This window comes from Henckelia pumila, chromosome 2, assembly GCF_033568475.1.
Source record: "Henckelia pumila isolate YLH828 chromosome 2, ASM3356847v2, whole genome shotgun sequence".
Lineage (NCBI taxonomy): Eukaryota > Viridiplantae > Streptophyta > Magnoliopsida > Lamiales > Gesneriaceae > Henckelia > Henckelia pumila.
In genome coordinates, this window is record NC_133121.1 from 58,016,908 (window position 1) to 58,161,086 (window position 144,179).

The 144,179-nt window shown below is 39.4% G+C and overlaps 2 long non-coding RNA genes and 1 pseudogene across 2 annotated transcripts; 2 read left to right on the plus strand and 1 right to left on the minus strand.

Moving 5' to 3' along the window:
• Positions 1 to 26,312: 26,312 nt before the first annotated feature.
• LOC140877658 (uncharacterized) lies at positions 26,313 to 53,086 on the minus strand (annotated as a pseudogene).
• Positions 53,087 to 122,396: 69,310 nt separating this feature from the next.
• LOC140884268 (uncharacterized) lies at positions 122,397 to 124,854 on the plus strand. The gene is made up of 4 exons (XR_012150617.1): positions 122,397 to 122,814; positions 123,707 to 123,811; positions 123,884 to 123,943; positions 124,799 to 124,854. It is a non-coding gene; the product is annotated as an uncharacterized lncRNA (long non-coding RNA).
• Positions 124,855 to 124,895: 41 nt separating this feature from the next.
• On the plus strand, positions 124,896 to 126,712 carry LOC140884269 (uncharacterized). Its single transcript, XR_012150618.1, has 5 exons — positions 124,896 to 125,045; positions 125,137 to 125,267; positions 125,406 to 125,468; positions 126,048 to 126,227; positions 126,534 to 126,712. It is a non-coding gene; the product is annotated as an uncharacterized lncRNA (long non-coding RNA).
• Positions 126,713 to 144,179: the final 17,467 nt, after the last annotated feature.

Here is a 144,179-nt window from a genome sequence, read left to right on the forward strand (position 1 = left end):
ACTATCCAACTTATTTCCCACTGTCTGCTTCACGTAAGCAGGACATCCCCAAATCCTTAAGTACGAATACTTAGGAGTTTTGCCATTCCATAACTCGTATGGTGTTTTGTCCACTGCTTTAGTGTGGACGTTGTTCAACAACAATACCGCCGTTTCAAGCGCATAGCCCCAAAACAAAGGTGGAAGCTCAGTGAAGCTCATCATGGATCGAACCATGTCCAACAAAGTTCGATTACGACGCTCCGATACACCATTCAGCTGTGGTGTCATAGGAGGAGTCCACTAAGAGAGAATCCCATTCTCTTTCAGATAGTCCAAAAACTCGGTACTCAAGTATTCTCCACCTCGATCCGATCTAAGTGCTTTAATACTTTTACCTAGCTTGTTTTCTACTTCAACCTTGAATTCTTTGAACTTTTCAAATGCTTCAGACTTATATTTCATTAAATATAAATACCCATACCTTGAATAATCATCAGTAAAGGTAATGAAGTAGGTGTGGCCATATTGAGTCCCAACTCTAAATGGACCACAAACATCTGTATGGATCAAATCCAACAGATTTTGACTACGCTCAGGTTTCCCCTTAAAAGGAGATTTAGTCATTTTTCCTTTTAGGCAGGATTCACAAGTAGGTAGAGAGTTAATATCAGACATATCAAACATGCCCTCTCCCACTAGCTTGTTCATCCTCCTTGAGGAAATATGACCTAGCCTAGCGTGCCAAAGGTTTGCCGGGTTTTGGCTATCGATTTTCCTTTTGTTTGTTGTCGCCGGTTTATCAACATAATTTATTGGAACGTCTTTTAGTTTTAAGTTGTATAGATCGTTTTCAAGTTGTCCATTTCCAATTAAACATTCATTCTTGTAAATATTGCAAATCTCATTCACAAAATTGCAAGAATAACCATCTCTATCTAGCATAGAAACAGAAATAATGTTTTTAATTAAATCCGGAACAAATAAAACATCTCTTAAAAATAACTTAAAACCGTTCTGCAAAATTAAACAAACATCTCCAATGGTTGTAGCTTCAACTCTGGAACCATTCCCGAGCCTCAGCTGGGTCTCACCCATTCTAAGCCTGCGACTTCTTGTCATCACCTGCAAATCATTGCAAATGTGAGATCCACATCCGGTATCCAATACCCAAGAAGTAGTATTAAGTGAAATGTTTATTTCAATATAGAACATACCCTTTGCAGTTCCCAACTGCTCTAGATATTCCTTGCAGTTGCACTTCCAATGACCGGGCTTCTTGCAGTAATGGCAAACATCCTTGGATTTTTCATTGTTTGAAGCCTTTGTCTTGTGCTTCTTCTCGGGTTCGACTTTCTTGGGTGGGGCAGAACGTTTCTTACCCTTCGTACTTGGCCCCTTCTTAGCAGAAGATGAGGAGCCCACCAAGAAAGCTGGTTTATCCTTCTTTAGTGTGGATTCATATGTCACAAGCATATTGACCATCTCTTCAAGGGTGGCCTCTATCTTGTTCATATTAAAATTTACCACAAATCCGTCAAACGAAGAAGGAAGAGACAGAAGCAGTAAATCCACGTTGAGTTCATGCTCCAACACCAAATCAAGAGTTGCTAACTTCTGTATGAGCCAAATCACTCGTACCCCATGATCACGGACCGAAGTCCCTTCACGCATGCGACACGTCATTAGCTCCTTAACAGTAGCGAACCTTTCAGCCCTCGATTTTTCCCCAAAAAGTTCCTTGAGTTGAGCGTGAATGTCAGCAGCATTCACGGTGTCCTCAAATCGCCTCTGGAGTTCATCAGACATCGAGGCTTGCATATAGCATTTGGTCTTGATGTCATGGTCCCACCATGCATCAAGTTTGGCCAATTCCTCCGGACTTACGTCAGCTGGTGCTTCCTTCGGAGGTGATTTCTCTAACACGTAGAGCATATTCTCCGAAGTCAAGACAATCTTCAACTTCCGGAACCATTCCATATAGTTTGCGCCAGTCAACTTGTTTTGTTCGAGGATCGAGAATAATGGATTACGCGAATTCATTGTATGAAATACTGAAAAGAAAAACAGACATATATCAATGATTGTTTAAGCAATTTACTAAGACATAAAATAGGCGAATTTAATTTTATGAATCTCACTCCCACTATTTTAACGATTTCACTACCCTCTAGTGAAAACGGGAAACTTTTTCCTTAGTGAGAACATGGAGTCCAATTGACAAACTTATGGTCCCGAATAATATCAGCCAACCATAATTCTCAAAAGGTAGAGCCCAATTGCTTCCAAAGCAACCCCCATGTGTTAACCTCATTTCCAATAAGGGCCCAATAATATGACGCCGTTTATAGTGACATGTCAAGATGACCCATCAATAATAAGTTGTGATAGACGGTCGCCATGTGGATCCCCCAATAATATGAGCCGATCTCATGGGAGTTCCACCCAACTTACAACATGTGTCGATCCAATGTACAGCTTTCCGACGGACGGGCCCCCCCAATAATATGAGCCGGACCATATCCGCGGGTAGCATCACATACATTGACCGTTGATGGAAGGTAGGAACATTTAAACAAATTTAAATTTCCTTTATTTATCTTGATATCAATTTTAAATCATATTTAAAATGAGGGATTTTTAATTATGAAAATTTGTCTCATCATTTTTCAATTTATTGTATGCTTGCCGGATTCATACAATTATGTCTAAAACATGCATACAATCATAATATCATATATTATATATAGGATGATCGATTCCATTTCTAATTGACTCGTGGTTGCCAATCACGAGTCTTAGTCCAATCCTAGGTAATATGCAGTATGCAATGCAATCCTATTACATTAGCTTCCAATTTACATTTCTTCGTCTTTATTGTCTGCTGGGCCCACCATCTTCAAATCTTGATCTCCCACTAAATCTAATGTATTTACAATAAATAGCAATGACAAGTAGGGGATACATTTTAGGGGTGGGAACGGCCATAAACCAAGCCCACTTTTATTACATATGACATTCATATTGGGCCATAAACCAGGCCCATTAATAAAACCAACAACAATAAAACAAATGTAAATTCCTAACATACACCTACAAAATTGGTCATGGCAATCGATCATCCTTATCCAATAACATTTAATTCAAAATTAATTCATTGGATATCATGCATATGGCAATTTAAATTTAAACAGGATAAAATCATATTTTATATATAAAATCATATTTTACATATAAAATCATATTTTACCTTTTATTAAATAAAATCATATTTTATCTACAGAATCTAATTTTATAGATAAAATCATATTTTACTTAATATATACATAAGATCAAATCTTATCATCAATTGTACCAAAAATAATTGATTTCAAAATTCAATTTAAGGATAAAATATTAAAATTTTCCAAAAATTCAAATTTATCCAAAAATCAATTTTAAAATTTTCGGACTCAAACAATTCGATCCGATGCCTCGTGAACCAATCAAAAACAATTTTTGACCGGACCAAAAATAAAATTTTAACACATTAAAATTAATTTAAATAAAAAAAAATAATTTTTCCCGCGGGCCGCCCGGGACACTCCCGGGCCGGCCCGCACCCGTGGGCGCGGGCCGGGGCAGCCCGGCTGCCCCTTTAGGGCAGCGACAATCGCTGCCCTGGCGGCTCCTGGCGCCGAGCGCTGCCCAGGGGCGACGCTCGGCGCCGCCCAGGGCCGCCCCTGGGCGGGGCCGTACGCCTCCCGGGGCAGCGACCGTCGCTGCCCCACCGGGCAGCGGTCCAATCGCTGCCCGGGTTTTGCCCGAAAATTTTTTTTTTTTATTTAAAATATTTATTTTGTTTTAAAAAACCAAGACTCAAAAATTTTTGTACAATCGATTAATTTAATCGTTTGATCTGAGCAACCTGGCTCTGATACCACTGTTGAAAAACGCGGCTCTCAGATCAATCGGTATTGATACCCGGTGCAGCGGAAGTTTAAAATTTTGTATGGAACAATTCCATAGTGTGGGTATCAATCCTTTTACGATTAAATTATTTGTGTGTGTAAAAATTAAATAACTGTTATGTAATTTTTACCTTTAATCTCGAATCGAGATTCTGGACACCAACAGATTTAATCTGCTCTTGTTGTCTCTCCCTGGAACTGATGAATATTCTGTCCTTCAATCAGGTCCACGAATGGAGGTTTAATCCCTCTGATAGATTGCACTAGAAAATCTATCAGAAGTTTTCTACGAAGAGAATAAACGAATTTGATTCGCTATTCCAGACTGCAATTCAAAATCACAGACCGGAATTTCTCACGCAGAGAAGGGAGGGGGGCGGCCGAATTTTTTTCGAGAGAGAGCTAGGGTTTTCGATTTTCTGTCTCTCAAATTATGACCAGTTGTGTGTAATTTCTGTACTGCAATAACTTATTTATAATGCAGGCCACTAACACCTTAGGGCCCATTAGTCATAAGTTGAGGCCCGACAAGCAAAGCCCGCATGTTCAGAAATTAATATAAAATTCATCGTGACTCCGATTGATGAACCGATTTCACCAATGTGCACAGAAACCATTTTGCACATTTTAAAGTCAAGATAAATTTTCCTGAATCCGAATTCAGTGATTTCCAAAAAATGTCCATCCCTATGTCATTTTAGGAAAACTACTCCCTTACTCTTATTTAAGAAGTCCAACTTCTTTATTCATTAAATTTAACTCTTTAAATTTAACTATCTCAACGGGGATTAAAACTCCATTACACTGTGTGACCCTCAATGGTTCAGGGATACAGCTAGCCGTGGGCTCACAACTCCTTGTGACTCGGAACAACACTTTCCGACTTGCCCAACGAATCATGGTAAAGCGCCTAGCAACATCGCCCCATGATTCCCTAGGTATCACTGATAGTGCCTACAAGAACCAGTAGATTTTGGTTAGCGTACAGTACGGTCCCTTCATCCATATATCCCGATCGAATCAACAACCATTGGTATATCGAGAGTCGCTCAAGATTCGATAACTATGCAATACATCTTGAAGATCAAATTAGTGACATCGCATGTGCTACTAAGAAACCATTTCTTAAATCACATCAAGTACTCTGGCCAGAGATTCGTCACACTAATATCTCCTCAGATCGCATAGGATATCCACACTTGCAAGTATGTGGTGAATCCTTGACAACAATGCATCGACTCCTATATGTGTTGTAACTGTACCCAATCCCGACACCTGATGACCCCCATAGAGTCGGTAAACGAGTCAAAGCACAGTACTAGCATATAGAGTCTCCATGATGTTTCAAGTAGTAAGTGATAACCACTTGGAAAGTCCGGATAGGGTAGTTCGATTATTCATCCTATGAATATCCATTTGCATGCTTCGAACATCTCCATGTTCCCTACCAATGAAACGTGGTACTCCGCATCGCAAATGCTAGTCTCAAACTCGAGCGATCCTTATCCTTATTATCGGACGGCTCAATCGACTAGGAACAGTTTAGAATATACAGTGACTATAAGATGTATTTCATGATAGACATCCCCATGTTCTACCACATCTTACATACACTATAGTATATTCAAGGTCTTTATCAAAACAACAATAGTATATCACAATATAACAATATGAAGAAAGATAAAGTCATTTCCATTAATAAAAGTGTAAATTATATTAAACAAAAGATTGTTTTTTACAAAGAGTCATCAAAGCTCATAGCCACAAGTTGGCTCACTGGGCACCCACTCTTTCAGGGGCAATGTCGCGTCGGGAGAAATCTCGGCGTCTTGCCGGCATAGTATACTGCAGCCATTGATCGATCAAAAACAGAGGGTCACAATTCATGGATCTAAGTTCACAGTCACAGTTTCAGTTTTCGTTTCATTTTCAGTTTCAGTTCAGAATTGATTTGACTCATCTTAATTTAAATTCAGTTTTCAGTCATGCATGAGGTTCAGTTAAGTTAAGAAAGTTCCAAGTCTCATAGCGTGAGTTGGTGTGAGTTCATTGCTTACACTTTGCCTCATTCTCATTTATCATGCATCTTTTCAATTTAAGTTTCAAAGTATTATATGTACAGTACTTTAAGTATTGTCTCAGGTATTTTTAAACCTTGTTATATCACTGCCTATACTAGCTGACTCATTAGACTAACCATGCTTGCTTGGTGCAGGTTAAATTATCGCTGAGATTGAGGGGCAGGACGATCGAGTGGACTGCGATGCGGGCACGACACATCCCTTCGACCTATGCTAGAATTCCGCAACAGTTTACTTTAATGCTTTAAAGTCTTTCATTTTGTTGATTGGATAAATGTAAGCTTGAGGATTTATATATTTGTACTTATGACATGTAAACCGTTTAACTATTTCACGTTTTTTTATGGGCTTTGTATTGTTTTGGAAAATTTACGCTCTTATCGTATCGTTTTCCATTTTAGTGAAACTTTTAGTTTGGTGTCTCTGAGCAGGTGGGTTGTTACATAAACGGATAGGTCATGCCAAATTTTTTATTTTTTTAAATCCATATTTTCTTTATCAATTAATTTAAAGTAGAGGTCAGAGTCGTTTCAGTTGGTATCTGTAGCGACCCGACCCAGATCCACTACCTAATCAGAGTTAAGAGCATAATTAAGCATGCATTAAATAAAATCACTGCGAAAGACTTAAATACAAGAAGACCGGCAAAATACAACCGGCTAACAAACTCGATTTATACAACCCAATCGAATTACTTAGATAAAAACCTACAGCTAAATACTGCTATCTTCAAGGTCGCTGGCTCCTCCAGGCTCCTGGTGCTCAATCCTGCACCTACACCTGCCTCGTCGAATAGGGTATCCAGATACACAAAAAATACAGGACGTGAGCTCTAAGCTCAATACGAAAGCATGGATAAACATAAAAATATGATGCATGCAAATGACAGGGTATCCATATCTGGGATAACTGTATACGAACTGCTCAAACTGGCGCCTGGGATATAAGCTCGTCACATCGGGGTAGCTAACCACTGTGTGCGACCACTCATTCCCGAATCACGGACGTGGACCACGGAGTCCTCGAGGTATCAGTACCTAAGGTTACTCGATATCAAACGTCCTAACAGGGCTGAGTAACCCTAACTGGCTCATCTCGAAAGTTATACAGATGTTCAGGCACAATATGATATGCACATGTCGCATAACAATAATAACATGCAAACACATAAATGCAACATATAAGCATGCATATCCGCTAGCAATCTTAGTCAGTACTTACGTACTTTTCTAAGGCAGTCCTAGTAGTCCCACTCTAGGTTCCATGCCTATCATCAAGTCTACAATGCAAATACCCATGCATCATTCAATAAGCTCTAAAAGCCTTAACTAAGCTATTGCATACTCCTAAATAATTTAAGGAGACCTTAGCTATACCTGCATCCATCGTCAGCCCACTGATGGCGACTATCCCGCAACTATGGGTACACCCCTGCTGCAGCTCCACAGCTTCGAGCACTGCTCCGCTACACGAGTACTGCTCCGCTACTGTGTTAGACACTGTCTGACTATACTAAAATATGTTCCCTACTACAACTCTAAAATAAGAGTACCCAAAGCCCTAAATAGAGCCTTGCAGGAGAAGGAGAGGAACTCGGAATTAACAAGAAATGAGGAGCTCGGACCTCATATTTATAGGCATCGATCGAAAGCTCCGTTCCTCGATCAAAAGCTCCGAACGTCGCAGATCGGAAGCTCCGTTCCCCGATCGGAAGCTCCGAATGTCGCAGATCGGAAGCTCCGTTCCCAGATCGGAAGCTCCGATCGCACGCGTCAATTCCTTTACATGCAACCACACACCTGCCACCACCGGCCGATCGGAAGCTCCGATCGCCGATCGGAAGCTCCGATCTCCTTGCTTCCGATGTGGTTCCGAACTCACCAAGATCGGAAGCTCCGATCCTGGATCAGTGGCTCCGATCCTGCTTGAGTCTTGGGACCCTCTGGACCATTTTCGAGTGTTCTGGATCCATTTTCGAAGTCCGTTAATTAATTTGGAATTTCCTTAATCATGTTTTTCTTAGTCTCAACATGATTATACGATTAATTAATCATTAATCATTAGTTTTGGATACGGGCTACTACATTCCCACCAACTTAAAAGGATTTCGTCCTCGAAATCTAGAGTAAACCCCGGGAATATAGTATAAACCATTCGTCCAATTCATTAATAGTTCCGGTTCAAAACATTGGGTCGAATAACCTTCGACAACCCCAATCCTTGCTAAAATTGTGTCACACTACTGACTTCCGTCAGTTATCCACCGTTAATCGTAACGACACGACACATTCGGTCCAATTTTCTCATTGAATTAGTCACACTACCTACAAATCTTAGCGATGACAATCCTGTTAAGATCGTAACTAATCATCAGCTATCTCTAGACATGTACGAACTTCATCGCTTTCCACGAGAAAACAAGATACTACACAATGTATTTCACTGGTCTAACGGTAACATCGCATCCCTTGACGTTATCGCAAAGCTCTAAACAAATCGATCTAGATTCGACTCTCGGTCAAATCCTAGATATCCCTTTTCCAAGAACTCGTGTGGGTTACTTTTTATCACGAAGGATAAAATGTATCTTCCAAAACAGTACCTTATGCGAATAGAAATGGCAACTACCGGCCACCAGTTTGCAAAGCAATCGCATCACTGCCACCACTCTAACCATCTGAAATCCTCATACTGATTGCGATAAACCTTGATCCGAATCCCGCTATCGTAGATAGCATCTACTAGATCGCATTAGTCATCCTTCCATAGATAACAACAAAATCCTGACAATTCCTGGCGTCATAGTACGTACTTCCAGTACTCACTCTGCCTGATGAATGTTTCCCAAAGAACACCAACTAAGTAAACAGATGACAAAATCTTTATACACAATTTCTTGTCTAAATGCATCCTTCGAGGTCTTCGCCTCGAAATTCACTACCATCCTGCTGAAACCCTCAGATGGACCAACACCACCCTCAGCATTAGTAGCCTATATCGAATGCTTACTTCTATCTCGGAACTAGAGAGAGTATCAACGAAAACGATTCCGGTTATCCTGTTTCAGATAACCAAACCCTTGGCTCACTAGCGGGGATAACCAAACTGATTCACCTTGATCTCGCACAGAATCTATCAATACTAGTGGCAATTACATTATCTAATCCTTTCAATGACACAGCATATCAAAACGCACTGGGATATCAGTGACAACAATCCTGCCAGACTCAGAAACATAAGTCTCAGCTGCTGTCTCATCCCATGAAACAACTAATGCTAACCTGCTAATGTTCATTGAAATCCATAAGCACTTGTCGAATCGCCTCTCAAGAACAACTCATGAGAAATCTGTTGGAAGCATCCCAAGCAAAACACTCTGACCAACAGTCTCCAAAATTTGTCAACTGAAAAATCTGGGACAATCACTGAATCATATCTCCGCAAACTGGATAAATCATTGCTAAAACCAAGCAATGCTCAGATCAACATCCGTCAATGGTAATAATCAGTAATGCTATTAACTAGAAAATGATCACAAGAGCCAACCTATGACTATTATCGTGATCTGCAGAATCCAAAATCCCCGATTCTAGCATCCCTGGAGATTCCTTAGCGACTAAAGAATTCCCTAACTGCACTTGAATCGCTATATCAAAGCATACCATACTTAAGTACTATTCCCAGTACTTCTTGATTCACTATATCCTAATCAGTACCGATTGGAATAATCTGATCAGTCAAATCGATATACTGTAGCTCTCGCCATGCCTGACGGTACCAATTATAATCAGACAATCATTGATCGATGAAACTCTCATGGCCGATCAATATCGATGATCTCATTGCCACACGTCCGTAGATCCCAACTACATGGAATCAAAAGAATCATCGCTGATTCAATCACTCATCTTTGACAAAGTCAGACAACAGTTACAAGTAGTCACTAGTGCTAAACCTGCACCAGTCTAGACATACTATCCACTGTCTATATTCATTCAAGATGATCATAAGGACTCGTTCAACCCAAGCCGCTATACAAGTCCGAAAGATTTCAACTATCGCTGAACATGCTCCTGATAACTATATCTCTTGCTAAGACTGCAACAAATCGAAACTGAGGTTACTTGCCGTGGTTTTCCACCTGAAATCACCACCAAGTGTACACTGGCATAATTCACGCTATCCTCACGCCTCAAATAGTCATGTACAATCCTTAGCATCGGATATAATCTATCACTGAAGGAAACCATCATTGCTGAAAAATACTCATCCCCGAGTCAAATGTTACAGGAAGTTCACAAACCATCTCCTGGATAGCCCCTATCACAAGAGCATCCAAAAACCGACTAGATCCACTAGTCTATCAGTATCCAATAGGCTAAAACTATTTGCTCAGATTACGCACTTGTCAAGGAAATCCCTCCAAGACTGGTCCTTATGACAAAACTACAAACCAATATCTCTGATGACAGTCAGTCGATATCTAAACCGCTGATACCTAACCAGGCATCTAATCCAATGTCATACCCCGTCGTGACTGTTACCAAAACTCTAGACTAGGTAGCCTTCCCACCGCCAATCGTGAAGCACAAAGGCTTCCAGGTATTCTCCAAAGTACAAAAGACTCCCAGAGTAACACTGGCATAGGGTCGCGCTCCATCATGTCTAGTCATGATCATAGTCCACAGCTCTCGATATGTACTCAACTGGTTCCTGATGAAATCCCATCATCACGAATTCCCAACCTATGAAGGTCAATCAGGCTACTGTTCTACAGATACAACCTAGAACGAAACTCAAAATTTCAAACAAGATCAAAATTTCCATGCCCCCAGATGAATCACCTCATCACTGGCACTAACCCAGTCAAACGACTAATTAGGTCAATCCTAGGAAAACACCTAGACTAACCCCATGTCAATCCGTTACCGCTGGCTTACTCAAAATCCATGAGCTATCCTAGTTGATTAGTCAACTAATTCCAAGCCAAACTTTATAAAATTACTTTCAATCAATCACGAATTGCTGAATAAGTAACACATGTATCATTACTTCAAGTTTGTACAATTTCTTTATTACAATCCCATGTAATACATTACAATAACCCGAAATTACAACAAGATGTACATCCAATAACTTGAAATGATACAACCAAATTCTGATGAGTCATTTCAACTTAAATACTGTTTACAAATACATCAATACAGTATTTAAAATTATCGAACTTGTCTTCGCTCCTTGAGCATGAAGCTTCCAATCGACACACGCATCGATACAAGCATACTTCCGTCCAAGTCTCTCTACATGTCCTCCTGCGAAGAACTCTGGAGAAATGGCACGTGTTAGCTAACCAGCTATGCTCTGCGTCAGTGCATGTCAGTCGACTTCTTCTGCTCACGATCTACCATCAGCGTTCTTCTTGTAACCAAATCATGCTTTTGAACATGAAGTTTCCCGTATGCCTACCAAAAGCATCGATACAAGCATACCGGCAAAACCATGTTCTGCACGAGTTTACAGACCTTACGCTCGAAACCTATCATGCCTTAGGCACTCAAGACATTCCCTGGTAAAGTTCTATCTGAAATTCTCTCCAGTTACGAGTGGAGAGTCTTCAAGGACTAGAACCACATGGATTACTAAACACCATTCGTTCCAAAAAGTCCTCAGAGATATCTGACACGATATACCCGATCTTCTCTTCCAGTCTTCCTTGGCTGGAAACCATATGTTCTTCGATCAATATCCCAATGCATCGAATGATGAACCGTCCACAGCAGTCAGTCTATCTATCGATATGCTACTACTGGTGTTCTCATCACTGTTGCATTCATTATAGTAAAAACTTCTGTCGCAAACCTTGGCAATGAAGAAACAAATCTTCATTTGCTAGGCCTCAATAAATCCTTCAAGGATAATCAAGAAGTCTTATTATCAATTTCCTAAGTCCCTTGCATGCAGCTCTGATACTAATAAACGTAGAGATCCGACCCGTATTCACTACCTAATCAGAGTTAAGAGCATAATTAAGCATGTATTAAATAAAATCGCTGCGGAAGACTTAAATACAAGCAGACCGGCCGAATACAACCGGCTAACAAACTCGATTTATACAACCCAATCGAATTACTTAGATAAAAACCTACAGCTAAATACTGCTGTCTTCAAGGTCGCTGGCTCCTCTAGGCTCCTGGTGCTCAATCCTGCACCTACACCTGCCCCATCGAATAGGGTATCCAGATACACAGAAAATGTGAGACCTCGGTTCCAAACAACTAATCTCGGGATTAAACAACAATAAGGCATACAATAACCAAAGGTTAAAAGCAATAAAGATTTTTTTTTTTGAAATAGTGCCTCGCTCGATCGAGCGAGCCAAAAACTCAAAAGGTTCTGCCCGAGAAAACCAGCCCTCGCTCGATCCGCAAGATCTTGCGGATCGAGCGAGCCACAAAAATTCCAAAACAGAAACTGCATCAAAATGCCATCGCTCAATCCGCAACATATTGCCGATCGAGCGGCGACAGAAACAGAGCCAAAAACAGCAGAATTCATGCTAGAAACTTGAGTCCAAAACCCACAAAATAATATCATGCATTGCAATCACAAGTTCTCCAACTAATACATGAAGTTCTAGGGTTACACAACCACTCAAAAGTAATGGATTGTAACGACAATCTTTAAACACAGCTCGCATAATCAATACAACAACAAAACGAAGTTCAATATCTAAACAAGTTCCAATACAACTAGGTAGACATGCTGACACAACTTTCTAAACCGAGTCTCACTACTAGCTCTCCCTCTTGCTGCTAGCCAGGCTTACGCTGACTTGGTCCTACCCCACCTGTTGCCAAGTACACATACAAAACAAAGCAAAAACCGGATAATCGGTGAGAAAGATAATCCCAGTAAAAGCAACATAGCAAGTAATAAATTCAATAAACATGCTTCCAAGGTAACAAGTAATCAATGTTAACGTAATGAAAGCATGTCTTTAAAACGAGTTATCAAATTTGATAAACGAGGGATTGCTGCTGTGCTTTTGGGATCCCGAGGATGAGATCACGTAACAACTCACCGACTCACCCAATCGAGGTGGTGCCACATATCCCACTCCTTTAGACTTTGAGCAACCATAATGAGTATGCTAGCACTAGGCGAAAGGACTACGACCTAGGCCACTCAATCATAGTTCCCAAACGTCTAAAACAAAAAGGGTGGTTCTGCCCGCTGTAAACAAAGTAGGTTCAAGATGAATGCATAGCATAATTATAAGCAAAAGTCACATAACGAAACTCAATCAACCAACAAATACAAGTTCCACATGCTAGAACAAGTATTGATGCAATATGTGATTTGAAAGGGAAAACTCGAGAATCAACTGCCCCGAGTTTGCTATCCTGCGAGGATGACTGCTTTTACCTTTCAAGGCAAGTAGTTCCAATCTCTGGAAAGCTACAACAAAAGATTGTATCAACATCTATACAACCTAAACAACAAACGATGACTCAAGGAAATCTCTTTACGGATCTTCGTCCAACTCTTGACGAACAATGCTGCTAACACGGGGCTCAAAAAACTGCAACGAATCTGTACGAAGACAAGAGTTGATCAACAACTATGATCACTCACAAGCCAAAGCTTCAATCAATACAAAAACGGTTCGAAATCTCCAAAACTCAAACCGATGGCATAACGGCTATAACTGAACAAACCGACAACGTAGACAACAGTTCAATAGCGATAACAACTCATAACAATGCTAATACAACCTTAACAAGGCAATCCCAACAAATCTCAAAATCATTATTTTCAAAAATGGCTTCCAAAAATCACAACAAATCCGAACGTCGCTCTAATTCAAAACCGACAGATAATAAATGATCAGAACTCTGCCAAGAACAACATACTAGAATCTAGATCGATTCTAACAACCTCCAAAAAACAAAACATATCCGATCGGAAAAATACTTACGGTTTAACGGAGCTCTCACTGTAGTGATCGATAATCTGCCTTCAAAAATAATTTCTAACGGACGGATCGAGTCGGACTGGATTTTGAAAGCTCAAAAGCTCCAAGAGGCATCTTCAATGGAGTCTAGCCGATGGAAGGGAAGGAGAGGAAGGACAAGAGACTTGGTCAAATGAATTCTAAGTGTAGATAATATATCAAAATCAATATTTGCGTTTTAGTCCCTGAAATTTCCAAAATTTGCAAAAAGGACCCTGATCAAAATTAAATCGGCTCGAGAACTCTATAATCTCCGATTAACTCAAATAAACTCATTTAAGATAAAAACGGGGCGTTACAATTCTCCCCCACTAAGAATAGATTTCGTCCTCAAAATCAACAAGAACCACAACTCATAAGATAGAATAAATAACTAAAGACAGTAAGAAGAACTCACGTCATCCGAATAACTCAGGAAATCGCTGTCTCATGTCAGATTCTGTCTCCCAAGTCACTTCCTCGACTCCGTGATGGCTCCACTGCACTTGCACCAACGGAATCAACTTGGTTCTGAGTTGCTTTTCTTTCCGATCAAGGATCTGAATCGGTCGTTCAAAATAGCTCAGAGTCTCGTCTAACTCGGCTTCATTAGGCTGAAGGATATGAGAAGGATCTGGATGATACTTTCTCAGCATAGAGACGTGAAAAACGTTGTGAATACCAGATAAAGATGGAGGAAGTGCAAGTCTGTAGGCAAGATTGCCTATATTCTCGAGGATCTCGTACGGCCCAATGAATCTCGGAGATAACTTCCCTCTCTTTTCGAATCTGACAGTGCCTCTGAAAGGAGAAATCTTAAGGAATACACGGTCTCCCTGCTCAAAACTCAGAGGTCTATGTCTGACGTTCGCATACTTCGCCTGTCTATCTTGAGCTGACTTCATTCTAGACTGAATGACCTTAACTTTCTCTGCCATATCTCTAAGCAAATCCGGTCCCAAATCTGGTGACTCGGACAAGTCGTCCCAAAACAACGGAGATCGGCATTTCTTACCGTACAATGCCTCAAAAGGCACCATACCGATACTCGCTTGGAACCTGTTTTTGTAAGAAAACTCAACAAGAGGCAAAAGAATCTTGCCAACTAGTTCCAAAGTCTAGAACTACCGCTCGCAACATATCCTCTAACGTCTGGATAGTCCGCTCTGACTGTCCATCTGTCTGAGGATGATAAACTGTACTCAGATGCAATCGAGTACCAAGTGCCTCCTGAAGACTATGCCAGAAGTGCGAAGTGAATCTAGGATCTCTGTCTGAAACGATCGACTTCGGCACACCATGCAATCTCACAACATTGCTAACATACAACTCAGCCATCTGATCATGACGATACGTCATCCTGTACAGAATAAAACAAGAAGACTTCGTCAATCGGTCGATCACTACCCAAATAGCATCGCATCCTCGAACGGATCGTGGTAGCTTCGTGACGAAATCCATGGAAATGTGATCCCATTTCCATTCAAGAACAGATAGACTGTGCAACAGACCTCCTGGTCGCTTCTGCTCTGCTTTTACCTGCTGACAATTCAAACACCGAGATACAAACCTCGCTACGTCGCTCTTCATTCTCTTCCACCAAAACTGAATCTTCAGGTCGTTGTACATCTTACGACCTCCAGGATGAATACTAAACCGACTGCAATGAGCCTCTCGGAGAATACGCTGTCTCAACTCCGAAATATCAGGCACAACAACACGGTTATTCACAAACAAAACATAATCTCTAACCTGGAATTTAGACTGATGTCCCGATCTAACTTTCTCTACTGAAATCTGAATGCTCGGCTCAGACTTCTGTGCTTCTCTGATCGCAACAAACAACTTTGGCTTGGCTTGAATAGCAAACACTCGGATAGTCTCCCTATCTATTTCAAACTCTAAACCAGAAGTGCAACAATCATCGATCAACTGAGAAACACCGATAGTAGAAAGAGATAAAGAACAAAGCTTTCGTCTCAAGGCATCTGCAACTGCATTCGACTTTCCCGGATAATACTTGATTTCACAGTCGAAATCCTTCAACAAGTCCAGCCATCTTCTCTGTCTCATATTCAACTCTGCCTGTGAAAACAAGTACTTAAGACTCTTATGATCAGAAAATATCTCGAAAGACTCACCATAAAGATAGTGATGCCAGATCTTCAGAGCAAATACAATCGCAGCTAGTTCTAGATCATGAACCGGATAACGAGTCTCGTGAGGTTTCAGCTGCCTCGATGCATACGCTATCACATGCTTATGCTGCATAAGAACACAACCCAAGCCTCGGTTAGAAGCATCACAATAGACTGTGAAACCTCCAGTACCCTTCGGAATAGAAATAATTGGAGCACTGGTCAGTCTTCTCTTCAGATCAACAAAGCTAGCCTCACAATCTGGAGTCCAAACAAAAGGCTCATTCTTCTGAGTCAGCTAGGTAATTGGCTTGGCAATAGACGAGAAACCCTCGATGAAACGACGGTAATAACCAGCTAAACCCATGAAGCTTCGGATCTCCGGCACTGAAGTAGGTCTAGGCCAATTCATAACCGCTTCAATCTTGCTGGGATCGACAGAAATCCCATCTTCAGAAATAATATGACCGAGAAAGACAACTCGATCTAACCAGAATCCACACTTAGACAGCTTGGCAAACAACTGCTCAACTCGCAAAATCTGCAGTACGGTCCTCAAGTGCTCTGCATGGTCAGTACGGTTCTTCGAGTAGATAAGAATATCATCGATAAAGATAATGACGAACTCATATAAATAACGCTGAAAGATACGGTTCATCAAACACATAAAAACAGCTGGAGCGTTAGTCAAACCGAACGGCATGACTATAAACTCAAAATGACCATACCTCGTTCTGAATGCGGTTTTAGGAACGTCTTCCTCTTGCACTCTCAACTGGTGATAACCTGACCTCAGATCAATCTTAGAGTAGACAGAAGAACCCTGCAGTTGATCAAAAAGGTCATCTATTCGGGGTAAAGGATACCTGTTCTTAACTGTATCCTGATTCAATTGGCGGTAGTCGATACAGAGCCGCATAGAACCATCCTTCTTTCGAAAAAAAAGCACAGGAGCACCCCAAGGCGATATACTAGGTCTGATGTATCCCTTGGCAATCAAATCCTCAAGCTGCTCCTTCAACTCTCTCAATTCAATAAGTGCCATACGATACGGAGCTTTGGATATAGGTTGAGTACCTGGCACTAAGTCAATGTTGAATTCAATTTCTCGAATAGGCGGCAAACCAGGAACATCTTCCGGGAACACATCAGCAAATTCTCTAACCACCGGTAAATCTACCAAAGCTGGGCTAGATTTCAGTACATCAACCGCATAAACCAAAATCCTTCTGCACCTCTCTATAGCAATCGAGTCATAGATAACACTGAAATCAAAGGAATTCTAGATCGAGAACCCTTACCAAAGAATTTCCACTCGTCTGCCATTTCAGGTCTGAACCTGAAAACTTTCAGAAAACAATCGACTGTTGCTCTGTACTTGGTTAAAGCATCTATACCGACAATACAATTAAAATTTGACAGTCCAATTACAATACAGTTTAATTCTAACAAATTCCCCTCAAAACAAAGTTCACAGTTCCTGACTAGTCTAACAGAAACAATTCCTCCACCCAAAGGTGAAGTAACAGCTACTACCATAGGCAACAATTCAGTTGGCAAAGCATGCAATAACACAAATTTCTCAGAGATAAAGGAATGGGAAGCACCCGTATCAATCAAGACATGAGCAGAATAACCAAAAATCGAACATTTACCTGCTATAACATCATCAGGTACTGCCTGAGCCTGATCCTCTGTCAGAGCAAAGACACGTGCTTGCTGTCTCGGAGGCTGGTTCGCACTAGAGTTACCTCCCTGTCTGTTTTGCTGCTGAGGCTAGAAAGAGTGCACTGCAGAAGACTGCCTCTCAGGCTGAGCTGCAGGTCTAGACGAACTCCCACTCTGAGCTCGATCTCTAAAATGCTGAGGGCACACCTTAGAGAAGTGTCCCGGCTGACAGGTGTTACAATTACCAAAGACCCCCACACACTGATCCGGTGAGTGTCTTCCCCCACACTTGCTGCAGTACAAGGATGATGAACCCGAACTCGGTCCTGAACCGAATTGCTTCGAAACACTGGAACTGGAAGACCTGTTTCCTTGCCTCTTAAACTGCTTACCTCTTGCCTTGTACTGATCCTTTCTGTTTCCCCCACTGTTTCCACCTTCATACCTTTGTTGTTGGTTCTGATGCTGCGGTGGCTGATTCTGATACTGAGATGGTTGGTTCTGATACTGCCTCTGCTGCTGAGGTGCCACCTGATTACCTCTTTGCCTCCACAAGCCTGCTTCTGCTCCCTTTGCGTGATTCATGGCATCCGCAAAGTTGTTAGGCCTGCTGGTGTTTACCAACGTGAAGACGTCGGGGTTCAAACCATTGATGAACTGATCTGCCTTAGCTTCTTCATCTCCGGCAATTAGCGGCGCAAAACGCAACAGACTATCAAACTTAGCCACGTACTCTTCAATGTTCAGATTCCCTTGCCTCAGGTTGGCAAACTCTGCTCCCTTATCTTTGCGATATGAGATAGGGAAAAACCGCTTATAAAATTCAGATTTAAAAAGAGTCCAAGTAACTTCCGTACCTCTACTCTCCATTGCTTTCTTTGTCATGATCCACCAGCTCTTAGCAACCCCACGTAGCTGATGAATGACTAACCTGATTCTGCGGTCATCTGTGTAATCAATGGAATCAAACAGCTGATCAATATCATCCAACCAACTCTCGCAGTCAACTAGATTTTTTGAACCCATCAATAACGGCGGATTGAACGACTGAAACCTCTTCAGAAAGGTTTCCATAGGCGTTGCTGAAGCATCCAACTGATCAACTTCAGTGCTAGCTTGCTCAATCGCAGGGATAACTGGCGGTGTGTTTCTGTTTATCACTCGATGAGGACCCATCTGATAATCAAAGGTTAGGACACGAGATATCTCAATCGCTACAATCAGTGCCCTTACAACCGCTTGGAATACCGGATACCAGTCGATAACAGAAACAATTATATCTCAAGTAGATCATGCCTTATAAATTAAATCACAAAACCATGTAATTCAATAACTCTCAATAATAAGCATGCTCGCATGGAATTAAGTACACAGTTAAATAATTCAAACACATGCGAGGAGCCAATACACGCAGACTCGATCTACCCCGCTCACTCTAGTTCAACCAAGAATCTTAACGCTCTGATACCACTTAATGTGAGACATCGGTTCCAAACAACTAATCTCGAGATTAAATAACAATAAGGCATACAATAACCAAAGTTTAAAAGCAATAAAGATTTTTTTTTTTTTGAAATAGTGCCTCGCTCGATCAGTAAGATCTTACCGATCGAGCGAGCCAAAAACTCAAAAGGTTCTGCCCGAGAAAACTAGCCCTCGCTCGATCCGCAAGATCTTGCGGATCGAGCGAGCCACAAAAATTCCAAAACAGAAACTGCATCAAAATGCCCTCGCTCGATCCGCAACATATTGCCAATCGAGCGGCAACAGAAACAGAGCCAAAAACAGCAGAATTCATGCTAGAAACTTGAGTCCAAAACCCACAAAATAATATCATGCATTGCAATCACAAGTTCTCCAACTAATACATGAAGTTCTAGGGTTACACAACCATCAAAAGTAATGGATTGTAACGACAATCTTTAAACACAGCTCGCATAATCAATACAACAACAAAACGAAGTTCGATATCTAAACATGTTCCAATACAACTAGGTAGACATGCTAACACGACTTTCTAAACTGAGTCTCACTACTAGCTCTCCCTCTTGCTGCTAGCTAGGCCTACGCTGACTTGGTCCTGCCCCACCTGTTGCCAAGTACACATACAAAACAAAGCAACAGCCGGATAACCGGTGAGAAAGATAATCCCAGTAAAAGCAACATAGCAAGTAATAAATTCAATAAACATGCTTCCAAGGTAACAAGTAATCAATGTTAACGTAATGAATGCATGTCTTTAAAACGGGTTATCAAATCTGATAAATGAGGGATTGCTGCTGTGCTTTTGGGATCCCGAGGATGAGATCACGTAACAACTCACCGACTCTCCCAATCGAGGTGGTGCCACGTATCCCACTCCTCTAGACTTTGAGCAACCATAATGAGTATGCTAGCACTAGGCGAAAGGACTATGACCTAGGCCACTCAATCATAGTTCCCAAATGTCTAAAACAAAAAGGGCGGTTCTGCCCGCTGTAAACAAAGTAGGCTCAAGATGAATGCATAGCATAATTATAAGCAAAAGTCACATAACGAAACTCAATCAACCAACAAATACAAGTTCCACATGCTAGAATAAGTATTGATGCAATATGTTATTTGAAAGGGAAAACTCGAGAACCAACTGCCCCGAGTATGCTATCCCGCGACGATGACTGCTTTTACCTTTCAAGGCAAGTAGTTCCAATCTCTGGAAAGCTACAACAAAAGATTGTATCAACATCTATACAACCTAAACAACAAACGACGACTCAAGGAAAACTCTTTACCGATCTTCGTCCAACTCTTGACGAACAATGTTGCTATCACGGGGCTCAACAAACTCCAACGAATCTGTATGAAGACAAGAGTTGATCAACAACTATGATCACTCACAAGGCAAAGCTTCAATCAATACAAAAACGGTTCGAAATCTCCAAAACTCAAACCGACGGCATAACGGCTATAACTGAACAAACCGACAATGCAGACATCAGTTCAATAGCGATAACAACACATAACAATGCTAATACAACCTTAACAAGGCAATCCCAACAAATCTCAAAATCATTATTTTCGAAAATGGCTTCCAAAAATCACAACAAATCCGAACGTCGCTCTAATTCAAAACCGACAGATAATAAACGATCAGAACTCTGCCAAGAACAACATACTAGAATCTAGATCGATTCTAACAACCTCCAAAAAACAAAACATATCCGATCGGAGAAATACTTACGGTATAACGGAGCTCTCACTGTAGTGATCGATAATCTGCCTTCAGAAATAATTTCTAACGAACGGATCGAGCTCGGACTGGATTTTGAAAGCTCAAAAGCTCCAAGAGACGTCTTCAATGGAGTCTAGCCGATGGAAGGGAAGGAGAGGAAGGATAAGAGACTTGTCAAATGAATTCTAAGTGTAGATAATATATCAAAATCAATATTTGCGTTTTAGTCCCTAAAATTTCCAAAATTTGCAAAAAGGACCCTGATCAAAATTAAATCGGCTCGAGAACTCTGTAATCTCCGATTAACTCAAATAAACTCATTTAAGATAAAAACGGGGCGTTACAGAAAATACTGGACGTGAGCTCTAAGCTCAATACAAAAGCACGGATAAACATACAAATATGATGCATGCAAATGACAGGGTATCCATATCTGGAATAAATGTATACGAATTGCTCAAACTGGCGCCTGGGATATAAGCTCGTCACATCGGTGTAGCTAACCACTGTGTGCGACCACTCATTCTCGAATCACGGACGCGGACCATGGAGTCCTCGAGGTATTAGTACCTAAGGGTACTCGATATCAAACGTCCTAACAGGGCTGAGCAACCCTAACTGGCTCATCTCGAAAGATATACAGATGTTCAGGCACAATATGATATGCACATGCCGCATAATAATAATAACATGCAAACACATAAATGCAACATATAAGCATGCATATCCGCTGGCAATCTCAGTCAGTACTTACGTACCTTTCTAAGGCAGTCCTAGTAGTCCCACTCTAGGTTCCAAGCCTATCATCAAGTCTACAATGCAAATACCTATGCATCATTCAATAAGCTCTAAAAGCCTTAACTAAGCTATTGCATACTCCTAAATAATTTAAGGAGACCTTAGCTATACCTGCGTCCATCGTCATACCACTGATGGCGACTATCCCGAAACTAGGAGTACACCCCTGCTGCAGCTCCACAGCTTCGAGCACTGCTCCGCTACACGAGCACTGCTCCGCTACTGTGTCAGACACTGTCTGACTATACTAAAATATGTTCCCTACTCCAACTCTAAAATAAGAGTACCCAAAGCCCTAAATAGAGCCTTGCAGGAAAAGGAGAGGAACTCAGAATTGGCAAGAAATGAGGAGCTCGGACCTCATATTTATAGGCATCGATCGGAAGCTCCGTTCCTCGATCAGAAGCTCCGAACGTCGCAGATCGGAAGCTCCGTTCCCCGATCGGAAGCTCCGAACGTCGCAGATCGGAAGCTCCGATTGCCACGCGTCAATTCCTTTACATGCAACCACACACCTGTCACAGCCGGCCGATCGGAAGCTCCGATCGCCGATCGGAAGCTCCGATCTCCTTGCTTCCGATGTGGTTCCGAACTCACCAAGATCGGAAGCTCTGATCCTGGATCGGTGGCTCCGATCCTGCTTGAGTCTTGGGACCCTCTGGACCATTTCCGAGTGTTTTGGATTCATTTCCGAAGTCTGTTAATTAATTTGAAATTTTCTTAATCATGTTTTACTTAGTCTCAACATGATTATACGATTAATTACTCATTAATCATTAGTTTTGGATACAGGCTACTACAGTATCAAAGCATGGTTCTGGTTTGGGTTGTGCCTACTGCCGGTTGCAAGAAACTCGAGAAGTCTCGCCTCAAAGTCTGTAAGTTTCAATGAATTTTATATGATAGTCATAATTGATTTATTAATTTAAATGTTTTGATGTCATATTCTTTTTGAGAATATTTTTAAGACTAGATGTTTAATTTGTTTAGGTGCGTAGTTTAGTTTTTATTTTTGTTTAAAAATTTCTTTTAGTAGTTTAAAGTGTACTATTTGACTGTTTATTTTTATAGCATGTGGTTTTAAGTTAAACGGAGTTGGTGTACAAATATTTCTTCCAGTTTTTGACAGTACGTGGATGTTTGAGTTATCATGTAGTGTTAAATTATTTTGATGAGATTGTAGGAGTTTGTTGGGAAATAGTGAGTCGATTACTATGAGCCCTTCAATTACGTGAACTATTATTCCGATCGTTATTTCCCTTTTCCTTCTTTTGTGCTCAAATCCATTGTAACATATACTTTTAAGTATCCAAAATTTCTTTGCACTTCCTTTGAGCATTTATGGATTCGTATGACATTAATCAGCGTTGAATTCTGCCACTTTGACATTGGTTGAACTTAGTAAAATCTTGTTAATGTTTCACACTTATTGAAATTTTTATTCGGTTCTATAGCCATATGTTGATGTGAGTAAGATTAACTTTGACATTATTTTTTTTTGGCAATCTACTTATGTTGTGTGGCTGACATCTGATTTTGCCTTGAAACCGCTGTTCCCTGGTTATTGACTTGTGTGGACTTCTCTCGATTGAAGTCACACTTATTTCTCTTGATTGTACTTTGATTGTTTGGATTTGATGTCACTATCAAGGGATGAATGGTCACCAGATTTGTTATCTTGTTGGCTCATATTCATTGTTCTTGGAGCCTCCATTATTATTCATTCACCCCTAAAATTGAATTATGAGTGAGTTGTTTTCACTTATCTAGATTTTTATTTTTAGCTTGTTTTTTTGAAATGCTTGTATTATTTCATTTCATACTAAGCAGCATTACTTGTATGCCTGTTTTCTTTCATGATCCATCATGATGAGGATTTGGGTGGATCATAATTTCAATTATTATTTTAAATTCTTGTGTAGAGAATTGGCTCGTAGCCCCTTAGTAAGTGTTTAGATCATTGGAATTTAGTATTAATGGTAGATAAAATCCTAAGTTATTGTTGTGATCCGAGGAGTGGCGACTACTAGTTATAAATAGTTCTAGCGAGAAGATTGCTAGTTAGTGAACTAGTTGAATTAGTTGTTCCATTTTAAACTGGATCGTTAAGAGTAAACATATGATTTTTGGTAAGCTGAATGAGTGAATAGATATGAGATAGAAAATAGAGTTGTCTCTAGAGACTTTTGGGTAATTTACATTTGCATTCTAAGACTTTGTGAATGTCAATCGGTAAGGCTATTGCATCAACTATGGGAACAGAATGACGAATAGAATATTCAGACAGTTTTTCGGATAAGCTATAGATTTATTTACAGGTGAAATGCTAAGGTACTTGAGGAACAATGAGAAAACATTTTCAATCGAATTACAAACTCTTCAAGGTGCCTAACTGGGTATTAAGTTCTAAATATATGAATTCAGGTTGTACATATAATAATTTGAGAATTTTAGGATTTTCAGACTTGCTGTCAAGTTGAAATAGAGATTTGAGATATGTCTTTAGGCGATATGTAAGAATTGTTTGGTACTTAGAGACGATCTAGTTCCATACAAGGTTATTAGCTCAGAGTATATTTTGACTTGAAGTGTAAATATGGATTTCTTAGTCGTTGCATCTGGGATAGAAAATGTGGATAAATCTGTTGGGAAATCTTAATCAAGAGTTGAACTTTCGGTAGAATCAAAGATGCTAGAGGTGAACGTATAAATTTATGAATGGATAATTGGGATCTGTTTAGGCACCTATTTGGATTCTATATATTATTGGTTAATATTCTGGGGACTTAATAATAGTGGATTTTATGGTTATATTCCTTATCAAGGGTTGGATTATATTTATTTATGGAAATATGTCGATCAATCCTAAGTTGAGGAAAGTCAATTGTCCCATTTGTAAGTTAGCTGAACTAGAGTCATTGCTCAAGAGAATTTTAAGCATCCTTAGAAGCGTTACGAGTTATAGTAACTTATAAGGGATTGAGCATAGTCCAAGAGCATTAAGCAGATCATTGCTAATAAGTGGCGTAGACCTTTAGAATTTCAAAATGGATATTAAGTTGTTCTTGAAGATATCAATGTTCCGTAATATTAACGATTTGGTAATATAAGGGAATTAACTCGTTTTATCGATCCATATGCGTTTGTTGAGGAGATTGGTAATTTGTTTTATCACTTGGGCATGGCGCAGAGTTGTTAGTGATACATGATGGGTTTCATGTATCGATGTTGGGGAAGTATGGGTCAGATTCATATATTCTTTCGAGGTCTAACGCGGTATAATTGTATAGTCCCTTAGCTATCCTATTTAGAAGAGTTTAGTGTTTAGTTGCTAAGTATTTTGAGAACTTGTGAATTTCTTAAGAACTTGATTCTATATTATGAGTGTTGAGTTTAATTGTTAAATAGATCAAAACATAGCTTCGTTGTTAGAAAGTTTTTAAGTTATGGTCGGGGTCGACATAAATTATTTATTGGTTATATGGACTCTATTGCCTGGAATTTCGACGTAGGGTATAAGGTTAACAAAATGTAAGTTGTGCAATTACTTAAAGATCCAAGAATTTGTAGGATGGAGAACTTATCAGTTGCAGTAAGATGACATTTCTGAGTTTATAAATTTAGATCCAAAGTAAATTCGAGGAGTGATAAAATTTCATTGAGGATAAGACCACTTGGAAATATATTAGAATTGTCAATTTTATATTGCAATAAGAGTTAGTCAGTTCCTTGATGATATAGATAGCAGTAAGCATCAGAGTGCGCAGCGAAAGCTGATATGTGTCAACTATTGTGGGTGCAAAGTTAGAAAATTTAGTGTTGACCTGGCCTAAGTTGTTCGAACCTAGTTAGTAAGTCTTGAATTTTGAGGACGAAATTCAATTTAAGGGGGGAAGGAATTGTAGCACCTAAAACCCAATCTACTAATTCACATGCATTAATTTAATAAATATTAGGATTTTATAATTTTTATGTTTAATTAATTTAAATTCTTTAATTTAAATTATGTCTTAATAAAATGTTAATTATTTATTTAAAGATTAATTATTTATTTAAATGATTTTATTTTACTAATTATTTAATTAATGTTTTAAATTGTTTAAGTTTATCTGTCAAAATGATTTTATTGTGCAATTTAAATTGTTTTAATATTTTAAAAGTTTAGGCTTGCATATTTAAATGATTTTAATTTTAATTGTTTAGTTTATTCTTTTAAATGATTTTAACGGTTTAGATTATTTATTTAAAAGCTTTTTAACTGTCCAAATCATTTTAAAGGTTTTTATACCGCTTGTGTATTTATTTAAATTGTTTTCAAACGTTCATCTAGTTTGTTTAAATCATTTTAATCGCTCTGTTATTATTTAAACTAGTATTTCACCCGTGCGATGCACGGGATGATATTATTAAAAAAATAATTACTATGCAAATTTATATAAATATTTAAAATAAAAATAAAAACATTAAAAATCATACAATCAACAAACAAAATTTTTATTTCACATTCTAAAAAACCTCCTTTAATACTACATTGGTCGTCGAATTTTTGTTGTTATTATCACTATCACATATCAAAATTTTTAAACCTTTAGGATTTGTAACTCTCGATACAGCAACATATAACTGACCATGACTAAAAACAGGTTTTTTCAAAAAAAGTCCGACATGAGATAAAGATTGACCCTGACTTTTGTTGATTGTCATTGCATATGATACCTTCAAAGGAAACTGTCTTCGTTGAAATTTGAAAGGAAGTCTTGGATCAGAGGGAGTCAACGACAATCTTGGAATAATCACTTTATGACCCGCATTATTTTCGGTTAGAATATTTCCATCTAAAACATGATTTCCAAGTCTCGTCAAAATCAACCTAGTTCCATTGCAAAGTCCAAGAGAATGATCTATGTTTCGCAACAACATAACGGAAGTTCCAACCTTCAAGTTTAACTCGTGATTTGGTACTCCAGAACACCTTATTCCATTTAAGAACTCGGGTGTATGCACATCATGAAATATATCAACATTACCATCTGAATGACATGTTGTATCAGAACTAAGATACAATATTCCCTCCAAATGATTTTTAGCAATCATGTATTCGTTTACTGATTGAACGACATCAAGAGTCGGGGCCAATATAGCTCTTTTTTGCAAATATGTTGCATCACAGACAGTATTTTCAAACAATGGATACGTGCTCTCAACAATTGTTGCAACAGGATCATTGTAATCTTTGAGAAAAAGTTCATCCGGAATATCAATTGTTGCATAACCATTATTTGCTTCTCCAATTTTTCCATCCCCTAAATTAGCAATCCAATCAGAAAATTGTATCATTTCAGCACTATCTTGATCAGAACCCAAATTCTGCAGGCGCATGTTTTTCGTCAATCTCAGAACTTTGCAATGCCTCCAAAAATACGATGAATTAATAGTGGCAAGAACAATATCCTGTCTACTTCCTTTTGGAATAACAGGCAATATTTGTCAAAAATCACCGCCAAAAACACATGTTTTCCGTCCAAAAGGTAGTTGAAGACTTGAAGGATTGAAAAATCTTATTATATCTTTCATGCTTTTATCCAAAGCTTCAAAACAAAACTTGTGAGTCATTGGAGCCTCGTCCCAAATGATAAGTTTAGATTTTACTATAAGTTCTGCAAGAGGGCTTCCTTGCTTGATATTGCACGTTGATTCATCGTTGATATTAAATGGAATTGCAAAGCGAGAATGAGCGGTTCTTCCGCCTGGTAGAAGAAGAGATGTTATACCACTGGATGCCACGTTCAAAACAATTTCTCCCTTAGATCTGAAACATGCCGAAAGAGTTTTCCAAATAAATGTTTTTCCAGTACCTCCATATCCATAGAAAAAGAAAATCCCTCCCCTGTTTGAATCAACAGTATTTATAATTGTATCATATACTTGACGCTGCTCATTGTTCAAATTATTGAGGAGATTTTGATGTTCTCTAAATAGAGCTCTTCTATCAAAACGCAACTCATCATGTATTAAGCTATTTCGCGAAGATTGAAAATATTCTTCACTTGGAAATGGCATTGATTGACATCCACGTAAACTCTTTCCATAACTTCGCAAAAGTTTTTCAATTTCTACCAACGCATGACTTTTAATTTCATCATCATTTAATTCCAATTCTACAAAATTAATAAAATTCAATATATAAATGCGTATTAGATTTAAAAAATGTCAATTATAAAAATAAAATAATATATTGGTGCATACATTGATGCTGCAGCAAGTTACGTTGTTTGTATAAAATATCATCCGATAAATATGTCCAACATTACTCCCAAACTACTTCAGGTCGACTGATACTATCCGGTGACAATAGAGTAGCGAATAAAACTCTCATGGAATGTGCTGAAGCCCATTGACTTGCCTCAATGATTCCATCAATATACTCTTTGTCGTCGTTCAACAACCCTAATGCATAGCAAGCATCATGAAATGTACGGTATTGAATACCATTGACAATAGATAGATCATCATAACACATGGCACCACAAACTACATTGAGAAGACATCTTAAATAGTACATATCACCACAACCCGGAGGAACATAAAATATGCGCCCAATTGAAAATCTCTGTTTTCTAGGAACAAATTCACGTGTATCTCTTTTCCAAACAAACTTCATTGGAAATTCAGCATATGTTAATTCTCTTCCCTCTGGATATTTCTTATTAGCTTCCATCCATGCAAGAAACATGCTTTGATTAACAGTAGGTCGTTCAAGAATAGTATCGATTTCATCCATATCAGAAAAAATAATATTTTGTTCATTCGAAAGATGAAAACTCAAACGCTCAACAGGTGGGTCTCTGTATTGAATCTCAAATCCAAAAATTCTCCATGCAGCCTCACACGGGGAAATGTATCTACATTCGTAGTACATGTTGACTTCATCAACAGTTTTTCCCAAATTCTCATCAACTGAGCTCTTATAAAATGATGCAGTAACACGATCGTGTCCTTTGTTTATATATTTGAACAAATATTTTATTGCTCGAGATTGGTTGCACCATTCGAAATTCATATGATCTCCATACTGAATTAGCAAATAACGATTATGAGGAACAACGAACCTGTTATCGAGATTAATGCCATTCTTGAGAATTGTTCTTGCATTATCTCTGCGTTTATAGACTGGGTATCCATCCTCATCAATTGAAGTCACTTCAACAAACTTTTTTGGAAAATGCTTTGTGAAACGACCATCAGACATGCATGGAGAATTCTTTCTTGCCTCTCCACATGGACCGTGCAACATAAGATCTCTTACTGCACCATAATAAATGGGATCATCTTTTTCGTCCGGTATTTCAGCAGAAATGATAACATTGATTGCCTTTGGTGATGGATATTTGTCTTCTTTGCAGAGGAAAAGCAAAATGTGGGCATGCGGTAATCCTCGCTTTTGAAATTCCACGGTATATATTACTGCAAAATGTGGGCATGCGGTAAACTTAAAATTTCTTAATATTGATGATAATGATAATAAATATATAAAGTTTTAAAGAATTTAAATTTTGTACCTGCTTTAACATTTCCAAAAATTTTATTTTTTCGGAGATCTTGGATCAAGGAATCTAACTTTACCTTAAAAATCCTGCAAACAATATCCGGACGGTCCTCAGGCTTCAACCCACGTTCCCCGATAAATCTTACAATTTCTGGCCTTTTTGGGTTACATGTAAATGTTATAAATAAATCAGGGTAACCGGCCCATTTGCATATTGCCATCGCATCTTGATAGTTCTGAATCATATATCTAGCCCCTCCAGTAAATGTATAAGGCAATATAATACGCTTTCCTTGAGTGGACGGATTTGTTTCACCATGCAAAAGTACATCATGAAGACCTTTGTACATCTCACATCTCAATTGTTTCTGATTCATCCGGATATATGTCAACCTTGCAGATTCAACCATTGTGTATGCATCCACTACAAATTGTTGAAAAAGCATTCTTGAAGATAAAATAGTTGAAGAACCGCATTCCCGGTGTGACGACCCGGTTCTTAATCTCTCAAATCTCAAAATTAATCCAAAATCATGAATTAAATCTAACTTTAAGCTATAAAGAAAAGGAAAAGAAAATAAAAAAAAAATTTAAAATGAGCTACGCTCGCGCGGCTAAAAAGTGCCACGCGAGCGCACCCTGTTTTACTCAAAACAGAGGTGCAGCTCGGGGCTGCGCGCGAGCTGCTCTTTTTTACAGCTCGGGCGCGGTCCTGGGCAGAAAAATATTCAGAAATTCCCAACCTTTTCTCAGCTTAGAAAACATTCTCAATCATCTGTACCAAGTCTAAAAAAACTCATACAAATTCCAAACTCGATCCAAAACATGATATATAAGTTCCAAATCATGAATATAAACATAACCAAGGTCTCAAGCATCTATACATGCATTTATTACATCAAACAAATCGCTAAAGAACGATAAATGACATCAATTATTTCATACTTCATACATGTAGTCTAAAACAAACTAGACCAATACAACCCGAGTCCTCACATTCTAGACTCTCTCCCAGCTGTCAATGACGTCGATGACTAGCTCCTGCCCCTTCTGTTGTCATGCACACATACAAAACAAGACAACAGCTGGATAAACTCTGGTGAGAAAACATTCTCAGTATAACCAACATATAGAAAGCGTTAAATAAATCATCTTGACTCTATTTAAACTCGACTCAACAAGTAGAGTACGTAAACGCTTTAAATACGAATTGATTCACATAACTTCGAGTCCATCAAAATTCATAAATGATATTGAAATGGATATCCATCTAACGAGTTCGTAACCGACTCGCAAATAAGGTTAACAGCAACCTTGGCATAGAATCAATTCAATATAACATCATATCAACTCGAAAATAAAGATCCACTACCTGTGATGGATCGACAACATCACAATCAAATCAAAAACATAAATAAGTATGTGGTTTTTGCGGGCCAACTCAAGATTAGTCGTTCTTGAGTTTCAAAGACCCTACTTTGCGATGTTGTCATTATACCTTCGTTTATCTCGCTTCTGAACTCTTAAAATCTGAAAGATACAACCAAAATACATATATCAAACTTCATACCAATCTATCATTTCAGAAATGAGTCAAAACCATCAAGAATTCATCAATCAATCGCATTTCAAACCTCAACTCTTTCTTCGTTAGTTCATGTCGGCTTCTTGTGTCGTTTAGCCTTCAAACTCAACTGAAACTGAATAAGAAACATACTATAACATTCAAAACATCTCAACAACAACTTCAACTCAAATATCGGCTATCAAAACCGTTCCAAAACTCGATTAAACGACGTAGCGATTCAAAATCGGTAACCAACGTAATCCCGAAACCATTTCTTTCATTCAAAACATATGTATGTGCTCTCAATCAAGAAAACCAGCTGATATATCATTCAAAACTTCATCTCAATAGCTATAAAAATCGATTAACATGCTGGAATCAAGATTGGATACAAATAACACAAACTCATCAATCCGGTTTCGATATAGAATCACATAAATGTCGATAAACATAATCAAAAACTCAACATCTGATATCTATCAACTTTAGAGCTTCAAACCATACTGAAAGATATGAACACTTACACTCCCTCATCGTAAGGATTCCAGAACAATTTACGGAATCGAAATCGGACAACCGGTTCAAAAGTTATAAGGATTTGAAGATCAAAATTCTAAAGAAAACAAGAAGATCTCGGATGCTCTGTTCTTATTTTATGAATTTGAGAAGGAATTACACGTGCACATGCTGAGTCTTGCAATAAAATCTGATAAATTTCAACCAAAATTGCACTTTAGTCCCTCAAGACTTCAATAATTGCAATTTAGTCCTCGGCCCTTATTTTCATTCAATTTCAATCCTAAATAATTTAAGAATATTAGAATTTAAATCGAAACTCTAAATATTCCCAAATTAAATATACTCGGATTAAAATTTAATAAATTCGGATTAATATTAATTAATCCGGGGCCTTACATTTCTCCCCCACTAAGACATGAGTTCGTCCTCGAATTCATAAACAGTATAGATATGCAGTCTGCATGCTCATAAGAATAAAGAATAACTGAAAACTGAATAAGAACTCACATCAGTGAAATATATAAGGAAATCGTTGCTTCTTATCTTCTTCGACTTCCCACGTTGCTTCTTCAACTCCATGTCTACTCCATTGAATCTTCACCAATGGAATGGTCTTCGTTCGGAGTTGCTTTGTCTTCCTATCAAGAATCTGAATAGGTTGCTCGAAATAGCTAAGAGTGTCATCCAACTCAGCTTCATCGGAGCGAATCACATGAGATGCATCAGATATGTACTTCCTCAACATCGATACATCAAATACATCATGTATTCCAGATAAAGACATAGGAAGAGCGAGTCGGTAAGCTAGATTGTCTATATTCTCGAGAATCTCATACTGCCCAATATACCTCGGAGATAATTTCCCTCGTTTTCCAAATCGAACGGTGCCTCTGAACGGTGAAATCTTTAGAAACACTCTATCTCCCTGATCAAAAGATAACGGCCGTCGTCATACATTCGCATATCTCGTCTGTCTGTGCTGTGCTGTTCTCATTCTTTGCTGTATCAGTTTCACCTTCTCAGTCATCTGTCTGATCATATCTGGCCCTAACTCAGGTACCTCAGAGACATCATCCCAATACAAAGGCGATCGACACTTCTTCCCATATAATGCTTCAAATGGTGCCATCTCTATACTCGTCTGATAACTGTTGCTTTAAGAAAATTCCACAAGTGGTATAGAATTTTGCCATGTAACACCAAAATCAAGTACTACAGCTCTAAGCATCCTCAAGCGTCTGAATAGTTTGTTCGGATTGACCGTCAGTTTGAGGATGATAAGCAGTACTCAAATGTAAACGCGTACCTAGAGCTTCCTGTAGGCTATGCCAAAAGAACGAAGTGAACCTCGGATCTCGCTCAAATACAATCGACTTCGGCACACCGTGTAGTCTTACCACTTCTCGAATATAGAGATCCGACATTTGATCATGACGATAAGTCATTCGATAAGGAATAAAGCACGCAGATTTCGTCAATCTGTCGATGATCACCCAAACAGCATCGCATCCTCGAGATGGTCGTGGCAACTTCGTTACAAAGTCCATGGAAATGTGGTCCCATTTCCATTCAGGAATCGATAAACTCTGTAATAAGCCACCTCGTTTCTTTCTTTCAGCTTTCACATGTTGGCAATTCAAACATTTAGGTACAAATTTATTCACATCAGACTTCATTTGTTTCCACCAGTACTGACTCTTCAAATCGTTGTACATATTTCTGCCTCCAGGGTGAACACTGAAGCGACTACAATGGGCTTCTTTCAAAATATTCTGTCTCAAGTCTGCAATATCGGGAACAACTATTTGATCATTCACATATAAGATATCATCGTCACTAACCTTGTACTCAGACTGATGTCCTGATCGAATCATTTCAATCGACTTCTGCACATTCTGATCGGCTTTTTGTGCTTCTTTGATACGAATCAATAACTCTGGCTCAGCACTGATTGCATAAACTCTCATCGGTCTTCTATCTGTCTCAAATACATACCCAGAAACACAACAATTCTCAATCAAATTAGATACACCTACAGTAGATAAAGATAGAGCACATACTTTTCTACTCATGGCATCTGCTGCTGCATTAGATCTTCCCGGATAGTATTTGATTTCACAATCGAAATCCTTCAACAAATCAAGCCATCGTCGTTGTCTCATGTTCAACTCAGATTGTGAGAACAGATACTTCAAAATTTTGTGATCAGAAAAGATTTCAAACTTCTCGCCGTATAAATAATGTCTCCAGATTTTCAAGGCAAAGACGATTGCAGCCAATTCAAGATCATGAATCGGATACCTGACTTCATGTGGTTTCAGTTGTCGAGAAGCATAAGCGACAACATGTCCTTTCTGTATTAAAATACATCCCAAACCCTGGTGAGAAGCATCACAATAAACAACAAAATCACCAGTACCTGTAGGGATTATTAAAATTGGCGATGTAGTCAATCTCTTTTTGAGTTCGATAAAACTTCTTTCACACGCCTCAGACCATACAAATGGTGCATTCTTCTGTGTAAGCTCTGTAATAGGCTTCGCTATGGATGAAAAATCTCGAATGAATTGACGATAATAACCTGCCAAGCCCATAAAACTTCGAATTTTTGGCACAGATGTCGGTCTCTGCCAACTGATCACAGCTTCAACCTTACTCGGATCCACTGAAATACCATCTCCTAAAATTACATGAACAAGAAAAACAACTCGCTGCAACCAAAACTCACATTTGGATAACTTGGCATACAATTTCTCTTCTCTTAATATTCTCAATACAATTCGGAGATGATCAGCATGTTCACACAGATTCTTAGAGTATATCAAAATATCATCGATAAAGATAATCACAAAGTCATCTAAATATCTTTGAAATACTCTATTCATCAATCCCATAAAAACTGCCGGTGCATTCGTTAGACCAAAAGGCATGACTATGAATTCATAATGGTCATACCTGGTTCTAAACGCAGTCTTAGGAATGTCCTCGTCTCTAACCCTCAATTGATGATATCCGGATCGTAGATCAATCTTCGAATATACCGACGAACCCTGCAATTGATCAAATAAATCATCGATACGAGGTAAAGGATAGCGATTCTTTACCGTTGCTTTGTTCAATTGCCGATAGTCAATACACAATCTCATCGATCCGTCTTTATTTCGAACAAATAATACCGGAGCACCACATGGGGATACACTCGGTCTGATATATCCTTTGGCCAACAAATCTTCAAGTTGGTCCTTCAGTTCTTTCAATTCAATTGATGTCATTCGGTACGGTGCTTTCGATATCGGTTGTGTACCTGGCATCAATTCAATACCAAAATCTACCTCTCTGTACGGTGGCAATCCTGGAATCTCGTCAGGGAATACATCTGCAAACTCACTCACCACCGATATATCAGTCAATTTCGGACTAGTCTTCAGTATATCGACTACATAAATAAGGAATCCTTCTGCCCCTTTCTATAACAAGTCAGTCATAGAAAGAACAGATATCAAAGGAATTTTGGCTCGTGATACCTTACCATAGAATTTCCATTCATCAGTCATATCAGGTCTGAACTTTACAATCTTCTGAAAACAATCCACTGTAGCTCTATACTTGGTTAGCATATCGATACCGATTATGCAATCAAAATCAGATAACCCAAGAACGATACAGTCAAGATCAACTTCATTACCTTCGTACTGTAGTACACAGTTTCTAACAGATTTCACTGATACTATACCTTTTCCCAACGGTGAAGATATAGACACTACAGTAGCTAATGACTCAACAGGAAATGAATACATCGTAACAAATTGTTTAGATATGAAGGTATGCGACGTACCAGTATCAAATAAGACATAGGCAGGATAACCAGAAAGAAAACAGTTACCTGTAATCACATCGTCCGGTGCTGCTTGTGTTTGCTCTTCTGTCAATGAAAACACTCGTGCTTGTTTCCTGGGAGGTTGATTCACTGTCTGAACTCCTCCTCTACTCGGTGCTACAGGATGTGGTTGAAAAGAGTGAACAGAAGATGTAGGTTGACCTACCGGTCTCGATGATCCCGCACCCTGTGCACCTTCAGAACCTCGTTGTGGATACACTCATGCAAAGTGTCTCATCTTGATGCAAATTTGGCAGCTTCCAAATACACCTCGACATTGTTCATTGGTATGGCGACCACCACACTTGGTGCAATACACATCAGACTTCTGTCCAGCCCTAGACTGTCGGGAACTACCTGAACTCGAAGAGCTACTACCACCAGATCTCTTGAACTGTTTACTCTTGCCCTTAAAAAAATTCTTCTTTCCACTACTGCTACCTCCAGCTTCAAATCGAGGTGGCGGTGGAATCTGTGACTGTTCTTGAGACTGTCTCACTGGCTGTGGCACAAACTGTGCTCCTCGTTGTTTCAATATCCCTACTTCTGCACCCTTTGCTCGATTCAGAGCATCAGCAAAGGTATTCGGTCTTCCCGAATTCACAAGTGTAAATACATCAGGATTCAAGCCATTAATAAATTGATCGGCTTGAGCTTCATCACTAACAGCGATATGTGGAGCAAACTTCAACAAGCTAGTGAACTTGGCAACATATTCCTCGATATTTAACTGCCCCTGTTGCAAACTCGCAAACTCTGCTCCTTTGTCCTTGCGATAAGACACAAGAAAGAAATGCTGATAGAAAGCAGTTCGAAATACAGACCAGGTAATAACAGTACCTTGGTTCTCCAATGCTTTCTTTGTCGCTATCCACCAACTCTTGTCAAGGCCATGCAGTTGATGAATAATCAGTCTCACATGACGATCATCTGAATAATCAATGGACTCGAATAACTGCTCAATATCTTCCAGCCAATTTTCACATTCCACAGCATTCTCAGTTCCTTGAAACATCGGTGGTTGGAATGACTGAAATTGTTTCAGAAGTTTCTCCATCGGATTAGCATCACTAAACTCATCAGTAGAAGTACTACCCTGTCCATGTTCAGTTGCTGTCACTGGGACCTGTGCAGCATTTGTCTGTTCAGGCTCATTCATAGCCAATGTCTGTCTAACCCTCGGTGCTGGTCGGGGAGGCATATCTGATAATCAAACAGATTAGTGTACAGTTCAATCTCAGATAAAACCATTCTGTTTCAACTCACAATGCCTTCTCAAAAGATCGAAACTGATTCATTCGTAATCATACATGCTTCCAATCATATCAGATAACAGATAACATGCAATTCGTAAAGCTGTAAATCAAGTCAAATAATAAACATGCTTCAAGAATAACTAAATCAGAATAAAAGACTCGATCTAACCCCACTCATCTATTCTCAGTCCGAGAAACTTATGCTCTGATACCACCTGTTGTGACGACCCGGTTCTTAATCTCTCAAATCACAAAATTAATCCAAAATCATGAATTAAATCTAACTTTAAGTTATAAAGAAAAGGAAAAGAAAATAAAAAAAAAATTTAAAATGAGCTGCGCTCGCGCGGCTAAAAAGTGCCACGCGAGCGCACCCTGTTTTACTCAAAACAGAGGTGCAGCTTGGGGCTGCGCACGAGCTGCTCTTTTCTACAGCTCGGGCGCTGTCCTGGGCAGAAAAATATTCAGAAATTCTCAACCTTTTCTCAGCTTAGAAAACATTCTCAATCATCAGTACCAAGTCTAAGAAATCTCATACAAATTCCAAACTCGATCCAAAACATGATATATAAGTTCCAAATCATGCATATAAACATAACCAAGGTCTCAAGCATCTATACATGCATTTATTACATCAAACAAATTGCTAAAGAACGATAAATGACATCAATTATTTCATACTTCTTACATGTAGTCTAAAACAAACTAGACCAAGGTTCCTTGCTTCTAAAGTTCAAGACATCATCTACAACCCGAGTCCTCACATGCTAGACTCTCTCCCAGCTGTCAATGACGTCGATGACTAGCTCCTGCCCCTTCTTTTGTCATGCACACATACAAAATAAGACAACAGCCAGATAAACTCCGGTGATAAAACATTCTCAGTATAACCAACATATAGAAAGCATTAAATAAATCATCTTACTCTATTTAAACTCGACTCAAAATGTAGAGTACGTAAACGCTTTAAATACGAATTGATTCACATAACTTCGAAGCCATCAAGATTCATAAATGATCTTGACATGGATATCCATCTAACGAGTTCTTAACCGACTCGCAAATAAGGTTAACAGCAATCTTGGCTTAGAATCAATTCAATATAGCATCATATCAACTCGAAAATAAAGATACACTACCTGTGATGGATCGACAACATCACAATCAAATCAAAAACATAAATAAGTATGTGGTTTTTGCGGGCCAACTCAAGATTAGTCGTTCTTGAGTTTCAAAGTCCCTACTTCGCGATGTTTTCATTATACCTTCTTTTATCTCGGTTCTGAACACTTCAAATCTGAAAGATACAACCAAAATACATATAACAAACTTCATACCAATCTATCATTTCAGAAACGAGTCAAAACCATCAAGAATTCATCAATCAATCGCATTTCAAACCTCAACTCTTTCTTCGTTAGTTCAAGTCGGCGTCTTGTGTCGTTTAGCCTTCACACTCAACTGAAACTGAATAAGAAACATACTATAACATTCAAAACATCTCAAAAACAACTTCAACTCAAATATCGGCTATCAAAACCGTTCCAAAACTCGATTAAACGACGTAGCGATTCAAAATCGATAACCGACGTAATTCCGAAACCATTTCTTTTATTCAAACCATATGTACGTGCTCTCTATCAAGAAAACCATCTGATATATCATTCAAAACTTCATCTCAATAGCTATAAAAATCGATTAACATGCTGGAATCAAGATTGGATACAAATAACACAAACTCATCAATCCAGTTTCGATATAGAATCGCATAAACGTCGATAAACATAATCGAAAACTCAACATCTGATATCTATCAACTTTCAAGCTTCAAACCATACTGAAAGATATGAAAACTTACACTAAATCGAAGCCCTCGTCTTAAGGATTCCAGAACAATTTACGGAATCAAAATCGAACAACCGGTTCAAAAGTTATAAGGATTTGAAGATCAAAATTCTAAAGAAAACAAGAAGATCTCGGATGCTCTGTTCTTATTTTCTGAATTTGAGAAGGAATTACACGTGCACATGCTGAGTCTTGCAATAAAATCTGATAACTTTCAACCAAAATTGCACTTTAGTCCCTCAAGACTTCAATAATTGCAATTTAGTCTTCGGCCCTTATTTTCATTCAATTTCAATCCTAAATAATTTAATAATATTAGAATTTAAATTGAAACTCTAAATATTCCCAAATTAAATATACTCGGATTAAAATTTAATAAATTCAAATTAATATTAATTAATCCGGGGCCTTACACCCGGTCATGTAGTCGATACGCAAAAAATTCTCTTATACTAACCATTTTTCTCCCTACAGAACTTGATTTTGATTCTGAAAATGAAATATCTTCTCTATAACCATCCTCACCATAGGGGAAAATCAGTGGATATTGGAGAGAAAAATATGAAGGATTTAGTTCATTGATGCGTTTAAGTCTTCCCGTTTGTGTTTCGACTAAAATATCTCTATCTCCTAGAGACTTGTCGAAATCTCCCACAATTAATGCTTCAACATCAGAAGCAGATGGAAGATTATATCTTCTTTCATCACCATACCTTCTCCCAATAAGCTTTAATTTAACATCAGACCGTCCTTCTTCTATCATTTTTTCTCTAGTCATTCTAAAAGACTTAACCAAAACATTGTTTTTGTCTAACATGACCTTCAAATCTGAAACTATCTGGAGATGAAGATTATTTGTGTCGCTATTTTGTCTGAGGAAAATATAATGTTAAAGTTTAAATTAATATAGTTTGTATGAACTAATTCATAAACATGATATAAGTGAAAGAGTGGGTGCCCGGTGAGCCAACTTGTGGCTAAGGGCTTTGATGACTCTTTGTATAAACAATCTTTTGTTTAATATAATTTACACTTTTATTAATGGCAATGACTTTATCTTTCTTCATATTGTTATATTGTGATATACTATTGTTGTTTTGATAAAGACCTTGAATATACTATAGTGTATATAAGATGTGGTAGAACATGGGGATGTCTATCATGAAACACATCTTATAGTCACTGTATATTCTAAATTGTTTCTAGTCGATTGAGCCGTCCGATAATAAGGATAAGGATCGCTCGAGTTTGAGACTAGCATTTGCGATGCAGAGTACCACGTTTCATTGGTAGGGAATATAGAGATGTTCGAAGCATGCAAATGGATATTCATATGATGAATGATCGAACTACCCTATCCGAACTTTCCAAGTGGTTATCACTTATCGAGTGGATAAAGTCCGCGGTTTTGGTTGTACACCATTAGTCCTTACTACTTGAAACATCATTGAGACTCTATATGCTAGTACTGTGCTTTGACTCGTTTACCGACTCTATTGGGGTCATCAGGTGTCGGGATTGGGTACAGTTACAACACATATAGGAGTCGATGCTTTGTTGTCAAGGATTCACCACATACTTGCGAGTGTGGATATCCTATGCGATCTGAGGAGATATTAGTGTGACGAATCTCTGGCCAGAGTACATGATGTGTTTTAAGAAATGGTTTCTTAGTAGCACATGCGATGTCACTATTTGATCTTCAAGATGTATTGCATAGTTATCGAATCTCGAACGACTCTCGATTTACCAATGGTTGTTGTTTCGATCGGGATATTTGGATGAAGGGACCGTACTGTATGCTAACCAAAATATATTGGTTCTTGCAGGCACTATCAGTGATACCTAGGGAATCATGGGGCGATGTTGCTAGGCGCTCATACCATGATTCGATGGGCAAGTCAGAAATTGTTGTTCCGAGTCACAAGGAGTTGTGAGCCCACGGCTAGCTGTATCCCTGAACCATTGAGGGTCACACAGAGTAATGGATTTTTAATCCCCGTTGAGATAGTTAAATTTAAAGAGTTAAATTTAATGAACAAAGAAGTGGGACTTCTTATTTAAGAGTAGAGGAGTAAGATTTCCTAAAATGACATAGGGATGGGCATTTTTGGAAATCACTGAATTCGGATTCAGAAAAATTTATCTTGACTTTAAAAGGTGCAGAAATGGTTTCTGTGAACATTGGTAAAATCGGTTTATCAATCAAAGTCACGATGAATTTTATATTAATTTCTGAACATGCGAGTTTTGCTTGTCAGCCTTGAACTTATGACTAATGGGCCCTAAGCTGTTAGCGGCCTACATTATAAATAAGTTATTGCAGTACAGAAATTAAACACAACAGGTCACAATTTTCGAAAAGCCCTAGTTTTCTCTCTAAAAGTGGCCGCCCCCCTCCCCTCTGCTTGGGAAAAATCCAGCCTGTGAATTTTGAATTACAGTCTGGTTTAACGGATCAAATTCGTTAATTCTCTTCGTAGAAACTTCTGATAGATTTTCTAGTGCAATCTATCAGAGGGATTAAATCTCTGTTCGTGGACCTGATTGAAGAACAGTTCGTTCATCAGTTCCAGGGATATACAACAAGAGCAAAGCAATCTGTTGGTGTCCATAATCTCGATTCAAGATTGGAGGTAAAAATTTATAATTGTTATTTAATTTTTACACACACAATTTAATCGTAAAGTTTTGATACCCATTATGGAATCGTTCCATACAGAAATTTTAAACTTCCGCTGCACCGGGTATCAATTCTGATTGATCTGATCGCCGTTCTACAACAGTGGTATCAGAGCCAGGTTGCTCAGATCAAGCGATTAAATTAATCGATTGTACAAAAATTTTTAAGCCTCGGTTTTTGAAACAAAATAAATTTTTTAAATTAAAAATTTTTCAGGCAAAAACACGGGCAGCGAGAGTCGCTGCCCGGCCCGAGCCCTTTTGGGGCGCGGGCAGCCCGGAAGCGTCCCGGGCGGCCCGTGAAAAATTAATTTTTAATTTTAAAAATTAAAATTTTAATATGTTAAAATTCTATTTTTGGTCCGATCGAAAATTGTTTTTGATTGGTCCACGAGGCATCGATCGAATTGTTCGAGTCCGAAATTTTTAAAATTGATTTTTGGATAAATTTGAATTTTTGGAAAATTTAAATATTTTATCCGTTAAATTGAATTTTGAAATTAATTATTTTTGGTACAATTGATGATAAGATATGATCTTATGGAAATATTGAGTAAAATATGATTTTATGTATAAAATTGGATTTTATATGTAAAATATGATTTTATTTGATAAAAAGATAAAATATGATTTTGTATGTAAAATAAGATTTTATATATGGAATATGATTTTATCCTTTTAATTTAAATTGTCATTGCACGTTATCCAATAAATTAATTTTGAATTAAATGTTATTGGATAAGGATGATCGATTGCCATGACCAATTTTGTAGGTGTATGTTAGGAATTTACATTTGTTTTTATTGTTGTTGGATTTATTAATGGGCCTGGTTTATGGCCCAATATGAATTGTCATATGTAATAAAAGTGGGCCTGGTTTATGGCCCGTTCCCACCCCTTGAAATGTATCCCCTACTTGTCATGGTTATTTATTGTAAATACATTAGACTTAGTGGGAGATGAAGATTTGAAGACGGAGGTGGGCCCAGCAGACAATAAAGACAGAAGAAATGTAAATTGGAAGCTCAATGTAATAGGATTGCATTGCATACTGCATATTACCTAGGATTGGACTAAGACTCGTGATTGGCAACCACGGGTCGATTAGAAATGGAATCGATCATCCTATATAATATATGATATTATCGTTGTTTGCATGTTTTAGACAAAATTGTATGAATCCCGCAAGCATACAAAATTTTAAAATGATGAGACAAATTTTCAAAATTAAAATCCCTCATTTTAAATATGATTTAAAATTGATATCAAGATAAATAAAGGAAATTTAAAATTGTTTAAATGTTCCTACCTTCCATCAACGATCAATGTATGAGATGCTACCCGCGGATACGGTCCGGCTCATATTATTGGGGGGCCCGTTCGTCGGAAAGCTGTACATTGGATCGACACATGTTGTAAGTTGGGTGGAACTCCCATGGGATCGGCTCATATTATTGGGGGATCCACATGGCGACCGTCCATCACAACTTAATATTGATGGGTCATCTTGACATGTCACAATAAATGGCGTCATATTATTGGGCCCTTATTGGACATGAGGTAAAAACGTGGAGGTTGCTTTGGAAGCAATTGGGCTCTACCTTTTGAAAATTATGGTTGGCTGATATTATTCGGGACCATAGTTTGTCAATTGGACTCCATGTTCTCACTAAGGAAAACAGTTTCCCGTTTTCACTAGAGGGTAGTGAAATCGTTAAAATAGTGGGAGTGAGATTCATAAAATAAATTTCGCCTATTTTATGTCTTAGTAAATTAATTAAACAATCACTGATATTTGTCTGTTTCTTTTCAGTATTTCATAAAGATGAATTCGCGTAATCCACTTTTCTCGATCCTCGAACAAAATAAATTGACTGGCGCAAACTATACGGAATGGTTCCGTAAGTTGAAGATTGTCTTGACTTCGGAGAAGATGCTCTATGTGTTAGAAAAATCTCCTCCGAAGGAAGCACCAGCTGACATATGTCCGGAAGAGTTAGCCAAACTTGATACATGGTGGGACCATGATATCAAGGCCAAATGCTATATGCAAGCCTCGATGTCTGATGAACTCCAGAGGCGATTTGAGGACACCGTGAATGCTGCTGACATTCACGTACAACTCAAGGAACTTTTTGGGGCTCAATCGAGAGCTGAAAGGTTCTCTACTATAAAGGAGCTAATGACGCGTCGCATGCATGAAGGGACTTCGGTCCGTGATCATGGGGTACGAGTGATTTGGCTCATACAGAAGTTGGTAACGCTTGATTAGGTGTTGGAGCATGAACTCAACGTGGACTTATTACTTCTATCTCTTCCTTCTTCGTTTGACGGATTTGTGGTGAATTTCAATATGAACAAGATGGAGGTCTCCCTTGAAGAGATGGTCAATATGCTTGTAACATATGAATCCACTTTAAAGAAGGATAAACCGGCTTTCTTGGTGGGCTCCTCTTCTTCTGCTAAGAAGGGGCCAAGTACAAAGGGTAAGAAACGTTCTGCCCCATCCAAGAAAATCGAACCCGAGAAGAAGTACAAGACAAAGGCTTCAAACATGGAAAAATCCAAGGATGTTTGCCATTACTGCAAGAAGCCCGGTCATTGAAAACGTAACTGCAAGGAATATCTAGAGCAGTTGCGAACTGCGAAGGGTATGTTCTATATTGAAATAAATGTTTCACTTAATACTACTTCTTGGGTATTGGATACCGGATGTGGATCTCACATTTGCAATGATTTGCAGGTGATGACAAGAAGTCGCAGGCTTAGAATGGGTGAGACCCAGCTGAGGCTCGGAAATGGTTCCAGAGTTGAAGCTAAAGCTGTGGGAGATATTTATTTAATTTTGCAGAACGATTTTAATTTACTTTTGAGAGATGTTTTATTTGTTCCAGATTTGATTAAAAACATTATTTCTGTTTCTATGCTTGATAGAGATGGTTTTTCTTGCAATTTTGTGAATGGGATTTGCAATATTTACAAGAACGAATGTTTGATTGGAAATGGACAACTTAAAAACGATCTATATAACTTAAAATTTAAAGACGTTCCAATAAATTATGTTGATAAACCGGCAACAACAAACAAAAGGAAAATCGATAGTCAAAACCCGGCAAACCTTTGGCATGCTAGGCTAGGTCATATTTCCTCAAGGAGGATGAACAAGCTAGTGGGAGAGGGCATGTTTGATATGTCTGATATTAACTCTCTACCTACTTGTGAATCCTGCCTGAAAGGAAAAATGACTAAATCTCCTTTTAAGGGAAAACCTGAGCGTAGTCAAAATCTGTTGGATTTGATCCATACAGACGTTTGTGGTCCATTTAGAATTGGTACTCAATATGGACACACCTACTTCATTACCTTTACTGATGATTATTCAAGGTATGGGTATTTATATTTAATGAAATATAAGTCTGAAGCATTTGAAAAGTTCAAAGAATTCAAGGCTGAAGTAGAAAACAAGCTAGGTAAAAGTATTAAAGCACTTCGATCGGATCGAGGTGGAGAATACTTAAGTACCGAGTTTTTGGACTATCTAAAAGAGAATGGGATTCTCTCTCAGTGGACTCCTCCTATGACACCACAGCTGAATGGTGTATCGGAGCGTCGTAATCGAACTTTGTTGGACATGGTTCGATCCATGATGAGCTTCACTGAGCTTCCACCTTCATTTTGGGGCTATGCGCTTGAAACGGCGGTATTGTTGTTGAACAACGTCCACACTAAAGCAGTGGATAAAACACCATACGAGTTATGGAATGGCAAAGCTCCTAAGTATTCGTACTTGAGGATTTGGGGATGTCCTGCTTACGTGAAGCAGACAGTGGGAGATAAGTTGGATAGTCGATCCACCTTATGTTATTTTGTAGGGTATCCGAAGAATTCAATCGGATATTATTTCTATCATCCTGCTGAAACAAAGGTGTTTGTTTCAAGGAATGCCACCTTCTTGGAGAAGGAGTTCTTATTGGATAAGAAAGGCGAGATGATGGAACTCGAAGAAATTCGAGAAGAACCCGAAATACAAAATAATGATCCTACACCTCAGGAACCATTGATGGACACGCCTATACTTAGAAGATCCGAGAGGACTTCTAAACCTCCTATTCGATATGGTCTTCTTCTTGAAGGGGATCAAGATGAACCCGATGTTGGATGTGATCCAAGAAACTTCAAGGAAGCAATTTCTGATGCGGATTCAAATTTATGGCTTGAAGCTATGCAGTCGGAAATAGATTCGATGCATACAAACCAAGTTTGGTCTTTAGTAGATCCTCCCGATGGAATTGTTCCAATAGGGTGTAAATGGATCTACAAGAGAAAGCTTGGGCCTGATGGTAAGGTATTGACCTACAAGGCGCGATTGGTGGCGAAAGGTTATACTCAAAGACAAGGAGTTAACTATGATGAAACCTTTTCACCAGTTGCAATGTTCAAGTCCATAAGAATCCTTATTGCCATAGCTGCTTGGTATGACTATGAGATATGGAAAATGGATGTGAAGACTGCATTTCTTAATGGAAACATTAAGGAAGAGATCTATATGACGCAGCCTGAGGGATACACATCTATGGGAAGCGAGCATAAGGTATGCAAGCTTCAGAGATCAATCTATGGTCTAAAACAAGCATCAAGAAGTTGGAACCAAAAATTTGATGAAACAATAAAGGATTTTGGTTTCATCAAGAATCCGGAGGAACCATGCGTGTACAAGAAAGTAGTTAAGGATGCTGTGACATTCTTAGTACTTTATGTTGATGACATCCTACTTATTGGGAATGATGTAGGGATGCTGCAGTCAACAAAGATATGGTTATCAGGTAGATTCTCGATGAAGAATTTGGGTGAGGCATCCTATATTCTAGGGATACAGATCTATAGAGATAGATCTAAGAGAATGATAGGACTCACTCAATCAACCTACATCGACACCATATTGAAACGTTTTTCAATGGATGGGTCCAAGAGAGGACATCTACCCATGTGTCATGGAGTTTCTCTATCCAAGTCTATGTGTCCCAAGACTGATGAAGAGATAGAGAAAATGACACATGTACCATATGCGTCAGCCATAGGTAGTATCATGTATGAGATGATATCTACCAGACCGGATGTAGCATTTGCTCTGAGTGTCACGAGCAGATATCAAGCTAATCCCGGTCAAATGCATTGGAAAGCCGTGAAGGACATTCTTAAGTACTTACGAAGGACTAAGAATATGTTCATGGTATATGGAGGAAGAGAACTAAAATTGGAAGGCTATACCGACTATAGCTTCCAAAGTGACGTGGATGACTCGAAGTCAACCTCTGGATTTGTGTTCATGCTCAATGGCGGTGCTGTCTCTTGGAAGAGTTCCAAGCAGGACACCACAGCGGATTCCACCACTGAGGCAGAATACATTGCAGCATCAGCTGCTGCTAAAGAGGCCGTTTGGATGAGAAATTTCGTCCAAGAGTTGGGCGTCATTCCTGAAGTTGTTGGTCCAGTCCCGGTGTACTGTGACAACACGGGTGCCGTTGCTCAGGCAAAGGAACCAAGGTCTCATCAAAGATCCAAACACGTACTGAAGAAATACCACATCATCCGGGAGATTGTGGAAAGAGGAGACATCACTGCCGAAAGAGTGGCCTCTGCAGACAATATCGCTGATCCACTTACTAAGCCCTTGCCAGGACCATTATTTGACAAACATCGCGAAGCAATGGGTCTACGTAGTATGACTAGTTGGCTTTAGGGCAAGTGGGAGATTGAAAGAGTGGGTGCCCGGTGAGCCAACTTGTGGCTAAGGGCTTTGATGACTCTTTGTATAAACAATCTTTTGTTTAATATAATTTACACTTTTATTAATGGCAATGACTTTATCTTTCTTCATATTGTTATATTATGATATACTATTGTTGTTTTGATAAAGACCTTGAATATACTATAGTGTATATAAGATGTGGTAGAACATGGGGATGTCTATCATGAAACACATCTTATAGTCACTGTATATTCTAAACTGTTCCTAGTCGATTGAGTCGTCCGATAATAAGGATAAGGATCGCTCGAGTTTGAGACTAGCATTTGCGATGCAGAGTACCACGTTTCATTGGTAGGGAACATAGAGATATTCGAAGCATGCAAATGGATATTCATATGATGAATGATCGAACTACCCTATCCGGACTTTCCAAGTGGTTATCACTTATCGAGTGGATAAAGTCCGCGTTTTTTGTTGTACACCATTAGTCCTTACTACTTAAAACATCATTGAGACTCTATATGCTAGTACTGTGCTTTGACTCGTTTACCGACTCTATTGGGGTCATCAGGTGTCGGGATTGGGTACAGTTACAACACATATAGGAGTCGATTTTTTGTTGTCAAGGATTCACCACATACTTGCGAGTGTGGATATCCTATGCGATCTGAGGAGATATTAGTGTGACGAATCACTGGCCAGAGTACATGATGTGTTTTAAGAAATGGTTTCTTAGTAGCACATGCGATGTCACTATTTGATCTTCAAGATGTATTGCATAGTTATCGAATCTCGAACGACTCTCGATTTACCAATGGTTGTTGATTCGATCGGGATATTTGGATGAAGGGACCGTACTGTACGCTAACCAAAATCTATTGGTTCTTGCAGGCACTATCAGTGATATCTAGGGAATCATGGGGCGATGTTGCTAGGCGCTCATACCATGATTCGATGGGCAAGTCGGAAATTATTGTTCCGAGTCACAAGGAGTTGTGAGCCCACGGCTAGCTGTATCCCTGAACCATTGAGGGTCACACAGAGTAATGGATTTTTAATCCCCGTTGAGATAGTTAAATTTAAAGAGTTAAATTTAATGAACAAAGAAGTGAGACTTTTTATTTAAGAGTAGAGGAGTAAGATTTCCTAAAATGACATAGGGATGGGTATTTTTGGAAATCACTGAATTCGGATTCAGAAAAATTTATCTTGACTTTAAAAGGTGCAGAAATGGTTTCTGTGAACATTGGTAAAATTGGTTTATCAATCAGAGTCACGATGAATTTTATATTAATTTCTGAACATGCGGGCTTTGCTTGTCAGGCTTGAACTTATGACTAATGGGCCTTAAGCTGTTAGCGGCCTACATTATAAATAAGTTATTGCAGTACAGAAATTAAACACAACAGGTCACAATTTTCGAAAAACCCTAGTTTTCTCTATGTTCCATACCAATGAAACGTGGTACTCGGCATCGCAAATGCTACTCTCAATCTCGAGCGATCCTTATCCTTATTAACGGACGGCTCAATCGACTAGGAACTGTTTAGAATATACAGTGACTATAAGATGTGTTTCATGATAGCCATCCCCATGTTCTACCACATCTTACATACACTATAGTATATTCAAGGTCTTCATCTAAACATCTTATAGCATGTCACAACATAATAATATGATAAAAGATAACGTAAATGCCATTATAAAAGTGTAAATTATATTAAACAAAAGATTGTTTATACATAGAGTCATAAAAGCCCTTAGCCACAAGTTGGCTCACCGGGCACCCACTCTTTCAATCTCCCACTTGCCCTAAAGCGAACTAGTCATACTACGTAGTCCCATTGCTTCGCGATGTTTGTCAAATAATGGTCCTGGCAAGGGCTTAGTAAGTGGATCAGCGATATTGTCGGCAGAGGCCACTCTCTCGACAGTGATGTCTCCTCTTTCCACGATCTCCCGGATGATGTGGTATTTCTTCAGTACGTGTTTGGATCTTTGATGAGACCTTGGTTCCTTTGCCTGAGCAACGACACCCGTGTTGTCACAGTACACTGGGACTGGACCAACAGCTTCAGGAATAACGCCCAACTCTTGGACAAAATTCCTCATCCAAACGGCCTCTTTAGCAGCAGCTGATGCCGCAATGTATTCTGCCTCAGTGGTGGAATCCGTTGTGGTGTCCTGCTTGGAATTCTTCCAAGAGACAGCACTTCCATTGAGCATGAACACAAATCCAGAGGTTGACTTTGAGTCATCCACGTCACTTTGGAAGCTAGAGTCGGTATAGCCTTCCAATTTCAGTTCTCTTCCTCCATAAACCATGAATACATTTTTAGTTCTTCTCAAGTACTTAAGAATATCCTTCACGGCTTTCCAATACATTTGACCGGGATTGGCTTGATATCTGCTCGTGACACTCAGAGCAAATGCCACATCCGGTCTGGTAGATATCATCCCATACATGATACTCCCTATGGCTGACCCATATGGTATGTGTGTCATTTTTTCTATCTCTTCGTCAGTCTTGGGACACATAAACTTGAATAGAGAGACTCCATGACACATAGGTAGATGTCCTCTCTTGGACTCATCCATTGAAAACCTTTTCAATATAGTGTCGATGTAGGTAGCTTGAGTAAGTCCTATAATTCTCTTAGATCTATCTCTATAGATCTGTATCCCTAGAATATAGGACGCCTCACCCAAATCCTTCATCGAGAATCTACCTGACAACCATATCTTTGTTGACTGCAATATCCCTACATCATTCCCAATGAGTAAGATGTCATCAACATAAAGTACTAAGAATGTCACAGCATCCTTAACTACTTTCTTGTACACGCACGGTTCCTCCGGGTTCTTGATGAAACCAAAATCCTTTATTGTTTCATCAAATTGTTGGTTCCAACTTCTTGATGCTTGTTTGAGATCATAAATTGATCTCTGAAGCTTACATACTTTATGATCGCTTCCCATGGATGTGAATCCCTCAGGCTGTATCATATAGATCTCTTCCTTAATGTTTCCATTAAGGAATGCAGTCTTCACATCCATTTGTCATATCTCATAGTCATACCATGCAGCAATGGCAATAAGGATTCTTATGAACTTGAACATTGAGACTGGTGAAAAAGTTTCATCATAGTAAACTCCTTGTCTTTGAGTATAACCTTTTGCCACCAATCGTGCCTTGTAGGTCAGTACCTTTCCATCAGGCCCAAGTTTTCTCTTATAGATCCATTTACACCATATTGGAACAATTCCATCGGGAGGATCTACTAAAGACCAAACTTGGTTTGTATGCATCGAATCTATTTTCGACTGCATAGCTTCAAGCCATAAATTCGAATCCGCATCAGAAATTGCTTCCTTGAAGTTTCTTGGATCACATCCAATGTCGGGTTCACTTTGATCCCCTTAAAAAAGAAGACCATATCTAATAGTATGCCTAGAAGTCCTCTCAGATCTTCTAGTAATAGGCGTGTCTTGTGATGATTCTTGAGGTATAGGATCGTTATTTTGTATCTCGTGTTCTTCTCGAATTTCATCGAGTTCCATCATCTTGCCTTTCTTATCCAATAAGAACTCCTTCTCCAAGAAGGTGGCATTCCTTGAAACAAACACTTTTGTTTTAGTAGGATGATAGAAATAATATCCGATTGAATTCTTCGGATACCCTACAAAATAACATAAGGTGGATCGACTATCCAACTTATCTCCCACTGTCTGCTTCACGTAAGCAGGACATCTCCAAATCCTCAAGTACGAATACTTAGGAGCTTTGCCATTCCATAACTCGTATGGTGTTTTGTCCACTGCTTTAGTGTGGACGTTGTTCAACAACAATACCGCCGTTTCAAGAGCATAGCCCCAAAACGAAGGTGGGAGCTCAGTGAAGCTCATCATAGATAGAACCATGTCCAACAAGGTTCGATTGCGATGCTCCGAAACACCATTCAGCTGAGGTGTCATAGGAGGAGTCCACTGAGAGAGAATCCCATTTTCTTTTAGATAATCCAAGAACTCAGTACTTAAGTATTCTCCACCTCGATCTGATCGAAGTGCTTTAATACTCTTACCTAGTTTGTTTTCTACTTCAGCCTTGAATTCTTTGAACTTTTCAAATGATTCAGACTTATATTTCATCAAATATAAGTACCCATACCTAGAATAATCATCAGTAAAGGTAATGAAGTAGGTGTGACCAAATTTTGTACCAATACTAAATGGTCCGCAAACATCTGTATGGATCAAATCCAATAGATTTTGACTACGCTCGGGCTTCCCTTTGAAAGGAGATTTAGTCATTTTTCCTTTGAGGCAGGACTCACAAGTAGGTAGAGAGTTAATATCAGACATATCAAGCATGCCCTCTCCCACTAGCTTGTTCATCCTCCTTGAAGAAATATTGTCACTCCCCGAGACCGAGACGTGCCACCGGCGTTGTTTCAAATTCACACAAATTATAAAACAACCAGCCTCGTAGTACAGTATAAACCAAACCAGTCTATTATCATAAATAAACTTCAAAACATTGTCTTTACAACTCGATAAATCCATCAATAACAAAACCAATGCGGAAGCGTCTAAAAACTTAATAATAAAACATTAATATTAAAAATCCCAAAAAAATAAACATAACGACATTTATTTTTATTGGTCATCAATCACCATCCCCAAAACATATCTTGCTCACGAACTTCTACATCATCATCTTCATAATCTGGGAGGGAAAAGTAAGGGGTGAGTGTTTTGGGAAACACTCAGCAAGTGGGGGCCGATCGATCATATCAAATATATACATATATATATTTATCTCAAAACTTGTAATATATTCCATAACAAAACATTTCTTTCATGTCCCAACAAAGCATAACAAAGAATAATATCATCATAACAAAATAGACATGATTTACATACTTTGGCCAGACACTGAAATTCCTCTCATTAATCGTGGCTAACTGATCAGTCCCCTATATGTAATCTCTCTAAGGGGTGAGGTCATAGAACGGTTATTATTACCCACCGCATCAGGGCCATAACATAACATGGTTCGGAAATTCCCTTTCCACTCTTAATTTGAGTCATAACAGTGCCAAAACATACTTATAACAAATTCATCAAGAATATCAATTACATAGCAAAATTCGAAAGAATATCATGAACGATCGAAATTTTAAATCATACATAAGGTTTTAAAACAAAAGCCCACTTACCGTAGATGTGTACAAAAATCAATAACCTTACAAAGCCTGGACCAAAACTTCAATGGAAATTCGAAAGTACTTCTCGAAACACACTAATCCGTGAACCAATCAAAGCAAGCCTCTTCTTTAATCTATTCTCAATTCACGAATCTTCTCTGACAATCCTTTAAACAAATTCCTATGCCACTTACGTGAGGATTGAACAACTCCTTTTTAATATTGACAGAAGGCTTCGAAAAATAGTACAGAAAAGGAACTAAATTGTGGACGGAAATATGGATCAAAGTTGCAGCCTCTACACACGAAAATATGGAAGAGACTGACAAATCCTAAGGTTGCAAATCTGCTCGAAAGTAAGGAGAAAAAATAGAGACGATTTAGGTGTGATTATTCCACAAGCACTGCTCCTCTATTTATAGGCACCAAAGAAATTTGAGATTGACTAGGATTATGACTTTCAAATTTTGAATAGAAATATATCTCCCAAAATTTGACTACATCTTGATCTTGATCATCTATCTCAATAATATTTGTAAACTAATTATCAAGATACCCAAAATTTTTATTCTATCTCCAAAAATATCTCGATGACATAAAATATACTAATACAAAATATCATAAATTAACTATTATCACAAATAAATAATTAAACAATAAAAGATCCTAAACGTAATTTAGAAAAATTACGGTTTTCACATTCTCCCCACCTTAAAAGAAGTTTCGTCCTCGAAACTTTGATTAACTTACTAGTAAGGGTCGCTAAGCTAAATGGTTCGATCGGTTACTCAGGTATAAGCCCTAGCATCTTACGAATCTCTTAGATGTAAACGAATGGGTGGCGCCAAAATCGAACGAAACAGATAAAGAAACATTGTTGATTAGAATGGTACCTTCCACGACTTTGTTTGCACTGCCTGCTTCTTCTTGAGTAACTGCATAGACATGAGCATTGGGTTTATTTTCCTTTGGTTGGCCTTGGGTAGTAGTACTAGTATGTGGTCCTGTCCTTGCCTTCATGGTTTCGGGACATTGAGCAATTCGGTGTCCGAATTTTCCACAGTTGAAACAGGCACCAGTGTTTCGAAGACATTCCCCTTCATGTCGGAGGTTGCAGGTGGGGCATAGCTTGATCTGTGGACAGTTTGGAGCAGCATAAGTTTCCTTGAAGGATTCATCAGAATTGTTCGAACGCTTGGACACATGTTTGTGTGAAGAAGATTGGCCGTCAGAGGTCGTTTGTTGTGGAAGTCATTCTCACGACGCTTGATGTCCGATTCAGCTCGGATGGCCGCTCCCATCAAATCCGCGAAGTTGGCAGGCTGATAAACTGCTAATGCCGACTGTATACAACTATTCAACCCCTTCTTGAAACGATGCAACTTCAGATCATCGTCTCCCATAATTGTTGGGGCATAGGAACCAAGCTCATTAAACTTGGAAGTGTATTCCACCACTGTCATGTCTGGTGTTTGCGTAAGATTCTCAAAATCGTTCAGCTTCTGCATTTTAACTTCAGCTGGAAAGTACTGCTTCAGAAATGCGGTACGGAACTGCTGCCATGTGATTGCTCCCACAGCTAGCATAGCAGGTGAAACGGTTTCCCACCATTTCCTTGCTTTGTCCTCCAGAAAAGGAATCGTCACCTCTACTTTCAGTGCTTCAGGAATTTCAAGTAAACGAAGTTGGTCCTCCATCTTCTTCATCCAATTTCGTCCCACTTCTGGATCGGCATCCCCTTTGAACATTTCAGTTCGGTTCTTGCGAAGAGCCTCATAATGGAATTTGACTCCATTCTGGGCAGGTGGTGGAGGTGGCGGATTTCCATTTCCATTTCTGTTGGTGTTTCCCATCCCTTGGATAGTTGTTGCCACTATTGCTGCAATAGCCGCAATGTCTTCTCTACTAAGGTTGACTCTTGGAGGTGGGTTCGAATTATCCCCCTGTTTGTTGTTGTTGTTGTTGTTGTTGCGAGTTCTAGGGGGTGCTCCGGCCATTTCCTACAGTAAAGGAGTTCTAAGAGTTTGTCGAAACATGACACTTTAAGAAGAAAGGAATAGCGGAATAAATAAATCAATAAATAATCCAAAGGATAAAAATTATTTTATTGATTCCCAAAATTTCATGAAGGTAAACAAAACAAGTCAAGTCTCAAAACACCAAGATATCAGAACCATGCTGAATAAAAATAGTGCTGAATAAAAGGAATAAGCCAGGTGATAGTCTAATCTATGATTTCTCCATCGCCCGCGGCTTCATCTTCTGCCGAAACATCTTCTGGGTCCTCATTTCCCACAAGGGCTGCCATAAGGATCTGATCAATGTACTGGAGTGCGGTTAAGTTTTGTGCCTCTAAGTTGTGCACAGTGTGTTGCAGTTCTTGCACTTGATTTTGTAAACCTTGGATACGGATTCCCGACTCTTGACTCCGTAGAGCCTCTTTGCGTGCCTCCTCAAGGAGTATGGCTTGAAGTTCCTTCACGTTAGCTAGGGCAGATGCTAGTTCCTTCTTTGTTTCCTCGTGTTCCTTATCCTCCTTATTGAGGTAATATGCAAACCTTTCAACATCGGATTTAAGGTGGTCCTGATGCTCCTCCATCTCGCTCTTGTTAGCCTTTAGCATTTTCATGTTTTCAATCATTTCCTCTTTCTCGTATTGCTCCACGTATAGAGAAGACCTCAATGATTTGATAACTTGATCCTTGCTTCGCACAATGCTTTTGCGAGCCGTAAATTTGGTGCGAGCCATCTTCCTAAAATAAATAGGAATGGGTTCAAGTTAAAATTCAAATTGATGAAACTTCAGGCAGAATTGATATAGAACAAGATATTTTTAGGCGAATTTTCCAGAAAAGAAAATTTTGAGATATTTCCAAGGATCGAAACTACTGATCACAAGGAGTATGAGACAATCGACAGAATCAAATTTCGAGTTTCCCACGAAAAGTTATAGGCAAAACAAACATTTCCAAAAATAGCAAAAACGCGAATTCGAGGGTTCAAACAAACGAATTAGGGCTAAAAGCGTCACTAATACTACGTAGTATGAGCTTAACTCAGAAGATCGTTTCGGGTCAGGATACGTAGGGCTTTGGTCAAAATTTGACAACGTCAAATTTTTCGGTATGGAATCCCATCCGGATTTATGAACTTGGCGGCTCTGATACCACTAAAATGTCACGCCCTGAGACCGAGACGTGCCACCGGCGTTGTTTCAAATTCACACAAATTATAAAACAACCAGCCTCGTAGTACAATATAAACCAAACCAGTCTATTATCATAAATAAACTTCAAAACATTGTCTTTACAACTCGATAAATCCAACAATAACAAAACCAATGCGGAAGCGTCTAAAAACTTAATAATAAAACATTAATATTAAAAATCCCAAAAAAATAAACATAACGACATTTAGTTTTATTGGTCATCAATCACCATCCCCAAAACATATCTTGCTCACGAACTTCTACATCATCATCTTCATAATCTGGGAGGGAAAAGTAAGGGGTGAGTGTTTTGGGAAACACTCAGTAAGTGGGGGCCGATCGATCATATCAAATATATACATATATATATTTATCTCAAAACTTGTAATATATTCCATAACAAAACATTTCTTTCATGTCCCAACAAAGCATAACAAAGCATAATATCATCATAACAAAATAGACATGATTTACATACTTTGGCCAGACACTGAAATTCCTCTCATTAATCGTGGCTAACTGATCAGTCCCCTATATGTAATCCCTCTAAGGGGTGAGGTCATAGAACGGTTATTATTACCCACCGCATCAGGGCCATAACATAACATGGTTCGGAAATTCCCTTTCCACTCTTAATTTGAGTCATAACAGTGCCAAAACATACTTATAACAAATTCATCAAGAATATCAATTACATAGAAAAATTCGAAAAAATATAATGAACGATCGAAATTTTAAATCATACATAAGGTTTTAAAACAAAAGCCCACTTACCGTAGATGTGTACAAAAATCAATAACTCTGCAAAGCCTGGACCAAAACATCAATGGAAAATCGAAAGTACTTCTCGAAACACACTAATCCGTGAACCAATCAAAGCAAACCTCTTCTTTAATCTATTCTCAATTCACGAATCTTCTCTGACAATCCTTTAAACAAATTCCTATGCCACTCACGTAAGGATTGAACAACTCCTTTTTAATATTGACAGAAGGATTCGAAAAATAGTACAGAAAAGGAACTAAATTGTGGACGAAAATATGGATCAAAGTTGCAGCCTCTACACACGAAAATATGGAAGAGACTGACAAATCCTAAGGTTGCTAATCTGCTCGAAAGTAAGGAGAGAAAATAGAGATGATTTAGGTGTGATTATTCCATAAGCACTGCTCCTCTTTTTATAGGCACCAAAGAAATTTGAGATTGACTAGGATTATGACTTTCAAATTTTGAATAGAAATATATCTCCCAAGATTTGACTACATCTTGATCTTGATCATCTATCTCAATAATATTTGTAAACTAATTATCAAGATACCCAAAATTTTTATTCTATCTCCAAAAATATCTCGATGACATAAAATATACTAATACAAAATATCATAAATTAACTATTATCACAAATAAATAATTAAACAATAAAAAATCCTAAACATAATTTAGAAAAATTACGGTTTTCACAAATATGACCTTGCCTAGCATGCCAAAGGTTTGCCGGGTTTTGATTATCAATTTTCCTTTTATTTGTTGTTACCGGTTTATCAACATAATTAATTGGAACGTCTTTTAATTTTAAGTTATATAGATCGTTTTCAAGTTGTCCACATCCAATTAAACATTCATTCTTGTAAATATTGCAAATCTCATTCACAAAATTGCAAGAAAAACCATCTCTATCAAGCATAGAAATAGAAATAATGTTTTTAACCAAATCTGGCACATATAAAACATCTCTCAAAAATAACTTAAAATCATTTTGCAAAATTAAACAAATGTCTCCCACAGCTTTGGCTTCAACTCGAGAACCATTTCCGAGCCTCAGCTGGGTCTCACCCATCCTAAGCTTGCGACTTCTTGTCATCACCTGCAAATCATTACAAATGTGAGATCCACATCCGGTATCCAATACCCAAGAAGTAGTATTAAGTGAAACATTTATTTCAATATAAAACATACCCTTCGCAGTTCGCAACTGCTCGAGATATTCCTTGCAGTTACGTTTCCAATGACCGGGTTTCTTGCAGTGATGGCAAACATCCTTGAATTTTTCCATGTTTGAAGCCTTTGTCTTGTTCTTCTTCTCGGGTCCGGTTTTCTTGGATGGGGCAGAACGTTTCTTACCCTTTGTACTTGGCCCCTTCTTAGCAAAAGAAGAGGAGCCCACCAAGAGAACCGGTTTATCCTTCTTTAAAGTGGCTTCATAAGTTACAAGCATATTGACCATCTCTTCAAGAGAGGCCTCTATCTTGTTCATATTGAAATTCACCACAAAACCGTCAAACGATGAAGGAAGAGAGAGAAGTAATAAGTCCACATTGAGTTCATGCTCCAATACCAATTCAAGCGTTACCAACTTCTGAATGAGCCAAATCACGCGTACCCCATGATCACGGACCGAAGTCCCTTCACGCATGCGACACGTCATTAACTCTTTTACAGTAGCGAACCTCTCAGCTCTCGATTGAGCCCCAAAAAGTTCCTTGAGTTGTGCGTGAATGTCAGCAGCATTCACGGTATCCTCAAATCGCCTCTGGAGTTCATCAGACATCGAAGCTTGCATATAGCATTTGGCCTTGATATCATGGTCCCACCATTTATCAAGTTTGGCCAACTCTTCCGAACTTATATCAGCTGGTGCTTCCTTTGGAGGAGATTTTTCTAACACGTAGAACATCTTCTCCGAGGTCAAGACAATCTTCAACTTACGGAACCATTCCGTATAGTTTGCGCCAGTCAGTTTGTTTTGTTCGAGAATAGAGAATAGTGGATTGCGCGAATTCATCTTAATGAAATACTGAAAAGAAACAGACAATAATCAGTGATTGTTTAATTAATTTACTATGACATAAAATAAGGCGAAATTTATTTTATGAATCTCACTCCCAGTATTTTAACGATTTTATTACCCTCTAATGAAAACGAGAAACATTTTCTTTAGTGGGAACATGGAGTCCAATTGACAAACTATAGTCCCGAATAATATCAGCCAACCATAATTTTCAAATGGTAGAGCCCAATTGCTTCCAAAACAACCTCCATGTATTTACCTCATGTCCAATAAGGGCCCAATAATATGACGCCGTTTATTGTGACACGTCAAGATGACCCATCAATATTAAGTTGTGATGGACGGTCGCCATGTGGATCACCAATAATATGAGCCAATCCCATGGGAGTTCCATCCAACTTACAACATGTGTCAATCCAATGTACAACTTTCCGGCGAACGGGCCCCCCCCAATAATATGAGCCGGACCGTATCCGCGGGTAGCATCTCATACATTGATCGTTGATGGAAGGTAGGAACATTTAAACAATATTTAAATGCCCTTTTGTTCTTGATATCAATTTTAAATAAAATTTAAAATGAGGGATTTTAATTTTGAAAAGGTTTGTCTCATCATTCAAAATTTTGTATGCTTGCGGGATTCATACAATTTAGTCTAAACATGCATACTACAATAATATCATATATTATTTTAGGATGATCGATTCCATTACTAATCGACCCGTGGTTGCCAATCACGAGTCTAAGTCCAATCCTAGGTAATATGCAAGTATGCTATGCAATCCTATTACATTGAGCTTCCAATTTACATTTCCTTTATTGTCTGCTTGGCCCACCTTTGTCTTCAAATCTTTATCTCCCACTAAGTCTAATAAATTTACAATAAATTTTGATGACAAGGCGGGGATACATATTTAAGGGGTGGGAACGGGCCATAAACCAGGTCCACTTTTATTACATATGACAATTCATATTGGGCCATAAACCAGGCCCATTAATAAAACCAACAACGATAATTAAAACCAAATGTAAACAACCTAACATACACCTATAATATTGGTCATGACAATCGATCATCCTTATCCAATAATATTTAATTCAAAATTAATTCATTAGATATCATGCAATGGCAATAAATTTAAATAGATAAAATCATATTTCATATATAAAATCTTATTTTATATATAAAATCATATTTAATCTAGTTTATCCATAAAATCATATTTTACATATAAAATCAAATTTTATACATAAAATCATATTTTATTATCAATTGTACCAAAATTATTAATTTAAAGATTTAATTTATTGGATTAAATTTATAAATTTCCAAAATTTATCCAAAAATTAATTTTCTTAAAAATTTTTGGGCTCAAACAATTTTGACCCATTGCTTCGTGGACCAACTGAAACAATTTTCAATCGGGCCAAGAACTGGGCCCAAAACCATTTTGGGCTAGAATTAATAATTCAAGGAATAATTTATTTTTAATAAAAATATTTTTGGGCAGCCCAGGACAATCCCGGGCTGCCCGCCCGTCGCTGGGCTGGACAGCCGTTGGGCCGCTCCATGCGGCCCAGCTGCGCGGGCTAGGGCAACGCTTGCCCTAGCTCGCGCAGGGCTGCTGCGTGCAGCCCATCTGCGCTGCTCGCTGCCTTCGGGCAGCGGGCAGCCCCGAAAATAATTTTTTTTCATTTCCGTTTTATTTTTCTGAAAAATCGAGGCTTTGTACAATCGATAAAATTTTAATCATAAAATCCGAGAACAACCTGGCTTTGATACCACTGTTGATACACGGTCGTTCTCCGGATCGAAAAAGAAAGTGATACCCTTTGCAGCGGAAGTTTTAAATTTTTATATGGAACGATTCCATATCGAGGGTATCAAATTCCTACGATTAAAATTAATAACATAAAATTTAAACAATATAAATTTTACCTTAAAATTTCGAAGAGAGATTATGGACACCAACAGATTAATCTGCTCTTGTTGTATATCCCAGGAACTGATGAACGAACAATTCTTCAATCAGGTCCACGAACAGAAATTTAATCCCTCTGATAGACTGCACTAGAAAGTCTATCAGAAGTTTCTACGAAGAGAAAATTAACAGATTTGATCCGTTAAACCAGACTGCAAATTCGAAATTCACAGACTGGATTTTTCAAACAGAGAGAGGAGAGTGGGCGGCCACACCTAGAGAGAAAACTAGGGTTTTCGAAAATTTTGTGACCTTGTTGTGTGTAATTTATGTACTGCAATAACTTATTTATAATATGGGCTGCTAACAGCTTAGGGCCCATTAGTCATAATTTCAAGCCTGACAAGCAAAGCCCACATGTTCAAAAATTAATATAAAATTCATCGTGACTCAGATTGATAAACAAATTTCACCAATGTGCACAGAAACCATTTCTGCATCTTTTAAAGTCAAGATAAATCTTCAGAATCCGAATTCAGTGGTTTCCAAAAATGTCCATCACTATGTCATTTTAGGAAATCTTACTCCCTCTACTTTTAAATAAGAAGTCCCACTTCTTTATTCACTAAATTTAAATCTTTAAATTTAATTATCTCAACGGGGATTAAAAATCCATTACTTGTGTGACCCTCAATGGTTCAGGGATACAGCTAGCCGTGGGCTCACAACTCTTTGTGACTCGGAACAACAATTTCCGACTTGCCCATCGAATCATGGTAAGAGCGCCTAGCAACATCGCCCCATGATTCCCTAGGTATCACTGATAGTGCCTGCAAGAACCAATAGATTTTGGTTAGCGTACAGTACGGTCCCTTCATCCATATATCCCGATCGAATCAACAACCATTGGTAAATCGAGAGTCGTTTGAGATTCAATAACTATGCAATGCATCTTGAAGATCAAATATTGACATCGCATGTGCTACTAGGAAACCAAGTAACCTAAAACACATTATGTACTCTGGCCAGAGATTCGTCACACTAATATCTCCTTAGATTGCATAAGATATCCAGACTCGCAAGTATGTGGTGAATCCTTGACAATAAAGCATCGACTCCTATATGTGTCGTAACTGTACCCAATCCCGACACCTGATGACCCCAATAGAGTCGGTAAACGAGTCATAGTACAGTACTAGCATATAGAGTCTCAATGATATTTCAAGTAGTAAGGACTAATGGTGTACAACCAAAACCGCGGACTTTATCCACTCGATAAGTGATAACCACTTGGAAAGTCCGGATAAGGTAGTTCGATCATTCATCATATGAATATCCATTTGCATGCTTTGAACATCTCTATGTTCCATACCAATGAAACGTGGTACTCGGCATCGCAAATGCTAGTCTCAATCTCGAGCGATCCTTATCCTTATTAACGGACGACTCAATCGACTAGGAACTGTTTAGAATATACAGTGACTATAAGATGTGTTTCATGATAGCCATCCCCATGTGCTACCACATCTTACATACACTATAGTATATTCAAGGTCTTCATCTAAACATCTTATAGTATGTCACAACATAATAATATGATAAAAGATAAAGTAAATGCCATTATAAAAGTGTAAATTATATTTAAAAAAAGATTGTTTATACATAGAGTCATAAAAGCCCTTAGCCACAAGTTGGCTCACCGGGCACCCACTCTTTCACCTGTGAAATAGAAAAAACTTTTTAATTACCAAATACATAATTAATAATAATTTGAATTCATGGGAGATGAGGTAATAAAGTTTCTTACTTCTTCATCATGAAAAACTCATTCTATACTGAATGTTTCTTTTTGAAAAACAGGTTGTTTGTAGCACCGCAACAATCTGAGTTTGAGGGTCTAACGTGTATTCAGAGGATCCAACTGACGGATAGTGCTGAACAGTGGAGGCATTTTAAAATTTGTGATGTGATATCAGATTTGGGAGATGAAATTTAAAAGTTTGTACTGGATTGCTGGATTGTTCAATTATTTATAGTTTTTTTTTATTATATCATTAAATTGCAATCTGTTGGAATTCTTTATTTGAATTCAAATGATAACACAATCCAAGACTGAAGTAAGGGCAATATTTATGTTTTCGGTAGACATATAATAAGTTGTATTTATTTATGGGACAACATGTAATTATAAATTATTCAATATTGGGTTTTTGTCAGATTTGTAAGTCAAATATTAAAGCTCTAAGAGATGTATTTATTTTTTCGATAAGAATTTATTTTTTTGTAATTATTTACCCAACATCATATATTTATGAATTCTTGAAAAGTGGGATTTGTCAGATATGTAAGACAAATTGTCATTTATTATATAAGTCAATAATATGCTTTATATGATGCTATAGAAATGATATTTATTTTTTTGGAACAATTTTTTGGCGAGAACTTTCCATATTTAGCAAAACTATGCTGTTATATATTAATAGATATTAAAATTATTGTTGTAACATCAAAATATTTAAAGTGTTGATTTTAATTTCTAAGTTAGCATTTAAATTCTTTCAGATGTTTATTTGTTTAATTATTAAGAAATGATTTTTGAGTTCAGTGGCTTTCGGTTCCGGCATACGACGATGGTGGATTTCGGCGGTAAATTTCTAGATTTTATTTCAAGAGTTAAAGGTTGGGAGAAATGAGGAAAATAGATGAAATTTTGATTTTTAGAATTTTTCGGGTGTCAAAAATCGCTTTTATCGCATTCTTGAGCAAATTCTTTAACTTTTTCAAAAGTTGGAATTTTCTTAAACCCGGATTAGTAAAACCCAATTTAATACTTTAATTTGGGGTGTTTAAATGTGAGACCCCATTTCTAATCTCCTATTCTCGTATAATTAAACAAAATCAAACACGAAGAGCCGCGTAAAAACGAAACAATTTTTTTTTTTTTTTTACAACAGCGCGCCCGCGCCGGAGTCTCCCAAAGGACAGCGCGCCCGCGCCAATAATCAGAGCGCCCGCGCCATGACCTAGCAAGAAACAGCGCGCCCGCGCCAATAGTCAGGGCGCCCGCGCCGTGACCTCGCAAAACAAAGGCGCGCCCGTGCCTACCCCAGCGCGCCCGCGCCGTCAACTCGGCTGCAGAAAATCCAAAGCATAAAAATACATATTTACGAACTCGAATCCAAAATCCAAGCAACCCAGGTTCAAACATCATAAATACATGAGATCTAAGGAGTTGAAACACCAACAAAACGATGTTTAACAGTACAAGTTTGATGGTAGGGATCCGTTCGACTAAACAAAACAGTACAAATCCAAAAGGTACAACCCTAAGATACACGGTGTCTCACTTCTATCAACACACCCCGAGCTAACCCAAACGACTTGGTCCAGCTCCTGATCCTCCTGTTGCCAAGTACACATACAAACAAAGACAACAGCCGGATAAACCGGTTAGAAATATAATTTCTAAGTAAAAGAGACAGGAATGCAATATCAAGTAAACACCTCAGATTAAAATGTAATAATCAGTAACAAATCAAAATGAGAATGAATGAATGCATGGCTTCAAAACTCGGGACTATCAAATCAGATAATCAAAATATCAATCATTATTCGGTTGGGATCCCGGGGCCAAGTCTTCACAACAACTCACCGACACACCCATTTGGGGTGGATGTCGTTCAACTCAACCCTAGACTTTAGAGCAACTATAAGAAGTATTCTGGCACTTGAAAAAACTCGAAATCCAAAGCTACTTCAATATAGCTCCCTAAAACGTCTATCTTCAAAACGAATCGAATAATAGGCTCAATATGGAATGCAAGTGAAAATAGAATAACAATCAAATTCATTCAAGCAAATAAACATGTAGTATGTGATTTTCGGGAACTCGAGAATAAGTCGATCTCGAGTATTCATTCCCCTTCGTTCATTGTCGACTTTTACCTTTTCTCGAAACTTCAAGTGATTCCTGTCAACAAGAGATAACTCGATATCATAGTCTATTCAGATAACAAACTCAAAGTCGATACAACAATCAATAATATACCGTCTTCAATTATTCAATCGATAAACAAGTCTCCAAGTTCGATCAACTCCCAAATCCTCAATCAACTGCCAAAACATCGAATACGGACTCAAAATCAATTCGGAATTCAAACTCAATCAAATTTGATATTCAACTAAAACCGAACCAAAACCGATAACTCAAACTCTATTTCGACGGCATAACGACTATAAACTAACTATCCGAAAATACAAACCATCAAACAACAATCACAATAACTAAATCATCATCACAATCCATCAAAACAACTCAAATCCAACCTCAATCAAAATCATCATTTTCGAATTTCACCTCTAAAATCATATAAAATCCAAAATTCGTTGTTTTTCCAAACCGACTTTGAATACACGATCTATACTAGCTCAAGAACGACATACTTCAATATTATCAAATTCTGACAACCCAAAAAATCGAAGTTCAAGAGATCGTAGCAAAACATACGTCTAAATGAAGCCCTCGTTGCGGTGATCGTGAATCTCAACTCGGAATGAAAATCTAACGATCGGATCGAGCGAACCGGACGTATGAAAAGCTTGAGAAATGGGTCGGCTATGGCTTCGCTTCACTACATATGAAGATGGAGAGGAAGGAAGGAGGAGAGAAATGATGTGAAGTGATGGAGGGATGGGTCAACTTGCATGAGATAATATATTAAATCCAATTTTTGCATTTCAGTCCTTTATTTCTCCAAGTTGCGAAGTAAACCCCCTGTTAAATATCAAAACGATCCTCAATCACTTACAATTCTGATTATCTCGATTAAACTCAATTATAATAAAATCGGGGCATTACAATTCTCCCCCTCTAAGATTCGATTTCGTCCTCGAAATCTGACAGATCACAGACTGAACAAGAACGAAACAAACTGAATACGAACTCACCTTGAAACGACCCTAACTCTATAATTAATAAATAAATATGCGAAAATTATTTTTTTTATACTTACTAAATAAAATATGTACATATATGCCCATACATATATGCACAGAATAAATAGATTTAAAATAAATAAATCAATAACTTAAATAAAACAATGCATTCTTTAATAAAATAAATATCTGAGTCAAACACTTAATTAAAATGCTGTCATAAGAAAAATAATTAAAAACTGCATGCACTGAAAATATTTAAATAAATTATCCAAATTCTCAACCCCTGAAAATAATTAAAAAAATATAACGTGTTGAAATATTCCAAACATGCACAAAGACTCAGACATCTATCACGGTCACGGGTTCACTGCATGTCCGCTCATATGTCCTCGCCGCCGGTAGGAACTACATCTTCCTCTACGTACTCACCTGCACCATATAAGTGTAGTGAGCCTAGAGGCCCAACATGCTAACATAACAAGGGTTTAAAATAATTTAAAAATACTTTAGTACTAATACATAATACATACATGAATGAGCATGCTTAAAATGTATCATTGGCATACATAACTTAAATTAACTTAAATATCATAAACATACATAATACATAACATTGTTGAGCAAAGTATTTTGTAACATCGCATGGTTGTATCCATAGTGTAACCTTAAATCATACATTAAATACTGATCAGCGTGAAAACCAACGTACGTGGCGGTGACAGATCACCTCTTAAATTGGCAGTAAACTGCCCTTCATTAGTTCACATATGGGAACGAATCCCCCTTAAATTGTCACACTACTTCAACTTCCAACATAAAATATTTTCTTTTGCTCAACCTTAAACATTAAATCATGCATAAAATTATTTCATGAATGCATGTACTTAAATAAAATGTGTGTCCTTCATATATATTTAATTTAATTTCATACTAACATATAAATATTAAAATAACTTCCATGCATAAAAATGATTAAATATATATTCAGGAAACATGCAAATTTCTCATGGATTGTACTGAACTGCTGGCCCTAACACTCAAGCCCAAATACTTAAATCTGGCCCATTAACATTCTTAAGCCCATTAAAAATTATTCTAAGCCCAATAAAATAATTAAAGCCCATTAAAACATTCTTGGCCCAATAACACTCTATTCCGGCCCACTGGGCCCAAAAGCCCAAAGACTGGCCCAATAATTTCCATGGGCCCTAAAGCCCATAAAAATTAATGGACTACTTAATTTAATTAATTAAGCCCAAATAATAACTTAAGTGAAGCCCAATAATTAAATTAATCTAATTAGCCCAATTAACACTTAATTTCATTAATTAACCTAAAAATAAAATACCCGAGCCCAACTAACTTAACCCGGACCCGGACCCAACTAACTTAACCCATAACCCACGGACTTGACCCGACCACCAACCCGACCCGGACCCATCCCTGAAGCCCTAAACCCGCGAGCCAAAACCCCATCCCTCTTCCCTTGCTGCGCCGCGCGGGCAGCAAGCCTTCATAGCCTGCTGCCGTCCTGATCCGGCCACGACCGACTGGAGCGCCACCGGCAGGACCTTTCCAGGGTCCTGCCGGTTCGAACCATACCCTGGCTCGAGCCCCATGCACCCAGCCCTACGAACCCGAGTCCCTCTTCCAAAATCCCTACCTGCGCACCCCTCTCGGCCGAACTGCTCCAGCCTTGGTTCTAGGCTCGTTTGGCTCGAACCACTCGAGCCATTCCAGCCTAGACCTCTTCTACACAACCTAATAGACCCGACCAGCAGCTAGACTCAATCAAAGCATGACAAAAACGTGAGATGAATGAACAATGAATACACAAACTTCAAACCACACAACTAATTATTTTCTGAAAATTCTTTGAAGGATCTCGATGCACATACTACACACACGTATACTACTGATATCGTGAAGAAAAGTGAAAGAAGACATGCCTTTCACCGAAGTTTGAAGAGGAAAAACGTAGGTGACGAGTCCGGGACGACGAGGCGACGATGACACGATTGGAAACTTCAAAATCGTGGCTATGGTGTTCTTCGTGGAGGCTGCTGGAACGTGAGAGTGGCTGAAGAAGATGGAGGCTGATGGGGTGTCGGCTGAGTGGAATAACGTGGGGGTAGGGATAGGTTTTGGGTAGAATTTAGGGTTATAATTTAATTAAAAATAGGTTTTAGGATATTAAAATTTTAATAATGATTTTAATAATAAAATATATAACATAAAAGCTCCAACTAATACTTAAAAATCTGATAACTAAATTAAAATCCCGAAATATTAAATTAAGGGAATTTTAAAAAAATCTAAAAAGTCAATATTTTGGCTTATTTTTAATAAAAACGGACTCCTAAAAATATATAAAATTAAATACTAAAAATTTTGAGGAAATAAAACTCAAAATAATATTTTTGGGCTCTTAAAAGGCTCATGAAATAAATTGGCTAGAAAGTTGTCATCTCGTCCGTCCTCGGTCCCGTCTACGCGATAAAATAATTAAAATACTAAAAATCCTAAAATCACTAATTATGGGTTAAATGATTAAAAATAAATTAAATCATGCACAAATAATTCACATAATTATTTAACCCATAAATCACAAATTTAAATAATTAAATTCCCTAATTATGCATGCGGATTTACGTATTAAAAATACCAGGTGTTACAATTCTCCCCCCCTTAAATTGAATTTCGTCCTCGAAATTAAAGTACTTACCCGAACAACTCCGGGAAACGAGTCCTTATCTCTGCCTCGGTCTCCCAAGTAGCTTCCTCCTCTGAGTGATTCAGCCACTGGACTCTGACCATCGGAATGACTCGCGTCCTAAGCCTCCGCTCCTCCCTAGCCAAGATCCGCACTGGCCTTTCCTCATAAACCAAATCAGGTGGCAACTGCAAGGGTTCGAAATCCAACACATGCGACGGGTTAGAGACATATCTTCGAAGCATGGATACATGGAAAATGTTGTGCACTGCTGCAAGCCCTGGCGGTAGTGCTAAACGGTAGGCCAACATGCCAACTCTCTCCAAGATCTCAAATGGCCCTATATACCTTGGATTAAGCTTCCCTCTCCGGCAAAATCGTACTACTCCCTTCATAGGTGACACTCTCAGAAACACGTGATCACCTACGGCAAACTCCAAATCTCGTCGTCGAGTATCTGCATAACTCTTCTGACGACTCTGAGCAGTCCTCATCCGCTCCCGAATCTGAGTCACAATGTCAGTTGTCTGCTGCACAATATCAGGACCCAGTAAAATCCTCTCGCCAACCTCATCCCAATGCACAGGAGATCTGCATCTCCTCCCGTACAATGCTGCATAAGGAGCCATACCTATAGACGACTGGAAACTGTTGTTATAGGTAAACTCCACTAATGGCAGTCTAGTCTCCCAAGAGCCCTGAAAGTGAATGACACAAGCTCTCAGTAGATCCTCAAGAATTTGGATCACTCTCTCAGACTGACCATCTGTCTGGGGATGGAATGCTGTGCTGAACAAAAGTCTAGTCCCCAAAGCTGTGTGCAGACTCTTCCAAAACGCAGATGTGAATCTCGGATCTCTGTCTGACACAATCGACACTGGTATGCCATGCAGCCTAACAATCTCCTTGATGTAAAGCTCTGCATACTGTGTCAATGAGTAAGTAGTCCTCACCGGCAAGAAATGAGCTGACTTGGTGAGTCTATCCACAATCACCCAAATAGCTGTGCAACCTCTGGCACTCCTCGGCAAGCCAACCACAAAGTCCATCGTAATATTCTCCCATTTCCATTCCGGAATAGGAAGAGGTCTAAGAAGTCCTGCTGGACGCTGATGCTCAGCCTTGACCTGCTGACAAGTCAAGCACTCTGACACAACTCTCCCAATGTCTCTCTTCATCCCAGGCCACCAATACAATAGCTGCAAATCTCGGTACATCTTCGTACTTCCGGGGTGAATGGAGTACGGAGATGTGTGAGCCTCTGCTAGAATCTCAGCCCTCAACTGATCGACGTTCGGTACCCACATCCTACCACGGTACTGAACAATGCCATCCACCACTGTATGCAGAAGCTTACCCTCGGCCTCATCTCTCTGTCTCCAACGCTGTAACTCCTCATCAGTAGGCTGTCCATCCCTGATCCGATCTCGCAGAACTGGCTGCACCGTCAACACTGACAAGCTCGGTGCATGCCCACTCAAGTAAAACTCCAAGTCAAACCTCTGAATCTCACTCTGCAGTGGTAACTGCACTGACAAACACGATACCACTGACGACTTCCGACTCAAAGCATCGGCCACTACATTAGCTTTACCCGGATGGTAGCTAATGTCACAGTCGTAGTCCTTCACCAACTCCAACCATCGGCGCTGTCTCATGTTCAACTCCTTCTGAGTGAAGAAATACTTGAGACTCTTGTGATCAGTGAAAATCTTGCACTTCTCGCCATACAGATAGTGCCTCCAGATTTTCAAAGCGAAAACCACTGCTGCTAACTCCAAGTCATGCGTCGGGTAATTCTGCTCATGAATCTTCAGCTGCCTCGACGCATAAGCAATAACCTTACCACACTACATAAGTACTACGCCTAAACCCAGCTTAGACGCGTCGGTGTACACCACTAACTCCTCGTGTGGTACTGTCACTGCTAACACCGGTGCGGTAGTGAGTGCTTCCTTCAGCTAATCGAAACTCCTCTGACAGTCTGAACTCCAGATAAACTTCGTGTTCTTCTTGGTTAAGGAAGTCAAGGGTACTGTAATGGAGGAAAAATCCTTGATGAACTTCCTATAATATCCTGCCAAACCCAAGAAACTGCGAATCTCTGAAGCATTCTTCGGAATACCCCAATTCTACACTGCCTCAACCTTCGACTGATCCACTGCAATCCCATCTCTCGAAATAATGTGGCCAAGAAATGCCACCTGCTCGAGCCAAAACTCGCACTTGCTGAACTTGGCATACAAACGATGCTCCCTCAAAGTCTGCAAGGCTGTCTGCAGATGCTGTCTATGCTCCTCAATGATCCTAGAGTAGATCAAGATATCATCAATGAAGACTATGATGAACTGATCTAGATACGGCTGAAAGACTCGGTTCATGAGATCCATGAAAACCGCTGGAGCATTGGTCATCCCAAAAGGCATCAATAAGAACTCGTAATGCCCATAACGTGTCCTGAAAGCAGTCTTGGACACATCTGCATCTCTAACTCGCAACTGATGATAACCAGATCGCAGATCGATCTTGGAGAACACCGAAGCTCCCTGCAACTGGTCAAATAAATCCTCTATCCTCGGCAGTGGATACTTGTTCTTCACTGTGACCCTGTTGAGCTCTCGGTAATCGATGCACAATCTCATATTGTCATCCTTCTTCTTCACAAATAACACCGGAGCTCCCCATGGAGAAAAGCTAGGACGAACAAAGTCTTTCTCTAATAACTCCTGAATCTACTCCTTCAACTCTTTCATCTCAGTAGGAGCAAGTCTGTACGGTGCCTTAGAGATAGGCACGGTGTCTGGCACTAAATCGATGCCGAACTCCACATCTCTCACTGGTGGAATTCCTGCAACATCCTTCGGAAAGACATCCGGAAAGTCACGAACCACCTCTATCTCTGATAATGATCTGCTAGATGGTTCTGAGGCCGTGACAATACTTTCTAAAAACCCCTGGCAACCCCGTCTCAACAACTTCCTCGCCTGAATGAGAGATATCACCTGAGGAATATCACTGCTCTGAGATGCATGAAAAGTAAACGGGTCACCTTCTGATGGTCTCACTGACACTGATCTCCAACGAAAATCAATCGAAGCTCCATTGACTGTCAACCAGTCCATACTCAAAATCAGATCAAAACCACTCAATGGCAAAACTACCACATCTGCTCGAATGGGGTGTTCCTGAAGCTCCAACTCCAGTTCTCGAATGACCTTCGAGGTAGAAATAATCTGCCCTGACGACATAGTAACATCATACCCATTGTCAATAATCTCAGGTATGATGCCTATACGCCTGATAAACTCCAGGGAGATAAACGAATGCGTAGCCCCAGAATCTAGCAACGCAAACGTGGAGTTGCCTCCAACTAGAATTCTCCCTGCACGCAGAAAGTTCCCAACAATTTCATACCACTACTAAACTTTTTTCCAACGAGTCACTAATAACCCTTAATTCTAATCACAAGTAAAACATGCTTCTTATTCTAACATGCAGATAGATAACCCAAATAACAACAATTCCATGAAGAAAACAAAATTCTTAGCCAAAGGAAAAATTATAAAATACTAGGGATAAGATATACCGGTGATCAAGGAGGTGTCTGGGTCTGCCTCCTCTGCCTGCATAACGAACACTCTACCAGCAGTGTTCTTCTTCCTCGGGCAGTTAGTTATCTGATGCCCTGGCTCCCTACAGTGGTAACAAACTCCTGCTCCCAATAGACAAGGTCCCGAATGCATCTTCTGACACTTCGGGCAAGTAGGAAAACCTATGGCATTAGGGGCCCCGCCCCTCTACTAATGTGGCCTCTGCTGCTGCGGCCTCTGCTGCGGATTCGGGGCCTTAGCCGGCCCTATAAACTGCTTCTTCGGAGGAGGCTGTGAAGATGGTCGCTGATACCCAGCCTGAAACTGCCTCTTACCCTGCTGCTCCCTCTGAATCTCTCTCTGACCCTCCTCGGAACTCAAGGCTCTACTGACTGCAGTCTCGTAAGTAGGGACATCCGCCATGCGAACGTCATGCCTGATATCTGCCTTCAGGCCCTCCACAAACTGCCTCAACTTCTCCGGTGGACTGTTTGAAATCAAGGGAACAAAGTGATAGCCCCTCTCGAACTGCCTCACGTACTCCACCACTGTCCTGTCCCCCTGACGGAGACTCATAAACTCCCGGATCATGCGGCTGCGCACATCGTCAGTGAAGTATTTGGCGTAGAAGATACGCCTGAACTCTGCCCAAGTCAGTGTAGGAAGGTGAACTCCTCTGGCAGCACCCTCCCACCATAGAGCTGCGTCACCTCTCAGCATATACGTCGCACAGTTCACCCTGTCGGCATCTGTGATCCCCATATATGCAAAGATGGACTCCAAAGAGCGAATCCATCCCTCAGCCACCAAAAGATCGGTGGTACCAGCAAACTCCTTGGGTCCCTTCTTCTGGAACCGCTCAGCTACGTCCTCTTCATGGGACATCCTAGGACGTGAAGCCTGCTGCTCTAACAGAGCAGTAATCCCCGCCATCAAAGTAGCATTGGCCTGCTCCAATGCTGCTAGTGGGTTCTGCGGAGGTGGAGGTGGAGGTGTAGGTGGAGATCCCCCACGTCTGTTCATCGGTCTGGGAGGCATTCTGCACCACCACATATTTCTTTACGTAAATCGCCATGCATAACTAAGTGGTTTAAAAATTAATGCTAACTTAAATTCTTAAAAATAAATCATGCTATAAACACTTAAAACTTACAGACCGGTAGGGTGGATTTTTGAGTTCGCATAGCAGTAATGACCCCTCCAAGGACCGTGCTTTGATACCAGCTGAAACGACCCTAACTCTATAATTAATAAATAAATATGCGGAAATTTTTTTTTTATACTTACTAAATAAAATATGTACATACATGCCCATACATATATGCACAGAATAAATAGATTTAAAATAAATAAATGAATAACTTAAATAAAACAATGCATTCTTTAATAAAATAAATATCTGAGTCAAACACTTAATTAAAATGCTGTCATAAGAAAAATAATTAAAAAATGCATGCACTGAAAATATTTAAATAAATTATCCAAATTCTCAACCCTTGAAAATAATTAAAAAAATATAACGTGCTGAAATATTCCAAACATGCACAAAGACTCAGACATCTATCACGGTCACGGGGTCACTGCATGTCCGCTCATATGTCCTCGCCGCCGGTAGGAACTACATCTTTCTCTACGTACTCACCTGCACCATATAAGTGTAGTGAGCCTAGAGGCCCAACATGCTAACATAACAAGGGTTTAAAATAATTTAAAAACACTTTAGTACTAATACATAATACATACATGAATGAGCATGCTTAAAATGTATCATTGGCATACATAACTTAAATTAACTTAAATATCATAAACATAACATTGTTGAGCAAAGTATTTTCTAACATCGCATGGTTGTATCCATAGTGTAACCTTAAATCATACATTAAATACTGATCAGCGTGAAAACCAACGTACGTGGCGGTGACGGATCACCTCTTAAATTGGCAGTAAACTGCCTTTCAATAGTTCACATATGGGGATGAATCCCCCTTAAATTGTCACACTACTTCAACTTCCAACATAAAATATTTTTTTTTGCTCAACCTTAAACATTAAATCATGCATAAAATTATTTCATGAATGCATGTATTTAAATAAAATGTGTGTCCTTCATATATATTTAATTTAATTTCATACTAACATATAAATATTAAAATAACTTCCATGCATAAAAATGATTAATTATATATTTACACATGCAAATTTCTCATGGATTGTACTGAACTACTGGCCCTAACACTCAAGCCCAAATACTTAAATCTGGCCCATTAACATTCTTAAGCCCATTAAAAATTATTCTAAGCCCAATAAAATAATTAAAGCCCATTAAAATATTCTTGGCCCAATAACACTCTATTCCGGCCCACTGGGCCCAAAAGCCCAAAGACTGGCCCAATAATTTCCATGGGCCCTAAAGCCCATAAAAATTAATGGACTACTTAATTTAATTAATTAAGCCCAAATAATAACTTAAGTGAAGCCCAATAATTAAATTAATCTAATTAGCCCAATTAACACTTAATTTCATTAATTAACCTGAAAATAAAATACCCGAGCCCAACTAACTTAACCCGGACCCGGACCCAACTAACTTAACCCATAACCCACGGACTTGACCCGGACCACCAACCCGACCCGGACCCATCCCTGAAGCCCTAAACCCGCGAGCCAAAACCCCAACCCTCTTCCCTTGCTGCGCCGCGCGGGCAACAAGACTTCATAGCCTGCTGCCGCCCTGCTCCGGCCACGACCGACCGGAGCGCCGCCGAAAGGACCTTCCCAGGGTCCTGCCGGTTCGAACCATACCCTGGCTCGAGCCCCATGCACCCAGCCCTACGAACCCGAGTCCCTCTTCCAAAATCCCTACCTGCGCACCCCTCTCGGCCGAACTGCTCCAGCCTTGGTTCTAGGCTCGTTTGGCTCGAACCACTCGAGCCATTCCAGCCTAGACCCCTTCTACACAACCTAATAGACCCGACCAGCAGCTAGACTCGATCCAAGCATGACAAAAACGTGAGATGAATGAACAATGAATACACAAACTTCAAACCACACAACTAATTTTTTTCTGAAAATTCTTTGACGGATCTCGATGCACATACTACACACACGTATACTACTGATATCGTGAAGAAAAGTGAAAGAAGACATGCCTTTCACCGAAGTTTGAAGAGGAAAAACGTAGGTGACGAGTCCGGGACGACGAGGCAACGATGACACGATTGGAAACTTCAAAATCGTGGCTATGGTGTTCTTCGTGGAGGCTGCTGGAACGTGAGAGTGGCTGAAGAAGATGGAGGCTGATGGGGTGTCGGCTGAGTGGAATAACGTGGGGGTAGGGATAGGTTTTGGGTAGAATTTAGGGTTATAATTTAATTAAAAATAGGTTTTAGGATATTAAAATTTTAATAATGATTTTAATAATAAAATATATAACTTAAAAGCTCCAACTAATACTTAAAAATCTGATAACTAAATTAAAATCCCAAAATATTAAATTAAGGGAATTTTAAAAAAATCTAAAAAGTCAATATTTTGGCTTATTTTGAATAAAAACGGACTCCTAAAAATATATAAAATTAAATACTAAAAATTTTGAGGAAATAAAACTCAAAATAATATTTTTGGGCTCTTAAAAGGCTCATGAAATAAATTGGCTAGAAAGTTGTCATCTCGTCCGTCCTCGGTCCTGTCTACGCGATAAAATAATTAAAATACTAAAAATCCTAAAATCACTAATTATGGGTTAAATGCTTAAAAATAAATTAAATCATGCACAAATAATTCACATAATTATTTAACCCATAAATCACAAATTTAAATAATTAAATTCCCTAATTATGCATGCGGATTTACGTATTAAAAATATCGGGTGTTACACACCTCAATCGAATAACTCTGGAAATCGCTGCCTCATATCGGATTCGGTCTCCCAAGTCGCTTCTTCAACTCCGTGACGACTCCACTGTATCTTCACCAACGGAATCGACTTGTTTCTGAGCTGCTTCTCTTTTCTGTCAAGAATCTGAATCGGTCGCTCGAAGTAACTCAGAGTCTCATCAAGTTCGGCCTCGTCCAGCTGAAGAATATGGGACGGATCCGGATGATATTTCCGCAACATCGAGACGTGAAACACATCGTGGATACCTGAAAGAGACGGAGGAAGAGCAATCTTATAGGCAAGATCGCCTATCTTCTCCAGAATTTCATATGGACCAAGGAATCTCGGCGACAACTTTCCTCTCTTTCCGAATCTGACAGTGCCCCTGAACGGAGAAATCTTCAGAAACACACGGTCTCCCTGCTCGAAACACAGTGGTCTGCATCTGACATTCGCATACTTGGCCTGTAGCGACCCTACCCGGATCCGCTATCTAATCAGAGTTAAGAGCATAATTAAACATGCATTAAATAAATCACTGCGGAAGACTTAAATAAAAACAGACCGACAGAATACAACCGGTTAAATAAATTCGATTTATACAACCAAATCGAATAAATAGCCTAAAGGCAGAACCTACAGCTAATCCTGCTGTCTTCACTGGTCACTAGCTACTCCAAGCTCTTGGTGCTCTATCCTGCACTTACACCTGCTCCGTCGAATGGGGTGTCCAGATATACAAAAAAGATTGAACGTGAGCTCTAAGCTCAATACGAAAGCACTGGGTAAAACATACAAATATGATGCATGCAAATGATAGGGTATCCATATCTGGGATAACTGTATATAACTGCTCAGTAATGGCGCCTAGGATATGAGTGGTACAAACCCTGTCGACACTGCTCATTCCTATAGGACGTGGACTGTGTCCCCCGATGCTAGCCACCCATGACCCGTAAGTCACTGAGCACTAGACATCAACCGTCCAGACAGGGCTGAGCGGCCCTACATGGCTCATCTCACAAGATGGACAGACACAATATGATATGCACATGTTGCATAATAAATGACATACAAAATGCAACATATAAGCATGCAAAACCCGCTGGTAATCTCAGTCTGTACTTGCGTACCTTACTACAGGCAGTTCCTAGCAGTCTCACTCAAGGTTCCAAGCCTATATCAGCTCTACAATGCAAATACCCATGCATTAATAATTAAGCTCTAAAAGCCTTAACTAAGCTATTGCATAATCCTAAATAATTTAAGTAGACCATAGCTATACCTGCGTCCGTCGTCAGCCCACTGATGGCGACTATCCCGCAACTAGGGGTACATCCCTGCTGCAGCTCCACAGCCTTGAGCACTGCTCCGCTACACGAGCACTGCTCCGCTACTATGTCAGACACTGTCTGACTATACTAAAATATATTTCCCACACCAACTCTAAAATAAGAGTACCCAAAGCCCTAAAATAGAGCCACGAGGGCGAAGGAGAGGAATTCGGAATTGGCAAGAAATGAGGAGCTCGGACCCTATATTTATAGACATCGATCGGAAGTTCGATCCTGGATCGGTGGTTCCGATCTCACTCGAGTCTTGGGGTCCTCTAAGCCATTTTCGAGTGTCCTGGATCCATTTCTGAACTCCGTTAACCCTTATGGAATTTCTTTAATCATGTTTTACTTAATCTTTAACATGATTACACGATTAATATACTCATTAATCGCTAATTTTGGATACGGGTTACTACATTCTCCCCCCCTTAAAAGATTTCGTCCTCGAAATCTAAGGTAAAACCTCGAGAACGTACAAGAAACCCTGGCTCGATTGTCTGGTCGAAATATCTTCCGACACACTCAGACTCCCGTCGAAATATCTGCAAGCTTCATTAATGCTGAACCGCATTAACATCTTCCCAGCTGAAAATTTCTGCGCTACTGGTCGACAATCGAACTTCCTTAATGCTAGCGTATCGTAACACTGATACACCTTTCACTCGGACCACGATCTTCCTGACCACGAAGGATACAATACCCGCTTGATCGAGATCATCGTCTCAATAAAAATCTTATACTGACGAAGACCAAGTCATAACCTGACTGGTTTTACTGCATTCGTCGAATCACTAATCAAAATTAACCATCTAGTGGTTCCAAAATTTCTCGGTGCTCAACACCTCTAGTCAGAAAAACACTAATCCCAACACTGTGCCAACACAACAAAGCTCAAATTCTCCTCAAGAGAATCTAGTTGCTCAAGTTTTTACTTCAATGTAACTGCTCACAATGTTCCCTAGACTGGTTACCCTCCCCACTGTCCCTGAAGCACAACCGGCTTCCCAAGGAATACTGGGAACTTAAACCATCATGTCTAGTACATTCTGTTGTCCACGTTTCATAGTATAAACTCAATACTGTGCCCTGATGATAACTATCATCACTTGAAATTTATGACGCTACGTCATCTCCTAACCATTGGCCTGCGAAGTCATGCATACATTGCAATGGAAGTCATCACACCGCTGATAATCTACATCACCTCGATCATAGGTTATTCACCTCATGAATTTCAATCGTTGGACATCCTCCTGATAGTTATACACACTCGCAATCACTGTACGCTCATCAAGACTAAGGCAAGCTCCCACCAATATGCTCGACTGGGACATTCCTCAGTGCACAGACATATGGAAACGATTCCTATTTCGTCTCGAAACTCGACAGTCATTGCACATGGTATAACTCAATTCAGAGTTTCAGATAATACCATCAGCTCATACCAACCTCCCAAAGTTGTACATAATGATCCTGGAACTAAATCCCAACGAATTCTCAATAGTCAAGTCGCTCCCTTGCCGAATGCATCAGGCTCAGCACTGAACGATCTAATTCGTCGATTCCCTAGTCAATCCTGGAAAATACTTGTGCTCGAAGTAACTTGCCACCCAATGCGTCTCTGATTGTCGTTTATTGCTACAACGCAATATCTTTGACAAACAGTCTGCATAGATGTGATTCACTGACTCGAAAGAACAACTCAATCCGTCACGATCTTGCGAAATCTTCGACCCCAAAGGCAAACCTCGTTGGCTACTAAGTCGATCCTTGACTATCTCACTCACATATCACACATCACTCGCTGGAAGATTAGTGACACAACCTGCTGGATCTTGAGAATTAGATCCCAACTAATGTCACACAGATCAGACAACTGATGTCTCCTTGCTAATATCCATTAGCACTCCCAACTACTCGTCAGATCCAAATACAAGGGTATACATAGATTCCCTCACTTAACCAAAATGTCCGGTCAACAATCTTTACTATTGTTGTTCAATGGAAAACGATCACATGAAACAACAACATGATCCTTTCCTGACCTATTTCTATCACTAAGTAATTGATTAGATCAATATCAGCTTCCTTCTTAACAAGAATGCACTATACTGGAAACTACCAACTCCTTGATTGCCTCCACTGTCAAGTTAGCACCTAATTGATCATACAAGCCCACTTGCAATCATTCCCGATTACAGAAATCCCAGAAGATTCATTTCTGGCGATCATTGAGATTAAATAACTCAAATATCCGATTTCCGTGAGATGATATTCAGTACTCATCCCATAAGCATTACTTGACAAAATACTATCCCAAGTATTTCTTAATTGCTACATCCTGATCAACCCTGATTGGCTCAACCAATCGAACTCATCGATCTACTTAAGCTCGCACACATCTCGTCAGACGACCACTGATCATTCACCCTGCATGGCTCGGTCAATAACTATGACTCAGCTGTTACAAAGAACCATTTCCAAACGGTGTCAGATCACGGTACATAAGTAGTTTACTTGGCACAAGTCCTGCGCCTTTTCAGCAATACTTACCGCTGCTTCGTATTCTGAACTTAATCATCCTAACTCTGACAGAGTTACCCAATAACCACTAGTAGTCACTAGCACAGATCCCGTGCCACCTTAGCACTACTAATCGTTGTCTTTTCACCCAAAGTCAAACATAAACTAAGCCCATTGAAAGAGTGGGTGCCCAGTGAGCCAACTTGTGGCTATGGGCTTTGATGACTCTTTGTAAAAACAATCTTTTGTTTAATGTAATTTACACTTTTATTGATGGCAATGACTTTATATTACTTCATATTGTTATATTGTGATATACTATTGTTGTTTTGATAAAGACCTTGAATATACCATAGTGTATGTAAGATGTGGTAGAACATGGAGATGTCTATCATGAAATACATCTTATAGTCACTGTATATTCTAAATTGTTCCTAGTCGATTGAGCCGTCCGATAATAAGGATAAGGATCGCTCGAGTTTGAGACTAGCATTTGCGATGCGGAGTACCACGTTTCATTGGTAGGGAACATAGAGATGTTCGAAGCATGCAAATGGATATTCATAGGATGAATAATCGAACTACCCTATCCGGACTTTCCAAGTGGTTATCACTTATCGAGTGGATAAAGTCCGCGGTTTTGGTTGTACACCATTAGTCCTTACGACTTGAAACATCATGGAGACTCTATATGCTAGTGCTGTGCTTTGACTCGTTTACCGACTCTATGGGGTCATCAGGTGTCGAGATTGGGTACAGTTACGACACATATAGGAGTCGATGCATTGTTGTCAAGGATTCACCACATACTTGCGAGTGTGGATATCCTATGCGATCTGAGGAGATATTAGTGTGACGAATCTCTGGCCAGAGTACTTGATGTGATTTAAGAAATGGTTTCTTAGTAGCACATGCGATGTCACTAATTTGATCTTCAAGATGTATTGCATAGTTATCGAATCTTGAGCGACTCTCGATATACCAATGGTTGTTGATTCGATCGGGATATATGGATGAAGGGACCGTACTGTACGCTAACCAAAATCTACTGGTTCTTGTAGGCACTATCAGTGATACCTAGGGAATCATGGGGCGATGTTGCTAGGCGCTTTACCATGATTCGTTGGGCAAGTCGGAAAGTGTTGTTCCGAGTCACAAGGAGTTGTGAGCCCACGGCTAGCTGTATCCCTGAACCATTGAGGGTCACACAGTGTAATGGAGTTTTAATCCCCGTTGAGATAGTTAAATTTAAAGAGTTAAATTTAATGAATAAAGAAGTTGGACTTATTAAATAAGAGTAAGGGAGTAGGATTTCCTAAAATGACATAGGGATGGACATTTTTGGAAACCACTGAATTCGGATTCAGGAAAATTTATCTTGACTTTAAAATGTGCAGAAATGGTTTCTGTGCACATTGGTAAAATCGGTTTATCAATCGGAGTCACGATGAATTTTATATTAATTTCTGAACGTGCGGGCTTTGCTTGTCGGGCCTCAACTTATGACTAATGGGCCCTAAGCTGTTAGTGGCCTGCATTATAAATAAGTTATTGCAGTACATAAATTACACACAACAGCTCATAATTTTTGAGACAGAAAATCGAAACCCTCCTCTCTCTCAAAAGTTTTCGGCCGTCCCCTCCCTGTACTCTGCCCGAGAAATTCCGGTCTGTGATTTTGAATTGCAGTCAGGAATAACGAATCAGATTCGTTTAATCTCTTCGCAGAAAACTTCTGATAGATTTTCTAGTGCAATCTATCAGAGGGATTTAAAACCCCATTCGTGGACCTGATTGAAGGAGTTCATCAGTTCCTGGGAGATACAAGAAGCGCAGAGAAATCTGTGTGGTGTCCATTAATCTCGCTTCGAGATTGAAGGTAAAATTTAAATTAATTGTTATTTGAATTTTACACACACAATAATTTAATCGTTGAATGGTTGATACCCACACCATGGAATTGTTCCATGATAAAATTTTAAACTTCCGCTGCACCGGGTATCAATCGTGATTGATCTGAGAGCCGAGTTTTCCATCACCCATTCCATCCCATGGAAAATCCTACGCTTAATCTCTAAAAATATCAGACAGTACTTAGCGCAAATACTGGACTCACTATCCTTACCTCGTTCATTCAGGATGAACAACACGGCTCGTCAAGTCCAAGAAGAATAACTAAAGAATCCCAAAGATTTCCACAATCTTCGGACACAATCTTGATTATATCCCTCACTAAGATTGTTCAACAAATTAAGACCGAGGTAGCCTACCACCATATCCCACCTGGAATCACCACCAAGTGTATACTGACATAACGCTTCCCTCATGCCTCGATTAGTCTTATACAATCCTTAGGACGAACAACCCCATTACTGATGAAAGACTAACTCTCCCCTCCTAAATAAGTCTCATATCAGGAGAATCCAATCATATTTCTAATATGATACTAGTCAGATGATATCCCCAATCATCATGGTGTAGTCCTCGTATTCGAGTCAAAGTCTTAAAACAGCATCCCATCCAATATCTTGAATAATTCCTATCACAAGAAAATTCTAACCACAACTTTGATGACAACCCATAGCCATCGCTGGTAGAGTCCGTCCACCTACTAGATCCACACGTCTAGCAGTAACCCAAAGGTTAAAACCTATCTGCTCAGAGTACATACTTGTCAAGAAAATCCCTCCATAACTGGTTCCCACAGCAGAAAAATCAAACTATATCTCTGACACACCAGATGATATCAAACCATCGATATCAAACCTGATATCAATCCAAGGTCATACCTCGTCGTGACTGTCACCAAATCCCTAGACTGAGTAGCCTTCCCACCGCCATCTCCTGAAGCACAAAGGATCCCAGGTAACCTCTGAAGTACAAAGACTCCTAGAGTAATACTGGCATAGGGTCGCGCCCCATCACGTCTAGTCATGGTCATATTCCACAACTCTCGGCATATAATGGACCTGGCATCCTGATGACAATCCATCATCACAAGCCTCAACCTAACGAAGGTCAGACAGCCTGTTCTAAGGAAACAACCTAGAACAAAGTCCAAATGTTCTAAACCGAACAATACCCTTATGCCCTTAGATGAGTCCACTCATCGCTGGCACTAACATAGTCCACTGACTAACCAGGTCAATCCTAGGAAAACGCCTAGACTAACCACAAGTCAAACCGTCACAGTCGGCCCACTCAAATCCCATGAGCTACAGCAATTGAACACTAATCAACTAAAACAATGCCAATCCTAGCAAAATCACTTGCAATCATCCACGAATTGCTGGATAAATAAAACATGTATCATTGCTTTCATTTATGTACAATTTCTCAATTACAATCCCATGTAATAAATACAGTAAAAATACAATGAAATGTACAATCTAACTTGAAATGATACAACCAAAGTATGATGATACATTATAACTGAAATACTGTTTACAACTACAACAATACAGTATTTAAATCATCGTACAAGTCTTCGTTTCTTGAGCATGAAGCTTCTAATCGATACACGCATCGATACAAGCATACCGGCAAAACCATGTTCTGCATGAGGTTAAAGACCTCACGCTCGAAACCTGTGAGACCCCGATTCTAAACTCGAAATAATTAAACATAATCGAACACGGTAAGTCGCGGGAACAAATCAAATTATTTTTTTTTTTTTAAAAGACATGCCTTGCGCCCGCCCGAGCTATCGCCTCGCGCGTGCGCAGGAAAAAGGGCCAGTGGCCTCGATGGAAGCTCGCGCCCGCGCGAGGAAGGGGCTCGCGAGCGCGGGCAAAAATACCCGAGCCACTCCAGGCAGCTCGCGCGCGCGCGAGGACAAGCCTCGCCTGCGCGTAGGCCAAATGGACAGAAAACAGGGGAACCTGGAGAAAATCAAGCCAAAAATGAATCAAATCAAATCCAAGCTCCAACATACAATACAACACGAAATCAGAACATACCACAAGTTCTAAATCCTTCCCGCAATACAAAACAAGTCGAGTTCTAAAATCAGAGTTCCAACGACTCAACAAAACTAATACAAGTTCAAAAGACTCGACCCTATGACGCGGAGTCTCACTTCTATCCATCTCATCCCAAGCTAACCAAGATGACTCGGTCCAGCTCCTGATCCTCATGTTGCCAAGTTACACATACAAAACAAAGACAACAGCCGGAATAATCCGGTTAGAAATATAATTTCTAAGTAAAAGAGACAGGCATGCAATATCAAATAAACACCTCGTATCAAAATCCACAAACATCAACAACTTCAAAGAAAAGGGATGTATGCATGACTTTAAAACTCGGGACTATCAAATCAGATAATCGAAATGTCAATCGATACTCGGTTGGGATCCCGGGGCTAAGTATTCACAACAACTCACCGACACACCCATTTGGGGTGGATGTCGCTCAACTCAACCCCTAGACTTCCGAGCAACTATAAGAAGTATTCTGGTACTTAGAAAAACTCGAAATCTAAGCCCACTTCAATATAGCTCTCTAAATCGTCTAAATTCAAACGAATTGAATAATCGGCTCAATATGAATGCAAGTGTAACAAGATACTCAAACAAGTTCACACAAGCAAATAAACATGTAGTATGTGATTTTCGGGGCTCGAGAATCAATCGAACTCGAGTATTCAACCCCATTCAATTCAAAGTTTGAAAGAGTGGGTGCCCGGTGAGACAACTTGTGGCTAAGGGCTTTTATGACTCTATGTATAAACAATCTTTTGTTTAATATAATTTACACTTTTATAATGGCATTTACTTTATCTTTTATCATATTATTATGTTGTGACATACTATAAGAAGTTTAGATGAAGACCTTGAATATACTGTAGTGTATGTAAGATGTGGTAGCACATGGGGATGGCTATCATGAAACACATCTCAAAGTCACTGTATATTCTAAACAGTTCCTAGTCAATTGAGCCGTCCGTTAATAAGGATAAGGATCGCTCGAGATTGAGACTAGCATTTGCGATGCCGAGTACCACGTTTCATTGGTATGGAACATAGAGATGTTCAAAGCATGCAAATGGATATTCATACGATGAATGATCGAACTACCCTATCCGGACTTTCCAAGTGGTTATCACTTATCGAGTGGATAAAGTCCGCGGTTTTGGTTGTACACCATTAGTTCTTGCTACTTGAAACATCATTGAGACTCTATATGCTAGTACTGTACTTTGACTTGTTTACGGACTCTATTGGGGTCATCAGGTGTCGGGATTGGGTACAGTTACGACACATATAGGAGTCGATGCTTTGTTGTCAAGGATTCACCACATACTTGCGAGTGTGGATATCCTATGCAATCTGAGGAGATATTAGTGTGACGAATCTCTGGCCAGAGTACATGATGTGTATTAAGAAATGGTTTCTTAGTAGCACATGCGATGTCACTATTTGATCTTCAAGATGCATTGCATAGTTATCGAATCTCGAACGACTCTCGATTTACCAATGGTTGTTGATTCGATCGGGATATATGGATGAAGGGACCGTACTGTACGCTAACCAAAATCTATTGGTTCTTGCAGGCACTATCAGTGATACCTAGGGAATCATGGGGCGATGTTGCTAGGCGCTCTTACCATGATTCGATGGGCAAGTCGGAAATTGTTGTTCCGAGTCACAAGGAGTTGTGAGCCCACGACTAGCTGTATCCCTGAACCATTGAGGGTCACACAAGTAATGGATTTCTAATCCCCGTTGAGATAATTAAATTTAAAGAGTTAAATTTAGTGAATTAAGAAGTGGGACTTCTTATTTAAAAGTAGAGGGAGTAAGATTTCCTAAAATGACATAGTGATGGACATTTTTGGAAACCACTGAATTCGGATTCAGAAAATTTATCTTGACTTTAAAAGATGCAGAAATGGTTTCTGTGCACATTGGTGAAAAAATTGGTTTATCAATCTGAGTCACGATGAATTTTATATTAATTTCTAAACATGCGGGCTTTGTTTGTCAGGCTTGAACTTATGACTAATGGGCCCTAAGCTGTTAGCAGCCCACATTATAAATAAGTTATTGTAGTACAGAAATTACACACAACTTACACTCAGATTTTCGAAAAACCCTAGCCTCCAGTCTAGGAATTTCGGCCGCCCCTCTCTCTCTGTCTTAGAGAATTTTTAGTCTGCGAATTTCGAATTTGCAGTCTGAATTAGCAGATCATATCTGTTCTATCTCTTCGTAGAAACTTCTGATAGACTTTCTAGTGCAGTCTATCAGAGGGATTAAACTTCTGTTCGTGGACCTGATTAAAGAATTGTTCGTTCATCAGTTCCTGGGATATACAACAAGAGCAGTTTAATCTGTTGGTGTCCATAATCTCGTTTCATGATTTTAAGGTAAAATTTATATTGTTTAAATTTTATATTATCAATTTTAATCGTAGGAATTTGATACCCATATGGAATCGTTGCATATAAAAATTTAAAACTTCCGCTGCACCGGGTATCACTTTCTTTTTCGATCTGGTGAACGACCGTGTTCCAAAAGTGGTATCAGAGCCAGGCTGTTCTCGGATTTTACGATTAAAATTTTATCGATTGTACAAAGCCTCGATTTTTCAGAAAAATAAAACGGAAAAGAAAAAAAAAATATTTTCGGGCTGCCCGCTGCCCGAAGGCAGCGAGCAGCGCCGCATGTAGCCCTGCGCGCAGCTTGGCTGCGCGCAGATGGGCTGCACGCAGCAGCCCTGCGCGCAGCTTGGGCAAGCGTTCCCCTAGCCCGCGCAGCTGGGCTGGACGAGTCCAGCCCAGCGACGGGCGGGCAGCCCGGGATTGTCCCGGGCTGCCCAGAAATTTTTTTTTATTAAAAATTAAATTTTTTCGTGAATTATGAATTCTAGCCCAAAATGGTTTTGGGCCCAGTTTTTGGCCCGATTGAAAATTGTTTCAGTTGGTCCACGAGGCAATGGGTCAAAATTGTTTGAGCCCAAAATTTTTAAGAAAATTAATTTTTTGGATAAATTTTGAATTTTGGAAATTTATAAATTTAATCCCATAAATTAAATCTTTAATTATTAATTTTGGTACAGTTGATAATAAAATATGATTTTATGTATAAAATTGGATTTTATATGTAAAATATGATTTTATGGATAAACTAGATAAAATATGATTTTATATATAAAATAAGATTTTATGTATGAAATATGATTTTATCTATTTATATATATTGCCATTGCATGATATCCAATAAATTAATTTTTGAATTAAATATTATTGGATAAGGATGATCGATTGCCATGACCAATATTATAGGTGTATGTTAGGTTGTTTACATTTGACTTTATTATTGATTGTTGGGTTTTATTAATGGGCCTGGTTTATGGCCCAAATTTGATTTTATCATTTGTAATAAAAGTGGGTCTGGTTTATGGCCCATTCCCACCCCTACAATGTATCCCTTTATTTGTCATAGTAATTTATTGTAAATTCACTAGAAATAGTGGGAGTTTTTGAAGATGGAGGTGGGACCAGCAAGCAATGATAAAGACTGAAGAAATGTAAATTGAAAGCACAATGTAATAGGATTGCATTGCATACTTGCATATCACCTAGGATTGGACTTAGACTCGTGATTGGCAACCATGGGTCGATTAGTAATGGAATCGATCATCCTAAAATATAATATATGATATTATCGTTGTATGCATGTTTAGACTAAATTGTATGAATCTCGCAAGCATACAAATTTTAAATGATGAGACAAATTTTCAAAATTAAAATCCCTCATTTTAAATATGATTTAAAATTGATATCAAGATAAATAAAGGAAATTTAAATATTTTTTAAATGTTCCTACCTTCCATCAACGATCAATGTATGAGATGCTACCCTCGGATATGGTCCGACTCATATTATTGGGGGGGCCCGTTCGTCAGAAAGTTGTACATTGGATCGACACATGTTGTAAGTTGGATGGAACTCCCATGGGATTGGCTCATATTATTGGGGATCCACATGGCGACCGTCCATCACAACTTGATATTGATGGGTCATCTTGACATGTCACAATAAACGGCGTCATATTATTGGGCCCTTATTGGACATGAGGTAAAAACATGGAGGTTGCTTTGGAAGCAATTGGGCTCTACCTTTTGAAAATTATGGTTGGCTAATATTATTCGGGACTATAGTTTGTCAATTGGACTCCATGTTCCCACTAAAGAAAATGTTTCTCGTTTTCACTAGAGGGTAGTGAAATCGTTAAAATAGTGGGAGTGAGATTCATAAAATAAATTTCGCCTATTTTATGTCTTAGTAAATTAATTAAACAATCACTGATTATTGTCTGTTTCTTTTCAGTATTTCATTAAGATGAATTCGCGCAATCCACTATTCTCTATTCTCGAACAAAATAAACTGACTGGCGCAAACTATACGGAATGGTTCCGTAAGTTGAAGATTGTCTTGACCTCGGAGAAGATGCTCTACGTGTTAGAAAAATCTCCTCCGAAGGAAGCACCAGCTGATATAAGTCCGGAAGAGTTGGCCAAACTTGATAAATGGTGGGACCATGATATCAAGGCCAAATGCTATATGCAAGCTTCGATGTCTGATGAACTCCAGAAGCGATTTGAGGATACCGTGAATGCTGCTGACATTCACGTACAACTCAAGGAACTTTTTGGGGCTCAATCGAGAGCTAAAAGGTTCGCTACTGTAAAAGAGTTAATGACGTGTCGCATGCGTGAAGGGACTTCGGTCCGTGATCATGGGGTACGCGTGATTTGGCTCATTCAGAAGTTAGTAACGCTTGAATTGGTATTGGAGCATGAACTCAATGTGGACTTATTACTTCTCTCTCTTCCTTCATCGTTTGACGGTTTTGTGGTGAATTTCAATATGAACAAGATAGAGGCCTCCCTTGAAGAGATGGTCAATATGCTTGTAACTTATGAAGCCACTTTAAAGAAGGATAAATCGGTTCTCTTGGTGGGCTCCTCTTCTTTTGCTAAGAAGGGGCCAAGTACAAAAGGTAAGAAACGTTCTGCCCCATCCAAGAAAACCGGACCCGAGAAGAAGAACAATACAAAGGCTTCAAACATGGAAAAGTCCAAGGATGTTTGTCATCACTGCAAGAAACCCGGTCATTGGAAACGTAACTGCAAGGAATATCTAGAGCAGTTGCGAACTGCGAAGGGTATGTTTTATATTAAAATAAATGTTTCACTTAATACTACTTCTTGGGTATTGGATACCGGATGTAGATCTCACATTTGCAATGATTTGCAGGTGATGACAAGAAGTCGCAAGCTTAGAATGGGTGAGACCCAGCTGAGGCTCGGAAATGGTTCTAGAGTTGAAGCCAAAGCTGTGGGAGACGTTTATTTAATTTTGCAGAACGATTTTAAGTTACTTTTGAGAGATGTTTTATTTGTTCCAGACTTGATTAAAAACATTATTTCTGTTTCTATGCTTGATAGAGATGGTTTTTCTTGCAATTTTGTGAATGGGATTTGCAATATTTACAAGAATGAATGTTTGATTGGAAATGGACAACTTGAAAACGATCTATATAACTTAAAATTAAAAGACGTTCCAATAAATTATGTTGATAAACCGGTAACAACGAACAAAAGGAAAATCGATAGTCAAAACCCGGCAAAACTTTGGCATGCTAGGCTAGGTCATATTTCATCAAGGAGGATGAACAAGCTAGTGGGAGAGGGCATGTTTGATATGTCTGATATTAACTCTCTACCTACTTGTGAGTCCTGCCTGAAAGGAAAAATGACTAAATCTCCTTTCAATGGAAAACCTGAGCGTAGTCAAAATCTATTGGATTTGATCCATACGGATGTTTGCGGACCATTTAGTATTGGTACAAAATTTGGTCACACCTACTTCATTACCTTTACTGATGATTATTCTAGGTATGGGTACTTATATTTGATGAAATATAAGTCTGAATCATTTGAAAAGTTCAAAGAATTCAAGGCTGAAGTAGAAAACAAACTAGGTAAGAGGATTAAAGCACTTCGATCAGATCGAGGTGGAGAATACTTGAGTACCGAGTTTTTGAGCTATCTAAAAGAGAATGGGATTCTCTCTCAGTGGACTCCTCCTATGACACCTCAGCTTAATGGTGTTTCGGAGCGTTGCAATCGAACTTTTTTGGACATGGTTCGATCCATGATGAGCTTCACTGAGCTCCCACCTTCGTTTTGGGGCTATGCTCTTGAAACGGCGGTATTGTTGTTGAACAACGTTCACACTAAAGCAGTGAACAAAACACCATACGAGTTATGGAATGGCAAAGCTCCTAAGTATTCGTACTTGAGGATTTGGGGATGTCCTGCTTACGTGAAGCAGACAGTGGGAGATAAGTTGGATAGTCGATCCACCTTATGTTATTTTGTAGGGTATCCAAAGAATTCAATCGGATATTATTTCTATCATCCTACTGAAACAAAAGTGTTTGTTTCAAGGAATACCACCTTCTTGGAGAAGGAGTTCTTATTGGATAAGAAAGGCAAGATGATGGAACTCGAAGAAATTCGAGAAGAACCCAAGATACAAAATAATGATCCTACACCTCAGGAACCATTGATTGACATGCCTATTACTAGAAGATCCGAGAGGACTTCTAGGCCTCCTATTAGATATGGTTTTCTTCTTGAAGGGGATCAAAGTGAACCCGACATTGGATGTGATCCAAGAAACTTCAAGGAAGCAATTTCTGATGCAGATTCGAATTTATGGCTTCAAGCTATGCAGTCGGAAATATATTCGATGCATACAAACCAAGTTTGGACTTTAGTAGATCCTCCCGATGGAATTGTTCCAATAGGGTGTAAATGGATCTATAAGAGAAAACTTGGGCCTGATGGAAAGGTACTGACCTACAAGGCACGATTGGTGGCAAAAGGTTATACTCAAAGACAAGGAGTTGACTATGATGAAACTTTTTCACCAGTCGCAATGTTCAAGTCCATAAGAATTCTTATTGCCATAGCAGCATGGTATGACTATGAGATATGGCAAATGGATGTGAAGACTGCATTTCTTAATGGAAACATTAAGGAAGAAATCTATATGATGCAGCCCGAGGGATTCACATTCATGGGAAGCGAGCATAAGGTATGCAAGCTTCAGAGATCGATCTATGGTCTCAAACAAGCATCAAGAAGTTGGAACCAGAAATTTGATGAAACAATAAAGGATTTTGGTTTCATCAAGAACCCGGAGGAACCGTGCGTGTACAAGAAAGTAGTTAAGGATGCTGTGACATTCTTAGTACTTTATGTTGATGACGTCTTACTCATTGGGAATGATGTAGGCATGTTGCAGTCAACAAAGATATGGTTATCAGGTAGATTCTCGATGAAGGATTTGGGTGAGGCGTCCTATATTCTAGGGATACAGATCTATAGAGATAGATCTAAGAGAATGATAGGACTTACTCAAGCTACCTACATAGACACTATATTGAAAAGGTTTTCAATGGATGAGTCCAAGAGATGACATCTACCTATGTGTCATGGAGTCTCTCTATCCAAGTCTATGTGTCCCAAGACTGACGAAGAGATAGAGAAAATGACACACATACCATATGCGTCAGCCATAGGGAGTATCATGTATGGGATGATATCCACCAGACCGGATGTGGCATTTGCTCTGAGTGTCACGAGCAGATATCAAGCCAATCCCGGTCAAATGCATTGAAAAGCCGTGAAGGATATTCTTAAGTACTTGAGAAGAACTAAGAATGTATTCATGGTTTATGGAGGAAGAGAACTGAAATTGGAAGGCTATACCGACTCTAGCTTCCAAAGTGATGTGGATGACTCGAAGTCAACCTCTGGATTTGTGTTCATGCTCAATGGCGGTGCTGTCTCTTGGAAGAGTTCCAAGCAGGACACCACAGCGGATTCCACCACTGAGGCAGAATACATTGCGGCATCAGCTGCTGCTAAAGAGGCCGTTTGGATGAGGAATTTCGTCCAAGAGTTGGGCGTTATTCCTGAAGCTGTTGTTCCAGTCCCGGTGTACTGTGACAACACGGGTGCCATTGCTCAGGCAAAGGAACCAAGGTCTCATCAAAGATCCAAACACGTACTGAGGAAATACCACATCATCTGGGAGATCGTGGAAAAAGGAGACATCACTGTCGACAGAGTGGCCTCTGCAGACAATATCGCTGATCCACTTACTAAGCCCTTGGCAGGACCATTATTTGACAAACATCGCGAAGCAATAGGACTACGTAGTATGACTAGTTGGCTTTAGGGCAAGTGGGAGATTGAAAGAGTGGGTGCCCGGTGAGCCAACTTGTGGCTAAGGGCTTTTATGACTCTATGTATAAACAATCTTTTGTTTAATATAATTTACACTTTTATAATGGCATTTACTTTATCTTTTATCATATTATTATGTTGTGACATACTATAAGATTTTTAGATGAAGACCTTGAATATACTGTAGTGTATGTAAGATGTGGTAGCACATGGGGATGGCTATCATGAAACACATCTCAAAGTCACTGTATATTCTAAACAGTTCCTAGTCAATTGAGCCGTCCGTTAATAAGGATAAGGATCGCTCGAGATTGAGACTAGCATTTGCGATGCCGAGTACCACATTTCATTGGTATGGAACATAAAGATGTTCAAAGCATGCAAATGGATATTCATACGATGAATGATCGAACTACCCTATCCGGACTTTCCAAGTGGTTATCACTTATCGAGTGGATAAAGTCCGCGGTTTTGGTTGTACACCATTAGTTCTTACTACTTGAAACATCATTGAGACTCTATATGCTAGTATTGTACTTTGACTCGTTTACCGACTCTATTGGGGTCATCAGGTGTCGAGATTGGGTACAGTTACGACACATATAGGAGTCGATGCTTTGTTGTCAAGGATTCACCACATACTTGCGAGTGTGGATATCCTATGCAATCTGAGGAGATATTAGTGTGACGAATCTTTGGCCAGAGTACATGATGTGTTTTAAGAAATGGTTTCTTAGTAGCACATGCGATGTCACTATTTGATCTTCAAGATGCATTGCATAGTTATCGAATCTCGAACGACTCTCGATTTACCAATGGTTGTTGATTCGATCGGGATATATGGATGAAGGGACCGTACTGTACGCTAACCAAAATCTATTGGTTCTTGCAGGCACTATCAGTGATACATAGGGAATCATAGGGCGATGTTGCTAGGCGCTCTTACCATGATTCGATGGGCAAGTCGGAAATTGTTGTTCCGAGTCACAAGGAGTTGTGAGCCCACGGCTAGCTGTATCCCTGAACCATTGAGGGTCACACAAGTAATGGATTTCTAATTCCCGTTGAGATAATTAAATTTAAAGAGTTAAATTTAGTGAATTAAGAAGTGGGACTTCTTATTTAAAAGTAGAGGGAGTAAGATTTCCTAAAATAACATAGTGATGGACATTTTTGGAAACCACTGAATTCGGATTCAGAAAATTTATCTTGACTTTAAAAGATGCAGAAATGGTTTCTGTGCACATTGGTGAAATTGGTTTATCAATCTGAGTCATGATGAATTTTATATTAATTTCTGAACATGCGGGCTTTGTTTGTCAGGCTTGAACTTATGACTAATAGGCCTTAAGCTGTTAGCAGCCCGCATTATAAATAAGTTATTGCAGTACAGAAATTACACACAACTTACACTTAGATTTTCGAAAAACCCTAGCTTCCAGTCTAGGAATTTCGGTCGCCCCTCTCTCTCTGTCTTAGAGAATTTTCAGTCTGCGAATTTCGAATTTGCAGTCTGAATTAGCAGATCATATCTGTTCTATCTCTTCGTAGAAACTTCTGATAGACTTTCTAGTGCAGTCTATCAGAGGGATTAAACTTCTGTTCGTGGACCTGATTGAAGAATTGTTCGTTCATCAGTTCCTGGGATATACAACAAGAGCAGTTTAATCTGTTGGTGTCCATAATCTCGTTTCGAGATTTTAAGGTAAAATTTATATTGTTTAAATTTTATATTATCAATTTTAATCGTAGGAATTTGATACCCATATGGAATCGTGTCCATCATCTTTTACCTTTCGAGTCCGTCGAAGATTCAAATCTGAAAATAATAACGAACTCAAATAAATAATCAATCGAATCACAAAACTTCAAAACAAGGAAATTTAATCAATATACCGTCTTCAATTCTCGACATGACTCAACTTCCAAGTTCAATCCAATTCCAAGACTCCAATCCAATCTGAAAATGAAGAATATACGGATTCGGTAACAATCTACCAATTCAATCAAACCCGGAAGTCAAACCGAAACAAAACAACCAATAATCCAAACTCGATTCCGACAGCATAACGGCTATAATCGGTCAAACCAAAAATCTCCGATAACAACCAACAATCCCAAATCATCCAAAACAACTCCTAAATCAACAAAACAAATCAAAACCATCAAAATCCAACAAAATCTCACAACCCCATTTTCGAATTTAACTCCAAAAAATCATATAAAATCCAAACTTTGTTCTTTTTCCAAACCGACTTCGAATACACGATCTATACTAGCTCAAGAACAACATACTCCAATATTATCAAATTCTGACAACTCAACAAAATCGAAGTTCAAGAGATCGAAGTAAAACTTACGTCTAAACGAATTCCTCGTTGTGGTGATCGTGAATCTCAACTCGGAAATGAAATCTAACGGTCGGATCGAGCGAATCGAACGGAAAGAAAAGTTTAGAAGTCGCCTCTCATGGCTTCCGGGAGAGAGAAATCGAGAGGGAGAGAGTGGGGAGGAAGGAGAGGTATGGGGTGAGGTGATGGGTATGTCAACTTGCATCTATTAATAATATATAAATCCAACTTTTGCATTTCGGTCCTTTATTTCTCCAATCTTGCAAAGTAACCCCCTGCTAAATAACAAAACAATCCTCAATTACTGAAAACCCTGATTATCTCGATTAAACTCAATTATAATAAAATCGGGGCATTACAAAACCTGTCATGCTTTAGGCACTCGAGGCATTCTCTGGTGAAGGTCTATCTGACAATCTCTCCAACTATGACTGGAGAATCTTCAGAGTAGTGTCATCATGATATGGACGATACAGATGCAAGCATCAAGTGCGTCCCATCCAATGCTCTGCCACTGCCTCTGGCATCCGGTACTCGATCCAAAGCTAGGATCCACATGAGTAGAAGTCTTGAAAATTCGGACACGATCCATCACTTCTATCCGCACTTGCTGGTATCCCATAAGCCAAATCTTTGGAAATCTTGCCGATGATGATAGTCTCTGGGCAAACTGATTGCCGCATCATCGCCTCTTACAAGGTCTCATCCATCCTATAAGGATAACCCAAAGTCTTATTACTATATCCCAAGTCTCTTGCATGCATATGCTCTGATACCAATAAATGTAACGACCCTACCCGGATCTGCTATCTAATCAGAGTTAAGAGCATAATTAAACATGCATTAAATAAATCGTTGTGGAAGACTTAAATAAAAATAGACCGGCAGAATACAACCGGTTAAATAAATTCGATTTATACAACCAAATCGAATAAATAGCCTAAAGGCAGAACCTACAGCTAATCCTGCTGTCTTCACTGGTCACTAGCTACTCCAAGCTCTTGGTGCTCTATCCTGCACCTACACTTGCCCCATCGAATGGGGTGTCCAGATATACAGAAAAGATTGAACGTGAGCTCTAAACTCAATACGAAAGCACTGGGTAAAACATACAAATATGATGCATGCAAATGATAGGGTATCCATATCTTGGATAACTGTATATAACTGCTCAGTAATGGCTCCTAGGATATGAGTGGTACAACCCGGGGAGCAAACCCTGTCGACACTGCTCATTCCTATAGGACGTGGACTGTGTCCCCCGATGCTAGCCACCCATGACCCGTCAGTCACTGAGTACTAGACATCAACCGTCCAGACAGGGCTGAGCGGCCCTACATGGCTCATCTCACAAGATGGACAGACACAATATGATATGCACATGTTGCATAATAAATGACATACAAAATGCAACATATAAGCATGCAAAACCCGCTGGCAATCTCAGTCTGTACTTGCGTACCTTACTACAGGCAGTTCCTAGCAGTCTCACTCAAGGTTCCAAGCCTATATCAGCTCTACAATGCAAATACCCCTGCATTAATAATTAAGCTCTAAAAGCCTTAACTAAGCTATTGCATACTCCTAAATAATTTAAGGAGACCATATCTATACCTGCGTCCGTCGTCAGCCCACTGATGGCGACTATCCCGCAACTAGGGGTACACCCCTGCTGCAGCTCCACAGCCTTGAGCACTGCTCCGCTACACGAGCACTGCTCCGCTACTATGTCAGACACTGTCTGACTATACTAAAATATATTTCCCACACCAACTCTAAAATAAGAGTACCCAAAGCCCTAAAATAGAGCCACGAGGGCGAAGGAGAGGAATTCGGAATTGGCAAGAAATGAGGAGCTCGGACCCTATATTTATAGACATCGATCGGAAGTTCGGTTTCCTGATCGGAAGCCCCAAACGTGCAGATCGAAAGCTCCGTTCCTCCGATCAGAAGCTCCGATGCCACGTTTCAATCTCAACCACATGCAACCACACACCTGTCACCGACAGTCGATCGGAAGCTCCGATTGCTGATCGGAAGTTCCGATCTCCATGCTTCCGATGTGGTTCCAATGTCATCAAGATCGGAAGCTCCGATCCTGGATCGGTGGTTCCGATCTCAATCGAGTCTTGGGGTCCTCTAAGCCATTTTCGAGTGTCCTGGATCCATTTCTGAACTCCGTTAACCCTTCTGGAATTTCCTTAATCATGTTTTACTTAATCTAAACATGATTACACGATTAATATACTCATTAATCGCTAATTCTGGATACGGGTTACTACATGGCCTGTCGATCTTGGGCTGTCTTCATTCTGACTCGGATCAACTTCACCTGCTCTGCCATATCGCGAATCATATCTGGACCCAACTCAGGTGATTCTGAAATCTCATCCCAAAATAATAGAGATCTGCACTTCTTCCCGTACAAAGCTTCAAAAAGTGCCATTCCAGTACTCGCCTGGAAGCTGTTATTGTACGAAAACTCTACTAGAGGCAAGGACTCCTGCCAACCTGATCCAAAATCAAGCACTACAGCGCGAAGCATATCCTCCAAAGTTTGGATCGTACGCTCGGACTGACCATCGGTCTGAGGGTGATACGCTGTGCTTAAGTGAAAACGAGTACCCAAAGCCTCCTGAAGACTGTGCCAAAAGTGAGAAGTGAACCTCGGATCTCTATCTGATACTATCGACTTTGGCACGCCGTGGAATCTCACAACCTCTCTGACATACAACTCGGCCATCTGATCGTGACGGTATGTCATATGGTATGGAATGAAACAAGCAGATTTCGTCAACCGGTTAATCACAACCCAAATCGCATCACAACCTCTGACTGAACGCGGTAGCTTCGTGACAAAATCCATGGAGATATGATCCCACTTCCATTCCAGAATAGGTAAACTGTGCAACAATCCACCTGGTTTCTTCCTCTCGGCTTTCACTTGTTGAAAATTCAGACAACGGGACACAAACCTCGTGACATCTCCTTTCAATTGCTTCCACCAAAACTGAGTCTTCAAGTCGTTATACATCTTCCGGCCTCCAGGATAAACACTGAACCGACTACAATGCGCCTCTCGAAGAATACGCTGTCTCAACTCAGAAACATCGGGCACAACTATACGGCTGTTCACAAACAAAACATCAACCTTGACCTGAAATTCTGACTGATGACCTGATCGGACCTTCTCTATCGAACTCTGAATGCTCGGATTGGATCTCTGTGCCTCTCTGATCAACTGAAACAACTCTGGCTCGGCCTGAATTGCAAAAACTCTGATGGATCTCCTATCGGTCTCAAACTCCAAACCAGAAGTACAACAGTCTTCAATCAATTGAGAGACACCAATCATAGCAAGAGACAAAGAACAAAGCTTCCGACTAAGAGCGTCTGCAACTACATTCGACTTTCCAGGATAATACTTGATCTCGCAGTCGAAGTCCTTAAGCAAATCCATCCATCTCCTCTGCCTCATATTCAGCTCGGACTGAGAAAACAAGTATTTCAGGTTCTTGTGGTCAGAAAATATCTCAAACGACTCGTCATACAGGTAATGGCGCCAAGTCTTCAAAGTAAAAACGATTGCAGCTAGCTCGAGATCATGGATCGGATAACGAGTCTCGTGAGGCTTCAGCTGCCTCGAAGCATAAGCTATGACGTGCTTCCTCTGCATGAGAATTCATCCAAGACCATGGTGAGAAGCATCGCAGTACATAGAGAAACCTCCAGTACCTGATGGAATAGACAAGATCGGAGCACTGGTCAATCTCTTCTTCAGCTCAATGAAACTAGCCTCACACTGTTTGGACCAAACAAACGGTGCATTCTTCTGGGTCAACTGAGTAATCGGCTTTGCAATGGAAGAGAATCCCTCGATAAATCGGTGATAATACCTCGCTAAACCCATGAAGCCTCGGATTTCTGGCACTGATGTCGGTCTCTGCCAATTCATAACTGCTTTGATCTTACTGGGGTCCACAAATATTCCATCTCCCGATACAATGTGGCCTAAGAAAACCACTCGGTCCAACCAAAACTCGCACTTCGATAGCTTAGCATACAACTGTTCGGCTCGCAAAGTCTGCAATACGATTCTCAAATGCTCGGCATGATCAGAACAGTTCTTCGAATAGATCAGAATGTCGTCGATGAAGATGATGACGAACTCATCTCAGATACAATTCATTAGATCCATAAAAACTGCTGGAGCATTGGTCAAACCAAACGGCATGACTATGAATTCGAAATGCCCATATCTGGTTCTGAAAGCTTTCTTCGGCACATCCTCGTCGCGAACTCTCAGCTGATGATACCCTGATCGCAGATCTATCTTCGAATACACTGAAGAACCTTGTAGTTGATCAAAAAGATCGTCGATTCTTGGTAGAGGATACTTGTTCTTGACCGTCGCTTGATTCAACTGGCGGTAGTCGATGCAAAGTCGCATAGAACCGTCTTTCTTCCTAACAAAAAGCACTGGTGCACCCCAAGGCGATATGCTAGGTCGGATGTATCCCTTGGCAATCAAATCTTCTAACTGTTCCTTCAATTCTTTCAACTCTAACGGAGCCATATGGTAAGGTGCTTTCGAAATAGGCTGAGTACCTGGTGTAAGTTCAATGCTAAATTCGATGTCTCGAATAGGCGGTAGACCAGGAATCTCGTCTGGAAAAACATCAAGAAACTCGCTAACAACGGGTATCTCAGACAACTCAGGACTAGACCTCTGAACATCCATTGCATAAATCAAGAATCCCTCTACTCCTTTCTGTAGCAAACGAGACATGGATAACACAGAAATCAACGGAATTTTGGATCGAGAACACTTACCGAAAAACTTCCAATCGTCTGCCATCTCAGGTCTGAATCGAACCACTTTTTGAAAGCAATCTACTGTCGCCCTATACTTGGTCAGAGCATCAATCCCGACAATACAATCAAAATCAGATAATCCAAGTACGATGCAGTCAATCTCAATCGAATTCCCTTCGGATTCTATTACACAATTTCGGACCATTCTCACCGAAACAATTCCTCCACCCAAAGGTGAAGTAATAGAAACAACATCAGATAATGGCTCAGCAAATAAATCATGCGTCGTGACAAATTTTTCAGAAATAAAACAGTGAGAAGCACCCGTATCAATCAACACAAGCGCAGGATAACCAAAAATCGAACAGTTACCTGCTATCACGTCATTCGGGGCTGCATTGTCTTGATCCTCTGTCAAGGCAAACACCCTCGCCTGCTGTCGAGGAGGTTGGTTCTGATTTTGATTAACTCCCTGACGAGTATGATGTTGAGGTTGAAAGGAATGAACTGCAGAAGCTGATCTTTTGGGCTGAGCTGGCGGTCAAGAAGAATTGCCGCTCTGAGCTCTATCGGATCCTCGCTGAGGACAAACTCTAGCAAAGTGACCCGGCTGCTGGCAGATATTGCAACTACCAAACACGCCTCGACACTGATCACTGGGATGATGTCCTCCACACTTGCTGCACGAAGCTCCAGAAAACCCAGAATTCTGTCCAGAACTGAACTGTCTAGAGCCACTGAAACTCGATGAATTGCTCCCAGACTTCTTAAATTGCTTCCCCTTCGGTCTATACTGATCTCTCCTGTTTCTGCCACTGTTGCCTCCCTCAACCCTCTGAGACTGATTTGACTGCTGAGAAGGTTGGTACTGATACTGAGACTGTTGAGACTGAAACTGAACAGGCTGGTTCTGAAAAGATCTCTGCTGCTGCTGAGGAGCTACCTAATTACCTCGTTGCATCAAGAATCCGGCTTCGGCTCCCTTTACTTGATCCGTAGCATCTGCAAATTTGTTAGGTCTTCCGATATTGACCAAGGTAAATATCTCAGGGTTCAAGCCATTGATGAAAAGGTCGGCCTTGGCTTCCTCGTTATCTGCAACGTGAGGTGCAAACCTCAAGAGACTGTCAAATTTGCTCACATAGTCCTCAATGCTCAAGTTCCCTTGTTTCAGATTCGCAAATTCGGCACCCTTTTTCTTTCGATACGAGACAGGAAAGAAACGCTTAAAGAACTCAGTCTTGAACAAGCTCCAAGTGATGGCGGTGCCTTGGTTCTCATTCGCTCTCTTGGTCGTGGTCCACCAATTCTTAGCAACACCCTGCACTGATGACTGACTAACCTAATTCTGCGGTCATTGGTATAGTTGAGGGAATCAAAGAGCTCATTCATTTCATCTAGCCAACTTTCACAAGCAACGGAGTTCTCGGTACCCGTTAAAGTAGGCGGTCGGAAAGATCGAAACCTCTTCAGTAGAGTCTTCATCGGGGTTGCAGTTGCATCAAACTGATCCATTCCAGTACTACCCTGATCATTCTGAGGAGTTATCACTGGCGGCGGATTCTCAGTAAAAGGAGGAGTGAAAGGTGGTTGATTCCTTTTCAAAGATCGTCGAGGTGCCATCTGATATCAAAGGTTAGGGCACAATATCTCAGACTTATTCTCAATCTCATAACCTCGGTGTTCAAAGCTCTGCTCTGAGTACTCATGAATCTCAATGATATACGAGAACAGATAATAGTACAAGGACAAATATATATCACGTAATACATGCTTTATAAATTAAATCACTACTCATGTAATTCAATTAATTCAAGAATCAATAAAGCATGCTCGCACGTATTTAAAAATAATTATTTAAATAAATCAATCACATGCGAGAGTTTAATTCATGTGGACTCGATCTATCCCGCTCACTCTAATTCAAATCCAAGAATCTTATCGCTCTGATACCACTTAATGTGAGACCCCATTTCTAATCTCCTATTCTCAAATAATTAAACAAAATCAAACAAGAAGAGCCGCGTAAAAACAAATCAATTTTTTTTTTTTTACAACAGCGCGCCCGCGCCGGAGTCTCGCAAAGGACAGCGCGCCCGCGCCAATAATCAGAGCGCCCGCGCCGTGACCTCACAAGAAACAGCGCGCCCGCGCCAATAGTCAGGGCACCCACACCGTGACCTCGCAAAACAAAGGCGCGCCTGCGCCTACCCCAGCGCGCCCGCGCCGTCAACTTGGCTGCAGAAAATCCAAAGCATAAAAATACATCTTTACGAACTCGAATCCAAAATCCAAGCAACCCAGGTTCAAACATCATAAATACATGAGATCTAAGGAGTTAAAACACCAACAAAATGATGTCTCTCTTCTATCATCACAACCTGAGCTAACCCGAACGACTTGGTCCAGCTCCTGATCCTCCTATTGCCAAGTACACATACAAACAAAGACAACAGCCGGATAAACCGGTTAGAAATATAATTTCTAAGTAAAAGAGACATGCATGCAATATCAAGTAAACACCTCAGATTGAAATGTAATAATTAGTAACAAATCAAAATGAGAATGAATGAATGCATGGCTTCAAAACTCGGGACTATCAAATCAGATAATTGAAATATCAATCATTATTCGGTTGGGATCCCGGGGCCAAGTCTTCACAACAACTCACCGACACACCCATTCGGGGTGGATGTCGTTCAACTCAACCCCTAGACTTTAGAGCAAGTATAAGAAGTATTATGGCACTTGGAAAAACTCGAAATCCAAAGCCACTTCAATATAGCTCCCTAAACATGTAGTATGTGATTTTCGGGAACTCGAGAATAAGTCGATCTCGAGTATTCGTTCCCATTCGTTCATTGTCGACTTTTACCTTTTCTCGAAACTTCAAGTGATTCCTGTCAACAAGAGATAACTCGATATCATAGTCTATTCGGATAACAAACTCAAAGTCGATACAACAATCAATAATATACCGTCTTCAATTCTTCAATTGATAAACAAGTCTCCAAGTTCGATCAACTCCCAAATCCTCAATCAACTGCCAAAACATCGAATACGGACTCAAAATCAATTCGGAATTCAAACTCAATCAAATTCGATATTCAACTAAAACCGAACCAAAACCGATAACTCAAACTCGATTTCGACGGCATAACGGCTATAAACTGACTATCCAAAAATACAAACCATCAAACAACAATCACAATAACTCAATCATCATCACAATCCATCAAAACAACTCAAATCCAACCTAAATCAAAATCATCATTTTCGAATTTCACCTCTAAAATCATATAAAATCCAAACTTTGTTCTTTTTCCAAACCGACTTCGAATACACGATCTATACTAGCTCAAGAACGACATACTTCAATATTATTAAATTCTGACAATCCAACAAAATCAAAGTTCAAGAGATCGTAGCAAAACTTACGTCTAAATGAAGCCCTCGTTGCGGTGATCGTGAATCTCAACTCGGAATGAAAATCTAACGGTCGGATCGAGCGAACCGGACAGATGAAAAGCTTGAGAAATGGGTCGGCTATGGCTTCGCTTCAGTACGTATGAAGATGGAGAGGAAGGAAGGAGGAGAGAAATGATGTGAAGTGATGGAGGGATGGGTCAACTTGCATGAGATAATATATTAAATCTAATTTTTGCATTTCAGTCCTTTATTTCTCCAAGTTGCAAAGTAACCCCCTGTTAAATATCAAAACGATCCTCAATCACTAACAATTCTGATTATCTTGATTAAACTCAATTATAATAAAATCGGGGCATTACATTAAACTTAGGTATTTTATAAGTGTAATTTTATTAAGCATAAAGTTGTAGTACTTTGAGTTGTACTTTAAAAACCCAACTCACCTACTTTTGCATACTTATACCTATACATACACACACATGTACACCTAACACGTAACTTTTAAACCCAAAACAAAATAAACTAAAACCCTAGCACACAACGCACACAAGTAGCCGCCCCCTTCACTTTATTTCTTCCCCTATATCTCTCCCAACCTTCGGCCGCCCCTTTCTTCATCATTACGGTAGCCGCCAACCACCTCACGCCACCGCCGTCGCCGGGAGTCCAACTTGGAAGGTCACCTTGATGCTGGTTCGAAGTTTCAGCCCTCTCCATCCCTTTTGGTTTGATTTTTGTGAGTTGTTAGCAAGGCAAGTACAGTAATTTTTTGGGCTCCAAGCTAGCTATTTATTTCTTGTTCTAAAGCCCTTGTTATATTTCAATATTCATGAGAATTTTGACATGTAAGGTTTGTTTGTTTTTCTAGATTTTCAGCAAGGCATTACGTAAATTTCGAAATATGAACATGTATGAAGTTTAAAGTATTGTATGGTGAATTTGTGATATGAGACATGTGGGGTTTTGGTGCATATTGCTTTGTTCGAAAATTTCAGAAGTGATGCATGCTTAAAATAGAAATTTACATAGTGTTTGGATTGCGTTTGAGGTGTGTTATGAGGAATTTATTGATAGTCATTGGTCTCTTTGATTGTTCAAAGTGTTTAATGTATTTGTAAGAGTGGGTGCCCAGTGAGCCAACTGTGTGGCTATGGGCTTTGTTGACTCTTTGTATAAACAATCTTTTGTTTAATATTATTTACACTTTTATGGCAATGACTTTATATTACTTCATATTGTTATATTGTGATATACTATTGTTGTTTTGATAAAGACCTTGAATATACTATAGTGTATGTAAGATGTGGTAGAACATGGAGATGTCTATCATGAAATACATCTTATAGTCACTGTATATTCTAAAACCGTTCCTAGTCGATTGAGCCGTCCGATAATAAGGATAAGGATCGCTCGAGTTTGAGACTAGCATTTGCGATGCGGAGTACCACGTTTCATTGGTAGGGAACATGGAGATGTTCGAAGCATGCAAATGGATATTCATAGGATGAATAGTCGAACTACCCTATCCGGACTTTCCAAGTGGTTATCACTTATCGAGTGGATAAAGTCCGCGGTTTTGGTTGTACACCATTAGTCCTTACGACTTGAAACATCATGGAGACTCTATATGCTAGTACTGTGCTTTGACTCGTTTACCGACTCTGAGGGGGTCATCAGGTGTCGAGATTGGGTACAGTTACGACACATATAGGAGTCAATGCATTGTTGTCAAGGATTCACCACATACTTGCGAGTGTGGATATCCTATGCGATCTGAGGAGATATTAGTGTGACAAATCTCTGGCCAGAGTACTTGATGTGATTTAAGAAATGGTTTCTTAGTAGCACATGCGATGTCACTAATTTGATCTTCAAGATGTATTGCATAGTTATCGAATCTTGAGCGACTCTCGATATACCAATGGTTGTTGATTCGATCGGGATATATGGATGAAGGGACCGTACTGTACGTTAACCAAAATCTACTGGTTCTTGTAGGCACTATCAGTGATACCTAGGGAATCATGGGGCGATGTTGCTAGGCGCTTTACCATGATTCGTTGGGCAAGTCGGAAAGTGTTGTTCCGAGTCACAAGGAGTTGTGAGCCCACGGCTAGCTGTATCCCTGAACCATTGAGGGTCACACAGTGTAATGGAGTTTTAATCCCCGTTGAGATAGTTAAATTTAAAGAGTTAAATTTAATGAACTAAGGAGTTGGACTTCTTAAATAAGAGTAAGGGAGTAGGATTTCCTAAAATGACATAGGGATGGACATTTTTGGAAACCACTGAATTCGGATTCAGGAAAATTTATTTTGACTTTAAAACGTGCAGAAATAGTTTCTGTGCACATTGGTGAAATCGTTTCATCAATCGGAGTCACGATGAATTTTATATTAATTTCTGAACGAGCGGGCTTTGCTTGTCGGGCCCCAGCTTATGACTAATGGGCCCTAAGGTGTTAGTGGCCTGCATTATAAATAAGTTATTTCAGTACAGAAATTACACACAACAGGTCATAATTTTTGAGAGCTAATTTTCGAAAAACCCTAGCCTCTCTTAAGAATATTTCGGCCGCCCCTCCCTACCTCTGCCCGAGATTTTCCGGTCTGTGATTTTGAATCGCAGTAAGGAATAACGAATCAAATTCGTGTATTCTCTTCGCAGAAAACTTCTGATAGATTTTCTAGTGCAATCTATCAGAGGGATTAAACCTCTGTTCGTGGACCTGATTGAAGGCGTTCATCGGTTCCAGGGAGAGACAACAAGAGCAGAATTGTTCTGTTGGTGTCCATTAATCTCGTTGCGAGATTTGAGGTAAAATTTATTTAATTGTTATTTAAATTTTACACACACAATAATTCAATCGTTGTATGGTTGATACCCACACCATGGAATCGTTCCATGAGAAAAAAATTTTTAAACTTCCGCTGCACCGGGTATCAATCGTAATTGGTCTGGGAACTCGCCAGTTTTCCAACAGTGGTATCAGAGCCAGGTTGCTCAGATCAATCGATTGAATTAATCAATTGTACAAAATTTTTTGAGTCTCGGTTTTTGAAACAAAATAAATATTTTTAATAAAAAAATTTTTTTTCGGGGGCGAAACCCGGGCAGCGATTGGATCGCTGCCCGGAGGGGGCAGCGATGGTCGCTGCCCCCAGGGGCGGCGCACGGCGCCGCCCAAAGGGGGCGCACGGCGCCGCCCAGGGCGGCGACCGTCGCCGCCCAGGGCGGCGCACGGCGCTGCCCAGGGCAGCGCTGTGCGCTGCCCAGCGCAGCGCTGGGCGCTGCGCAGGGCAGCGCTCGGCGCTGCCCAGGGCGGCGCTCGGCGCCGCCCAGGGGTGGCGCTCAGCGCCGCCCAGGGCGACGCACGGCGCCGCCCAGCGGCGGCGCCAGGCGCCGCCAGGGCAGCAAGTGTTGCTGCCCTAAGGGGGCAGCCGGGCTGCCCCGGCCCGCGCCCCGGGTGCGGGCCAACCCGGGAGTGTCCCGGGCGGCCCGCGGGAAAAATTATTATTTTTATTAAAATTAATTTTAATATGTTAAAATTTTATTTTTGGTCCGGTCAAAAATTGTTTTTGATTGGTTCACGAGATTTCGGATCGAATTGTTCGAGTCCGTAAATTTTAAAATTGATTTTGGATAAATTTGAATTTTTGGAAAATTTTAATATTTTATCCGTAAATTGAATTTTGAAATCAATTATTTTGGTACAATTGATGATAAGATATGATCTTATGATATATTAGATAAAATATGATTTTATTTGTAAAATTGGATTTTATAGATAAAATATGATTTTATTTGATATGGAGATAAAATATGATTTTATATGTGAAATGTGATTTTATATATAAAATATGATTTTATCTTGTTTAAATTTGAATTGCCACAGCATGTTATCCAATAAATTAATTTTGAATTAAATGTTATTGGATAAGGATGATCGATTGCCATGACCAATTTTGTAGGTGTATGTTAGGAATTTACATTTTGTCTTTATTGTTGTTGGTTTTATTAATGGGCCTGGTTTATGGCCCGATATGAATGTCATATGTAATAAAAGTGGGCTTGGTTTATAGCCCGTTCCCACCCCCTAAAAATGTATCCCCTACTTGTCATTGTTATTTATTGTAAATACATTAGATTTAGTGGGAGATCAAGATTTGAAGATGGTGGGCCCAGCAGACAATGAAGACTGAAGAAATGTAAATTGGAAGCATATGTAATAGGATTGCATTTGCATACTGCATATTACCTAGGATTGGACTAAGACCCGTGATTGGCAACCACGGGTCAATTAGAAATGGAATCGATCATCCTATATAATATGTGATATTATGATTGTATGCATGTTTAGACATAAATTGCGTGAATCCGGCAATGCATGCAATAAATTAAATATGATGAGACAAATATTTTATAAATAAAATCCCTCATTTTAAATATGATTTAAAATTTATATCAAGATAAATAAAGGAAATTTAAATATTGTTTAAATGTTCCTACCTTCCATCAACGGTCAATGTATGTGATGCTACCCGCGGATACGGTCCGGCTCATATTATTGGGGGGGCCCGTCCGTCGGAAAGCTGTACATTGGATCGACAAATGTTGTAAGTTGGGTGGAACTCCCATGGGATCGGCTCATATTATTGGGGGATCCACATGGCGACCGTCCATCACAACTTAATATTGATGGGTCATCTTGACATGTCACTTTAAACGGCGTCATATTATTGGGCCCTTATTGGACATGAGGTAAATGCATGGGGGTTGCTTTGGAAGCAATTGGGCTCTACCTTTTGAGAATTATGGTTGGCTGATATTATTCGGGACCATAAGTTTGTCAATTGGACTCCATGTTCTCACTAAGGAAAAAGTTTCCCGTTTTCACTAGAGGGTGGTGAAATCGTTAAAATAGTGGGAGTGAGATTCATAAAATTAAATTCGCCTATTTTATGTCTTAGTAAATTGTTAAACAATCATTGATATATGTCTGTTTTCCTTTTCAGTATTTCATACAATGAATTCGCGAAATCCTTTATTCTCGATCCTCGAACAAAACAAGCTGACTGGCGCCAACTATACGGAATGGTTCCGGAAGTTGAAGATTGTCTTAACTTCGGAGAAAATGCTCTACGTGTTAGAGAAAGCACCTCCGAAGGAAGCACCAGCTGACATAAGTCCGGAGGAATTGGCCAAACTTGATGCATGGTGTGACCATGACATCAAGACCAAATGCTATATGCAAGCCTCGATGTCTGATGAACTCCAGAGGCGATTTGAGGACACGGTGAATGCTGCTGACATTCACACGCAACTCAAGGAACTTTTTGGGGCTCAGTCGAGGGCTGAAAGGTTCTCTACTGTTAAGGAGTTGATGACGTGCCGCATGCGTGAAGGGACTTCGGTCCGTGATCATGGGGTACGAGTGATTTGGCTCATACAGAAGTTAGCGACCCTTGATTTGGTGTTGGAGCATGAACTCAATGTGGACTTGTTGCTTCTATCTCTTCCTTCCTCATTTGATGGATTCGTGATAAATTTTAATATGAACAAGATAGAGGCCACCCTTGAAGAGATGGTCAATATGCTCGTTACATATGAATCCACACTTAAGAAGGATAAGCCAGCTTTCTTGGTGGGCTCCTCATCTTCTGCTAAGAAGGGGCCAAGTATGAAGGGCAAGAAACGTTCTGCCCCACCCAAGAAAGTGGAACCCGAGAAGAAGCAAAAGACAAAGGCTTCAAACGATGGAAAATCCAAGGATGTTTGCCATTACTGCAAGAAGCCGGGTCATTGGAAGCGCAACTGCAAGGAGTATCTTGGGCAGTTAGGAACTGCAAAGGGTATGTTCTATATCGAAATAAACATGTCACTTAATACAACTTCTTGGGTATTGGATACCGGATGTGGATCTCACATTTGCAATGATTTGCAGATGATGACAAGAAGTCGCAGGCTTAGAATGGGTGAGACCCAGCTGAGGCTCGGGAATGGTTCCAGAGTTGAAGCTACGGCCATTGGAGATGTTTGTTTGATTTTGCAGAATGGTTTTAAATTATTGTTGAGAGATGTTTTATTTGTGCCAGATTTAATTAAAAACATTATTTCTATTTCTATGCTTGATAGAGATGGTTATTCTTGTAATTTTGTGAATGGGATTTGCAGTATTTACAAGAATGAATGTTTAATTGGAAATGGACAACTTGAAAACGATCTATATAATTTAAAACTAAAAGACGTTCCAGTGAATTGTATTGACAAACCGGCAACAACAAACAAAAGGAAAATCGATAGTCAAAACCCGGCAAACCTATGGCACGCTAGACTAGGTCATATTTCCTCAAGGAGGATGAACAAGCTAGTGGGAGAGGGCATGTTTGATATGTCTGATATTAACTCTCTACCTACTTGTAAATCCTGCCTAAAAGGAAAAATGACTAAATCTCCTTTTAAGGGGAAGCCTGAGCGTAGTCAAAATCTGTTGGATTTGATCCATACAGATGTTTGTGGTCCATTTAGAGTAGGGACTCAACATGGCCACACCTACTTCATTACCTTTACTGATGATTATTCTAGGTATGGGTATTTATATTTAATGAAATATAAGTCTGAAGCATTTGAAAAGTTCAAAGAATTCAAGGCTGAAGTAGAAAACAAGCTAGGTAAAAGTATTAAAGCACTTCGATCGGATCGAGGTGGAGAATACTTGAGTACCGAGTTTTTGGACTATCTAAAAGAGAATGGGATTCTCTCAGTGGACTCCTCCTATGACACCACAGCTTAATGGTGTATCGGAGCGTCGTAATCGAACTTTGTTGGACATGGTTCGATCCATGATGAGCTTCACTGAGCTTCCACCTTCGTTTTGGGGCTATGCGCTTGAAACGGCGGTATTGTTGTTAAATAACGTCCACACTAAAGCAGTGGACAAAACACCATACGAGTTATGGAATGGCAAAGCTCCTAAGTATTCATACTTGAGGATTTGGGGATGTCCTGCTTACGTGAAGCGGACAGTGGGAGATAAGTTGGATAGTCGATCCAGCTTGTGTTATTTTGTGGGGTATCCGAAGAATTCAATCGGATATTATTTCTATTATCCTGCTGAAACAAAGGTGTTTGTTTCTAGGAATGCCACCTTCTTGGAGAAGGAGTTCTTATTGGATAAGAAAGGCGAGATGATGGAACTCGAAGAAGTTCGAGAAGAACCCGAAATACAAAATAACGATCCCACACCTCAGGAACCATTGCTGGACACGCCTGCACCTAGAAGATCCGAAAGGACTTCTGGACCTCCAGTTCGATATGGTCTTCTTCTTGAAGAGGGTCAAGATGAACCCGACATTGGATGTGATCCAAGAAGCTTCAAGGAAGCAATTTCTGATGCGGATTCGAATTTATGGCTTGAAGCTATGCAGTCAGAATTGGATTCGATGCATACTAACCAAGTCTGGTCTTTAGTGGATCCTCCCGATGGAATTGTTCCAATAGGGTGTAAATGGATCTACAAAAGAAAGCTTGGGCCTGATGGTAAGGTATTGACCTACAAGGCGCGATTGGTGGCTAAAGGTTATACTCAAAGGCAAGGAGTTGACTATGACGAAACCTTTTCACCAGTTGCAATGTTCAAGTCCATAAGAATCCTAATTGCCATAGCTGCATGGTATGACTATGAGATATGGCAGATGGATGTGAAGACTGCTTTTCTTAATGGAGACATTAAGGAAGAAATCTATATGAAGCAGCCTGAGGGGTACACATCCATGGGAAGCGAGCATAAGGTATGCAAGCTTCAGAGATCAATTTATGGTCTAAAACAAGCATCAAGAAGTTGGAACCAGAAATTTGATGAAACAATTAAAGACTTTGGTTTCATCAAGAACCCGGAGGAACCTTGCGTGTACAAGAAAGTAGTTAAGGATGCGGTGACATTCTTAGTACTTTATGTTGATGACATCCTACTCATTGGGAATGATGTAGGGATGTTGCAGTCAACGAAGATATGGTTATCAGGTAGATTTTCGATGAAGGATTTGGGTGAGGCATCCTACATTCTTGGGATACAGATCTATAGGGATAGATCTAAGAGAATGATAGGACTCACTCAATCAACCTACATCGATACCATATTGAAACGGTTTTCAATGGATGGGTCCAAGAGAGGACATCTACCCATGTGTCATGGAGTTTCTCTATCCAAGTCTATGTGTCCCAAGACTGATGCAGAGATAGAGAATATGACACATGTACCATATGCGTCAGCTATAGGTAGTATCATGTATGGGATGATATCTACCAGACCGGATGTAGCATTTGCTCTGAGTGTCACGAGCAGATATCAGTCTAATCCTGGTCAGATGCATTGGAAAGCCGTGAAGGACATTCTTAAGTACTTGCGAAGGACTAAGAATATGTTCATGGTTTATGGAGGACGAGAACTCAAACTGGAAGGCTATACCGACTCTAGCTTCCAAAGTGATGTGGATGACTCGAAGTCAACCTCTGGATTTGTGTTCATGCTCAATGGCGGTGCTGTCTCTTGGAAGAGTTCCAAGCAGGACACCACAGCGGATTCCACCACTGAGGCTGAATACATTGCAGCATCAGCTGCTGCTAAAGAGGCCGTTTGGATGAGGAATTTCGTCCAAGAGTTGGGCGTCATTCCTGAATTTGTTGGTCCAGTCCCGGTGTACTGCGACAACACGGGTGCCGTTGCTCAAGCAAAGGAACCAAGGTCTCATCAAAGATCCAAACACGTACTGAGGAAATACCACATAATCCGGGAGATTGTGGAAAGAGGAGACATCAGTGTCGAACGAGTGGCCTCTGCAGACAATATCGCTGATCCACTTACTAAGCCTTTGCCAGGACCATTGTTTGACAAACATCGCGAAGCAATGGGTCTACGTAGTATGACTAGTTGGCTATAGGGCAAGTGGGAGATTGTAAGAGTGGGTGCCCAGTGAGCCAACTGTGTGGCTATGGGCTTTGTTGACTCTTTGTATAAACAATCTTTTGTTTAATATTATTTACACTTTTATGGCAATGACTTTATATTACTTCATATTGTTATATTGTGATATACTATTGTTGTTTTGATAAAGACCTTGAATATACTATAGTGTATGTAAGATGTGGTAGAACATGGAGATGTCTATCATGAAATACATCTTATAGTCACTGTATATTCTAAAACCGTTCCTAGTCGATTGAGCCGTCCGATAATAAGGATAAGGATCGCTCGAGTTTGAGACTAGCATTTGCGATGCGGAGTACCACGTTTCATTGGTAGGGAACATGGAGATGTTCGAAGCATGCAAATGGATATTCATAGGATGAATAGTCGAACTACCCTATCCGGACTTTCCAAGTGGTTATCACTTATCGAGTGGATAAAGTCCGCGGTTTTGGTTGTACACCATTAGTCCTTACGACTTGAAACATCATGGAGACTCTATATGCTAGTACTGTGCTTTGACTCGTTTACCGACTCTGAGGGGGTCATCAGGTGTCGAGATTGGGTACAGTTACGACACATATAGGAGTCAATGCATTGTTGTCAAGGATTCACCACATACTTGCGAGTGTGGATATCCTATGCGATCTGAGGAGATATTAGTGTGACAAATCTCTGGCCAGAGTACTTGATGTGATTTAAGAAATGGTTTCTTAGTAGCACATGCGATGTCACTAATTTGATCTTCAAGATGTATTGCATAGTTATCGAATCTTGAGCGACTCTCGATATACCAATGGTTGTTGATTCGATCGGGATATATGGATGAAGGGACCGTACTGTACGTTAACCAAAATCTACTGGTTCTTGTAGGCACTATCAGTGATACCTAGGGAATCATGGGGCGATGTTGCTAGGCGCTTTACCATGATTCGTTGGGCAAGTCGGAAAGTGTTGTTCCGAGTCACAAGGAGTTGTGAGCCCACGGCTAGCTGTATCCCTGAACCATTGAGGGTCACACAGTGTAATGGAGTTTTAATCCCCGTTGAGATAGTTAAATTTAAAGAGTTAAATTTAATGAACTAAGGAGTTGGACTTCTTAAATAAGAGTAAGGGAGTAGGATTTCCTAAAATGACATAGGGATGGACATTTTTGGAAACCACTGAATTCGGATTCAGGAAAATTTATTTTGACTTTAAAACGTGCAGAAATAGTTTCTGTGCACATTGGTGAAATCGTTTCATCAATCGGAGTCACGATGAATTTTATATTAATTTCTGAACGAGCGGGCTTTGCTTGTCGGGCCCCAGCTTATGACTAATGGGCCCTAAGGTGTTAGTGGCCTGCATTATAAATAAGTTATTTCAGTACAGAAATTACACACAACAGGTCATAATTTTTGAGAGCTAATTTTCGAAAAACCCTAGCCTCTCTTAAGAATATTTCGGCCGCCCCTCCCTACCTCTGCCCGAGATTTTCCGGTCTGTGATTTTGAATCGCAGTAAGGAATAACGAATCAAATTCGTGTATTCTCTTCGCAGAAAACTTCTGATAGATTTTCTAGTGCAATCTATCAGAGGGATTAAACCTCTGTTCGTGGACCTGATTGAAGGCGTTCATCGGTTCCAGGGAGAGACAACAAGAGCAGAATTGTTCTGTTGGTGTCCATTAATCTCGTTGCGAGATTTGAGGTAAAATTTATTTAATTGTTATTTAAATTTTACACACACAATAATTCAATCGTTGTATGGTTGATACCCACACCATGGAATCGTTCCATGAGAAAAAAATTTTTAAACTTCCGCTGCACCGGGTATCAATCGTAATTGGTCTGGGAACTCGCCAGTTTTCCAACAGTATTTTGGTGCATGTTCTTGCCATTTTCGAAATGTTGAATGGTGGTGTGGTTGAGGGCTGCCAAGACTTGATATAAGTCCTAAAAGGTGTTAGAAGGATTGTGTTATATGTTGGAAGAGGTTGGAGTTAAGGAAAAATGGGCATAGATAGGACAAGTGTAGGTGAAGTTGGCTGATTAAGGTCTTGTGTAAGGGCTACTGATTTTGGGGTAGGGGAGCTGTCATAATAGGGCTGGACGAGTTGAGGCTTTGTCTTAGTTGAGTTTAAGATGTCGTGGTTGCGTCGGTTCAAATTGGTCTCGATTCGGTTAAGTATTGGATGGATTAAGGGCCATTTAAGTCAAAGGGTTATGAGCAGAATTTTTAAGAGCAATGTGTGAGCTGTTCGATAGTTGCTTAAACTGAACGGTTTGATCAACTATGGATGGATGAGGCCTGGTCCTAAATCAAGTTTAGGATGTTGGGGTCGTTTCAATTTGATTTGGGAGCGAATCAAGTTAGTTTTGGTCAAGTTAGGAATTTCTCAAGTCGGGGTGACTACTGCATAATTTTGTCAAGTTTGTGGGCTGTCCGGAAATCCATTTTGATCGGGTTGCTCGGGTGGTCTTTGGAGGTCACAACCTAGTCCTTGGTTAGTTTGAAGTGTTTAGAGAGTGTCAGTTGAAGCGGGAACGAATTCGGTTAAGGTAAGATTGAGTTAAGGGCTTTGTGGTTTGATTGCTCGGGATAGGACATGTTTGAGACAGAATGAGGTATAAGTTGAATAACCATCTTAGGGGCATCCACTTACCCACTCAACATTCCCATTTTTGAGTTGAGTTTCATTTCCTAAAGTTGCATACTCGTGTGCTTGAGTCTCGTCTTTGAGCCAAGCAAATGTTTACAAAGGAAGTTGCTTCTATTCATGCATGTTAAGTATTTTGAGTCGAGTCAAAGAAGGAAAAGAAAATATTTTTGAACAAAGTGAGTTGATTGTGACAAGTCAGGGCAATGTGGGTTGGGGGATGCCTCACTCACTTGCCAAAACGACGTGTAGTACGAGATTGAGAGACATCCCGGAATCCCTACCATAATAGACGGGTAGTGTGAGATCGAGAGAAATCTCGGGATCCCTACCAAATAAAAGTAAAAAGGGGCAATGTCACGTCGGGAGAAATCCCGGCTTCTTGTCGGCATAGTATATTGCAACCATTGATCGATCAAAAACAGAGGGTCACAATTCAAGGATCTAAGTTCACAGTCACAGTTTCATTTTCAGTTTCAGTTCAGAATCGATTTGACTCGTCTTAATTTAAATTCAGTTTTCAGTCATGCATGAGGTTCAGTTAAGTTAAGAAAGTTCCAAGTCTCATAGCGTGAGTTGGCGTGATTTCATTGCTTACACTTTGCCTCATTCTCATTTATCATACAAATTTTCAGTTTTAAGTTTCAAAGTATTATATGTACAGTACTTTAAGTATTGCCTCAGGTATTTTTAACCCTTGTTATATCACTGCCTATACTTGCTGAGTCATTAGACTCACTATACTTGCTTGGTGCAGGTTAAATTATCGCTGAGATTGAGGGGCAGGACGATCGAGTGGACTGAGATGTGGGCTCGGCACATCCCTCCGACCTATGCTAGACTTCCGCAACAGTTTACTTTAATGCTTTAAAGTCTTTCATTTTGTTGATTGGATAAATGTAAGCTTAAGGATTTATAGATTTGTACTTATGACGTGTAAACCGTTTAACTATTTCACGTTTTTTATGGGCTTTGTATTGTTTTGGAAAATTTATGCTCTTATCGTATCATTTTCCGTTTTAGTGAAACTTTTAGTTTGGTGTCTCTGAGCAAGTGGGTTGTTATATAAACGGATCGGTCATGCAAAATTTTTTATTTTTTTTAAATCCATATTTTCTTTATCAATTAATTTAAAGTAGAGGTCAGGGTCGTTTCAGAGACCCCATGTTTACTTTTAGATTCTGGGAAATTATTCAGCGTGCTATGGGTACTACTCTTAGCATGAGTACTGCATATCACCATAGACTAAGGGGCAGTCAGATCGCACGATTCGTGCTCTTGAAGACATGTTGCGAGCCTGTTCTTTGGATTTTGGTCCAGCTTGGCAAGATCAGTTTCCATTGATTGAGTTCGCGTAAAACAACAGTTACCATCGTAGTATTAAGATGACTCCATTTGAAGCGTTGTACGAACGATGATGTCGTACTCCACTTGTGAGACCCCGTTTCTAATCTCCTATTCTTGAATAATTAAACAAAATCAAACACGAAGAGCCGCGTAAAAATGAATCAATTTTTTTTTTAACAACAGCGCGCCCGCGCCGCGACCTCGCAAGAAACAGCGTGCCCGCGCTGTGACCTCGCAAAACAAAGGCGCGCCCGCGCCGTCAATTCGGCTGCAGAAAATCCAAAGCATAAAAATACATCTTTACAAACTCGAATCCATAATCCAAGCAACCCAGGTTCAATTCATAGTTCAAACATGCATCAAGGGGGTTTCGAAACACCAAAAAAACACAATTAATAAAATGAGTTCGACAAATAGAGTTCCAACGACTCAACAAAACTAATACAGATAAAATCGACTCAACCCTACAACGCGGAGTCTCACTTCTATCAATCTCACCCCAAGTTAACCAAGACGACTCAGTCCAGCTCCTAATCCTCCTGTTGCCAAGTACACATACAAACAAAGACAACAACCGGATAAACCGGTTAGAAATACAATTTCTAAGTAAAAGAGATAGACATGCAATATCAAATAAACACCTCAGATTAAAATGTAATAATCAATAACAAATCAAAATGAGAATGAATGAATGCATGACTTCAAAAACTCGGGGCTATCAAATCAGATAATCGAAATATCCATCGTTATTCGGTTGGGATCCCGGGGCCAAGTCTTCACAACAACTCACCGACACACCCATTCGGGGTGGATGTCGTTCAACTCAACCCCTAGACTTCAGAGAAACTGTAAGAAGTATTCTTGCAATTGGAAAAAATCGAAATCTAAAGCCACTTCAATATAGCTCCCTAAATCGTCTAATTTCAAAACGAATCGAGTAGTCGGCTCAATATGGAATGCAAGTGAAAATAGAATAACAATCAAATTCACTCAAGCAAATAAACATGTAGTATGTGATTTTCGGGAACTCGAGAATAAGTCGATCTCGAGTATTTGTTCCCATTCGTTTCATTGTCGACTTTTACCTTTTCTCGAAACTTTAAGTGATTCCTGTCATCAAGAGATAACTCGATATCATAGTCTATTCGGATAACAAACTCAAAGTCGATACAACAATCAATAATATACCGTCTTCAATTCTTCAATCGATAAACAAGTCTCCAAGTTCGATCAACTCCCGAATCCTCAATCAACTGTCAAAACATCAAATACAGACTCAATATCAACTCGAAATTCAAACTCAATCAAATTCGATATACCACTCAAACCGAACCAAAATCGATAACTCAAACTCGATTTCGACGGCATAACGACTATAAACTGACTATCCGGAAATACAAACCATCAAAAAACAATCACAGTAACTCAATCATCATCCCAATCCATCAAAACAACTCAAATCCAACCTCAATCAAAATCATTATTTTCGAAAATATGCCTCAAAAATCATATAAAATCCAAACTTCGTTCTTTTTCCAAACCGACTTCGAATACACGATCTATACTAGCTCAAGAACGACATACTCCAATATTATCAAATTCTAACAACTCAACAAAATCAAAGTTCAAGAGATCGTAGCAAAACTTACGTCTAAATGAAGCCCTCGTTGCGGTGATCGTGAATCTCAACTTGGAATTCAAATCTAACGGTCGGATCGAGCGAATCAAACGGAAAAGAAGCTTCAGGAGTCGACTTCCATGGCTTCTGGGAGAGAGGAATCGATAGAGAGAGGGTAGGGAGGAAGGAGAGGTATGGGGGAAGACTTGGTCAACCAAGTTGATGATATAAAATATATAAATTCCAAATTTTGCATTTCATTCCTTTATTTATCCAAGGTTGCAAAGTAACCCCCTGCTAAATATCAAAACGATCCTCAATCACTAAAAATTCTGATTATATCGATTAAACTCAATTATAATAAAATTGGGGCATTACACCAGTGTTCTGGGAAGAAGTAGGGGAGTGAAAGGTAGAGGGACCAGAGTTAATTCAGCAGGGCATTGATATTGTTGGACAAATCAAGAAGCGAATTAAGACTGCACATGATCGGCAGGCTAGTTATGCTAATATTCAGCGCAAACCTTTGCAGTTTGAGATGGGCAAGAAAGTGTTCTTGAAAGTCTCACCATTTCGCAAGATTTTGTGATTTCTTCTCAAGGGTAAGCTATCTCCTAGGTTCATTGGTCTATTCAAGATTTTGGAAAGTGCAAGAGATTTGGATTATAGATTGGCGTTGCCTCCGTATTTGTCTAGTATCCACGATGTAACGCCCCAAATTTATCTTAATTGAGTTTATTTGAGATATTCGGAGATTACTGAGTTCAAGAGCCGACTTGATTTTTATCAGGGTCTACTTTGCAATTTTTGGATTTTTCAGGGACTAAAACATAAAAATTGGATTTGTTATATTAATTGGTCTTGGAATGAGATTGACCAAGTCTCCTTTCCTATTTCTCCTTCTTCTTCATGTTTCCCCTCCTTTGTTGAGCTTCCAAACGCCTTTCAACCTTTCAGATTTCAGTCCGAGCTCGATTCGTCCGTTAGAATTTATTTCTAAAGGCATATTAGCGATCATGGCAGCGAGAGCTTCGTTCTATAATAAGTTTTTTTCCGATCAGTTGCACTTCTATTTTTGGATGTTGTTAGAATCGATTGAGTTTCGGTTATGTTGTTTTTGAACGAGTTCTTGTCATTTATTCTCAGTCGATTTTGAAATAGAGCATCATTTGGAATTGTTATGATTTTTGGAAGCCTAATTCGAAAATGGGGATTTTGAGATGTGTTGGATTTGATTTTTTGTTGTTGTTTTAGCATTTATTTGAGTTGTTTGCAATGTTGTACTGCTTTCTGCATTTCCGATTTGTTTAGTTTAGTGTCGTTATGCCGCCAGTTTGAGTTTTGAGATTTTTGAACCGTTTGAATCGTAGAACTTTGGCATTGGCTTTGTTCATTGTTGTTGATCATCTTTTGACTCCGTACAGATTAGTTTGAAGTTGTCGAGCCCAGAGTTAGCAGAAGTCGATCGTTGAAGAGTTGGAAAAAGAGCGGTAAAGAGTTTACCTTGAGCATTTGTTGTTGTTAGGTTGTATAGTTTTTGATATAGCCTCTTTTGTAGCGTATCTAGAGTTGGAGCTACTCGAATCTAAAGGTACAAGTAGTCATCGTTTTAGCGGGATAGCACACTCGAGACAGTTGGTTCTTGAGTTTTCCTTAAATCACATACTTTCATCAATACTTGTTCTAGAATGGGGAACTTGTATTTTGTTGTTTGAGCTTTTGTTATATGGCTTAATGCTTTATGTTTTTCTTATGCATTCATCTCGAGCCCAAATATTTGATTTCAGCGGGCTGTACGCCCTTTTTGTTTAGACGTTTGGGGGCTATACTGCGAGTAGCCTGGGTTGTAGAAGTTCACCTAGTGTCAGCATACTCCTTATAGTCGCACCAAAGTCTAGGGGATTGGAATACGTGGCACCACCTCGATTGGGAGAGTTGGTGAGTTGTTACGTGATCTCATCCTCGGGAATCCCTAAAACATAGCAACAATCCCTTGTTTATCAGAGTTGATATCCCGATTTTAAAGACATGCATTTCATTCATGTTAACATTGAATATGTGGTCTTTATTTCATGTTATTGGGATGTTACTTGTTATTGCATGTTATGTTGCTTTTGCTGGGAATATCATTCTCACTGGAGTTATCTGGTTGTTGCTTTGTTTTGTAAGTGTACTTGGCAAAAGGTGGGGCATGATTGAGTCAGCGAAAACTTGTTTAGCATCAATATTGAGAGATAGAAATGGGACTCGATTTAGAAGTCGAATCAACATGTCAATCTAGTTTATGTTGGAACATGTTTAGAACTCGAACTTCTTAATATCTCTTGTATCGTTTATGCAAGAATTGAGGTTTGTATGCTGTTGTTGCATGTTTGTTGTACCTCATTATGTTTTGAATGGATTTTGAAGTTGGGAAATTGATAATTCTGGAAATTTGTGTTCAAGAGAGGGGTGCGATCGAGCGGTAGTTTTTAACCGCTCGCACATAGCCCCATTTTCTAGGTCAGTAGGCTTTGTTTACGGCCAGCGTTTGAGCTACAGTTTTGGCCGCCCGCGCGCTGGCTGTCCGACCCAAGGCAGTGCACTTGAGAAATGGTGCGCGCCCGGGCGGTAGAATTTTACCGCCCGTGCGCACTCCCCTTTAATTTTTTTTTTACTTGAGTTGCCTTGGCTTCTGGTTTGATTTTATTTTCATTATTCTTAATTAGATTATTAGAACCGAGGTCTCACACACGATGTGTTCCATGTATCATTGTTGCGACGGTATGTGGTAGATGTGTTTCATATCTTACAGCCGTCTGAAGTACAAGTGAATATAGATTTGACGTATGTGGAGAGGCCGTTGCGTATCATAGGCATACGGATAAGGTCTTACGCAACAAGATCATTCCTCTTGTTCTAGTTAAATGGCAGCTCCAAGGCACAGAAGAAGCCACATGGGAGCTTGAGATTCGTATTCGTACAAACTTTCCAGAGTGATTTTGAAAATGTTGTATTTCAGTTGTATCTTGTAAAATGTTCAGTTTGAATAAATATGTTTATTCAGTGTTTAAATTCATTTCAAACTTAAGATTTGTTTGAGGACAAAATATCTTAAGTAGGGAGAGAATGTAGTAACCCGGCTCCATTTTACAAGATTAAGTGGACTAAACATGATTAAGAAAATTTCTATTGGATTAACTGAGTTGTTAAATGAATTCAGGACATTCGAAAATAGACTGTAGAGTCCCGAGTTACAGGATATTTCGGAAGCTCAGATCATCTCTAGACAGGTTTCAATTTGGTGAGGTCAGCAAGGTGACGTCGTGGGGGAGATCAAAAGCTCCGATCGTGAGTTTGAAAGCTTCGATCCGCTGGCAGGGACTGTTGTCGGAAGCTCGTTACACGTGGAGCTTGGTGCCGATCGAAGGCTCCGATCGATGCATATAAATAGGACAATCGAGGCTCTCAGTTCTCACACAAATTCCCAAATTTTCTCTAGGTTTTAGGGCTTTCTAGGTGATTTCTAGCCTTCTTAGGATTGGTATGGTAGTTGGCAAGGTGTTCCGGGGTTGCGGCGGAGAATGCCCAAGTTCTGGGGCAGTCGTCATCAGTGGGCTGATGACGGACGCAGGTATAACTCTATCTCCTTATAGTAAATAGAGAGTATGCTATAGATTAGTTAAGGCTTTTATAATAAGGTTATGATGCATGAGTACATTGCATTGTAGTGCGGACTGTAGGCTTGGACATAGAGCTGCTTTAGGTTGACTTAGTATATGAGGTACGGAAGTATTACTCGAGATATCTAGATTGAGTATGCTAGAATATGTGTTTTCATGTATTATGTGATTTCATGATTTATAAGACACAACATGTCATGAATGTATGTTGCATTACATGAGCATCTTGAGTTATATCCTTATGCTATCTTGTAGTAGGGTATCTACCCTATCCTGTCAGTAGATAGTTGGACACATAGATTCGTGTCAGGTCAACAATATTAGTTGGACACATGAGCTCGTGTCAGGTCACTGATATTTGGTTGGACACGTAGACTTGTGTTAGGTCACCATCAGGGTATGTAGGTCACCTTCTATAGCGACGGCTCAACGTGCTACATACCCAGGGCCCAAGTTTGTTCTTGATCAGATATTTTTGACCTCGTGTCTTGGTACCCGTACACTTGCATACATTCACACATAATATTGTATAATAATACTTTCGTACTGAGAGTTTTATGCTCGCGTCCCATACTTTGTTTCTGTGCACCCTATTCCATGGGTAGGTTTGCGTTTGGATGAGGTAGGTGGTTCCTGGAGGACTTAGGTTATGGAAGACCAGCAGTGATGTCTAAGTTTACTATTTTAATGTATTTGGGATAATAAATTTGGATTCGATATGGTTGTATAACAGAATTTTATTTGGTATTTTAATTCATGATTATGGTTTCCGCTGTTATGTTTGATTATTTGATTTATTAAGTGAAATGCATGCTTAAGTTTCTGATTAGTAGGTGATCACGGTGCGGGTCACTACATTTATTGTATCAGAGCATGCTTAGAAATCTTGAGATATAGATTTGTCTTGGGATTAACCATTGTGTCACCTGTATATGGCAAATTACGGTGATCAAAATGTTCGTGGTATCGAGAATAGCTCTGATGGTGACGGAGGATCACAACAAGATCAAGTGAGAGTCAATATTCTTGAATATGTCAAGATGGGTCCTCAACCCTGTTGGAAAACCGTGTTCATATCAATTGAATCGATACCCGGTGCAGCGGAAGTTTAAAAATTTTATTTTTCTTTGATATGAAACAATTTCATATCAGGGGTATCAAAACGTTTAACGATTAAATCACACAAGTAAAATAAATAATAATTAATTAAATATTTTACCTCCAATCTCGAAGCGAGATTATGGACACCAACAGAATTTAATCTGCTCTTCTTGTATATCCCGGGAACCGATGGCGTCACGATCAATCACCGGAATAAGGTCCACGAACAGAAAACAGAAACCCTCTGATTGACTGCACTAGAAATCAATCAGAAGTTTTGCGTAGAGAATAAACAGATATGATCTGTTAATTCAGAATTGTAATTTTTCACAAAAATCACAAGTCTGAATTTTCTCCGGGAGGGACAAGGATTTCGAAAAACTCTTAGAATATTTAGAGTATAATTTCGAAAATTATAAGACACAAAAGTATTTGATTTTCGAACCCAACACCTCTATTTATAGATAATTTCTAGTTATAATTGTATCAGGACTCTAACTCCTTAAAGCCCACAATCCATAACTTAAGCCCAACAAGCCAAGCCCGTTGTTATAGAAATTAATATAAAATTCATCGTGACTCCGATTGATAAACTGATTTCACCAATGTGCACAGAAACCATTTCTGCATCTTTTAGAGTCAAGATAATTTTTCTGAATCCGAATTCAGTGATTTCTAAAAATGCCTATCACTATGTCATTTTAGGAAATTCCACTCCCTTTAGTTGAGAAATCCAATTTCTCTTTCATTAAATTTAACTCTTTAAATTTAACTATCTCTACGAGGTTTTAGTAATCCATTACTTGTGTAACCCTCAATGGTTCAGGAATACAGCTAGCCGTGGGCTCACAACTCCTTGTGACTCGGAACAATAATTTCCGACTTACCCATCGAATCATCACTACAAGAAAAACTCTTATTAACAACACTCAAACAACAACAGTTTTATCCAAAAGCTGTTGTCTTTTACGTTATAACAACAATTTTAATTAAAACTGTTGTCTTTGGTCGTTTTTCTAATAAAAAAACAACAATATTTAAAAAAAATGTTGTCTTTTGACGGTATAAGACAACAATTTCAAAAAATGTTGTCTGTTAGCGGGTTTTGAATAGATACGACAACAGTTTTGACAACATTTTTTGTCTTTTAATCTTTATTGTTTGTTTTTTTAAAAAAAAATTAGTATATAAACGTGTGAGAAAAATAAAAAGAGGGGAAACACTTACCCCAAACCGCTAACTTTCATTCTCGCCTTTCTCAAACCCTCAACCTTTGAATGTTGTCTCCTCCGTCTACCACCGAAATCTCGAACGGTTTGAGGGGTTTTGTTCCTAAGATCAGTAGCTTCGATTTGAACCGTGAGTCACCATTTTATGCTCATTTTTGCTAGAACCGATCCCTATCCAGATCTGCTTTTGTGCGCATCTTCTCCCGCGATTTAATTTCTGCTTCGATTTCTGGATAATATAGCGGAGGATATGAGAGGAAAGCGGAATTGCGTAGGGAGGAAGTGAAACCCTAAGAGAGGGAGAGAAGAAGACAGTGTTCTACTTCAGGGTCCGGCCCGAATCGGGAGATTACACCATTTTCATGGGTCTCGACAAGAACGCGAACGAGGAGCTCATTAAATATGGTTTTATCGAAGACATATGGTACTTTTTGTCTGATTTTTTCCTGATTTAAATTGATGGGTTTTTTCGCAAGTAGCTGTTTCAATTACCTTATGTCAGCTGTTCGTGATGATATGATGTTGTTATGATTTTATGGCATTAGACAATCTTGAGAGTAGGGGCATTTTTATAGTGATTAATTTGATTTTGATGAAGAATCCCTCTGATGGTTGTTTATAGCATTAATGTTTGTAGAATCTCTATTATTGTATGAAACATTGGGGGCAGTGGTCTTGATCCTGCCTCCTCTCCATAGTCCATACTAAGGGAGAGGCTCATGCCATTCCACTCCAGACTCCGTTGGATAATGTTAATTGTTATGAGGTAGTTCCCTTCTGCGGGAAAGCTTTTAAGTTCACCGAATATTTGGTTTTTGCATTTGGACCATGTTTTGTGTTCACTTGCTGGGCAGGCCAGCAATATATTTATAACACTATCCAAAACTTATGGTGATCGAACACCGTTTCCAGGTCTCAATTCTCTATTAGCTCACCGAACCAAGTGCATGTTAAATAATTTCACTTCTTTACTATTATTTTTTGAAAAAACCAAAAAATTTCGTTCCCATCAAATTTTTTAACCCGTTTTTCATCATGGTTCCATATCAAGAACAAGATGTTTGATTAAATGTCAGAGTTGGTAGAATGGGTGGAAGAAGCATTAAAGTCCGAGCATTCTTTATCTCCAAACAAACCCATTTATATAGTCGTAGATTATTCCGGTGGGTGCTTCGCTCTTGTTGTGGCAGCTCGTAGTTCTCAGATAAACCTTGTTCTAATACTAGCGAATCCGGGTCTGCCTTCTGCCTTTAAGCTTGATTTGTGGCTAACAGTGGGGCACATTTAACTGATGTATTCTATGATATTTCTTTCAGCTACTTCATTTGGCAGGTCGGGGCTGCCGCTTTTGCTCGATTCATTGGAGATATTGTCTGATGAACTTCACGCCACAGTTCCCTGTCTTCTGGGCTTGGCTTTGGGTATGCATTCGTTTGTTAGTCTGATTTCAAACCTTGCTTTGTACTAAAAAAAAATGTGATGATTTTTCACAGAACCCAGAAGAGTATGTTTCTGTTGCTGATTTCTTTGCTGCTCACCTCTTTCCTATTGAGGTACAAAAAAACAATTCTTGATTTTTTTGGCGTTTATTCAAATACAAAATCTGTATAATATTAGCTTTTTTAATGACTAAACCAGCAGATAATTTGAAATATAGGATGTCAAGTAGTCCATATTTTTCTTTATTTACTCTGTGAAGCATCGGAGAAAATTCTCTGTTTTTTTGGGGCCATATTCTCTTAATGGAGTCCCTTTTTTCAGTCTTTTCTTAATATGATTGGACTTTGATTATGGGATCGAATTCCAGCCTGTAATCTTGTTTGTTCTTAGTCTGACATCTTAGGCATTTTTTAGTTTAATTATTGCTGCCATCTGTGACACTATTCTTGTTTCCACTTTGGATTAGCAACCGACAAAAGTTGGAAATAATTGCAATTTTTAGTTTACAGATTCTTGATATTTTCTGCCGTTTTTCTTTTCAGTTGGGTATGTAAATAAAAAAAGCATAATAATATCGCTATAAATGTCGAGTTTCTTTTTAGCTATGTGTCCTAACAGAACGTTTAACATGGGAGGATCTATTTGGTAGTTATTTCCATTCTTTTTCCATACATGATCTATTTGGTAGTTATCTCCATTCTTTTTCCATACATGTGCAATACCTTTTCCCATACATGTGTGATACATGATTATTGCATCACGTAAAAACTACACAGTTGATGTGGTTATGGCATGGTAAGAACAAAAAAAAACTGAGCTGTACTAGTTTAACCCATGGTTTTTATTACTTTGGAAGCTTTTTTTATTTTCAAGTGATGAATGAAAATTGAAAACCAAGAATTTCAAACCCATAACAAAACCTTTATGATCCAAGAATTTCATGATGATTTTTGATCGTGTGCTTTCAGGATTTATTTGGATGCGGAGTAGAAGATTCTAATGTGTCGTGTTATTTATGACTGAAACATTGACAGAAAGTAGTCAACTATCAGTGGCTACCTAGAGGACAGCTTGAGAATAAGAGAAAAAGTTCCAGAAGATTCGTACATTCTATCTGCTGGTTCTGGGGATACGAAGCATCATTGATTTACGATTCTTCAGATTTGAACAGGAATATAACTGATATATTTTAGAAGCTCATTGACATTTACAGAGGTGAAAACTTGTTCTGCATATAATATGTAATATTATTTTTTGGATATAGTGATTTTGAAGGCTGAATTTTTGTTGCTTTATTTTAATTAAGCCTTAGGTGATGATAGGAGGTCTTTTAGCTATTACAAAGCTATCCCAGTCATTGAAAAGCTACCTTTTAGAATTGAAAGTGCAGACCAGGTCAAGCACCAACCTGGGATTGGAAAGTCATTGCAGGATCATGTAAGAAAGTAGCTACAGCATCAGGCTTTGGATGCTTTTATTTCACTATTATTTCTCCAGCCATCTTTTATCTTCATTTTATGGAACACTATTCGCATTATATTTGGTCTTTACCCTGCTTGGTGATGGAGGTTACAGATTGAGGAGATAGTAAACACTGGGAAGCTATCCAAGTTGGAGCACTTCGAGAAGGATGAAAAGGTGTAGTATTGTTCTTGAGGCCAAATTTTTTTTTATGAAAGTACTAGTTTATCGGTACAATGTGACGTTTTGTTGCATCCGAATTGAATGTTGAACGTATGTTAGTTTTGTTTTACCATTTGATGCTTGTATGGATTTATTATTACGAATGTTATATATTTAGGCAGAGGCGGATCTATAATTAGGCAGAAGTGATGATTTGTCCAAGTTTGTGATTTGTTGTCTATAAATGTTCCTGAGTCTGTGCTTCTAAGGTAAGGGCCTCCTAGCACTGTCCTTGAGGTTATCCAATAAGGACTGCTAATTAAAAGCACCTGACTTGGTATATCTAGGTGAAGTTCATGGAACTATAACAAGAAGAATTTCACTAATTATTTTAATTTAATTTTGGCTACCGATCCTTGGATTCTTGATCTTCTTGATGAAACTAGATGATGGTTGCAGGTATTTATTTCTTCCTCCAAATTTGTCTTGAAGGATTGTAACGGAGTGTTATATAGGATATAATCATCACAAGTTGGAAGTTTGTGGTTCAATCCATAAACAAAGAGAATTACCATATTTTGTTAATTTTCTCAGGTTCGTACAATCAGCTTATTCGGAGAAGTATGGGGCATCGGACCTGCTACGGCAAGTAAACTTTACGAGAAAGGACACAGGACCCTGGATGACTTGAGGAAAGAGGATTCAATGACAAATTCCCAGATGATAGGTTTAAAATACTTTGATGACATCAAGACTAGAATTTCTCGTCATGAGGTGAGCCGTGATGGTTGTTAATTAGATCTTGTGGTCGGTACTTTAATGATGGATCATCATGGTGATGAACCTTAGATTTTAACCTGGTAATTCAATGCAATGAGAGATCGATGTTTCGTCTTATCTTTAAATTCTATTCTCCTAGATATGTTGGCTTTATTTTGTTTCATATTTAGTTAGGATTGGATTTGTTTCTTAAGTCTCCTTTGGTTTTCAATACTAGACTTTGCAATTAGCATGTTTTGTAAAATCCCATGTTAGAAAAGAGATGAAATTGAGTAACTACGTGGAATTTGATATTTTCAGGTTGAAAAAGAGTCTTTGCATGATTGAATTAAATAAGTTCAAGAAAAGGTGAAAGAAATCTGTTGGAGAAGAGAATGGTCGGTAGATCAATTCCAACAACCATTAGAATACGCCCGAGTTATTAATTGAACTCTTTATACGTGTTCGAATATGTATTCAAACTGTTGTAAATATTATTTTCGAATGTTCAAAAATTGTATATTAAATTTTATTTTTGAATTTTGTATTTTAAATTACTTATAATATTGAAAAATTGGATATTAAATTTTAATTTTTTTTTGTTATTTATTTGAAAAACGACAACATTTTTTAGTTGTTGTCGTAGGGGTTTAAAATTGTTGTAAAAAGTCTTTACACGTTCAAAGACAACAGCTAAAAATTGTTGTTTTTGAGAAAAAAGACAACAATTTTTAAACGTTGTAAAACTGTTGTCTTTAATAGAAAAGACAACAAGTAAAAACTGTTGTCTTTGAGCGCGATTTTTAACAACATGGCTTTCTACAACATTTTAAAACCCTCTACGACAACTTATAAAAAATGTTGTCTTTAGGAGTTTTTCTTATAGTGCATGGTAATAGCGTCTAGCAACATCGTCCCATGATTCCCTAGGTATTACTGATAGTGCCTACAAGAACCAGTAGATTTTGGTTAGCGTACAGTACGGTCCCTTCAACCAAATATCCCGATCGAATCAACAACCATTGGTGCATCGAGAGTCGTTCGAGATTCAATAACTATGCACAACATCTTGGAGATCTATTAGTGACATCGCATGTGTTACTAGGATAATCATTAACCTAAAATACATCATGTACTCTGGCCAGAGATTTGTCACACTAATATCTCCTCAGATCGCATAGGATATCCACACTCGCAAGTATGTGGTGAATCCTTGACAACAAAACATCGACTCCTATATGCGTCGTAACTGTACCCAATCCCGACACCTGATGACCCCCATAGAGTCGGTAAACGAGTCAAAGCACAGTACTAGCATATAGAGTCTCAATGATGTTTCAAGTAATAAGGACTAATGGTGTACAACCAAAAACGCGGACTTTATCCACTCGATAAGTGATAACCACTTGGAAAGTCCGAATAGGGTAGTTCGATCATTCATCATATGAATATCCATTTGCATGCTTCGAACATCTCTATGTTCCTTACCAATGAAACGTGGTACTCTGCATCGCAAATGCTAGTCTCAAACTCGAGCGATCCTTATCCTTATTTTCGGACGGCTCAATCGACTATAAAATGTTTAGAATATACAATGACTATAAGATGTGTTTCATGATAGTCATCCCCATGTACTACCACATCTTACATACACTATAGTATATTCAAGGTCTTTATCAAAACAACAATAGTATATCACAATATAACAATATGAAGAAAGATAAAGTCATTGCCATTAATAAAATGTAAATTAGATTAAACAAAGATTGTTTACACAAAGAGTCATAAAAGCCCTTAGCCATAATTTGGCTATAAGGCACCCACTCTTTCAATCTCCCACTTGCCCTAAAGCCAACTAGTCATATTACGTAATCTCATTGGTTCGCGATGTTTGTCAAACAATGGTCCTGGCAAGGGATTCGTAAGCGGATCAGTGATATTTTCTGCAGAGGCCACTCTCTCGACTGTAATGTCTCCTCTTTCCATGATCTCTCGGATGATGTGGTATTTCCTCAGTATGTGTTTGGATCTTTGATGAGACCTTGGTTCCTTTGCCTGAGAAATGACACCAGTGTTGTCGCAGTACACCGGGACTGGACCAACAGATTCTGGAATCACACCCAACTCTTGGATGAATTTCCTCATCCAAACCGCCTCTTTAGCAGCAGCTGATGCTGCAATGTATTCTGCCTCAGTGGTGGAATCCGCTGTGGTGTCTTGCTTGGAACTCTTCCAAGAGACAGCACCACCATTGAGCACGAATACAAATCCAGAGGTTGATTTCGAGTCATCCACATCACTTTGGAAGCTAGAGTCGGTGTACCCTTCCAACTTCAATTCTCTTCCACCATAAACCATTAATATATTCTTAGTTCTTCTCAAGTACTTAAGAATATCCTTCACGGCTTTCCAATGCATTTGACCTGGATTGGCTTGATATCTGCTCGTGATGCTCAGAGCATAGGCCACATCCGGTCTAGAAGATATCATCCCATACATGATACTACCTATGGCTGACGCATATGGTATATGTGTCATTTTCTTTATCTCTTCGTCAGTCTTGGGACACATAGACTTGGATAGAGAAACTCCATGACACATAGGTAGATGTTCTCTCTTGGACTCATCCATTGAAAACCTTTTCAATATAGTGTCGATGTAGGTTGCTTGAGTGAGTTCTATCATTCTCTTAGATCTATCTCTATAGATCTGTATCCCTAGAATATAGGATGCCTCACCCAAATCTTTCATCGAGAATCTACCTGATAACCATGTCTTTGTTGACTGCAACATCCCTACGTCATTCCCAATGAGTAGGATGTCATCAACATAAAGTACTAAGAATGTTACCGCATCCTTAACTACTTTCTTGTACACGCATGGTTCCTCCGGGTTCTTGATGAAACCAAAATCCTTTATTGTTTCATCAAATTTCTGGTTCCAACTTCTTGATGCTTGTTTTAGACCATAAATTGATCTCTGAAGCTTGCATACCTTATGCTCGCTTCCCATGGAGGTGAATCCTTCAGGCTGCATCATATAGATTTCTTCCTTAATGTTTCCATTAAGAAATGCAGCCTTCACATCCATTTGCCATATCTCATAGTCATACCATGCTGCTATGGCAATTAGGATTCTTATGGACTTGAACATTGCGACTGGTGAAAAGGTTTCATCATAGTCACCTCCTTGTCTTTGAGTATAACCTTTTGCAACCAATCGTGCCTTATAGGTCAACACCTTGCCATCAGGCCCAAGTTTTCTTTTGTAAATCCATTTACATCCTATTGGAACAATTCCATCAGGAGGATCTACTAAAGTCCAAACTTGGTTTGAATGCATCGAGTCTATTTCCGACTGCATTGCTTCAAGCCATAAATTAGAATCCGCATCAGAAATTGCTTCCTTGAAGTTTCTTGGATCACATCCAATATCGGGTTCACTTTGATCCCCTTCAAGAAGAAGACCATATCTAACAGGAGGCCTAGAAGTCCTCTCGGATCTTCTAGCAATAGGCGTGTCTTGTCGTAGCAGGTCCTGTGTCCTTTCTCGTAAAGTTTACTTGCCGTAGCAGGTCCGATGCCCCATACTTCTCCGAATAAGCTGATTGTACGAACCTGAGAAAATTAACAAAATATGGTAATTCTCTTTGTTTATGGATTGAACCACAAACTTCCAACTTGTGATGATTATATCCTATATAACACTCCGTTACAATCCTTCATGACAAATTTGGAGGAAGAAATAAATACCTGCAACCATCATCTAGTTTCTCAGGTTCGATTGAATTCTTCGGATACCCTACAAAATAACATAAGGTGGATCGACTATCCAACTTATCTCCCACTGTCTGCTTCACGTAAGCAGGACATCCCCAAATCCTCAAGTACGAATACTTAGGAGCTTTGCCATTCCATAACTAGTATGGTGTTTTATCTACTGCTTTAGTGTGAACGTTGTTCAACAACAAAACCGTCGTTTCAAGCGCGTAGCCCCAAAATGATGGTGGGAGCTCAGTGAAGCTCATCATGGATCGAACCATGTCCAACAAGGTTCTATTACGACGCTCCGAAACACCATTCAGCTGTGGTGTCATAGGAGGAGTCCACTGAGAGAGAATCCCATTCTCTTTTAGATAGTCCAAAAACTCGGCACTTAAGTATTCTCCACCACGATCCGATCGAAGTGCCTTAATACTTTTGCCTAGTTTCTTTTCTATTTCAGCCTTGAATTCTTTGAACTTTTCAAATGCTTCAGACTTATATTTCATTAAATATAAATACCCATACCTTGAATAATCATCAGTAAAGGTAATGAAGTAGGTGTGGCCAAATTGAGTACTAATTCTAAATGGACCACAAACATCTGTATGGATCAAATCCAACAGATTTTGACTACGCTCAGGTTTCCCCTTGAATGGAGATTTAGTCATTTTTCCTTTCAGGCAGGATTCACAAGTAGGTAGAGATTTAATATCAGACATATCAAACATGCCCTCTCCCACTAGCTTGTTCATCCTCCTTGAGGAAATATGACCTAGCCTAGCATGCCAAAGATATGTCGGGTTTTGACTATCGTTTTTCCTTTTATTTGTTGTTACCGATTTATCGACATAATTCATTGAAACTTCTTTTAATTTTAAGTTATATAGATCGTTTTCAAGTTGTCCATTTCCAATCAAACATTCATTCTTGTAAATATTGCAAATCTCATTCACAAAATTGCAAGAATAACCATCTCTATCAAGCATAGAAATAGAAATAATTTTTTTGACCAAATCCGAAACATACAAAACATCTCTCAAAAATAACTTAAAATTGTTTTGCAAAATTAAATAAATGTCTCCTATCGCTTTGGCTTCGAATCTTGAACCATTCCCGAGTCTCAGTTGGGTCTCACCCTGTTGGAAAACTGGCGTTCAGATCAATCACGATTGATACCCGGTGCAGCGGAAGTTTAAAATTTTATTATGGAACAATTCCATAGTGTGGGTATAACCGTTCAACGATTAAATTATAAGTGTGTGTAAAATTTAAATAACAATTATTAAATTTTACCTTCAATCTCGAATCGAGATTATTGGACTCCAACAGATTTCTCTGCTCTTGTTGTCTCTCCCTGGAACCGATGAACTCTTCAATCAGGTCCACGAATGGAGGTTTAATCCCTCTGATAGATTGCACTAGAAAATCTATCAGAAGTTTTCTGCGAAGAGAATAACGAATTTGATTCGCTTATTCTAGACTGCAATTCAAAATCACAGACCGGAATTTCTTTGACAGAGAGGGAGGGTGTTCGGCCACTTTGAGAGAGAGGAGGCTAGGGTTTTCGAAATTTTGCTCTCAAAATTATGACCAGTTCTCTTTAATTTCTGTACTGCAATAACTTATTTATAATGAAAGCCACTAACAGCTTAGGGCCCATTAGTCATAAGTTGAGGCCCGACAAGCAAAGCCCGCATGTTCAGAAATTAATATAAAATTCATCGTGACTCCAATTGATAAACTGATTTTACCAATGTGCACAGAAACCATTTCTGCACATTTTAAAGTCAAGATAAATTTTCCTGAATCCGAATTCAGTGGTTTCCAAAAATGTACATCCCCATGTCATTTTAGGAAATCCTACTCCCTTACTCTTATTTAAGAAGTCCAACTTCTTTATTCATTAAATTTAACTCTTTAAATTTAACTATCTCAACGGGGATTAAAACTCCATTACACTGTGTGACCCTCAATGGTTCAGGGATACAGCTAGCCGTGGGCTCACAACTCCTTGTGACTCGGAACAACGATTTCCGACTTGCCCAACGAATCATGGTAAAGCGCCTAGCAACATCGCCCCATGATTCCCTAGGTATCACTGATAGTGCCTACAAGAACCAGTAGATTTTGGTTAGCGTACAGTACGGTCCCTTCATCCAAATATCCCGATCGAATCAACAACCATCGGTATATCGAGAGTCGCTCAAGATTCGATAACTATGCAATACATCTTGAAGATCAAATTAGTGACATCGCATGTGCTACTAAGAAACCATTTCTTAAATCACATCAAGTACTCTGGCCAGAGATTCGTCACACTAATATCTCCTCAGATCGCATAGGATATCCACACTCGCAAGTATGTGGTGAATCCTTGACAACAATGCATCGACTCCTATATGTGTTGTAACTGTACCCAATCCCGACACCTGATGACCCCCATAGAGTCGGTAAACGAGTCAAAGCACAGTACTAGCATATAGTGTCTCCATGATGTTTCAAGTAGTAAGGACTAATGGTGTACAACCAAAACCGCGGACTTTATCCACTCAATAAGTGATAACCACTTGGAAAGTCCGGATAGGGTAGTTCAATTATTCATCCTATGAATATCCATTTGCATGCTTCGAACATCTCCATGTTCCCTACCAATGAAACGTGGTACTCCGCATCGCAAATGCTAGTCTCAAACTCGAGCGATCCTTATCCTTATTATCGGACGGCTCAATCGACTAGGAACAGTTTAGAATATACAGTGACTATAAGATGTATTTCATGATAGACATCCCCATGTTCTACCACATCTTACATACACTATAGTATATTCAAGGTCTTTATCAAAACAACAATAGTATATCATAATATAACAATATGAAGAAAGATAAAGTCATTGCCATTAATAAAAGTGTAAATTACATTAAACAAAAGATCGTTTGTACAAAGAGTCATCAAAGCCCATAGCCACAAGTTGGCTCACTGGGCACCCACTCTTTCAATCTCCCACTTGCCCTATAGCCAACTAGTCATACTACGTAGACCCATTGCTTCGCGATGTTTGTCAAACAATGGTCCTGGCAAGGGCTTAGTAAGCGGATCAGCGATATTGTCTGCAGAGGCCACTCGTTCGACAGTGATGTCTCCTCTTTCCACAATCTCCCGGATGATGTGGTATTTCCTCAGTACGTGTTTGGATCTTTGATGAGACCTTGGTTCCTTTGCTTGAGCAACGGCACCCGTGTTGTCACAGTACACCGGGACTGGACCAACAAATTCAGGAATGACGCCCAACTCTTGGACGAAATTTCTCATCCAAACGGCCTCTTTAGCAGCAGCTGATGCTGCAATGTATTCAGCCTCAGTGGTGGAATCCGCTGTGGTGTCCTGCTTGGAACTCTTCCAAGAGACAGCACCACCATTGAGCATGAACACAAATCCAGAGGTTGACTTCGAGTCATCCACGTCACTTTGGAAGCTAGAGTCGGTATAGCCTTCCAATTTCAGATCTCGCCCTCCATATACCATGAACATATTCTTAGTCCTTCGTAAGTACTTAAGAATGTCCTTCACGGCTTTCCAATGCATTTGACCAGGATTAGCCTGATATCTGCTCGTGACACTCAGAGCAAATGCTACATCCGGTCTGGTAGATATCATCCCATACATGATACTACCTATAGCTGACGCATATGGTACATGTGTCATATTCTCTATCTCTTCATCAGTCTTGGGACACATAGACTTGGATAAAGAAACTCCATGACACATGGGTAGATGTCCTCTCTTGGACCCATCCATTGAAAACCGTTTCAATATGGTGTCGATGTAGGTTGATTGAGTGAGTCCTATCATTCTCTTAGATCTATCTCTATAGATCTGTATCCCAAGAATGTAGGATGCCTCACCCAAATCCTTCATCGAGAATCTACCTGATAACCATATCTTTGTTGACTGCAACATCCCTACATCATTCCCAATGAGTAGGATGTCATCAACATAAAGTACTAAGAATGTCACAGCATCCTTAACTACTTTCTTGTACACACACGGTTCCTCCGGGTTCTTGATGAAACCAAAATCTTTTATTGTTTCATCAAATTTCTGGTTCCAACTTCTTGATGCTTGTTTTAGACCATAAATTGATCTCTGAAGCTTGCATACCTTATGCTCGCTTCCCATGGATGTGAACCCCTCAGGCTGCTTCATATAGATTTCTTCCTTAATGTCTCCATTAAGAAAAGCAGTCTTCACATCCATTTGCCATATCTCATAGTCATACCATGCAGCTATGGCAATAAGGATTCTTATGGACTTGAACATTGCAACTGGTGAAAAGTTTTCATCATAGTCAACTCCTTGTCTTTGAGTGTAACCTTTCGCCACCAATCGCGCCTTGTAGGTCAATACCTTACCATCAGGCCCAAGCTTTCTCTTGTAGATCCATTTACACCCTATTGGAACAATTCCATCAGGAGGATCTACTAAAGACCAAACTTGGTTTGTATGCATTGAATCCAATTCAGACTGCATAGCTTCAAGCCATAAATTTGAATCCGCATCAGAAATTGCTTCTTTGAAGTTTCTTGGATCACATCCAATGTTGGGTTCATTTTGATCCCCTTCAAGAAGAAGACCATATCGAACAGGAGGTCTAGAAGTCCTCTCGGATCTTCTAGGTTCAGGCGTGTCCAGTAATGGTTCCTGAGGCGTAGGATCGTTATTTTGTATTTTGGGTTCTTCTCGAACTTCTTCGAGTTCCATCATCTCGCCTTTCTTATCCAATAAGAACTCCTTCTCCAAGAAGGTGGCATTTCTAGAAACAAACACCTTTGTTTCAGCAGGATAATAGAAATAATATCCGATTGAATTCTTCGGATACCCTACAAAATAACATAAGCTGGATCGACTATCCAACTTATCTCCCACTGTCCGCTTCACGTAAGCAGGACATCCCCAAATCCTCAAGTACGAATACTTAGGAGCTTTGCCATTCCATAACTCGTATGGTGTTTTGTTCACTGCTTTAGTGTGGACGTTGTTCAACAACAATACCGCCGTTTCAAGCGCATAGCCCCAAAACGAAGGTGGAAGCTCAGTGAAGCTCATCATGGATCGAACCATGTCCAACAAAGTTCGATTACGACGCTCCGATACACCATTAAGCTGTGGTGTCATAGGAGGAGTCCACTGAGAGAGAATCCCATTCTCTTTTAGATAGTCCAAAAACTCGGTACTCAAGTATTCTCCACCTCGATCCGATCTAAGTGCTTTAATACTTTTACCTAGCTTGTTTTCTACTTCAGCCTTGAATTCTTTGAACTTTTCAAATGCTTCAGACTTATATTTCATTAAATATAAATACCCATACCTTGAATAATCATCAGTAAAGGTAATGAAGTAGGTGTGGCCATATTGAGTCCCAACTCTAAATGGACCACAAACATCTGTATGGATCAAATCCAACAGATTTTGACTACGCTCAGGTTTCCCCTTAAAAGGAGATTTAGTCATTTTCCCTTTTAGGCAGGATTCACAAGTAGGTAGAGAGTTAATATCAGACATATCAAACATGCCCTCTCCCACTAGCTTGTTCATCCTCCTTGAGGAAATATGACCTAGTCTAGCGTGCCAAAGGTTTGCCGGGTTTTGACTATCGATTTTCCTTTTGTTTGTTGTCGCCGGTTTATCAATATAATTTATTGGAACGTCTTTTAGTTTTAAGTTATATAGATCGTTTTCAAGTTGTCCATTTCCAATCAAACATTCATTCTTGTAAATATTGCAAATTCCATTCACAAAATTGCAAGAATAACCATCTCTATCTAGCATAGAAACAGAAATAATGTTTTTAATTAAATCTGGAACAAATAAAACATCTCTTAATAATAACTTAAAACCATTCTGCAAAGTTAAACAAACATCTCCAATGGCCGTAGCTTCAACTCTGGAACCATTCCCGAGCCTCAGCTGGGTCTCACCCATTCTAAGCCTGCGACTTCTTGTCATCACCTGCAAATCATTGCAAATGTGAGATCCACATCCGGTATCCAATACCCAAGAAGTAGTATTAAGTGAAATGTTTATTTCAATATAGAACATACCCTTTGCAGTTCCCAACTGCTCTAGATATTCCTTGCAGTTGCGCTTCCAATGACCCGGCTTCTTGCAGTAATGGCAAACATCCTTGGATTTTTCCATTTTTGAAGCCTTTGTCTTGTGCTTCTTCTCGGGCTCGACTTTCTTGGGTGGGGCAGAACGTTTCTTGTCCTTCATACTTGGCCCCTTCTTAGCAGAAGATGAGGAGCCCACCAAGAAAGCTGGCTTATCCTTCTTAAGTGTGGATTCATATGTCACAAGCATATTGACCATCTCTTCAAGGGTGGCCTCTATCTTGTTCATATTAAAATTTACCACAAATCCGTCAAACGAAGAAGGAAGAGACAGAAGCAGTAAATCCACGTTGAGTTCATGCTCCAACACCAAATCAAGGGTCGCTAACTTTTGTATGAGCCAAATCACTCGTACCCCATGATCACGGACCGAAGTCCCTTCACGCATGCGACACGTCATCAGCTCCTTAACAGTAGCGAACCTTTCAGCCCTCGATTGAGCCCCAAAAAGTTCCTTGAGTTGAGCGTGAATGTCAGCAGCATTCACGGTGTCCTCAAATCGCCTCTGGAGTTCATCAGACATCGAGGCTTGCATATAGCATTTGGTCTTGATGTCATGGTCCCACCATGCATCAAGTTTGGCCAATTCCTCCGGACTTACGTCAGCTGGTGCTTCCTTCGGAGGTGATTTCTCTAACACGTAGAGCATCTTCTCCGAAGTCAAGACAATCTTCAACTTCCGGAACCATTCCGTATAGTTTGCGCCAGTCAACTTGTTTTGTTCGAGGATCGAGAATAATGGATTACGCGAATTCATTGTATGAAATACTGAAAAGAAAAACAGACATATATCAATGATTGTTTAAGCAATTTACTAAGACATAAAATAGGCGAATTTAATTTTATGAATCTCACTCCCACTATTTTAACGATTTCACTACCCTCTAGTGAAAACGAGAAACTTTTTCCTTAGTGAGAACATGGAGTCCAATTGACAAACTTATGGTCCCGAATAATATCAGCCAACCATAATTCTCAAAAGGTAGAGCCCAATTGCTTCCAAAGCAACCCCCATGTGTTTACCTCATGTCCAATAAGGGCCCAATAATATGACGCCGTTTAAAGTGACATGTCAAGATGACCCATCAATATTAAGTTGTGATGGACGGTCGCCATGTGGATCCCCCAATAATATGAGCCGATCCCATGGGAGTTCCACCCAACTTACAACATTTGTCGATCCAATGTACAGCTTTCCGACGAACGGGCCCCCCCAATAATATGAGCCGGACCGTATCCGCGGGTAGCATCACATACATTGACCGTTGATGGAAGGTAGGAACATTTAAACAAATTTAAATTTCCTTTATTTATCTTGATATCAATTTTAAATCATATTTAAAATGAGGGATTTTTAATTATAAAAATTTGTCTCATCAATTTCAAATTATTGCATGCTTGCCGGATTCACGCAATTATGTCTAAAACATGCATACAATCATAATATCATATATTATATAGGATGATCGATTCCATTTCTAATTGACCCGTGGTTGCCAATCACGAGTCTCAGTCCAATCCTAGGTAATATGCAGTATGCAATGCAATCCTATTACATGTGCTTCCAATTTACATTTCTTCTGTCTTTATTGTCTGCTGGGCCCACCATCTTCAAATCTTGATCTCCCACTAAATCTAATGTATTTACAATAAATAACAATGACAAGTAGGGGATACATTTTTAGGGGGTGGGAACGGGCCATAAACCAAGCCCACTTTTATTACATATGACATTCATACTGGGCCATAAACCAGGCCCATTAATAAAACCAACAACAATAAAACAAATGTAAATTCCTAACATACACCTACAAAATTGGTCATGGCAATCGATCATCCTTATCCAATAACATTTAATTCAAAATTAATTTATTGGATAACATGCAGTGGCAATTCAAATTTAAACAGGATAAAATCATATTTTATATATAAAATCTCATTTTACATATAAAATCATATTTTATCTCTTTATCAAATAAAATCATATTTTATCTACAAAATCCAATTTTATGGATAAAATCATATTTTACTCAATATATTCATAAGATCAAATCTTATCATCAATTGTACCAAAAATAATTGATTTCAAAATTCAATTTAAGGATAAAATATTAAAATTTTCCAAAAATTCAAATTTATCCAAAAATCAATTTTAAAGTTTACGGACTCGAACAATTCGATCCGAAATCTCGTGAACCAATCAAAAACAATTTTTGACCGGACCAAAAATAAAATTTTAACACATTAAAATTAATTTTAAATAAAAATTTAATTTTTCCCGCGGGCCGCCCGGGACACTCCCGGGCCGGCCCGCACCCGTGGGCGCGGGCCGGGGCAGCCCGGCTGCCCCTTTAGGGCAGCAACAGTTGCTGCCCTGGCGGCGCCGTGCGCCGCCCTGGGCGGCGAATGTAAATATAAATCCGGGCGTCAAAAGGTTTTCGACCTTCCGACGTCTAGGAGGGGCGGGTTATAAGAGTTGTTCGCGAACTCCAGGCACTGGCAATCCTACCGCAAGGGAACGATATGATTGGTGTCTGGAATGGAGTTCTGACATGCTTAGCTTAGCTAACAGCTTTAGAATGGAATGATTATATAGACCCTTGTCGGTCGTTGATCGGCAGTCAACCTTATAAAGAAAAGCCCGGGCAAGCAGCGCCCAGCGCTGCCCTGCGCAGCGCCCAGCGCTGCCCTGGCGGCGCTGAGCGCCGCCCCTGGGCGACGCCGTGCGCCGCCGTGGGCGGCGCCGTGCAACCCCTTTGGGCGGCGCCGTGCGCCGCCCGGGGCAGCAACAATTGCTGCCCCACCGGGCAGCGATCCAATCGCTGCCCGGGTTTTGCCCCGAAAATTTTTTTTTATTTTTTATTTAAAAATATTTATTTTGTTTCAAAAACCGAGACTCAAAAAATTTTTGTACAATCGATTAATTTAATCGTTTGATCTGAGCAACCTGGCTCTGATACCACTGTTGGAAAACTGGCGTTCAGATCAATCACGATTGATACCCGGTGCAGCGGAAGTTTAAAATTTTATTATGGAACAATTCCATAGTGTGGGTATAACCGTTCAACGATTAAATTATAAGTGTGTGTAAAATTTAAATAACAATTATTAAATTTTACCTTCAATCTCGAATCGAGATTATTGGACTCCAACAGATTTCTCTGCTCTTGTTGTCTCTCCCTGGAACCGATGAACTCTTCAATCAGGTCCACGAATGGAGGTTTAATCCCTCTGATAGATTGCACTAGAAAATCTATCAGAAGTTTTCTGCGAAGAGAATAACGAATTTGATTCGCTTATTCTAGACTGCAATTCAAAATCACAGACCGGAATTTCTCTGACAGAGAGGGAGGGTGTTCGGCCACTTTGAGAGAGAGGAGGCTAGGGTTTTCGAAATTTTGCTCTCAAAATTATGACCAGTTCTCTTTAATTTCTGTACTGCAATAACTTATTTATAATGCAGGCCCCTAACAGCTTAGGGCCCATTAGTCATAAGTTGAGGCCCGACAAGCAAAGCCCGCATGTTCAGAAATTAATATAAAATTCATCGTGACTCCAATTGATAAACTGATTTTACCAATGTGCACAGAAACCATTTCTGCACATTTTAAAGTCAAGATAAATTTTCCTGAATCCGAATTCAGTGGTTTCCAAAAATGTACATCCCCATGTCATTTTAGGAAATCCTACTCCCTTACTCTTATTTAAGAAGTCCAACTTCTTTATTCATTAAATTTAACTCTTTAAATTTAACTATCTCAACGGGGATTAAAACTCCATTACACTGTGTGACCCTCAATGGTTCAGGGATACAGCTAGCCGTGGGCTCACAACTCCTTGTGACTCGGAACAACGATTTCCGACTTGCCCAACGAATCATGGTAAAGCGCCTAGCAACATCGCCCCATGATTCCCTAGGTATCACTGATAGTGCCTACAAGAACCAGTAGATTTTGGTTAGCGTATAGTACGGTCCCTTCATCCAAATATCCCGATCGAATCAACAACCATTGGTATATCGAGAGTCGCTCAAGATTCGATAACTATGCAATACATCTTGAAGATCAAATTAGTGACATCGCATGTGCTACTAAGAAACCATTTCTTAAATCACATCAAGTACTCTGGCCAGAGATTCGTCACACTAATATCTCCTCAGATCGCATAGGATATCCACACTCGCAAGTATGTGGTGAATCCTTGACAACAATGCATCGACTCCTATATGTGTTGTAACTGTACCCAATCCCGACACCTGATGACCCCCATAGAGTCGGTAAACGAGTCAAAGCACAGTACTAGCATATAGAGTCTCCATGATGTTTCAAGTAGTAAGGACTAATGGTGTACAACCAAAACCGCGGACTTTATCCACTCGATAAGTGATAACCACTTGGAAAGTCCGGATAGGGTAGTTCAATTATTCATCCTATGAATATCCATTTGCATGCTTCGAACATCTCCATGTTCCCTACCAATGAAACGTGGTACTCCGCATCGCAAATGCTAGTCTCAAACTCGAGCGATCCTTATCCTTATTATCGGACGGCTCAATCGACTAGGAACAGTTTAGAATATACAGTGACTATAAGATGTATTTCATGATAGACATCCCCATGTTCTACCACATCTTACATACACTATAGTATATTCAAGGTCTTTATCAAAACAACAATAGTATATCACAATATAACAATATGAAGAAAGATAAAGTCATTGCCATTAATAAAAGTGTAAATTACATTAAACAAAAGATCGTTTGTACAAAGAGTCATCAAAGCCCATAGCCACAAGTTGGCTCACTGGGCACCCACTCTTTCACACCCATCCTTAGCTTACGACTTCTTGTCATCACCTGCAAATCATTGCAAATGTGAGATCCACATCCGGTATCCAATACCCAAGAAGAAGTATTAAGAGAAACATTTATTTCAATGTAAAACATACCCTTTTCGGTTCGTAACTGATCGAGGTATTCCTTCCAGTTACGTTTCCAATGACCGGGCTTCTTGCAGTAATGGCAAACGTTTTCATCCTTCTTCTCATATGAAACCTTGGCCTTCCCCTTCTTATTCGGTATACTCTTCTTGGGCGGGGCAGAACGCTTCTTACCCTTTCCACTTGGCCCCTTCTTCGAGTTAGAAGAGGACCCAACCAAGAGTACCGGTTTATCCTTTTTTAGTGTGGCTTCATATGTGACAAGCATATTGACAATATCTTCAAGGGTGGCCTCTATCTTGTTCATGTTGAAGTTCACCACAAAACCGTCATACGATGAAGGAAGTGAAAGGAGTAACATGTCCGAGCTGAGTTCATGCTCCAAAGTCAAGTCGAGTGTTACCAACTTTTCAATGAGCCCAATCATGCGCACCCCATGCTCACGGACAGAAGTCCCCTCTCGCATGCGGCTTGTCATGAGCTCTCTGACAGTGGCATACCTCTCCGACCTTGACTGAGCTCCAAATAGCTCCTTGAGTGCTTTGTGAATGTCAGCAGCATTCACGGCATCCTCAAATCGCCTCTGGAGTTCATCAGACATCGAAGCCTGCATGTAGCATTTGGCCTTGATATCATGGTCCCACCATAAATCAAGTTTGGCCAACTCTTCCGGACTTGTATTAGCCGGGGCTTCCTTCGGGGGCGGCTTCTCTAACACGTAGAAAGCCTTTTCCGAAGTGAGAATAATCTTTAACTTACGGAACCATTCCGTATAGTTTGCGCCAGTGAGTTTGTTTTGTTCGAGAATTGCAAATAGTGGATTACGCGAATTCATTGTAACGATATACTGAAAAGGAAACAGACAATAATCAGTGATTGTTTAATTAATTTACTAAGACATAAAATATGGCAAATTTTAATTTTATGAATTACACTCCCACTATTTTAACGATTTCACCACCCTCTAGTGAAAACGGGAAACTTTTTCCTTAGTGAGAACATGGAGTCCAATTGACAAATCATAGTCCCGAATAATATCAGCCAAGCATAATTTTCAAAAGGTAGAGCCCAATTACTTCCAAAGTAACCCCCATGTATTTACCTCATGTCCAATAAGGGCCCAATAATATGACGCCGTTTATTGTGACATGTCAAGATGACTCATCAATATTAAGTTGTGATGGACGGTCGCCATGTGGATCCCCCAATAATATGAGCCGATCCCATGGAAGTTCCACCCAACTTACAACATTTGTCGATCCAATGTACAGCTTTCCGACGAACGGGCCCCCCCAATAATATGAGCCGGACCATATCCGCGGGTAGCATCTCATACATTGATCGTTGATGGAAGGTAGGAAAATTTAAACAATATTTAAATTCCCTTTTATTAATCTTGATAAAAATTTTAAATCATATTTAAAATGAGGGATTTTTAATTTTGAAAATTTGTCTCATCATTCATTTTTATGTATGCTTGCGGGATTCATACAATTTGTTCTAAACATGCATACATCAATAATATCATATATTATTTAAGGATGATCGATCCCATTATCTATTCGACCCGTGGTTGCCAATCACGAGTCTAAGTCCAATCCTAGGTAATATGCAGGTATGCAATGCAATCCTATTACATTGAGCTTCCAATTTACATTTCTTCAGTCTTCATTGTCTGCTGGGCCCACCATTTCTTCAAATCTTTGTCTCCCACTAAGTCTAATAAATTTACAATAAATTTCGATGACAAATATGGGATACATTTGTAGGGGTGGGAATGGGCCATAAACCAGGCCCACTTTTATTACATATGACAATCATATTGGGCTATAAAACAAGCCCATTAATAAACACCAACAACAATAAGACAAATGTAAATTTCTAACATACACCTACAAAATTAGTTATGGCAATCGATCATCCAATTATCCAATTTTAAATTCAAAATTTAAATAATTGGATAAACATGCTGTGGCATCATAATTTAAAAGATAAAATCATATTTTATCTTATCCATCCATAAGATCACATCTTATCATCAATTGTACCAAAATAATCAATTTTCAAAATTCAATTTAACGGATAAAATATTTAAATTTTCCAAAAATTCAAATTTATCCAAAAATCAATTTTAAAAATTTCGGACTCGAACAATTCGATCCGATGCCTCGTGATCTTATCAAAAACATTTTTCGATCGGATCAAACACTAGAATTTCAAAAACTCAAAATTTTCAAAAATCAATTTTTAATTTTTCCGGGCTGCCCGGGACAATCCCGGGCAGCCCGTGCCCTGACCGGGCGCGGGCTGGGCAGCCCGCCGCTGCCCATTGGGCAGTGAAGATCGCAGCCCTGGGCAGCGCCGTGCGCTGCCCTGCGCAGGGCCCAGCGCTACGCTGGGCAGCGATCCAATCGCTGCCCTTTTTTTTTCTTGCCCGTCAGAAAAATAAAATTTTTGATTTTTTTAAAAATATCTTTTGTTTCAAAAACCCGAGGCCAAAAATTTTTGTACAATCGATTAATTTAATCGTTTGATCTGAGCAACCTGGCTCTGATACCATTGTTGGAAAACCGTGTTCAGATCAATTGAATCGATACCCGGTGCAGCGAAAGTTTAAAAATTTTATTTTCTTTGATATGAAACAATTTCATATCATGGGTATCAAAACGTTTAACGATTAAATCACACAAGTAAAATAAATAATAATTAATTAAATATTTTACCTCCAATCTCGAAGAGAGATTATGGACACCAACAGAATTTAATCTGCTCTTCTTGTATATCCCTGGAACCGATTGCGTCACGATCAATCACCGGAATAAGGTCCATGAATAGAAAATAGAAACCCTCTGATTGACTGCACAAGAAATCAATCAGAAGTTTTGCGTATAGAATAAACAGATATGATCTGTTAATTTAGAATTGTAATTTTTCACAAAAATCACAAGTCTGAATTTTCTCCGGGAGGGACAAGGATTTCGAAAAACCCTTAGAATATTTAGAGTGTAATTTCGAAAATTATAAGACACAAAAATATTTGATTTTCGAACCCAACACCTCTATTTATAGATAATTTCTAGTTATAATTGTATCAGGAC